We start from the raw sequence: 143,016 nt of genomic DNA, 5'->3' as shown, positions 1-143,016 counted from the left end.
CCCCAAACACAGTGTGATACCCCCATGGTGAATTCCTCCACATGCGCAGTATAATGACCCTACTGTACCCCACCTCAACTCCCAGGGCAAAGTATGCTGACCCCAACATAGTATGATCCCCCAACTGTGACCTCCTAGAGCTAGAGAGGATGGTATATAATAAGGGAGAGTGTTATACATAATAAAAGAGGAAACTATATAACTAAGGATGGCGCTATACATAATAAGTGAGTACACTATATACTAAGGGAGTATGCTATACATAATAAGTGGGTACACTATATACTAAGGGAGTATGCTATACATAATAAGTGGGTACACTATATACTAAGGGACTGTGCTATACATAATACGGCTACATTCCTGCATCTGTGTGCAGTGTCGGTGTGCTGCCCTGTTTTACCGACGCATTGAGCATGTCCTATTCTAATCCTCAAAATCAGATCAGAACAGGACATTCTCTGACCCTCACAGATCTCATTCTCAGATCTGTGATTTCATGGATGTGTGAATGGATCTATAAAACTCTACGAGTCCGTGGACCATCCGATAAAAAAAATCTGGCAGCACACGGACATTTCACACAAATGTGAGAATGCAGCCTAAGGGATTTTACAGACAACATTATCACTCCAAGTCACACAGTGCAGATATAGAATAATATTTACATCCAGGCACTTACCGCTGACGTCTCATCTGATCAGAGACGGATTCTGCTGCTTCTTCTCCATCTGGTCAGACCTTCATGTCGACATCTCCCAGCCACGACTCGTCTTGTCACGATGATCTCCAGCCTAGAAAATAACAAGGTCACATATATTGTACATGCATCTCCCCCACACTGCGCTACTGACTACAGATATGTACCCCCCCCTTTAATATACTATTAGCCACTTAGTAATCAAAATATAAAGTGATAAGCAGCACTGTGCCCCCCATTAACTATAATCTCCACCAGCCAATAATATAAATTATTCAGTCTCTGTGACTCTCCCCAATTAACTGTAAGGCTATGTGCACACGGAATATATACAAGGCTTTACAGTACAAGCAAAGTGAAACCCCCATCATTGCTCTCTCTCTCCCACCGCCTCCATCATTGCTCTGTCCCAGCACCTTCATCATTGGTCTGTCCCAGCCCCCCTGTCATTGCTCTCTCCCAGCACCCCATCATTGCTCTCTCCCAGCACCCTCATCATTGCTCTCTCCCAGCACCCTCATCATTGCTCTCTCCCAGCACCCTCATCATTGCTCTCTCCCAGCACCCTCATCATTGCTCTCTCCCAGCACCCTCATCATTGCTCTCTCCCAGCACCCTCATCATTGCTCTGTCCCAGCACCTCCATCATTGCTCTGTCCCAGCACCCCCGTCATTGCTCTCTCCCAGCACTCCCGTCATTGCTCTCTCCCAGCACCCCCGTCATTGCTCTCTCCCAGCACCCCCGTCATTGATCTCTCCCAGCACTTCCTTCATTGCTCTCTCCCAGCACCCCCATCATTGCTCTGTCCCAGCTCCTCCATCATTGCTCTGTCCCAGCACCCCGATCATTTCTCTCTCCCAGCACCCCCATCATTGCTCTGTCCCAGCACCCCCATCATTGCTGTCTCCCAGCACCCCATCATTGCTCTCTCCCAGCACCCTCATCATTGATCTGTCCCAGCACCTCCATCATTGCTCTGTCCCAGCTCCCCGATCATTGCTCTCTCCCAGCACCCCCGTCATTGCTCTCTCCCAGCAATCCCGTCATTGCTCTCTCCCAGCACCCCCGTCATTGCTCTCTCCCAGCACCCCCGTCATTGCTCTCTCCCAGCACCCCCATCATTGCTCTCTCCCAGCATCCCCATCATTGCTCTGTCCCAGCACCCCCTTCATTGCTCTCTCCCAGCACCCCCGTCATTGCTCTGTCCCAGCACCCCGTCATTGCTTTCTGAGCACCCCGTCATTGCTCTCTCACAGCAAACCCCGTCATTGCTCTCTCACAGTACCATCTTTGCTCTCACAGCACCCCCATCATTGCTGTCTCCCAGCACTCCCATCATTGCTCTCTCCCAGCAACCCGTCATTGCTCTCTCCTTCCCCATATCCCTATCATTGCTCTCCCCAGCCCCACTATCCCCATCATTGCTCTCTCCAGCCGCATCACTGCTCTCTCCATCACCACCAGCCCCATCATTGCTCTCCCCAGCCCCCCCATCCCCACCATTGCTCTCCCCAGCCCCCCATCCCCATCATTGCTCTCTCCAGCCCCATCATTTCTCTCCCCAGCCCCCCATCCCCATCATTGCTCTCTCCAGCCCCATCATTTCTCTCCCCAGACCCACCATCCCCATCATTGCTCTCCCCAACCCCATCATTGCTCTCCCAAGCCCCAGAAGCCCCATCATTGCTCACCTCAGCCCCATCCTTGCTCTCCTTAACCCCATCATTGCTCTCTCCAGCCCCATCAGCCCCATCATTCCTCTCCCCAGCCCCATAATTGCTCTCCCCAGCCCCACCATCCCATAATTTCTCTCCCCAGACCCATTATTGCTCTCCTCAGCCCCACCATCCCACCATTGCTCTCCCCACCTCCCCTCCCCAGCGGTAAAAAAAAACAAAAAACAACAAGTTACCTCAGCTCTCTCCCCTGCAGCATTCTCCTGGTTGCCGGCAGCTTCCTACCTGACCCAGGCGCACGCAGCATGATGACATCATCAAGCTGCGCGCGCCTGGGTCAGGGAGGAAGCAGAGGAGGAATCCCTTCAGCTCCTCTGCTATTCTCCTCCTGTCAGCAGCAGAGCTGCAGGGATCGCTCCCTGCCCGCCGCTGGCCGGGATCTGCTGCACTGGCGGGCCCCCCGGCGCAGCTGCATCGGCAGCGGTATGTCGGCCCCTGGACTGCTATGGGGCCCCCACGGCTCACGGGCCCCACAGCAGTCGCGTGGCCTGCCGCCATTGGCGGTACGCCACTGGTTGTCCTAGTAGTGGAAAACCAATTTAAGTTTATGATGCTGATTAAGAATATGACTTTGGTTTTGCCAGTTTGGCTCTAGTTTCTGAGATATTTAATAGTTAATTAACTAATTACAGTAGAATTCTGAATTCAAAAAGTCACTTTTAGGCTGTGTGCCCACGTAGCGTTTTTCAAGCGTTTATGCTGCAGAATTTCCCCAGCATAAACGCTTGTGAAACGCTAGGTAATCCGCACCCCATGGTCCCCAAGGGGATTCCGCATGTTCTATGCACATGCTGCGGATTTTTCTGCAGCGTTTATGCTGCGTACAAAAATCCGCAGCATGTCATTTAATTTTGCGGAAGCGCAGCGGAACTCCCGCCATTGACTTGCATTGAGATGCATAGAAACCGCGACTGTACATTTGTACAAGCGGCTTCTATGCGTCTCTATGTGCGGATGGTACCCAGTTCTGGAGGAGAGGAGACTCTCATCCAGACCTGGGTACCATTCTACCTGTAAAAAAAGAATAAAATAACAAATAAAGTTTATATTCACCTGTCCGGCGGCTTCTCTCTGAATGCCGGCATCGCTTGAGGACCTGCGGTGACGTCACAGTCATGTGACCGCAGGCCCTTCACCGCTCTGTCTCGCGATATCCAGGCAGCCGGGAACCAGCCAGGAAGCAGCGCTGCAGCCACGCCGGGGCCTCGGGGGTGAGTATAGCTTTATTTGTTTTAATTTTTATGGTTCACACTATAAATCCATGCTGTTTGCATGGATTTATACAGTGTGACCTAGTTGTCAAGCACTTTCCAAGTGATGCTAAAATCGCATGGAAAGCGCTTGTCAATCTGCATGCGGAAACGCAAGTGAATCCGCATGTGGATCCGCATGTATTCTGCAGGAAAAACGCATGCACAATCTGCATGCGTTTTTTCTGCCAGGGAGATGCAGAAATGCTGCAGAAATTTTCTGCTTCATTTCTGCATCGTGGGCACATAGCCTTATAGCATTGTAAGCCTTCAAATTGAAATACAAAATAACTATATGGAATATTTCATTATCTAAGACACTGTTAAAGAGTCAAAAGACGAAAAGCTATTGCATCTGTTATCACACACAAGTCGCATTGGGGTAATACATTATTTTCATGGATAAATTATCTCAAAAAATTGGACCAATTCAGCAAAAGTAATGGGATTTTTGAATTCATCAACCTCAAAATGCCCTAAATCCATTCAAAAAACCTTGGCACCTGAAAAAAAAATTTTTTTGTAGACCTGTGTATAGTACACAATGCCAGTCTGCTGCAACTAAAGGTAAAGGATTATTGCCTTGTATTAGGTCTTTGATCATCTGCAGACGTACTTATTTATTTTTATTAATTTTACTCATTTATATAGCACCATTGATTCCACAGCTCTTTACAGACATCACCATCACTGTCCCCATAGGGGCTCACAATCTACATTCCCTATCAGTATGTCTTTGGAGTGTGGGAGGAAACCGGAGAACCCGGAGGAAACCCAGCAAACACAGGGAGAACATACAAACTCCTTGCAAATGTTTTCCTTGGTGAGATTTGAAACCGTATCCATCTATATTAATGGGTAATTTCTATTCACTTTTTAGGAGATGATGGTGGAAAATGTGGATGAATAGTTAAATCTATCTCTCAAAATATTGATGTAATTAGAAAAAAAAGTGTACAATTATCCTAATTTGATAACATGTTCTACATTTTTATATTGATTGGAGATGTTTTTATACTTCTTTTATTTTAATATGTTCCTTTTAACAGAGTTATTGGATGCGGGACATCCAACTGAAAGTATTTGGGTTTTTTGGGAAATTGTAGCTGTAAATAAGAGAGGGAGGATGTAAGAGGCTGCACTGGCCATTTAACTTTTGGGCAATAAGGATTAGTTATATCTATTTTTTTTTTGTTTCATAAGTGTCATAAGACAAGGGTAACATATCTCAGGAATGGAGAGGCGCAGGAGCAAATGAAAAACAACGCCGGATTCAGGAGAACAGCGGCATTTACTTCGGGTAAAAAAAAATCCCCAATTACATATGAGATACATGTGACGGGTCCTCTTTAATATTAATGTTATATCCTGTCAGTAGCGGAATTGACACATTATATTGCTACCTTTATGATCTGACCTGGCATGATGACTTTCTGTCCTGCTGAAAATAGTATCTCAATAAATGAGGAAAAAGAAGAAATAAATGAGAAAAAGTGTAAAAGGTATGGGAAATCGCATAAACAGATGCTGTCTCTCCAACCGCTGTCTCTACATCGACAGTCTGTTTCCACGACACTGATTATCCTGGTATGCATAGCCCCCTATCCTGGTATACATGCCCCCCCATCACTGCACACATAAAAATATAAACACTTCTACTCACTTTCCTTCCTCACCTCTGCTCCAGCGCTGCGTCCTGTTCTGCCAGCAGCTTATGTCAGCATCTGAGCAGCGCATGACATCACTGCCATGCGCCCTCAGACGCCGAGATGAGCTTCCGGCATATTCACTCCACTCCATGTCGGGACTATGTGCGTGGAGAGGAGCGCATTTTCTTTAGTAGCAGGCAATGTCAGCAGAGGCTGCGGCTCAACGCTCCTCTGTGCCCACTAGTAAATAGAATGAATATTCACTCTCAACACTCCTCTCTGCCCACTAGTAAATAGAATGAATATTCACTCTTCTCCACCCCATGGGCGTGGAGAAGAGTGAATATTAATTTCCATTTAGCAGCGGGCCCCGCTTCTCCGCAACCTCCCACCCCCACCACCACTATCCACCACTGGAATATGTATATACTCGAGTATAAGCCGAGGGGGCTTTTACAGACAAAAAAAATTCTGAAAAAGTCAGCTTATACTCGAGTATACACAGTATTTGTTTACTTTTTATTTATTTGAATCATTTATACAGCACCATTAATTCCACAGCACTTTACAGACATTATCATTTCAGTCCCCATTGGGGCTCACAATCTACATTCCCTATCAGTATGTCTTTGGAGTGTTGGAATAAACAGGAGAAACCGGAGGAAACCCAGCAAACACGGGGAGAACATACAAACTCCTTGCAGATATTGTCTTTGGTGGGTTTTGAACCCTTTTCTATCTATATTAATGGGTAAATTATATTCACTTTTTAGTAGATGATGTTGGAAAATGTGGATGAATAGTTAAATCTATCTCTCAGAATATTGTTGTAATTAAAAAAAAAAGTCCACAATTATCCTAATTTGATAGCATGTTTTGCATTTTTTATATTGACAGGGGATGTTTATAAACTGCTTTAATTTTAATATGTCACTTTTAACGGAGTCATTAGATGCGGGACATGCAACTGAAAGTATTTGGGATTTGGCAGGGGTGCCAGGTGTCGGACCCCAGCCAATCAGTAATTGATGACCTATCCTAAGGATAGACCATCGATGTAAAAGCAGTGGACAACCTCTTTAAGCATGGAATAATGTATCTTCTTTCTTTTTCAGCTATAGGGTTCAGCATTCCCTCTCCCTGATCAGAGTATTAGGTGCTTGGAGTCACATAGACGTGTAGGTGGTCATGTGTATATAAGGCTCTGACTTACTATTCACGCTCCCCTTGCTCTCTCTCTGCGCCTGTTCCTTCTGTATGGATGGGCCACCACAATAGCTCTCAGCCTTTGGAAAAAAAGTCTCCTTTGCTCAATGGCGATGTTTGGTCTATTGGGTCTATCTTCTGCCAGGAGTCCTTCTAGGAGTATGTTAACGTCTGTGGAAAATAAATATTAAAATTATTAATTATAGAGAAGATATATAGAAAAATCGGGGTGTCAATTTTTTTTTTTTGAGATATTCCGTGAATGATTACAATTTTAAGTAGTAGGTTTCTAAATTATAATACACAATGCCAGTCGGCTGCAACTAGACCTAAAGGATTATAGCCTCTTATTAGGTCTTTAATCCATGGGAAAAAAGTAAGAAATTGGCACATCCATCTGGAAATAATAAAAACTAATTGATCTTTATTAGAAATCCATGAAAACACAAACAAGTTTTGGTGAAAGATTAAATCTGACACGTTTCTGGTAAACCGCCCTTAGTCATGAAATGGTCTTTAATCATCAGTAAATGTATTTATTTATTTTTATTTCTTTTTACTCATGTATATAGCACCATTGATTCCACAACGCTTTACAGACATTCATCACCATTGTCCCAAATGGGGCTCACAATCTACATTCCCTATCAGTATGGGAGGAAACCGGAGAACCCGGAGGAAACCCACAAAAATACGGGGAGAACATACAAACTCCTTGCAGATATCGTCTTTGGGGGGATTTGAACCTTTATCCATCTATATTAATGGTTAATTTCTATTCACTTTTTAGGAGATGATGGTGGAAAATGTGGACAAATAGTGAAATCTATCTCTCAAAATATTGATGTACAGTGCTGGCCAAAAGTATTGGCACCCCTGCAATTCTGTCAGATAATACTCAGTTTCTTCCTGAAAATTATTGCAATCACAAATTCTTTGGTATTATTCTCTTCATTTAATTTGCTTGCAAGGAAAAAACACAAAAGAGAATGAAGCAAAAATCAAATCATTGATCATTTCACACAAAACTCCAAAAAAGGGCCGGACAAAAGTATTGGCACCCTCAGCCTAATACTTTGTTGCACGACCTTTAGACAAAATAACTGTGATCAACCGCTTCCGGTAACCATCAATGAGTTTCTTACAATGCTCTGCTGGAATTGTAGACCATTCTTCTTTGGCAAACTGCTCCAGGTCCCTGATATTTGAAGGGTGCCTTCTCCAAACTGCCATTTTGAGATCTCTCCACAGGTGTTCTATGGGATTTAGGTCTGGACTCATTGCTGGCCACCTTAGAAGTCTCCAGTGCTTTCCCTAAAACCATTTTATAGTGCTTTTGGAAGTGTGTTTTGGGTCATTGTCCTGCTGGAAGACCCATGACCTCTGAGGGAGACCCAGCTTTCTCACACTGGGCCCTACATTATGCTGTAAAATTTGTTGGTAGTCTTCAGACTTCATAATGCCATGCACACAGTCAAGAAGTCCAGTGCCAGAGGCAGCATAGCAAAACATCAGGGAACCTCCGCCATGTTTGACTGTAGGGACCGTGTTCTTTTCTTTGAATGCCTGTTTTTTTTCCTGTACACTCTATGTTGATGCTTTTTCCCAAAAAGCTCTACTTTTGTCTCATCTGACCAGAGAACATTCTTCCAAAACGTTTTAGGCTTTTCAGGTAAGTTTTGGCAAACTTCAGCCTGGCTTTTTTATGTCTTGGTGTAAGAAGTGGGGTCTTCCTGGGTATCCTACCATACAGTCCCTTTTCATTCAGACGCCGACGGATAGTACGGGTTGACATTGTTGTACCCTCGGACTGCAGGGCAGCTTGAATTTGTTTGGATGTTAGTCGAGGTTCTTTATCCACCATCCGCACAATCTTGCGTTGAAATCTCTCGTCAATTTTTCTTTTCCGTCCACATCTAGGGAGGTTAGCCACAGTGCCATGGGCTTTAAACTTCTTGATGACACTGCGCACGGAAGACACAGGAACATTCAGGTCTTTGGAGATGGACTTGTAGCCTTGAGATTGTTCATGCTTTCTCACAATTTGGTTTCTCAAGTCCTCAGACAGTTCTTTGGTCTTCTTTCTTTTCTCCATGCTCAATGTGGTACACACAAGGACACAGGACAGAGGTTAAGTCAACTTTAATCCATGTTAACTGGCTGCAAGTGTGATTTAGTTATTGCCAACACCTGTTAGGTGCCACAGGTAAGTTACAGGTGCTGTTAATTACAAGAATTAGAGAAGCATCACATGATTTTTCAAAGGGTGCCAATACTTTTGTCCACCCCCATTTTTAGGTTTGGTGTGGAATTCTATCCAATTTGGCTTTAGGACAATTCTTTTTGTGTTTTTTTCATTGACGACAAATTAAATGAAGATAATAATACCAAAGAATTTGTGATTGCAATCATTTTCAGGAAGAACCTGAGTATTATCTGACAGAATTGCAGGGGTGCCAATACTTTTGGCCAGCACTGTAATTAGAAAAAAAAGGGTACAATTATCCTAATTTCATAGCATGTTTTGCATTTTTTATATTGATGGGTGATATTCTTACTCTACTTTTATTATAATATGTCCCTTTTAATGGAATTATTGGATTATTGGGACATACAACTGTTTTTTTTGGGAAATTGTAGCTGTAACTAAGAGAGGGAGGATGTAAGAGATTGCACTGGCCATTTCAATTAGGGGCAACAAGGATTAGTTATAGCTTTTTTTTTAGTTTTATAAGTGTTCTGTAAGAGCCCAACGACCACTGATTCCCTCCTTATGTTAGACATTTATGACCAAATCAATTTTGTCTGGTAGCTGCTGCATATAATATGGCTTTACCTGTTTTTGAAACACTTTTAAAGAAGACTTGTCGCTTGCCACAAACATGACTTGTTTCACCTGATATAAATGTCACTTCCTGAATCCGGCGTTCTTTTTCTTTTGTTCCTACTCCTCTCTGTTCCTGAGATATGGTCCCCTCTTCTAAATCTAGTCTTGTTAGCCAACTGAGCATGATTCTCAAGAACACGCCCACAGACAAGAGTTGAGGATCACGCCTACTTGGCTAAAAAAAATACTAGATTTATTAATAGAGAAAAGGGGGCCATAACTTAGAAACAGAGAGGCGCATGAGCAAAAGAAAAGCAGCGCCAGACACCAGGTATAAAAATCCCCAATTACTTATGACATACAAGTGACAGGTCCTCTTTAATATTAATGGTTTATGCAGTAAGTAGTGACAGTGACACATTATATTACTGGCCTTATAATCTGACCTGACATGATGACTTTCTGTCCTGCTGAAAATATCAACTCAATAAATGAGGGGAAAAAAAGCAATAAATGAGAAAAAGTGTAAAAGATATGGGAAATCCCAAAAAGAGATGCTGTCTCTCCAATCACCGTCACTGCATCAACAGTTTGTTTCCACGACAATGATTGTGAGGTATCTACTTGAGCATTCTAAATGGGAGGAGCTTCCAGCAGCCAATAGGAATCAGGTATTAGATTGTAATTGTTAACAGTCTGTATAGATTAGTCATTTGCTAAAACGACCACTTGATAATTTGACTTATTTTAAAAGGTAAATGGTCCAATAGCAAAAAAAAAGAGATGAATATGTACACAATGCGCAAATAAAGCAGCCATAAGTGTTTTTAATGTATGATATGTTGCAATCTGCCAATCTGACACCTTTTGGGGAGATATAGGGATGTATATATCAGCCAAGAGGAAAAACGTTTAAAATATAACCTTTATTAGATCCTTAAAATAATTAATTTTTTTTTTTTTTTTTTTGTACCTCCAATGTCCAGTATAAACGGCTCATAACCCCTGTCGCATCATAGGCAAGCTCCCTATGCACTAGAGGGAATCAGCACAAAATACCTCTAACCTTATTAAGGACACAGTACACTAAAACAAGACACTGTGCAACCTTCTTATAAATCCCATTGGAAGGAACCAGAAATATATAATGTCAATCCCATCTGGTCCATATAAAACTTAGACATAGTGATAAAAAATACTCTAAATAATAGGTATAGATCTCACCCATTCTCTTGTGCATGGGCATCCTCCAGGGTTTTTTTCCCCAGTTCAGTACTCTCCAAATATTAAGAATAAATCTACCCTGTCGTGCCCCTGATGATTGCTCCCGCCCTGACAAGGGCAGTACCCAAGTGTATCTATTACCCCACAAAATGACTCCCGACGCGTTTCTTCCTCCTCAAAAAGGATTCATCAGTGGAGTGTAACTCGTATCTTGGGGAGCACTACAAAAAAGTGACTAAGTGCTATAAAGTGCTATGTGGTTCAAAAAATCTCGTCTAATGGACCTCACAATAGTGAGTGTCCATTTTTTGTGGTACAGAGTACTGTTACCACCTTCAAATATGCGGATATGCAAAGAGAAAAGGGGAGTCTCCACATCTGTCTTCTCTGTTTAAATATACTCCTTTTCCCTCCATTTTTGGGTGTCCCATGTCACTTCACTAATTAACAGCTTTTTTGTTATAGAATATTACCCCTTGTTTTTCTTAGGTAATAGTATTCATTTTCATAAAGGTTCCCTTTTAACTTTTAATATCGCGGTGGCTTCCCATTCATCACCCAAAAAAATGCCCATATGATCCTTTCCCTCCTATTACATCCATCTCTTAAGGTCACCAAACTCCCACGTGTAAAAATGTGGGGGTCATATATTTGTTTTCTAGCGTTCATTATCTGTTTCTCTTTCCTTAGCGTTTGGAACACATCTGCCATTTCCGGACGCCTGGAACCCAAGCCTCCTACGTCATTTCCGGGCGTTCTCTACCGCGTCACTTCCTGGCGTCTGGACCGCAGAGCCCCATGTGACCTTAACTATTCCCGGGCATATGGAACTCATAGTTCACACGCCTGCCCGGAATACTCACTTCTCACAGCGCTTCCGGGGGTCTGGACCGCAAAATATCTTTTGGGCATTCCCTGTGCGTGTCACTGATCTCATTTCCGCCTCAACATGTAATTTAATGCATTCTTACACAGAATCCCTCCAAAAAGAAGGAACTTCTCTCTTAGAAAAACAACTTTACACCACCAATCTCCTACTTATTACTTTACATTACCCTCCTTTATTGTAACTGGAGGGATCTATCGGTGTCACCTTAGATATAAAATTATTAGGGAACCTTTAATATTGGATTTCTACTCTGGCACTGAATCCAAATTCTTTTCAAACGATCATCCCATGATTTTTCTTATAAGATTGGCCAGTACACAAAGTTATCGCCCCAAAATCACATATCAGAGGTACCTATATATCGCCCTATTTATTTTTCTTTTCCAGGGCATGTAAGTATTTGGCCTTCTTTTTTTCTATAAAAGGCATCCATCTTTCTTTTTAAAAAAAGTCTGACTTATAGCTGGTTTCAGTAAGTGGGTCTTTACACAAAAGCATGGCCGTCTCCGGATATTACAGGGGGATTATCATCTATATAGAGCAACTATAATTAAGCAGTTCATTTAAACCCCCAGGGGCCATGGTACCTAACCGGAAAATCCATCTTGCTTCTTTCTGCTGTAGGATTTTGTCCATGTTACCTCCTCTAATATTGGTCTTCATACATTCGATTCCCATAAAGGAGATTACTTTAGGATCTCCTCCATGTACCGAATTCACATGCTTTGCAATTGGCGTCTCTTTTTTATTTAATATGTCATTAAAGTGCTCCCCTATACGTCGTCTCATTTCCCGAATGGTTTTTCCTACATATTCTTTTTTGCAGATACATGTTGCCTTGTATATTACAAATTTAGTTCTGCAATTAATAAAATTTCTAATCTCAAAAGATTCTCCAGTGACATTACTCACAAAAGCCTTTGTATTTTTCACATTTGGGCATGCTACACAGCCACTACACTTGTAGCAGCCCTTAGGTCTTGTTGGTAGCCATGACTTGTCTTTTTTTGGGGGCACATAATGACTCCTGATTACTCTTTGTCCAATTGTTCTACTTTTACGGAACGTCACCTGTGGTGTAGTGCCCACAGTTCTCTTCAGATCCTCATCCATTGTTAAAATACCCCAATACTGTTCTATAATCTTTCTAGCTTCCAAGGCACCATTATCAAATGTGGCTATAAATCTTGTGCAATCCATATTTTCTTTTTCTTTCTCCAAGATTTTAGGGGTAAGATCTCTCTCCTTTGTTTCAAAGCAAATTGGTACGCCCTTCTCAGAACCCAGTCAGGATACCCCCTCCTTTTAAATCTTTCTCTCATATCTTTTGCCTCCTGTATAAATTCCTCATCAGTGGAACAGTTCCTTCTAAGCCTTATATATTGGCCCTTCGGTATTCCCCTCCTCAGGGGGAGAGGATGATGGCTCTCCCACCTGAGGAGGGAATTTGTGGCCGTAGGCTTTCGATAGATGGTGGTATGCACCCCCCCCTCCTTTTTATTGATCCGTACATCTAAAAAGGGCAGGCTCGTCTGGTGTATCTCATGTGTAAATCTCAGTCCTATCTCATTTTTATTCAAAGCTTCCACAAATTTTTCAAAGTCCCTTTTGGGTGCCTTCCAGAATATTAGTATATCATCGATATACCTCGTCCACAATTCAATACACTGTGTGAAGCGCTGATTCTCCTCTGTAAATACCACGGTTTCCTCACACCAGCCCAGGAACAGATTAGCATAGGTGGGCGCGCAAGAATTGCCCATAGCGGTGCCCCTGAGCTGGTGGAAGGTTTTACCGTTAAACAAAAAGACATTGTTTGTAAGCACAAATTCAAGCAGGGTGAGTATCAGTACATTGTGTGCTTGAAACTGATTTCCTCTTGACCCCCAAAAATACTCTACAGCCTCAATGCCCTTTGTATGTGGTATCGAAGAGTATAGGGCTTCGACGTCGATGCTTGCTATCCAGACGTCTCTATCTAAATGTAGCCCTTCCAACTTACACAAGAGGTCCGTAGTGTCTCTTGTGTAAGAGGGGAGTGCTTCCACAAAAGGTCGGAGCACCTGATCTAGGTAAATACCTACGTTTTGTCGCAAACTTTCAATGCCTGATACTATAGGCCTCCCTTTTAGGACGTCCAGTCCCTTATGCACCTTTGGCAATGCATAGAATGTTGCCAGTTTGGGATATTGAGGTAGGAGAAAGTCTAATTCATTTTTACTTATCAAATCCTCTTCTCTAGCCTCCTTCAAAATCCTTTCCAATTTCGTTCTCCTTTCTACAATGGGGTTATTTGACAATACAGTATAATTCTCTTTATCAGCTAAAATTTTCATACACATGTTCTCATACATTTCTGCTCCCATAATGACTGTATTTCCCCCTTTATCTGATTTCTTAATCACTATTTTATCGTCATTTTCCAGAGTTTTAAGGGCTTTTATTTCTTCCCTTGAACAGTTTGGTTTCCGGGTTTTGGTATCTTACTTTGTCAGATCCCTTGTCACCATAATTACGAAAACATCAATTGCTGACAAGACCCCAGTGGGTGGAGGCATTTTATTACTTTTATTCCTTAATGTTGTATGTGGACCCATACCATCAGACCCATCTGGGTACTTATCTAGTCCCGCTAGTTCCTGCACATCAGGTAACAGATCCAATGGGATATTCAAATTAGAGCATAATTGTTTCTCTTGTTGTATAAAATATTTACGCCATCTCAATCTGCGAGCAAATAGATTAAGATCTTTAACCCAGTCAAAGAGATTAAAATCACTTGTTGGTACGTATGTTAATCCCTTATTTAGAACACTCGTCTCTTCTAATGTAAGGGGGGATCGGATAGATTAATTATAGAAGACTTATCTATGTGTTCCAATTCCTGAGGTAGTAATTCCTCTCTAAAAAAAAAACCCCATTTGGTGAAGGCCTATTATTTCTATCACCTCTGTGTCTACCTCTACCCCTTCCTCTGTCTACCTCTGAAGGGTTTACTTATGCCTTCATTATCAGAGAAGTCCGTTTCAGTGGACGAGAGATCAGTAACTGTCTCCTTCCGTTCTGGTCTCTCCTCCAGGAAGCGATAGGCCTTGTTTTCCTTAAACTCCTGTAAGTCCCTCTGATACTGTTTATGCTTACGCTCTTTTAGATGGTATTGGAACCTCTCTATTGAATTTTGCAATAAGGTTTCCTTATTTTTGAAATCTGGTTCACTTTGGAACTGCTTGGTAACCTCTATTTGTTCTTTTAATTTTTCATTTAACCTTAATAGGTTTTCTTTTTCTTCCTCTAAGAGAAGTTGCATAAACCGTATAGAGCTATTCGTGGCTTCCTGTTCCCACTTTGATAGGAGTTGGGTATTTCTACTCCTCAGACCGGGAAGCAATGTGATTCTTAAGCCTCTTGGGACTATGCCGTTCTTAACATAATTTACAAGGCTCTGTATCTCCCACCACGCAAACACTTGTTCTTTATATGTTTTAGTCAGTTCCTTAAACGCCTCATTAAAAGTTGGGGTATATTTTTTTTGTGTAAATATTTTGTCAGAAAATACCTCCTTTTCCTCAGACAACCATTGCTGCGTGTTCAGACCCACCTCCAAAAAACCTGCCATCAGACCAATAACTCAGATATTTAGCCACAGACTGCTTAAACTTACGGCAGTATTCACTTATAAACCTCAGTATTAACAATATATATCAGCCAAGAATATAAAATATAACCTTTATTAGATCCTTAAAATAATACATTTTTTAATTTTTTATTTTTTTTGGTACCTCCAGTATCCAGTATAAACGGCTCATTACCCCTGTCGCATCATAGGCAAGCTCCCTATGCACTAGAGGGAATCAGCACTATTGTGAGGTCCATTAGACGAGATTTTTTGAACCACATAGCACTTTATAGCACTTAGTCACTTTTTTGTAGTGCTCCCCAAGATACGAGTTACACTCCCCTGATGAATCCTTTTTGAGGAGGAAGAAATGCGTCGGGAGGCATTTTGTGGGGTAATAGATATGACTCACCCCCTGGGCCGTGGGGTACTCGGAACCGGGCCTTCTAATGTACGGTGCTGATGGGGGTAGTAGTGGCAACCCGGTCCGTGGCTCAGGGTGGTCAGACCAGTGGTAGTCTACTATGCGCTTTGTAATGTCCAACTATGGCCACCCGTGGATTGCGGTCAGGGCTCCATCTCCAGGTGTGGTCCGGTGAGACTGATCCAAACCACACCCGGCCCCGCAGTTTTCTTCTCTTTCTGCCCCCATTGGGGGTGGTCTTGGGGCAATCTGCTGACAATCACTTTCAGGGGCAGCCCCCCCACCTTGATGGACCTCTCTACAGCCGCACTCATGGCTGTTGGGGGTGGGCTCCTTCTTTGGCACCATTCTGGGACCTGGCCCACGATGGGAGGTGGCTTCCTGTTATCTTTTGGCGCGCACATTATGGCGTCCGTTCTTCTGGGGCGGGCGCCATCTTTAATACAGTGAAACAGTCTCTTTTCAGGCACGCAATACCTGTTTGTGGCGGGTTGGTCACGATCCTGCCGACTACGCCAAAGCTGACTCACCCCCTGGGCCGTGGGGTACTCGGAACCGGGCCTTCTAGTGTACGGTGCTGATGGGGGTAGTAGTGGCAACCCAGTCCGTGGCTCAGGGTGGTCAGACCAGTGGTAGTCTACTATGCGCTTTGTAATGTCCGACTACGCCACCCGTGGATTGCGGTCAGGGCTAACCGCCGCTGCAGTGCAGACTGCTGAGGCTGGTGTTGTGGGTGCAGCAGGGAATAGTACGACTCCCCACGGGAGGGGTGTAGCCTCAGGGCAGCGAGGGGTAGATGGTGGGGGTGATGGTGCAGGGAGTCCCAGTACCGTTAGTGCTGGCGAAGTAAGAAGCACAAAGACAACATGTTGCAGTCCAGGGTCTTTTACTCACAGTTCGTATACTCCAAGCCACTTCTGTACAGGTAGTGACTGCCCAAGCCGTGCTGCGTCCACCAGGTGAGGGGCTCGGTCAACTCCCAGGCAATTCAGGAGCATGGCACAGGACCCCCTTCTGTCCTTTCTCTGGCTCGTGCCCCACCAGTGACCAAACTTCTGTCCAGCTGCCATGGATTTATGCGGGCAAACGTGGGCCCCGTTTCCCGCTATCCTATATGGTGCCTTCCTAGCAGGTTTAGTGAAGGGTCGCACCAATAAATGATCACGACCTCCGGTTCTTGGCTGAGGATTATTTGCCTCCACCAACTTGGGATTCCTTGCCTGACCCGTCACCCGTAATTTCCTGGGTCCTTAGGGTCCCTTCTTCCTTCGTGTTCCTGGGCCTTTCTCTTCGGTTCCTTTCTCTTTCTGTTTTGTTCCTTTCCTTCTCTCCCTCTCGCCCTGCCCGTGTCCTAGGCCTGGCTCTGGAGCAGAACTCCAGCGGAGCCCCTGCTCCCCTCCTCCTCCACTCTCACTTCCTCCTCACAGACTGAACTTCTCTTCTCTCTTCTCCTCTGGAACTAAGATGGTGCCCACCTTATATACCTCCTCCTTTGTGTCTGAGCCCAGGTGACCTGCAACCAATGAGCTCCTTCCTATGCCCAGGAACCAGCCCCTATCTGCTCCCACATCACTAGGGTTCCCCCCCTCCCCACTCCAGCCAGGGACATAGTCAGTCGTGCCTGCATACTAATAGGAGCACCGTAGAGCTGTCCCCCGGAAATGAGGAGTGTATATGTGTGCAGCTAACTGAGCCCTGGTCCATACTCCATCCTTACCCGGGAGTGGAATACCACACCTCTGGAAGAGGTGCAATACCCCTGTAGCGGCCGAACCCTCAGGGCGCTACAGATACACTTGGGTACTGCCCTTGTCAGGGTGGGAGCAATCACCAGGGGCACGACAGGGTAGATTTATTCTTAATATTTGGAGATTACTGAACTGGAGAAAAAAACCCTGGAGGATGCCCATGAACAAGAGAATGGGTGAGATCTACACATATTATTTAGAGTTTTTTTATCACTATGTCTAAGTTTTATATGGACCAGATGGGATTGACATTATATATTTCTGGTTCCTTCCAATGGGATTTATAAGAAGGTTGCAGTGTCTTGTTTTAGTGTACTGTGTCCTTAATAAGGTTAGAGGTATTTTGTGCTGATTCCCTCTAGTGCATAGGGAGCTTGCCTATGATGCGACAGGGGTTATGAGCCGTTTATACTGGACATTGGAGGTACAAAAAAAAATAAAAAATTAAAAAATGTATTATTTTAAGGATCTAATAAAGGTTATATTTTAAAAGTTTTTCCTCTTGGCTGCTATATATTGTTAATACTGAGGTTTGTAAGTGAATACTGCCGTAAGTTTAAGCAGTCTGTGGCTAAATATCTGAGATATAGGGATGAGCTATATCTATGAGATATAAATGAGCTATTGGACTGCAAACAGCCCATATATTGTTCTTGCACAGAGGCCTCTCCTGTCTGGGTCCGCTCCTTTTTCAAACTATATTTTCTCTGAGAGCGTTTCATCTCGCTGCAATTGTGCCCGTGGTTTGGGCAGCATGAATCAGGTGACTGCTTACCTTTAACATCCATCCTTTGGAGGGACAGCGTTATAAGAGGATTTATTCCTTCCATATGCTTACCAATCTATCCGCAGAGTACAGGCTGCCTTAAAGCTACAGTTCTGTACAATCGGAGTATCGTCAGTCCACACTACAGATAACACTCATGCATTTCACAGCTATTCTCTGTCTTCACCATTAAAATGAACGCTCTGATCGGTCACCCATGTACATCTGGGGATAAGCGACTGTCAGACGCATTTATCCAACATGTCGGAATCCCACCCTGCCCCCATACACATTATATCGTGGCAATATTCTGCTGACAATCATGTGTTGCATATTTGCAGTTAATGAATGTGATTTCAACATCTTGTACAGATAGCCAGGGCATGCCTCAAGGTCAAATACCGCTGTCTGCAAGCGGTGACCTTTATGGACTCCCACCAGGAAGGGGCCAAGGTTCCTCGGCATATTTGGAGATGTAAATAGACAGGAGACATTCCACTGACTACATTTTGAAGAGCAATAAATAATTTTTATTGGTCTATTCAGAGAAAAAAATTGCTGAAAACATAACATATAGGGAGGGTGATGTATTACATTCCTGTGTACACCATCAGGCGGGCAGCGCTGTGCATGATGTTGGCATTTGCTTCCTTCTCGCCAGATGTGCGCATCTCCGGCACAAACCTAGCCATCTATATACTTTCCAGATGTCAGCCTCACCGGTGCTTCCTACACACGTACGCTGGCTCACGTCCAGGTACAAGCTTCTCTTGCTTCCTCTGCTTTTCATCATATCTTGCTTTTTTCTTCCATGCATCACCGGAAGAGCAACTTCTGTTGGTCACTAAAGAAGACATCTGTTTTCTGAATGGCGTCTGGAAAGCAAGAATCGTTGGCATGAAAATGATGCAAAATTAATATGGTATTTCTTGGGATGGTGCAGGATTAGAAAAAGCATGGTTGGTCACTTCCATAAACAGCGCCACACTTGGTCACAGGTTGTGTGTGGCATTACAGCTCATAACAATTTATTTGAGGGAAACAGAGATGCAATACCGGGCACAATACATGGACAAGTGGGGCACTGCCATGTTTTACTAATTCTGGACAAACACTTTCAAAAGTAGACGCCTCAATAGATCAAGTATCAAATCACAATCTCTTGGCAGGAATTAGCATGGCTGCCCAGGCATGTTAATATTGCAAAATTAGGCCCTCTCCCAGGGAATCTTCTTAGACCTCATCAGTCATTTTTTCGTATGTTAAAAAGAACTAAAAATGGACGGATTTCTATCAGTGTTTTAGACTGAACTTTCATTCTTACCATCAGTGATTTTCTCGTACATCCCAAAAAAAATTTGTAAAGCGTAAAGCTTCTCCTACCCTGCACAGGAATGGGATCTGTGCGCTGTCCGTGACTTTCACGGACCCATAGACTTGTATGGGTAATTTTGATCCGTGACTCAGATCAAAAACAGACGTGTCTGTGTGATTTTTTTTTGGTGGACACATCACCTGCAAAAAGACACGGACATGTGAACAGCTCCATAGATTGCAATGGGTATATGTTCTGTCTGTGTAAGATACATGACTCAAACAGACACCACATCTTGGAGCTTGTCTCATATTGGTGGATACAGCGGAAAATGATGTCTGACAAAGAACTCAGTGACTCCGTCTCTATCATTACAGTCAATGGTCACATCAGCGCAAATATCCAAATCCGATTTACAGGGCTACAGACACAAGTTCTGATGGAGCCACTGACAGTAGACTAAAGCACAATGTGAACCCAGCCTTAGGCAAAAACTTGTTACAGCTTTTCTTCCCGATGTCTCCAACACACACTTGGTTTGGCTGAGGGTGCATGTGTTCTGAATGGTAAAAAGGGGAACAAATGGTTGGGCATGTCAAAATGTAAACTGTCCAATCTATACTTTTCCCAACGGGCTGTTGGTAAGAATTGGGCCACCCCCATATATGTTCGGCCAGTTACGCCGAAGCTGTCAGGTTTTGGCGGCTTTATGTAACATATTCGACCAGCTTAACCGGGCTTCCCAGAGTTTTACTTAAGCACCTAAGCTTGCTGCCCAATCCTTTTATCTAACTACCCTAGCAATGGAAAGGTGTTTTCTTGGGGAACACATGCTAATCCATCTCTGTCCCCCCACCTAATACACAATTCCATCCATCCCAAAAACAGTACACAGCCCCCAAATAGTACAGCAAGTATCCATAGTACAGTATGATGTCCACATCAGCCTTACTTCAGAGGATCGCTGTGTGCTTCATACAAGACGCCTCCTTTAAGGAAAACCTTACAGAATTGCTATAAATAATCACATTATATATCACCAGTCTCTTCTATAATCCTGCTGTTTTTACAGATAATACACATTTGATTCTTACTGAAGACACTTTGGTTTTGTCAAAACTTGTCACAGGAAAGAAAAAAATCATCCGACTCCAAAAATGTATCCAGAGAAAATACAAGTCCCAGGATACAGATTATACTCTGTGCTAAAACAATATCAAGACGTCATATCAGACGACTGACTGTGTCACGCAAGACTTCCTTCCCGGGGAAAGAATTCCTGCCTTTATGCTGGTAAAGAACATGTTCTGCCCTATAGAAGGAATGAGCTCATATAAAACACCTTGTGAGTCACCGAGAAAAGATATTCTCACTATGATCCTCTATCTACAGCAATTCATTGTATCAACTTCTGGAATCTAATTGGATGAGATAGATAATAGATAGATAGATAGATAGATAGATAGATAGATGATAGATAGATAGATAGATAGATAGATAGATAGATAGATAGATAGATAGATTGATTTTTAGCTATAGGGTTCAGCATTCCCTCTCCCTGATCAGAGTATTAGGTGCTTGCAGTCACATAGACGTGTATGTGGTCATGTGTATATAAGGCACTGACTTACCATTCAGCCTCCGGTCGTTATCTCTCTGCCCTGTTCCTTCTATAAGGACGGGCCGTCACAATCGCTCTCAGCCTATGGATAAAACCTCTCCTTTGCTGGTTGGCGATGTTTGGTATAATTGGTCTCTCTTGTGTCTGGAGTTGTTCTAGCAGTATGTTAATGCCTGTAGAAAATAAATCTTAAAATTATTATTGATAGAGGAAGATATCCAGAGAAATCACGGTGTCAGTTTTTTTATAGTAGATATTCCAGGAATGGCTCCAGTTAGTAGTAGGTTTCTAAATTATAGTACAGAATGCCAGTCTGGTACAACTAAAGCTAAAGTATTATTGCCTAGTATTAGGTCTTTGATCATCTGCAAATGTATTTATTTATTTTTATTTAATTTACTCCTTTATAAATTGACAAATTTGGAGCAAAAATAGAGAAAAAAAAGAAAAGTAACTTTTTAAATTTTTTTTATTGATTTGGAAGCTTTAACATAAAATGGATTTTTTTTTTCATCCAGATAATTTCTAATTCTCTTTACCACTCCCCAAACTTCAGAGTTAATTAATGCACGTACTGCCCAGGTCTATACACAATAGTACAACCAGTACAGTTAATAGGCCCTCTTGGTCCCAGAAATTGATTTGAATAGGGGCGGACATGCAGTACCGGCTGCGGCCACTGTACGGTATATGGAGCTGTGCTGTGCTGCTCTGTAACTGAGCACTTCCGCCCGCCACTGACACCGAGAACAGCTGATTGGCGGGGGTGCCGGGTGTCTCACTGCCACTGATCACACATTACTGACCTGTACAAAGGATAGATGATCAATGTTAAAGTAGTTAAATAAATCTTGCAGGGCCCTTTAAATATTGCAGTGCTGCCCTCTTGTTTTTTGGGTGAAATATTTATGGGCTTTTCACCCATATACTACTTAGTGCTGGTTAATTTTTTTTAGATAGATAGATATTTATATAAATAGATAGAAATGTGTCAGTATCCCATAACTTAATCAGGGAATAATGTATCTATTTGCTTTTTCAGCTATAGGGTTCAGCATTCCCTCTCCCTGATCAGAATATTAGGTGCTTGCAGTCACATAGACGTGTAGGTGCTCATGTGTATATAAGGCTCTGACTTACTATTCATCCTCCCGGCGTTATCTCTCTGCCCTGTTCCTTCTATAAGGACGGGCCGTCACAATCGCTCTCAGCCTATGGAATAAACTTTCCTTTGCTGGTTGGCGATGTTTGGTATAATTGGTCTCTCTTGTGTCTGGAGTTGTCCTAGCAGTATGTTAATGCCTGTAGAAAATAAATATTACAATTATTACTTATGAAGAAAGATACGGAATATACACAGAGAAAGCGGGTGTCAATTTTTTCTATTTTAGTTATTCCAGGAATGATTACAATTTTAAGTAGTAGGTTTCTGTAACGCTATGATCCGACTATTAGGTGCTTGCAGTCACATAGACGTGTAGGTGGTCATGTGTATATAAGGCACTGACTTACCATTCATCCTCCCGGCGTTATCTCTCTTGTGTCTGGAGTTGTCCTAGCAGGATGTTAATGCCTGTAGAAAATAAATATTGCAATTATTACTTGCGGAGAAAGATATACAGAGAAATTGGGGTCTAATTTTTTTATAATTTAGATATTCCGGGAATGATTGCAGTTTTAAGTAGCAGGTTTCTGTACCTTCAGTGTCCCTGCACAATTCACCCCTCCCCCGCCATGGCCCTCTTCCCACACGTCTCCTTCTCTGGCAGCTGCCTATAGTCTGTGCACGGCTCGCAGATCCCTGGGCATTGTGCTTGGGGTGCTCACCTCCTTCTTAAAGGGACAGTTCCCGACTTCCTAAAGTGTCCCCAGCCAAGGGTTGGGAGACCCTTATTATTTAAGGCACCTCCACCTGATGGGAGGTGCCTGAACAACGTATACTGTGATTGTCTTCACGCATGCTAGTTGTCAGGACCCTAGTACGCGCCAGTCAGTTTACCTGTCTTGTACCTGTCTGCCCGTACTTGCCTTGTGCTCCCTTATAGATAGATAGATGTATAGTTCTGTGCTATGTTGGCACAATATTTATATAAATAGGTATAATGTATCTATCTATCTATCTATCTATCTATCTATCTATCTATTACATAATGTATCACATAACTTAAGCAAGGAATAATGTATCTATTTGCTTTTTCAGCTATAGGGTTCAGCATTCCCTCTCCCTGATCAGAATATTAGGTGCTTGCAGTCACATAGACGTGTAGGTGCTCATGTGTATATAAGGCACTGACTTACCATTCAGCCTCCCGGCGTAATCTTTTGGACCCTGTTCCTTTTATAAGGACGGGCTGTCACAATCGCTCTCAGCCTATGGAAAAAACCTCTCCTTTGCTGGTTCTCGATGTTTGGTCTCCTGGGTCTCTCTTGTGTCTGGAGTTGTCCTAGCAGTATGTTAATACCTGTAGAAAATAAATATTACAATTATTACTCACAAAGGAAAATGCAGAATATACACAGAGAAATCGGGTGTCAATTATTTTTAATTTTTCATTGATTTGGAAGCTTTAACATAAAATTGATTTTTTTTTTAATCCAGAAAATTTCTGATTCACTTTACCACTCCTCAAACTTCAGAGTTATTTCCTGCACATACTGCCCAGGTCTATACACAATGGTACAACCAGTACAATTAATAGGTGCCTTACTCCCAGAAACTGATTTGAATAGGGGCGGATGTGCAGTGCCGGCCGCCGCCACTATACAGTATATGGAGCTGTGCTGTGCAGCTCCGTAACTGAGCACGGCCAGCCGCCCCTGACACCGGGAATAGCTGATTGGCGGGGGTGCTGGGTGTCTCACTACCACTGATCAGACATTGATGACCTATCCCAAGGATAAGTCATCTGGCACAGGTTTACCGTGACAGAGGGGTGCCAGAAGACTGCAGTTTCTGATTCTTCCCACTCCTGCACTGATTAGAAGCATTTCACCTTCATATTAAATGATGCAGGTTTATTTTAGCAGTGCAGGAGTTAATCTGTTTAACTGTGAGCTCCATGAAGCTTACCTTCCTTGACGCTCTTAGCTGTTTACTGTTAGCCACTCCCCTCTCCTATATATTCTGGGCTCTGCCAAGCAGTCATTGCCAGAGCTATCTTCATGCTGCATGGTTTCAGGAGTTTGGTGGAGAGTTGTTTGAGAAGGCGATTGGAGGATTTAGCTAAGACTGTTGCATAGTTTTGGATGTGTGTTAATCTGTTAGAACCTTCCTGTTAGTTTTTTCTATCTTGTGGTATGCGGTCACGTGATCATCTGCCTTTATATTCCAGCTCCGCCCTTCTGGCTGTGCTGGACTTCAGTGTTGTTTGACTGTCTCTCTAGCCAGGTGCTTCGGTGCCTTTCTCTGTCAGTTCGCTTGGTCCTCTGGGACCTCTAGTACATTTTTGTCAGTTTGTCTTTTGTGTTGTACTACAACTTCTGTTTAGGAGGTGTCCCATTTTTGTCCCAGTCCTTAGTTCTTTTAGGGACCCCTTCCTTAATTCTATAGGTCTTCGTTCAGACTAGCTGAGGACTAAGGCGGGTCTGTTCACTAGAAACAGGCAGCCCGCTACATCGTAGGGATTCAGCTTATTCTTACTGTAGGGACAGCTTTCCCCTATCTTTCCTTAGTACATGTTGCAGATCATAACATAATCCCCTTCTCCTAATTTGGTTTTGCCCCATCCTCCCCTCCCCCGTGTTTTCCTCTGTAGTTTGTGTGAGTATATTTGTATGGTATTTTCCTTTATCCTTGTTTGTATTACCTTCCTAGTCTGATTGGCATATCGCGATACACTACTACTCCCCTCTTCCCTGGGTGGGGGGAAGGAGCAGACTGAGGGCAGATTGAGGAGCTCAGACAAGGTACCTGGCCCTGGTATCTTCATCTTCAGAAGTAATCAAAGGAACAGGGCCAGCTAGGGTGCCCCTAGCATTAGGGACAGTGAAGGAGCCCCTGGTCCAGGATACCTGACACCAGAGTCGTGACATCATCAATGTTAAAGTAGTGGAGAACCTCTTTAAATATTACAGTGCTGGTCTCTTATTTTTGGGTGAAATATTTATGTTTTGTTTTGTTTTTGCTAATCCTCTGAAAGTGTATGCCCAGTAATATACTACTAGTGCTGCTTTATTTTCTTTTAGAGAAATCTGAGATAGATAGATGTATAGTGCTTTGCTATGTTGGCACAGTATTTATATAAATAGATAGAAATGTGTCAGTATCACACAAGTTAATCAGGGAATAATGTATCTATTTGCTTTTTTAGCTATAAGGTTCAGCATTCCCTCTCCCTGATCAGAATATTAGGTGCTTGCAGTCACATAGACGTGTAGGTGGTCATGTGAATATAAGGCACTGACTTACCATTCATCCTCCCGGCGTTATCTCTCTGCCCTGTTCCTTCTATAAGGATGGGCCGTCAAAGTCTCTTGTGTCTGGAGTTGTCCTAGCAGTATGTTAATGCCTGTAGAAAATAAATATTACAATTATTACTTATGAAGAAAGATACAGAATATACACAGAGAAATCGGGTGTCAATTATTTTTAATTTTTCATTGATTTGGAAGATTTAACATAAGATGGATTTTTTTTTAAGCAGATAATTTCTGATTCACTTTACCACTCCCCAAACTTCAGAGTTAATTACTGCATGTACTGCCTAGGTCTATACACAGTGGTACAACCAGTACAGTTATTAGGCCCCCTACTCCCATAAATTGATTTGAATAGGGGCGGATGTGCAGTACAGGCCGCGGCCACTTATACACTATGGAGTTGTGCTGTTTTGTAACTGAGCTTTTCCAGCCGCTGCCGACACCAAGAACAGCTGATCGTGGGGGTGCCGGGTGTCTCACTCCCACTGATCAGACTTTAATGACCTATCCTAAGGATAAATCATCAATGTTAAAGTAGTGAACAACCTCTTTAAATATTGTAGACGTGTATGTGGTCATGTGTATATAAGGCACTGACTTACCATTCATCCTCCCGGCGTTATCTCTCTGCCCTGTTCCTTCTATAAGGACGGGCCGTCACAATCGCTCTCAGCCTATGGATAAAACCTCTCCTTTGCTGGTTGGCGATGTTTGGTAAAATGAATCTCTCTTGTGTCTGGAGTTGTCCTAGCAGTATGTTAATGCCTGTAGAAAATAAATATTAAAATTATTACTTACGGAGGAAGATACGGAATATACACAAAGAAATCGGGTGTCAATTATTTTGATTTTAGATATTTCGGGAATGACTACAATTTTAACTAGTAGGTTTCTAAATTATAGTACAGAATGCCAGTCTGCTGCAACTAAAGCTAAAGGATTATTGCCTTGTATTAGGTCTTTAATAATCTGCAAATGTATTTATTTATTTTTATTTATTTTACACATTTACACCATTTATTCCTCAGCTCTTTACTGACATTATCATCACTGTCCCCATTGGGGCTCACAATCTACATTCCCTATCAGTATGTCTTTGTAGTGTTGGAGGAAACCGGAGAATTCAGATGAAATCAGGCAAAGACGGGGAGAATATACAAACTCCTTGCAGATGTTGTTCTTAGTAGGATTTGAACCTTTATCCATCTATATTAATAGGTAATTCCTATTCACTTTTTAGGACATGATGGTAGAAAATGTGGATGAATAGTGAAATCTATCTCTTAGAATATTGTTGTAATTAGAAAAAAAGTCCACAATTATCCTAATTTCATAGCATGTTTTGCATTTGTTATATTGATGGGGGATGTTTTTAGACTACTTTCATTTTAATATGTTCCTTTTAATGGAGTCATTGGATACTTAACATGTAACTGAAAGTATTTGTTTTTTGGGGGAAATTATAGCTGTAAATGAGAGAGGGAGCAAGAGGCTGCATTGGCCATTTTGGGGCAATAAGGATTGGATAGATACAGTTAGGTCCATATATATTTGGACAGAGACAACATTTTTCTCATTTTAGTTCTAGACATTACCACAATGAATTTTAAACAAAACAATTCAGATGCAGTTGAAGTTCAGACTTTCAGCTTTCATTTGAGGGTATCCACATTAAAATTGGATGAAGGGTTTAGGAGTTCCAGCTCCTTAACATGTGCCACCCTGTTATTAAAGGGACCAAAAGTAATTGGACAGATTAAATAATTGTAAATGAAATGTTCATTTTTAGTACTTGGTTGAAAACCCTTTGTTGGCAATGACTGCCTGAAGTCTTGAACTCATGGACATCACCAGACGCTGTGTTTCCTCCTTTTTGATGCTCTGCCAGGCCTTCACTGCGGTGGTTTTCAGTTGCTGTTTGTTTGTGGGCCTTTCTGTCTGAGGTTCAGTCTTTAACAAGTGAAATGCATGCTCAATTGGGTTGAGATCAGGTGACTGACTTGGCCATTCAAGAATATTCCACTTCTTTGCTTTAATAAACTCCTGGGTTGCTTTGGCTTTATGTTTTGGGTCTTCGTCCATCTGTAGTATGAAACGACGACCAATCAGTTTGGCTGAATTTGGCTGGATCTGAGCACACAGTATGGCTCTGAAGACATCAGAATTCATTCGGCTGCTTCTGTCCTGTGTCACATCATCAATAAACACTAGTGACCCAGTGCCACTGGCAGCCATGCATGCCCAAGTCATCACACTGCCTCCGCCGTGTTTTACAGATGATGTGGTATGCTTTGGATCATGAGCTGTACCACGCCTTCGCCATACTTTTCTCTTTCCATCATTCTGGTAGAGGTTGATCTTGGTTTCATCTGTCCAAAGAATGTTCTTCCAGAACTGTGCTGGCTTTTTTAGATGTTTTTTAGCAAAGTCCAGTCTAGCCTTTTTATTCTTGATGCTTATGAGTGGCTTGCACCGTGCAGTGAACCCTCTGTAGTTACTTTCATGCAGTCTTCTCTTTATGGTAGATTTGGATATTGATACGCCTACCTCCTGGAGAGTGTTGTTCACTTGGTTGGCTGTTGTGAAGGGGTTTCTCTTCACCATGGAGATTATTCTGCGATCATCCACCACTGTTGTCTTCCGTGGCTGCCCAGGTCTTTTTGCATTGATGAGTTCACCAGTGCTTTCTTTCTTCCTCGGGATGTACCAAACTGTAGATTTTGCCACTCCTAATATTGTAGCAATTTCTCGGATGGGTTTTTTCTGTCTTTGCAGCTTAAGTATGGCTTGTTTCACCTGCATGGAGAGCTCCTTTGACTGCATGTTTACTTCACAGCAAAACCTTCCAAATGCAAGCACCACACCTCAAATCAACTCCAGGCCTTTATCTGCTTAATTGAGAATGACATAACGAAGGGATTGCCCACACCTGTCCATGAAATAGCCTTGGAGTCAATTGTCCAATTACTTTTGGTCCCTTTAAAAACAGGTTGGCACATGTTAAGGAGCTGAAACTCCTAAACCCTTCATCCAATTTTAATGTGGATACCCTCAAATGAAAGCTGAAAGTCTGAACTTCAACTGCATCTGAATTGTTTTGTTTAAAATTCATTGTGGTAATGTCTAGAACCAAAATTAGAAAAATGTTGTCTCTGTCCAAATATATATGGACCTAACAGTAGATAGATAGATAGATAAATAGATAGATAGATAAATAGTGATGTACTATATTGGCACAGTATTTATATAAATAGATAGAAATGTGTCAGTATTACATAAGTTAATCGGGGAATAATGTATCTATTTGCTTTTTTAGCTATAGGGTTCAGCATTCCCTCTCCCTGATCAGAGTATTAGGTGCTTGCAGTCACATAGACGTGTTGGTGCTCATGTGTATATAAGGCTCTGACTTACCATTCATCCTCCGGTCGTTATCTCTCTGCCCTGTTCCTTCTATAAGGATGAGCCGTCACAATCGCTCTCAGCCTATGGATAAAACCTCTCCTTTGCTGGTTGGCGATGTTTGGTATAATTGGTCTCTCTTGTGTCTGGAGTTGTTCTAGCAGTATGTTAATGCCTGTAGAAAATAAATCTTAAAATTATTACTTATGGATGGAAGATAAAGAGAAATCGGGGTGTCAGGTCTTTTTTACATTTTTCACTGATTTGGAAGCTTTAACATCAGAAGCATTTTTTTTAATCCTCATAATTTCTAACCACTCCCCAAATGTCAGAGTTATTTACTGGCGTTAATTCATCGCACTCTCTTAGTTGTGATCAAGTATAATTTATTGATACAGCATAAATCAGATTAATCAGACCAGTGATGGGTGGCGACAATATATTGGGACTTTTCGGCCTAAATTGGCCTTATTCAATCCAGTCGCTATTGCTGCTGGCTGATGTAGGGGTTGAGGATTTAGGCTATTCTTAAAACCAGGAGTGAGATCTCTGTATGGATAGACTCTTAGTGATCCAGGTAATGCTGGTTTCAGTAGTTTAGTAGAAGTCAGTGACTGGCCGACGGCAGGGCTGAGCTGGTAGTGGTGAGTAGCGGCGCGGGCTGCGCCTTGCTTATGGGAGGCCTCCCATGCATAGGAGTTAAAATCTCAGTTTGCTCCAGGCAATTTACGGTGATACTTATATGTTCCTTTGTGCATGCTTGCAGCACTAGCTGTTGGCTGGCTTCTTCTCTGGTGCCCTTGGAGGACAGTTGGCGTTACTCCTCTGGTTTCTGCTGAAACTAAGTTAATCCCCTTTGTTTGTCTACCTTGTTGTCTTTAGTTTGTAGTGGGGCCTGACCAGTGCTCACCCCTCCCTATCTAGGGCCAAGCTCTAGGGATATACAGGGTTTAGGGTCCTGCTTGGTGATTGGTGTGGAACGAATATAGGGACGGTAGGATAGGTAGGGTGTTATTAGATCTGCCTAGGGGTCTTCACTCCCCCTTTCCCTAGTGTTTGGGCTTCCTCCCCTCTTCCCTTCATGTTGCACTTAGTCTTTCCCACACCTTGCGTGACTACAGCTGATTGGCGGGGGTGCCGGGTGTCTCACTCCCACTAATCAGACATTGATGACCTATCCTAAGGATAGATGATCAGTGTTAAAGTATTGGACAACCTCTTTAAATATTGCAGTGCTGCCCTCTTGTTTTTTGGGTGAAATATTTATGGGGTTTTCACTAATCCTCTGAAAGTATATTTCTAGTAATATTCTATTAGTGCTGTTTCATTTATATAGAGAGATCAGAGATAGATAGATAGATAGATAGATAGATAGATAGATAGATAGATAGATAGATAGATGTATAGTGCTTTGCTATGTTTGCACAGTATTTATATATATAGATAGAAATGTGTCAGTATCACATAAGTTAATCAGGGAATAATGTATCTTCTTTCTTTTTCAGCTATAGGGTTCAGCATTCCCTCTCCCTGATCAGAATATTAGGTGCTTGGAGTCACATAGACGTGTAGGTGGTCATGTGTATATAAGGCTCTGACTTACTATTCACGCTCCCCTTGCTCTCTCTCTGCGCCTGTTCCTTCTGTATGGATGGGCCACCACAATAGCTCTCAGCCTTTGGAAAAAAGCTCTCCTTTGCTCAATGACGATGTTTGGTCTATTGGGTCTATCTTCTGCCAGGAGTTCTTCTAGGAGTATGTTAACGTCTGTGGAAAATAAATATTAAAATTATTAATTATAGAGAAGATATATAGAAAAATCGGGGTGTCAATTTTTTTAGATATATTCCGTGAATGATTACAATTTTAAGTAGTAGGTTTCTAAATTCTAATACACAATGCCAGTCGGCTGCAAATAGACCTAAAGGATTATAGCCTCTTATTAGGTCTTTAATCCATGGGAAAAAAGTAAGAAATTGGCACATCCATCTGGAAATAATAAAAACTAATTGATCTTTATTAGAAATCCATGAAAAGACAAACAAGTTTTGGTGAAATATTAAATCTGACACGTTTCTGGCAAACCGCCCTTAGTCATGAAATGGTCTTTAATCATCAGCAAATGTATTTATTTATTTATTTATTTCTTACTCATGTATATAGCACCATTGATTCCACAACGCTTTACAGACATTCATCACCATTGTCCCAAATGGGGCTCACAATCTACATTCCCTATCAGTATGGGAGGAAACCGGAGAACCCGGAGGAAACCCACAAAAATACGGGGAGAACATACAAACTCCTTGCAGATATCGTCTTTGGGGGGATTTGAACCTTTATCCATCTATATTAATGGGTAATTTCTATTCACTTTTTAGGAGATGATGGTGGAAAATGTGGACAAATAGTGAAATCTATCTCTCAAAATATTGATGTAATTAGAAAAAAAAAGTGTACAATTATCCTAATTTCATAGCATGGTTTGCATTTTTTATATTGATGGGTGATGTTCTTACTCTACTTTTATTATAATATGTCCCTTTTAATGGAATTCTTGGATTATTGGGACATGCAACTGTGTGTTTTTTTAAATTGTAGCTGTAACTAAGAGAGGTAGGATGTAAGAGATTGCACTGGCCATTTAACTTAGGGGCAACAAGGATTAGTTATAGCTTTTTTTTTAGTTTTATAAGTGTTCTGTAAGAGCCCAACGACCACTGATTCCCTCCTTATGTTAGACATTTATGACCAAATCAATTTTGTCTGGTAGCTATTGCATATAATATGGCTTTACCTGTTTTTGAAACACTTTTAAAGAAGACTTGTCGCTTGCCACAAACATGACTTGTTTCACCTGATATAAATGTCGCTTCCTGAATCCGGCGTTCTTTTTCTTTTCTTCCTACTCCTCTCTGTTCCTGAGATATGGTTCCCTCTTCTAAATCTAGTCTTGTTAGCCAACTGAGCATGATTCTCAAGAACACGCCCACAGACAAGAGTTGAGGATCACGCCTACTTGGCTAAAAAAAATACTACATTTATTTACAGAGAAAAGGGGGCCATAACTTAGAAACAGAGAGGCGCATGAGCAAAAGAAAAACAGCGCCAGACACCAGGTATAAAAATCCCCAATTACATATGACATACAAGTGACAGGTCCTCTTTAATATTAATGGTTTATGCAGTAAGTAGTGACAGTGACACATTATATTACTGGCCTTATAATCTGACCTGACATGATGACTTTCTGTCCTGCTGAAAATATCAACTCAATAAATGAGGGGAAAAAAAGCAATAAATGAGAAAAAGTGTAAAAGATATGGGAAATCCCAAAAAGAGATGCTGTCTCTCCAATCACCGTCACTGCATCAACAGTTTGTTTCCACGACGATGATTATGAGCGCTCTACTTGAGCATTCTAAATGGGAGGAGCTTCCAGCAGCCAATAGGAATCAGGTATTAGATTGTAATTGTTAACAGTCTGTATAGATTAGTCATTTGCTAAAACGACCACTTGATAATTTGACTTATTTTAAAAGGTAAATGGTCCAATAGCAAAAAAAAAGAGATGAATATGTACACAATGCGCAAATAAAGCAGCCATAAGTGTTTTTAATGTATGATATGTTGCAATCTGCCAATCTGACACCTTTTGGGGAGATATAGGGATGTATATATCAGCCAAGAGGAAAAACGTTTAAAATATAACCTTTATTAGATCCTTAAAATAATTAATTTTTTTATTTTTTTTTTTTGTACCTCCAATGTCCAGTATAAACGGCTCATAACCCCTGTCGCATCATAGGCAAGCTCCCTATGCACTAGAGGGAATCAGCACAAAATACCTCTAACCTTATTAAGGACACAGTACACTAAAACAAGACACTGTGCAACCTTCTTATAAATCCCATTGGAAGGAACCAGAAATATATAATGTCAATCCCATCTGGTCCATATAAAACTTAGACATAGTGATAAAAAATACTCTAAATAATAGGTATAGATCTCACCCATTCTCTTGTGCATGGGCATCCTCCAGGGTTTTTTTCCCCAGTTCAGTACTCTCCAAATATTAAGAATAAATCTACCCTGTCGTTCCCCTGGTGATTGCTCCCGCCCTGACAAGGGCAGTACCCAAGTGTATCTATTACCCCACAAAATGACTCCCGACGCGTTTCTTCCTCCTCAAAAAGGATTCATCAGTGGAGTGTAACTCGTATCTTGGGGAGCACTACAAAAAAGTGACTAAGTGCTATAAAGTGCTATGTGGTTCAAAAAATCTCGTCTAATGGACCTCACAATAGTGAGTGTCCATTTTTTGTGGTACAGAGTACTGTTACCACCTTCAAATATGCGGATATGCAAAGAGAAAAGGGGAGTCTCCACATCTGTCTTCTCTGTTTAAATATACTCCTTTTCCCTCCATTTTTGGGCGTCCCATGTCACTTCACTAATTAACAGCTTTTTTGTTATAGAATATTACCCCTTGTTTTTCTTAGGTAATAGTATTCATTTTCATAAAGGTTCCCTTTTAACTTTTAATATCGCGGTGGCTTCCCATTCATCACCCAAAAAAATGCCCATATGATCCTTTCCCTCCTATTACATCCATCTCTTAAGGTCACCAAACTCCCACGTGTAAAAATGTGGGGGTCATATATTTGTTTTCTAGCGTTCATTATCTGTTTCTCTTTCCTTAGCGTTTGGAACGCATCTGCCATTTCCGGACGCCTGGAACCCAAGCCTCCTACGTCATTTCCGGGCGTTCTCTACCGCGTCACTTCCTGGCGTCTGGACCGCAGAGCCCCATGTGACCTTAACTATTCCCGGGCATATGGAACGCATAGTTCACACGCCTGCCCGGAATACTCACTTCTCACAGCGCTTCCGGGGGTCTGGACCGCAAAATATCTTTTGGGCATTCCCTGTGCGTGTCACTGATCTCATTTCCGCCTCAACATGTAATTTAATGCATTCTTACACAGAATCCCTCCAAAAAGAAGGAACTTCTCTCTTAGAAAAACAACTTTACACCACCAATCTCCTACTTATTACTTTACATTACCCTCCTTTATTGTAACTGGAGGGATCTATCGGTGTCACCTTAGATATAAAATTATTAGGGAACCTTTAATATTGGATTTCTACTCTGGCACTGAATCCAAATTCTTTTCAAACGATCATCCCATGATTTTTCTTATAAGATTGGCCAGTACACAAAGTTATCGCCCCAAAATCACATATCAGAGGTACCTATATATCGCCCTATTTATTTTTCTTTTCCAGGGCATGTAAGTATTTGGCCTTCTTTTTTTCTATAAAAGGCATCCATCTTTCTTTTTAAAAAAAGTCTGACTTATAGCTGGTTTCAGTAAGTGGGTCTTTACACAAAAGCATGTCCGTCTCCGGATATTACAGGGGGATTATCATCTATATAGAGCAACTATAATTAAGCAGTTCATTTAAACCCCCAGGGGCCATGGTACCTAACCGGAAAATCCATCTTGCTTCTTTCTGCTGTAGGATTTTGTCCATGTTACCTCCTCTAATATTGGTCTTCATACATTCGATTCCCATAAAGGAGATTACTTTAGGATCTCCTCCATGTACCGAATTCACATGCTTTGCAATTGGCGTCTCTTTTTTATTTAATATGTCATTAAAGTGCTCCCCTATACGTCGTCTCATTTCCCGAATGGTTTTTCCTACATATTCTTTTTTGCAGATACATGTTGCCTTGTATAAAACAAATTTAGTTCTGCAATTAATAAAATTTCTAATCTCAAAAGATTCTCCAGTGACATTACTCACAAAAGCCTTTGTATTTTTCACATTTGGGCATGCTACACAGCCACTACACTTGTAGCAGCCCTTAGGTCTTGTTGGTAGCCATGACTTGTCTTTTTTTGGGGGCACATAATGACTCCTGATTACTCTTTGTCCAATTGTTCTACTTTTACGGAACGTCACCTGTGGTGTAGTGCCCACAGTTCTCTTCAGATCCTCATCCATTGTTAAAATACCCCAATACTGTTCTATAATCTTTCTAGCTTCCAAGGCACCATTATCAAATGTGGCTATAAATCTTGTGCAATCCATATTTTCTTTTTCTTTCTCCAAGATTTTAGGGGTAAGATCTCTCTCCTTTGTTTCAAAGCAAATTGGTACGCCCTTCTCAGAACCCAGTCAGGATACCCCCTCCTTTTAAATCTTTCTCTCATATCTTTTGCCTCCTGTATAAATTCCTCATCAGTGGAACAGTTCCTTCTAAGCCTTATATATTGGCCCTTCGGTATTCCCCTCCTCAGGGGGAGAGGATGATGGCTCTCCCACCTGAGGAGGGAATTTGTGACCGTAGGCTTTCGATAGATGGTGGTATGCACCCCCCCTCCTTTTTATTGATCCGTACATCTAAAAAGGGCAGGCTCGTCTGGTGTATCTCATGTGTAAATCTCAGTCCTATCTCATTTTTATTCAAAGCTTCCACAAATTTTTCAAAGTCCCTTTTGGGTCCCTTCCAGAATATTAGTATATCATCGATATACCTCGTCCACAATTCAATACACTGTGTGAAGCGCTGATTCTCCTCTGTAAATACCACGGTTTCCTCACACCAGCCCAGGAACAGATTAGCATAGGTGGGCGCACAAGAATTGCCCATAGCGGTGCCCCTGAGCTGGTGGAAGGTTTTACCGTTAAACAAAAAGACATTGTTTGTAAGCACAAATTCAAGCAGGGTGAGTATCAGTACATTGTGTGCTTGAAACTGATTTCCTCTTGACCCCCAAAAATACTCTACAGCCTCAATGCCCTTTGTATGTGGTATCGAAGAGTATAGGGCTTCGACGTCGATGCTTGCTATCCAGACGTCTCTATCTAAATGTAGCCCTTCCAACTTACACAAGAGGTCCGTAGTGTCTCTTGTGTAAGAGGGGAGTGCTTCCACAAAAGGTCGGAGCACCTGATCTAGGTAAATACCTACGTTTTGTCGCAAACTTTCAATGCCTGATACTATAGGCCTCCCTTTTAGGACGTCCAGTCCCTTATGCACCTTTGGCAATGCATAGAATGTTGCCAGTTTGGGATATTGAGGTAGGAGAAAGTCTAATTCATTTTTACTTATCAAATCCTCTTCTCTAGCCTCCTTCAAAATCCTTTCCAATTTCGTTCTCCTTTCTACAATGGGGTTATTTGACAATACAGTATAATTCTCTTTATCAGCTAAAATTTTCATACACATGTTCTCATACATTTCTGCTCCCATAATGACTGTATTTCCCCCTTTATCTGATTTCTTAATCACTATTTTATCGTCATTTTCCAGAGTTTTAAGGGCTTTTATTTCTTCCCTTGAACAGTTTGGTTTCCGGGTTTTGGTATCTTACTTTGTCAGATCCCTTGTCACCATAATTACGAAAACATCAATTGCTGACAAGACCCCAGTGGGTGGAGGCATTTTATTACTTTTATTCCTTAATGTTGTATGTGGACCCATACCATCAGACCCATCTGGGTACTTATCTAGTCCCGCTAGTTCCTGCACATCAGGTAACAGATCCAATGGGATATTCAAATTAGAGCATAATTGTTTCTCTTGTTGTATAAAATATTTACGCCATCTCAATCTGCGAGCAAATAGATTAAGATCTTTAACCCAGTCAAAGAGATTAAAATCACTTGTTGGTACGTATGTTAATCCCTTATTTAGAACACTCGTCTCTTCTAATGTAAGGGGGGATCGGATAGATTAATTATAGAAGACTTATCTATGTGTTCCAATTCCTGAGGTAGTAATTCCTCTCTAAAAAAAAAACCCCATTTGGTGAAGGCCTATTATTTCTATCACCTCTGTGTCTACCTCTACCCCTTCCTCTGTCTACCTCTGAAGGGTTTACTTATGCCTTCATTATCAGAGAAGTCCGTTTCAGTGGACGAGAGATCAGTAACTGTCTCCTTCCGTTCTGGTCTCTCCTCCAGGAAGCGATAGGCCTTGTTTTCCTTAAACTCCTGTAAGTCCCTCTGATACTGTTTATGCTTACGCTCTTTTAGATGGTATTGGAACCTCTCTATTGAATTTTGCAATAAGGTTTCCTTATTTTTGAAATCTGGTTCACTTTGGAACTGCTTGGTAACCTCTATTTGTTCTTTTAATTTTTCATTTAACCTTAATAGGTTTTCTTTTTCTTCCTCTAAGAGAAGTTGCATAAACCGTATAGAGCTATTCGTGGCTTCCTGTTCCCACTTTGATAGGAGTTGGGTATTTCTACTCCTCAGACCGGGAAGCAATGTGATTCTTAAGCCTCTTGGGACTATGCCGTTCTTAACATAATTTACAAGACTCTGTATCTCCCACCACGCAAACACTTGTTCTTTATATGTTTTAGTCAGTTCCTTAAACGCCGCATTAAAAGTTGGGGTATATTTTTTTTGTGTAAATATTTTGTCAGAAAATACCTCCTTTTCCTCAGACAACCATTGCTGCGTGTTCAGACCCACCTCCAAAAAACCTGCCATCAGACCAATAACTCAGATATTTAGCCACAGACTGCTTAAACTTACGGCAGTATTCACTTATAAACCTCAGTATTAACAATATATATCAGCCAAGAATATAAAATATAACCTTTATTAGATCCTTAAAATAATACATTTTTTAATTTTTTATTTTTTTTGGTACCTCCAGTATCCAGTATAAACGGCTCATTACCCCTGTCGCATCATAGGCAAGCTCCCTATGCACTAGAGGGAATCAGCACTATTGTGAGGTCCATTAGACGAGATTTTTTGAACCACATAGCACTTTATAGCACTTAGTCACTTTTTTGTAGTGCTCCCCAAGATACGAGTTACACTCCCCTGATGAATCCTTTTTGAGGAGGAAGAAATGCGTCGGGAGGCATTTTGTGGGGTAATAGATATGACTCACCCCCTGGGCCGTGGGGTACTCGAAACCGGGCCTTCTAATGTACGGTGCTGATGGGGGTAGTAGTGGCAACCCGGTCCGTGGCTCAGGGTGGTCAGACCAGTGGTAGTCTACTATGCGCTTTGTAATGTCCAACTATGGCCACCCGTGGATTGCGGTCAGGGCTCCATCTCCAGGTGTGGTCCGGTGAGACTGATCCAAACCACACCCGGCCCCGCAGTTTTCTTCTCTTTCCGCCCCCATTGGGGGTGGTCTTGGGGCAATCTGCTGACAATCACTTTCAGGGGCAGCCCCCCCACCTTGATGGACCTCTCTACAGCCGCACTCATGGCTGTTGGGGGTGGGCTCCTTCTTTGGCACCATTCTGGGACCTGGCCCACGATGGGAGGTGGCTTCCTGTTATCTTTTGGCGCGCACATTATGGCGTCCGTTCTTCTGGGGCGGGCGCCATCTTTAATACAGTGAAACAGTCTCTTTTCAGGCACGCAATACCTGTTTGTGGCGGGTTGGTCACGATCCTGCCGACTACGCCAAAGCTGACTCACCCCCTGGGCCGTGGGGTACTCGGAACCGGGCCTTCTAGTGTACGGTGCTGATGGGGGTAGTAGTGGCAACCCAGTCCGTGGCTCAGGGTGGTCAGACCAGTGGTAGTCTACTATGCGCTTTGTAATGTCCGACTACGCCACCCGTGGATTGCGGTCAGGGCTAACCGCCGCTGCAGTGCAGACTGCTGAGGCTGGTGTTGTGGGTGCAGCAGGGAATAGTACGACTCCCCACGGGAGGGGTGTAGCCTCAGGGCAGCGAGGGGTAGATGGTGGGGGTGATGGTGCAGGGAGTCCCAGTACCGTTAGTGCTGGCGAAGTAAGAAGCACAAAGACAACATGTTGCAGTCCAGGGTCTTTTACTCACAGTTCGTATACTCCAAGCCACTTCTGTACAGGTAGTGACTGCCCAAGCCGTGCTGCGTCCACCAGGTGAGGGGCTCGGTCAACTCCCAGGCAATTCAGGAGCATGGCACAGGACCCCCTTCTGTCCTTTCTCTGGCTCGTGCCCCACCAGTGACCAAACTTCTGTCCAGCTGCCATGGATTTATGCGGGCAAACGTGGGCCCCGTTTCCCGCTATCCTATATGGTGCCTTCCTAGCAGGTTTAGTGAAGGGTCGCACCAATAAATGATCACGACCTCCGGTTCTTGGCTGAGGATTATTTGCCTCCACCAACTTGGGATCCGGTACCCTTTCCTTGCCTGACCCGTCACCCGTAATTTCCTGGGTCCTTAGGGTCCCTTCTTCCTTCGTGTTCCTGGGCCTTTCTCTTCGGTTCCTTTCTCTTTCTGTTTTGTTCCTTTCCTTCTCTCCCTCTCGCCCTGCCCGTGTCCTAGGCCTGGCTCTGGAGCAGAACTCCAGCGGAGCCCCTGCTCCCCTCCTCCTCCACTCTCACTTCCTCCTCACAGACTGAACTTCTCTTCTCTCTTCTCCTCTGGAACTAAGATGGTGCCCACCTTATATACCTCCTCCTTTGTGTCTGAGCCCAGGTGACCTGCAACCAATGAGCTCCTTCCTATGCCCAGGAACCAGCCCCTATCTGCTCCCACATCACTAGGGTTCCCCCCCTCCCCACTCCAGCCAGGGACATAGTCAGTCGTGCCTGCATACTAATGGGAGCACCGTAGAGCTGTCCCCCGGAAATGAGGAGTGTATATGTGTGCAGCTAACTGAGCCCTGGTCCATACTCCATCCTTACCCGGGAGTGGAATACCACACCTCTGGAAGAGGTGCAATACCCCTGTAGCGGCCGAACCCTCAGGGCGCTACAGATACACTTGGGTACTGCCCTTGTCAGGGTGGGAGCAATCACCAGGGGCACGACAGGGTAGATTTATTCTTAATATTTGGAGATTACTGAACTGGAGAAAAAAACCCTGGAGGATGCCCATGAACAAGAGAATGGGTGAGATCTACACATATTATTTAGAGTTTTTTTATCACTATGTCTAAGTTTTATATGGACCAGATGGGATTGACATTATATATTTCTGGTTCCTTCCAATGGGATTTATAAGAAGGTTGCAGTGTCTTGTTTTAGTGTACTGTGTCCTTAATAAGGTTAGAGGTATTTTGTGCTGATTCCCTCTAGTGCATAGGGAGCTTGCCTATGATGCGACAGGGGTTATGAGCCGTTTATACTGGACATTGGAGGTACAAAAAAAAATAAAAAATTAAAAAATGTATTATTTTAAGGATCTAATAAAGGTTATATTTTAAAAGTTTTTCCTCTTGGCTGCTATATATTGTTAATACTGAGGTTTGTAAGTGAATACTGCCGTAAGTTTAAGCAGTCTGTGGCTAAATATCTGAGATATAGGGATGAGCTATATCTATGAGATATAAATGAGCTATTGGACTGCAAACAGCCCATATATTGTTCTTGCACAGAGGCCTCTCCTGTCTGGGTCCGCTCCTTTTTCAAACTATATTTTCTCTGAGAGCGTTTCATCTCGCTGCAATTGTGCCCGTGGTTTGGGCAGCATGAATCAGGTGACTGCTTACCTTTAACATCCATCCTTTGGAGGGACAGCGTTATAAGAGGATTTATTCCTTCCATATGCTTACCAATCTATCCGCAGAGTACAGGCTGCCTTAAAGCTACAGTTCTGTACAATCGGAGTATCGTCAGTCCACACTACAGATAACACTCATGCATTTCACAGCTATTCTCTGTCTTCACCATTAAAATGAACGCTCTGATCGGTCACCCATGTACATCTGGGGATAAGCGACTGTCAGACGCATTTATCCAACATGTCGGAATCCCACCCTGCCCCCATACACATTATATCGTGGCAATATTCTGCTGACAATCATGTGTTGCATATTTGCAGTTAATGAATGTGATTTCAACATCTTGTACAGATAGCCAGGGCATGCCTCAAGGTCAAATACCGCTGTCTGCAAGCGGTGACCTTTATGGACTCCCACCAGGAAGGGGCCAAGGTTCCTCGGCATATTTGGAGATGTAAATAGACAGGAGACATTCCACTGACTACATTTTGAAGAGCAATAAATAATTTTTATTGGTCTATTCAGAGAAAAAAATTGCTGAAAACATAACATATAGGGAGGGTGATGTATTACATTCCTGTGTACACCATCAGGCGGGCAGCGCTGTGCATGATGTTGGCATTTGCTTCCTTCTCGCCAGATGTGCGCATCTCCGGCACAAACCTAGCCATCTATATACTTTCCAGATGTCAGCCTCACCGGTGCTTCCTACACACGTACGCTGGCTCACGTCCAGGTACAAGCTTTTCTTGCTTCCTCTGCTTTTCATCATATCTTGCTTTTTTCTTCCATGCATCACCGGAAGAGCAACTTCTGTTGGTCACTAAAGAAGACATCTGTTTTCTGAATGGCGTCTGGAAAGCAAGAATCGTTGGCATGAAAATGATGCAAAATTAATATGGTATTTCTTGGGATGGTGCAGGATTAGAAAAAGCATGGTTGGTCACTTCCATAAACAGCGCCACACTTGGTCACAGGTTGTGTGTGGCATTACAGCTCATAACAATTTATTTGAGGGAAACAGAGATGCAATACCGGGCACAATACATGGACAAGTGGGGCACTGCCATGTTTTACTAATTCTGGACAAACACTTTCAAAAGTAGACGCCTCAATAGATCAAGTATCAAATCACAATCTCTTGGCAGGAATTAGCATGGCTGCCCAGGCATGTTAATATTGCAAAATTAGGCCCTCTCCCAGGGAATCTTCTTAGACCTCATCAGTCATTTTTTCGTATGTTAAAAAGAACTAAAAATGGACGGATTTCTATCAGTGTTTTAGACTGAACTTTCATTCTTACCATCAGTGATTTTCTCGTACATCCCAAAAAAAATTTGTAAAGCGTAAAGCTTCTCCTACCCTGCACAGGAATGGGATCTGTGCGCTGTCCGTGACTTTCACGGACCCATAGACTTGTATGGGTAATTTTGATCCGTGACTCAGATCAAAAACAGACGTGTCTGTGTGATTTTTTTTTGGTGGACACATCACCTGCAAAAAGACACGGACATGTGAACAGCTCCATAGATTGCAATGGGTATATGTTCTGTCTGTGTAAGATACATGACTCAAACAGACACCACATCTTGGAGCTTGTCTCATATTGGTGGATACAGCGGAAAATGATGTCTGACAAAGAACTCAGTGACTCCGTCTCTATCATTACAGTCAATGGTCACATCAGCGCAAATATCCAAATCCGATTTACAGGGCTACAGACACAAGTTCTGATGGAGCCACTGACAGTAGACTAAAGCACAATGTGAACCCAGCCTTAGGCAAAAACTTGTTACAGCTTTTCTTCCCGATGTCTCCAACACACACTTGGTTTGGCTGAGGGTGCATGTGTTCTGAATGGTAAAAAGGGGAACAAATGGTTGGGCATGTCAAAATGCAAAATGTCCAATCTATACTTTTCCTAACGGGCTGTTGGTAAGAATTGGGCCACCCCCATATATGTTCGGCCAGTTACGCCGAAGCTGTCAGGTTTTGGCGGCTTTATGTAACCTATTCGACCAGCTTAACCGGGCTTCCCAGAGTTTTACTTAAGCACCTAAGCTTGCTGCCCAATCCTTTTATCTAACTACCCTAGCAATGGAAAGGTGTTTTCTTGGGGAACACATGCTAATCCATCTCTGTCCCCCCACCTAATACACAATTCCATCCATCCCAAAAACAGTACACAGCCCCCAAATAGTACAGCAAGTATCCATAGTACAGTATGATGTCCACATCAGCCTTACTTCAGAGGATCGCTGTGTGCTTCATACAAGACGCCTCCTTTAAGGAAAACCTTACAGAATTGCTATAAATAATCACATTATATATCACCAGTCTCTTCTATAATCCTGCTGTTTTTACAGATAATACACATTTGATTCTTACTGAAGACACTTTGGTTTTGTCAAAACTTGTCACAGGAAAGAAAAAATTCATCCGACTCCAAAAATGTATCCAGAGAAAATACAAGTCCCAGGATACAGATTATACTCTGTGCTAAAACAATATCAAGACGTCATATCAGACGACTGACTGTGTCACGCAAGACTTCCTTCCCGGGGAAAGAATTCCTGCCTTTATGGTGGTAAAGAACATGTTCTGCCCTATAGAAGGAATGAGCTCATATAAAACACCTTGTGAGTCACCGAGAAAAGATATTCTCACTATGATCCTCTATCTACAGCAATTCATTGTATCAACTTCTGGAATCTAATTGGATGAGATAGATAATAGATAGATAGATTGATTTTTAGCTATAGGGTTCAGCATTCCCTCTCCCTGATCAGAATATTAGGTGCTTGCAGTCACATAGACGTGTTGGTGCTCATGTGTATATAAGGCTCTGACTTACCATTCAGCCTCCGGTCGTTATCTCTCTGCCCTGTTCCTTCTATAAGGATGAGCCGTCACAATCGCTCTCAGCCTATGGATAAAACCTCTCCTTTGCTGGTTGGCGATGTTTGGTATAATTGGTCTCTCTTGTGTCTGGAGTTGTTCTAGCAGTATGTTAATGCCTGTAGAAAATAAATATTACAATTATTATTGATAGAGGAAGATATCCAGAGAAATCACGGTGTCAATTTTTTTATAGTAGATATTCCAGGAATGGCTCCAGTTAGTAGTAGGTTTCTAAATTATAGTACAGAATGCCAGTCTGGTACAACTAAAGCTAAAGTATTATTGCCTTGTATTAGGTCTTTGATCATCTGCAAATGTATTTATTTATTTTTATTTAATTTACTCCTTTATAAATTGACAAATTTGGAGCAAAAATAGAGAAAAAAAAGAAAAGTAACTTTTTAAATTTTTTTTATTGATTTGGAAGCTTTAACATAAAATGGATTTTTTTTTTTCATCCAGATAATTTCTAATTCTCTTTACCACTCCCCAAACTTCAGAGTTAATTAATGCACGTACTGCCCAGGTCTATACACAATAGTACAACCAGTACAGTTAATAGGCTCTCTTGGTCCCAGAAATTGATTTGAATAGGGGCGGACATGCAGTACCGGCTGCGGCCACTGTACGGTATATGGAGCTGTGCTGTGCTGCTCTGTAACTGAGCACTTCCGCCCGCCACTGACACCGAGAACAGCTGATTGGCGGGGGTGCCGGGTGTCTCACTGCCACTGATCACACATTACTGACCTGTACAAAGGATAGATGATCAATGTTAAAGTAGTTAAATAAATCTTGCAGGGCCCTTTAAATATTGCAGTGCTGCCCTCTTGTTTTTTGGGTGAAATATTTATGGGCTTTTCACCCATATACTACTTAGTGCTGGTTAATTTTTTTTAGATAGATAGATATTTATATAAATAGATAGAAATGTGTCAGTATCCCATAACTTAATCAGGGAATAATGTATCTATTTGCTTTTTCAGCTATAGGGTTCAGCATTCCCTCTCCCTGATCAGAATATTAGGTGCTTGCAGTCACATAGACGTGTAGGTGCTCATGTGTATATAAGGCTCTGACTTACTATTCATCCTCCCGGCGTTATCTCTCTGCCCTGTTCCTTCTATAAGGACGGGCCGTCACAATCGCTCTCAGCCTATGGAATAAACTTTCCTTTGCTGGTTGGCGATGTTTGGTATAATTGGTCTCTCTTGTGTCTGGAGTTGTCCTAGCAGTATGTTAATGCCTGTAGAAAATAAATATTACAATTATTACTTATGAAGAAAGATACGGAATATACACAGAGAAAGCGGGTGTCAATTTTTTCTATTTTAGTTATTCCAGGAATGATTACAATTTTAAGTAGTAGGTTTCTGTAACGCTATGATCCGACTATTAGGTGCTTGCAGTCACATAGACGTGTAGGTGGTCATGTGTATATAAGGCACTGACTTACCATTCATCCTCCCGGCGTTATCTCTCTTGTGTCTGGAGTTGTCCTAGCAGGATGTTAATGCCTGTAGAAAATAAATATTGCAATTATTACTTGCGGAGAAAGATATACAGAGAAATTGGGGTCTAATTTTTTTATAATTTAGATATTCCGGGAATGATTGCAGTTTTAAGTAGCAGGTTTCTGTACCTTCAGTGTCCCTGCACAATTCACCCCTCCCCCGCCATGGCCCTCTTCCCACACGTCTCCTTCTCTGGCAGCTGCCTATAGTCTGTGCACGGCTCGCAGATCCCTGGGCATTGTGCTTGGGGTGCTCACCTCCTTCTTAAAGGGACAGTTCCCGACTTCCTAAAGTGTCCCCAGCCAAGGGTTGGGAGACCCTTATTATTTAAGGCACCTCCACCTGATGGGAGGTGCCTGAACAACGTATACTGTGATTGTCTTCACGCATGCTAGTTGTCAGGACCCTAGTACGCGCCAGTCAGTTTACCTGTCTTGTACCTGTCTGCCCGTACTTGCCTTGTGCTCCCTTATAGATAGATAGATGTATAGTTCTGTGCTATGTTGGCACAATATTTATATAAATAGGTATAATGTATCTATCTATCTATCTATCTATCTATCTATCTATCTATCTATCTATTACATAATGTATCACATAACTTAAGCAAGGAATAATGTATCTATTTGCTTTTTCAGCTATAGGGTTCAGCATTCCCTCTCCCTGATCAGAATATTAGGTGCTTGCAGTCACATAGACGTGTAGGTGCTCATGTGTATATAAGGCACTGACTTACGATTCAGCCTCCCGGCGTAATCTTTTGGACCCTGTTCCTTTTATAAGGACGGGCCGTCACAATCGCTCTCAGCCTATGGAAAAAACCTCTCCTTTGCTGGTTCTCGATGTTTGGTCTCCTGGGTCTCTCTTGTGTCTGGAGTTGTCCTAGCAGTATGTTAATACCTGTAGAAAATAAATATTACAATTATTACTCACAAAGGAAAATGCAGAATATACACAGAGAAATCGGGTGTCAATTATTTTTAATTTTTCATTGATTTGGAAGCTTTAACATAAAATTGATTTTTTTTTTAATCCAGAAAATTTCTGATTCACTTTACCACTCCTCAAACTTCAGAGTTATTTCCTGCACATACTGCCCAGGTCTATACACAATGGTACAACCAGTACAATTAATAGGTGCCTTACTCCCAGAAACTGATTTGAATAGGGGCGGATGTGCAGTGCCGGCCGCCGCCACTATACAGTATATGGAGCTGTGCTGTGCAGCTCCGTAACTGAGCACGGCCAGCCGCCCCTGACACCGGGAATAGCTGATTGGCGGGGGTGCTGGGTGTCTCACTACCACTGATCAGACATTGATGACCTATCCCAAGGATAAGTCATCTGGCACAGGTTTACCGTGACAGAGGGGTGCCAGAAGACTGCAGTTTCTGATTCTTCCCACTCCTGCACTGATTAGAAGCATTTCACCTTCATATTAAATGATGCAGGTTTATTTTAGCAGTGCAGGAGTTAATCTGTTTAACTGTGAGCTCCATGAAGCTTACCTTCCTTGACGCTCTTAGCTGTTTACTGTTAGCCACTCCCCTCTCCTATATATTCTGGGCTCTGCCAAGCAGTCATTGCCAGAGCTATCTTCATGCTGCATGGTTTCAGGAGTTTGGTGGAGAGTTGTTTGAGAAGGCGATTGGAGGATTTAGCTAAGACTGTTGCATAGTTTTGGATGTGTGTTAATCTGTTAGAACCTTCCTGTTAGTTTTTTCTATCTTGTGGTATGCGGTCACGTGATCATCTGCCTTTATATTCCAGCTCCGCCCTTCTGGCTGTGCTGGACTTCAGTGTTGTTTGACTGTCTCTCTAGCCAGGTGCTTCGGTGCCTTTCTCTGTCAGTTCGCTTGGTCCTCTGGGACCTCTAGTACATTTTTGTCAGTTTGTCTTTTGTGTTGTACAACAACTTCTGTTTAGGAGGTGTCCCATTTTTGTCCCAGTCCTTAGTTCTTTTAGGGACCCCTTCCTTAATTCTATAGGTCTTCGTTCAGACTAGCTGAGGACTAAGGCGGGTCTGTTCACTAGAAACAGGCAGCCCGCTACATCGTAGGGATTCAGCTTATTCTTACTGTAGGGACAGCTTTCCCCTATCTTTCCTTAGTACATGTTGCAGATCATAACATAATCCCCTTCTCCTAATTTGGTTTTGCCCCATCCTCCCCTCCCCCGTGTTTTCCTCTGTAGTTTGTGTGAGTATATTTGTATGGTATTTTCCTTTATCCTTGTTTGTATTACCTTCCTAGTCTGGTTGGCATATCGCGATACACTACTACTCCCCTCTTCCCTGGGTGGGGGGAAGGAGCAGACTGAGGGCAGATTGAGGAGCTCAGACAAGGTACCTGGCCCTGGTATCTTCATCTTCAGAAGTAATCAAAGGAACAGGGCCAGCTAGGGTGCCCCTAGCATTAGGGACAGTGAAGGAGCCCCTGGTCCAGGATACCTGACACCAGAGTCGTGACATCATCAATGTTAAAGTAGTGGAGAACCTCTTTAAATATTACAGTGCTGGTCTCTTATTTTTGGGTGAAATATTTATGTTTTGTTTTGTTTTTGCTAATCCTCTGAAAGTGTATGCCCAGTAATATACTACTAGTGCTGCTTTATTTTCTTTTAGAGAAATCTGAGATAGATAGATGTATAGTGCTTTGCTATGTTGGCACAGTATTTATATAAATAGATAGAAATGTGTCAGTATCACACAAGTTAATCAGGGAATAATGTATCTATTTGCTTTTTCAGCTATAGGGTTCAGCATTCCCTCTCCCTGATCAGAATATTAGGTGCTTGCAGTCACATAGACGTGTAGGTGCTCATGTGTATATAAGGCTCTGACTTACCATTCATCCTCCCGGCTTTATCTCTCTGCCCTGTTCCTTCTATAAGGATGGGCCGTCAAAGTCTCTTGTGTCTGGAGTTGTCCTAGCAGTATGTTAATGCCTGTAGAAAATAAATATTACAATTATTACTTATGAAGAAAGATACAGAATATACACAGAGAAATCGGGTGTCAATTATTTTTAATTTTTCATTGATTTGGAAGATTTAACATAAGATGGATTTTTTTTTAAAGCAGATAATTTCTGATTCACTTTACCACTCCCCAAACTTCAGAGTTAATTACTGCATGTACTGCCTAGGTCTATACACAGTGGTACAACCAGTACAGTTATTAGGCCCCCTACTCCCATAAATTGATTTGAATAGGGGCGGATGTGCAGTACTGGCCGCGGCCACTTATACACTATGGAGTTGTGCTGCTTTGTAACTGAGCTTTTCCAGCCGCTGCCGACACCAAGAACAGCTGATCGTGGGGGTGCCGGGTGTCTCACTCCCACTGATCAGACATTAATGACCTATCCTAAGGATAAATCATCAATGTTAAAGTAGTGAACAACCTCTTTAAATATTGTAGACGTGTATGTGGTCATGTGTATATAAGGCACTGACTTACCATTCATCCTCCGGTCGTTATCTCTCTGCCCTGTTCCTTCTATAAGGATGGGCCGTCACAATCGCTCTCAGCCTATGGATAAAACCTCTCCTTTGCTGGTTGGCGATGTTTGGTAAAATGAATCTCTCTTGTGTCTGGAGTTGTCCTAGCAGTATGTTAATGCCTGTAGAAAATAAATCTTAAAATTATTACTTACGGAGGAAGATACGGAATATACACAAAGAAATCGGGTGTCAATTATTTTGATTTTAGATATTTCGGGAATGACTACAATTTTAACTAGTAGGTTTCTAAATTATAGTACAGAATGCCAGTCTGCTGCAACTAAAGCTAAAGGATTATTGCCTTGTATTAGGTCTTTAATAATCTGCAAATGTATTTATTTATTTTTATTTATTTTACACATTTACACCATTTATTCCTCAGCTCTTTACTGACATTATAATCACTGTCCCCATTGGGGCTCACAATCTACATTCCCTATCAGTATGTCTTTGTAGTGTTGGAGGAAACCGGAGAATTCAGATGAAATCAGGCAAAGACGGGGAGAATATACAAACTCCTTGCAGATGTTGTTCTTAGTAGGATTTGAACCTTTATCCATCTATATTAATAGGTAATTCCTATTCACTTTTTAGGACATGATGGTAGAAAATGTGGATGAATAGTGAAATCTATCTCTTAGAATATTATTGTAATTAGAAAAAAAGTCCACAATTATCCTAATTTCATAGCATGTTTTGCATTTGTTATATTGATGGGGGATGTTTTTAGACTACTTTCATTTTAATATGTTCCTTTTAATGGAGTCATTGGATACTTAACATGTAACTGAAAGTATTTGTTTTTTGGGGGAAATTATAGCTGTAAATGAGAGAGGGAGCAAGAGGCTGCATTGGCCATTTTGGGGCAATAAGGATTGGATAGATACAGTTAGGTCCATATATATTTGGACAGAGACAACATTTTTCTCATTTTAGTTCTAGACATTACCACAATGAATTTTAAACAAAACAATTCAGATGCAGTTGAAGTTCAGACTTTCAGCTTTCATTTGAGGGTATCCACATTAAAATTGGATGAAGGGTTTAGGAGTTCCAGCTCCTTAACATGTGCCACCCTGTTATTAAAGGGACCAAAAGTAATTGGACAGATTAAATAATTGTAAATGAAATGTTCATTTCTAGTACTTGGTTGAAAACCCTTTGTTGGCAATGACTGCCTGAAGTCTTGAACTCATGGACATCACCAGACGCTGTGTTTCCTCCTTTTTGATGCTCTGCCAGGCCTTCACTGCGGTGGTTTTCAGTTGCTGTTTGTTTGTGGGCCTTTCTGTCTGAGGTTCAGTCTTTAACAAGTGAAATGCATGCTCAATTGGGTTGAGATCAGGTGACTGACTTGGCCATTCAAGAATATTCCACTTCTTTGCTTTAATAAACTCCTGGGTTGCTTTGGCTTTATGTTTTGGGTCTTCGTCCATCTGTAGTATGAAACGACGACCAATCAGTTTGGCTGAATTTGGCTGGATCTGAGCACACAGTATGGCTCTGAAGACATCAGAATTCATTCGGCTGCTTCTGTCCTGTGTCACATCATCAATAAACACTAGTGACCCAGTGCCACTGGCAGCCATGCATGCCCAAGTCATCACACTGCCTCCGCCGTGTTTTACAGATGATGTGGTATGCTTTGGATCATGAGCTGTACCACGCCTTCGCCATACTTTTCTCTTTCCATCATTCTGGTAGAGGTTGATCTTGGTTTCATCTGTCCAAAGAATGTTCTTCCAGAACTGTGCTGGCTTTTTTAGATGTTTTTTAGCAAAGTCCAGTCTAGCCTTTTTATTCTTGATGCTTATGAGTGGCTTGCACCGTGCAGTGAACCCTCTGTAGTTACTTTCATGCAGTCTTCTCTTTATGGTAGATTTGGATATTGATACGCCTACCTCCTGGAGAGTGTTGTTCACTTGGTTGGCTGTTGTGAAGGGGTTTCTCTTCACCATGGAGATTATTCTGCGATCATCCACCACTGTTGTCTTCCGTGGCTGCCCAGGTCTTTTTGCATTGATGAGTTCACCAGTGCTTTCTTTCTTCCTCGGGATGTACCAAACTGTAGATTTTGCCACTCCTAATATTGTAGCAATTTCTCGGATGGGTTTTTTCTGTCTTTGCAGCTTAAGTATGGCTTGTTTCACCTGCATGGAGAGCTCCTTTGACCGCATGTTTACTTCACAGCAAAACCTTCCAAATGCAAGCACCACACCTCAAATCAACTCCAGGCCTTTATCTGCTTAATTGAGAATGACATAACGAAGGGATTGCCCACACCTGTCCATGAAATAGCCTTGGAGTCAATTGTCCAATTACTTTTGGTCCCTTTAAAAACAGGTTGGCACATGTTAAGGAGCTGAAACTCCTAAACCCTTCATCCAATTTTAATGTGGATACCCTCAAATGAAAGCTGAAAGTCTGAACTTCAACTGCATCTGAATTGTTTTGTTTAAAATTCATTGTGGTAATGTCTAGAACCAAAATTAGAAAAATGTTGTCTCTGTCCAAATATATATGGACCTAACAGTAGATAGATAGATAGATAGATAGATAGATAGATAGATAAATAGATAGATAGATAAATAGTGATGTACTATATTGGCACAGTATTTATATAAATAGATAGAAATGTGTCAGTATTACATAAGTTAATCGGGGAATAATGTATCTATTTGCTTTTTTAGCTATAGGGTTCAGCATTCCCTCTCCCTGATCAGAGTATTAGGTGCTTGCAGTCACATAGACGTGTTGGTGCTCATGTGTATATAAGGCTCTGACTTACCATTCATCCTCCGGTCGTTATCTCTCTGCCCTGTTCCTTCTATAAGGATGAGCCGTCACAATCGCTCTCAGCCTATGGATAAAACCTCTCCTTTGCTGGTTGGCGATGTTTGGTATAATTGGTCTCTCTTGTGTCTGGAGTTGTTCTAGCAGTATGTTAATGCCTGTAGAAAATAAATCTTAAAATTATTACTTATGGATGGAAGATAAAGAGAAATCGGGGTGTCAGGTCTTTTTTACATTTTTCACTGATTTGGAAGCTTTAACATCAGAAGCATTTTTTTTAATCCTCATAATTTCTAACCACTCCCCAAATGTCAGAGTTATTTACTGGCGTTAATTCATCGCACTCTCTTAGTTGTGATCAAGTATAATTTATTGATACAGCATAAATCAGATTAATCAGACCAGTGATGGGTGGCGACAATATATTGGGACTTTTCGGCCTAAATTGGCCTTATTCAATCCAGTCGCTATTGCTGCTGGCTGATGTAGGGGTTGAGGATTTAGGCTATTCTTAAAACCAGGAGTGAGATCTCTGTATGGATAGACTCTTAGTGATCCAGGTAATGCTGGTTTCAGTAGTTTAGTAGAAGTCAGTGACTGGCCGACGGCAGGGCTGAGCTGGTAGTGGTGAGTAGCGGCGCGGGCTGCGCCTTGCTTATGGGAGGCCTCCCATGCATAGGAGTTAAAATCTCAGTTTGCTCCAGGCAATTTACGGTGATACTTATATGTTCCTTTGTGCATGCTTGCAGCACTAGCTGTTGGCTGGCTTCTTCTCTGGTGCCCTTGGAGGACAGTTGGCGTTACTCCTCTGGTTTCTGCTGAAACTAAGTTAATCCCCTTTGTTTGTCTACCTTGTTGTCTTTAGTTTGTAGTGGGGCCTGACCAGTGCTCACCCCTCCCTATCTAGGGCCAAGCTCTAGGGATATACAGGGTTTAGGGTCCTGCTTGGTGATTGGTGTGGAACGAATATAGGGACGGTAGGATAGGTAGGGTGTTATTAGATCTGCCTAGGGGTCTTCACTCCCCCTTTCCCTAGTGTTTGGGCTTCCTCCCCTCTTCCCTTCATGTTGCACTTAGTCTTTCCCACACCTTGCGTGACTACAGCTGATTGGCGGGGGTGCCGGGTGTCTCACTCCCACTAATCAGACATTGATGACCTATCCTAAGGATAGATGATCAGTGTTAAAGTATTGGACAACCTCTTTAAATATTGCAGTGCTGCCCTCTTGTTTTTTGGGTGAAATATTTATGGGGTTTTCACTAATCCTCTGAAAGTATATTTCTAGTAATATTCTATTAGTGCTGTTTCATTTATATAGAGAGATCAGAGATAGATAGATAGATAGATAGATGTATAGTGCTTTGCTATGTTTGCACAGTATTTATATATATAGATAGAAATGTGTCAGTATCACATAAGTTAATCAGGGAATAATGTATCTTCTTTCTTTTTCAGCTATAGGGTTCAGCATTCCCTCTCCCTGATCAGAATATTAGGTGCTTGGAGTCACATAGACGTGTAGGTGGTCATGTGTATATAAGGCTCTGACTTACTATTCACGCTCCCCTTGCTCTCTCTCTGCGCCTGTTCCTTCTGTATGGATGGGCCACCACAATAGCTCTCAGCCTTTGGAAAAAAGCTCTCCTTTGCTCAATGACGATGTTTGGTCTATTGGGTCTATCTTCTGCCAGGAGTTCTTCTAGGAGTATGTTAACGTCTGTGGAAAATAAATATTAAAATTATTAATTATAGAGAAGATATATAGAAAAATCGGGGTGTCAATTTTTTTAGATATATTCCGTGAATGATTACAATTTTAAGTAGTAGGTTTCTAAATTCTAATACACAATGCCAGTCGGCTGCAAATAGACCTAAAGGATTATAGCCTCTTATTAGGTCTTTAATCCATGGGAAAAAAGTAAGAAATTGGCACATCCATCTGGAAATAATAAAAACTAATTGATCTTTATTAGAAATCCATGAAAAGACAAACAAGTTTTGGTGAAATATTAAATCTGACACGTTTCTGGCAAACCGCCCTTAGTCATGAAATGGTCTTTAATCATCAGCAAATGTATTTATTTATTTATTTATTTCTTACTCATGTATATAGCACCATTGATTCCACAACGCTTTACAGACATTCATCACCATTGTCCCAAATGGGGCTCACAATCTACATTCCCTATCAGTATGGGAGGAAACCGGAGAACCCGGAGGAAACCCACAAAAATACGGGGAGAACATACAAACTCCTTGCAGATATCGTCTTTGGGGGGATTTGAACCTTTATCCATCTATATTAATGGGTAATTTCTATTCACTTTTTAGGAGATGATGGTGGAAAATGTGGACAAATAGTGAAATCTATCTCTCAAAATATTGATGTAATTAGAAAAAAAAAGTGTACAATTATCCTAATTTCATAGCATGGTTTGCATTTTTTATATTGATGGGTGATGTTCTTACTCTACTTTTATTATAATATGTCCCTTTTAATGGAATTCTTGGATTATTGGGACATGCAACTGTGTGTTTTTTTAAATTGTAGCTGTAACTAAGAGAGGTAGGATGTAAGAGATTGCACTGGCCATTTAACTTAGGGGCAACAAGGATTAGTTATAGCTTTTTTTTTAGTTTTATAAGTGTTCTGTAAGAGCCCAACGACCACTGATTCCCTCCTTATGTTAGACATTTATGACCAAATCAATTTTGTCTGGTAGCTATTGCATATAATATGGCTTTACCTGTTTTTGAAACACTTTTAAAGAAGACTTGTCGCTTGCCACAAACATGACTTGTTTCACCTGATATAAATGTCGCTTCCTGAATCCGGCGTTCTTTTTCTTTTCTTCCTACTCCTCTCTGTTCCTGAGATATGGTTCCCTCTTCTAAATCTAGTCTTGTTAGCCAACTGAGCATGATTCTCAAGAACACGCCCACAGACAAGAGTTGAGGATCACGCCTACTTGGCTAAAAAAAATACTACATTTATTTACAGAGAAAAGGGGGCCATAACTTAGAAACAGAGAGGCGCATGAGCAAAAGAAAAACAGCGCCAGACACCAGGTATAAAAATCCCCAATTACATATGACATACAAGTGACAGGTCCTCTTTAATATTAATGGTTTATGCAGTAAGTAGTGACAGTGACACATTATATTACTGGCCTTATAATCTGACCTGACATGATGACTTTCTGTCCTGCTGAAAATATCAACTCAATAAATGAGGGGAAAAAAAGCAATAAATGAGAAAAAGTGTAAAAGATATGGGAAATCCCAAAAAGAGATGCTGTCTCTCCAATCACCGTCACTGCATCAACAGTTTGTTTCCACGACAATGATTGTGAGGTATCTACTTGAGCATTCTAAATGGGAGGAGCTTCCAGCAGCCAATAGGAATCAGGTATTAGATTGTAATTGTTAACAGTCTGTATAGATTAGTCATTTGCTAAAACGACCACTTGATAATTTGACTTATTTTAAAAGGTAAATGGTCCAATAGCAAAAAAAAAGAGATGAATATGTACACAATGCGCAAATAAAGCAGCCATAAGTGTTTTTAATCTATGATATGTTGCAATCTGCCAATCTGACACCTTTTGGGGAGATATAGGGATGTATATATCAGCCAAGAGGAAAAACGTTTAAAATATAACCTTTATTAGATCCTTAAAATAATACATTTTTTAATTATTTTTTTTTTTTTGGTACCTCCAATGTCCAGTATAAACGGCTCATAACCCCTGTCGCATCATAGGCAAGCTCCCTATGCACTAGAGGGAATCAGCACAAAATACCTCTAACCTTATTAAGGACACAGTACACTAAAACAAGACACTGCAACCTTCTTATAAATCCCATTGGAAGGAACCAGAAATATATAATGTCAATCCCATCTGGTCCATATAAAACTTAGACATAGTGATAAAAAAAACTCTAAATAATATGTGTAGATCTCACCCATTCTCTTGTCCATGGGCATCCTCCAGGGTTTTTTTCTCCAGTGCAGTAATCTCCAAATATTAAGAATAAATCTACCCTGTCGTGCCCCTGATGATTGCTCCCGCCCTGACAAGGGCAGTAACCAAGTGTATCTATTACCCCACAAAATGCCTCCCGACGCGTTTCTTCCTCCTCAAAAAGGATTCATCAGTGGAGTGTAACTCGTATCTTGGGGAGCACTACAAAAAAGTGACTAAGTGCTATAAAGTGCTATGTGGTTCAAAAAATCTCGTCTAATGGACCTCACAATAGTGAGTGTCCATTTTTTGTGGTACAGAGTACTGTTACCACCTTCAAATATGCGGATATGCAAAGAGAAAAGGGGAGTCTCCACATCTGTCTTCTCTGTTTAAATATACTCCTTTTCCCTCCATTTTTGGGCGTCTCATGTCACTTCCGGGGTGGGGCTTGGTTTGTTTTCTCATTATCACTAATTAACAGCTTTTTTGTTATAGAATATTATCCCTTGTTTTTCTTAGGTAATAGTTTTCATTTTCATAAAGGTTCCCTTTTAACTTTTAATATCGCGGTGGCTTCCCATTCATCGCCCAAAAAAATGGGCATATGATCCTTTCCCTCGTATTACGTCCATCTCTTAAGGTCACCAAACTCCCACGTGTCAAAATGTGGGGGTCATATATTTGTTTTCTAGCGTTCATTATCTGTTTCTCTTTCCTTAGCGTTTGGAACACATCTGCCATTTCCGGACGCCTGGAACGCAAGCCTCCTACGTAATTTCCGGGCGTTCTTTACCGCGTCACTTCCTGGCGTCTGGACCGCAGAGCCCCATGTGACCTTAACTATTCCCGGGCATATGGAACTCATAGCTCGCACGCCTGCCCGGAATACGCACTTCTCAGAGCGCTTCCGGGGATCTGGACTGCAAAATATATTTTGGGCATTCCCTGTGCGTGTCACTGATCTCATTTCTGCCTCAACATGTAATTTAATGCATTCTTACACAGAATCCCTCCAAAAAGAAGGAACTTCTCTCTTAGAAAAACAACTTTACACCACCAATCTCCTACTTATTACTTTACATTACCCTCATTTATTGTAACTGGAGGGATCTATCGGTGCCACCTTAGATATAAAATTATTAGGGAACCTTTAATATTGAATTTCTACTCTGGCACTGAATCCAAATTCTTTTCAAACGATCATCCCATGATTTTTCTTATAACATTGGCCAGTACACAAAGTTATCGCCCCAAAATCACATATCAGAGGTACCTATATATCGCACTATTTATTTTTCTTTTCCAGGGCATGTAAGTATTTGGCCTTCTTTTTTTCTATAAAATGCATCCATCTTTCTTTTTTAAAAAAAGTCTGACTTATAGCTGGTTTCAGTGTTAGAACCCTCCTGTTAGTTTTTTCTATCTTGTGTTTTGCGGTCACGTGACCATCTGCCTATATATTCCAGCTCCGCCCTTCTGGCTTTGCTGGACTTCAGTGTTATTTGACTGTTTTGCTAGCCTGGTGTTTCAGTGCCTATCTCTGTCAGTTCGCTTGGTCCTCTTGGACCTCTAGTACTTTTTGTCAGTTTGTCTTTTGTGTTCTGCAACAACTTCTGTTTAGGAGGTGTCCCATTTTTGTCCCAGTCCTTAGTACTTTTAGGGACCCCTCCCTTATTTCTATAGGTCTTCGTTCAGACTAGCCGAGGACTAAGGCGGGTCTGTTCACAAGGAACAGGCAGCCCGCTACATCGTAGGGATTCAGCTTAGTCTTACTGTAGGGACAGCTTTCCCCTATCTTTCCTTAGTACTTGTTGCAGATCATAACAGTAAGTCCAGCCCAAAAAAACTAAAAGGAAAGAAATTCGGGGATCAGTATGGTTTCCGTCCAGGAGTTGGCTCAACGTCTGCAGGGATTGTTTCTGGAGGTGGCTGAGCTTCAGCAACACGTGAGTAGCTGTCCTGGAGCGCATTTCGTCGAACCCAAGGTAGGACTGCCTGATGTTTTTTATGGTAAACAGCAAGATTTTTTTTCCTTTAACCCCTTCTCAACCTTGGGTTTTGTCGTTTTTGCTTTTTCGTTTTTTTGCTCCCCTTGTTCCCAGAGCCCTAGCGTTTTTATTTTTTGGTCAATATGGCCATGTGAGGGCTTATTTTTTGCGAGACGAGTTGTACTTTTCAACGCCATTACTAGTTTTACCATATCGTGTACGGGAAAACGGGAAAAAAATTCCAAGTGCAGTAAAATTGCAAAAAAAGTGCAATACCACAGTTGTTTTTTATTTTTTTTTTTACCACGCTCACTGAATGCTAAAACAGACCTGCCATTCTTATTCTCCAGGTCATTACGAGTTCATAGACACCAAACATGTATAGGTTCTTTTATATTTAAGTGGTGAAAAAAAATTCCAAAATTTGGTAAAAAAAAAAAATAGCGCCATTTTCTAAGACCTATAGCGTGTTCATTTTTTGTGATCTGGGGCTGGGTGAGGGCTTATTTTTTGCGCGCCGGGCTGACCTTTTTATTGATAACATTTTGGGGTAGATCCGATGTTTTGATCGCCCGTTATTGCATTTTACTGCAATTTTGCGGCGACCAAAAAACTTAATTCTGGCGTTTAGAATTTTTTTCTCGTTACACCGTTTACCGATCAGATTAATTCTTTTTTTATATTGATAGATCGGGCGATTCTGAACGTGGCGATACCAAATATGTCTATGTAGGGTTTTTTTTTATATATTTTATTTTGAATGGGGTGAAAGGGCGGTGATTTAAACGTTTATATTTTTTAAATTTTTTTTATATTTTTAAAAACTTTTTTTTTTTCACTTACTGCATGCTTCAATAGTCTCCATAGGAGACTAGAAGCAGCAGTTGTCTGATCGGCTCTGCTACATACCGGGGACGAGCAGGTCCCCTGCATGCAGCAGAAATGGTCCTATGCTATGAGCGCCGACCACTAGGTGGCGCTCATAGCGACCAGATCATGACAACCACAGGCGTCTGCTGCAGACCCTGCATTGTCATGCCCACCCATCGGTGACCCGCGATCACGTGACGGGGTCGCCGGTGGGCGGGGCTTAGGAAGCGCTTTCAGGAAGCGCGCGTTAAATGCCGCTGTCGGAGATTGACAGCGGCATTTAACATGTTAACAGCCTCGGGTGGATCGCGATTCCACCCTGGCTGTTGCGGGCACATGTCAGCTGTAAGAATCAGCTGACATGTGCTCGGTTCAGTGAGGGCTCAGCGCAGCAGCCCTCACTGAACGGGCAGTACGCAAATGTGCGTACTAATACGGCATGGGTAGTAAAGGGGTTAAAAATGCTTCTTTGTTATATTTTCATTTGAGACCAAGATCCTCTGGGAATGAATCACAGCGCATTGGTTTTATTATGTCACTTTTGCGCAAAGAACCACAGGGTTGGGCCTTTTCTGTCCAGCCTAATCCAGCCTAATGATCCATGTTTAAGTTCTGTTGAAGAATTTTTTTCTGCTATGGGGCTATTATATGACGATCCTGATCGACTCTCATCTGCTGAATCCGAACTTAGACGTTTGAATCAGGGGTCAGATGATGTTGAAAATTATTGCACACACTTCAGGAGATGGGCCTCAGAAGTTAAATGGAATGATTCTGCGCTGAGATGTTTATTTCTTGCTGGTCTGAGTGAAAGGGTTAAAGATTTGCTAATTGCATTCCCTGCACCTGAGACTCTGCAGGAAGCTATGCCGTTAGCTGTTCGTGTGGACAGGAGACTGAGGTCCAGGGTGAATGATGTAAAAACTCCTGTAACGTCAGGTCCTAGTTCCCGGAAAATCTGCTCTGACAGCGGAGAACCAATGGAGGTGGGGGCAATGTCACTCCGCTCTCAGGAAAGAGACCGGAGATTCGCCGAGGGTTTATGTCTTTATGTCTTATTGTGGTAAAGCTGATCATTTGATTAAGTATTGTGAGCGTCGTTTAAGTAAAGAAAAAAAAAGGTCAGTTACGCCCGTTTGGCTTGTTTACGCTCTGCAGGAGTGTTTCTTTCTGGGAGTACTACTCTGCGGGGAGATTTGATTGAATTTCAGGTATTTGTGGATTGTGGTTCAACACTTAATGTGATTGATAAAGGGTTTTTGGAAAACCTTAAATTGAAATCCAAACCTTTGTCATCACCTATTTCTGTGGTTGCAATTGATAACACTCCTTTGAAATGTATTACTCACAAGACTGCTGCATTTTCCCTCACTATCAATGGAGTTCACCTAGAAATTTTGGACTTGGTTGTTTTGGATAATTTACCTTCTCCAGTTGTTCTAGGATTGCCTTGGTTAAAACTGCACAATCCTTTGTTGGACTGGTCTACTAATGTGATTAAGTCTTGGAGACCGAAGTGCTATGATAAATGTTGTAATGGTCGCATTGCGGCTGTGGAAAAAGGGGAATTACCTGTACCTATTCAAGATTTTTGGAGGGTTTTTTCGGAGAAGGAGTCGCAAGTTTTACCTCCTCATAGGGATTATGATTGCGCCATTGAGTTTGTTCCTGGAGCTACTCTTCCCAAAAGTCGCTTGTTTAATCTGACTATCCCTGAAAGAAAGGCTTTGGAGGAGTACATAGAGACTAGCCTGGCTGCTGGTCACATTAGACCTTCTAAGTCGCCTGTGGCAGTTGGATTCTTCTTTGTTAAAAAAAAGGACGGCGGTTTACTTCCATGTCTTGATTTTCGTGAAATTAATAAGATTACCGTACGCAATTCCTACCCATTACCGTTAATTCCTGACTTGTTTAACCAGTTGGTAGGGGCCAAGTGGTTCTCCAAAATTGATCTCCGGGGGGGCATACAATTTGTTACGTGTGAAGGAGGGTGATGAATGGAAAACTGCTTTTAACACTACGGTAGGTCATTTTGAGAATCTGGTGATGCCTTTTGGTCTTACCAATGCACCTGCATTTTTTCAGAACCTTATTAATGACATCCTGAGACCTTTGATTGGTAAGAATGTGGTTGTGTATTTGGATGACATTTTGATTTATTCACCAGATCTAGAGTCCCATTGGCAGAGTGTACGTGAAGTTTTGCAGTTAGAGTGATAATTCACTCTTTGCTAAGCTGGAGAAATGTGAGTTCGCTGTTTTGAAAATTTGTTTTTTGGGCTACATTGTCTCCAGCGAGGGCTTTGAGATGGACCCGGTGAAGGTTCAGGCTGTGCAGGAATGGCCTAGGCCTATTGGTTTGCATTCTATACAGAGATTTTTGGGTTTTGCCAATTATTACCGGAAATTCATTAAGAATTTTTCTGTAATTGTTAAGCCTCTAACCGATCTCACCAGGAAAGGTGCGAATACGGCCCAGTGGACTACTGAGGCCATTGAAGCTTTTGAGTATCTCAAAGAGAGGTTCAGTTTTGCCCCTATCCTTATGCAGCCTGATGAGACCAAGCCTTTTTTGGTCGAGGTCGATGCTTCATCGGTGGGGGTCGGAGCAGTTTTGTCTCAGGAGAACAAGGGTGGAGTACATCCTTGCCTTCTTTTTGAAAAAAATTTCGGAAACCAAACTGAATTATGATGTTGGAAATCGGGAGTTGCTGGCTATTAAACTCACGTTTGAACATTGGCGTCATTTTTTGGAAGGCGCTAGATTTCCTATTCAGGTTTACACAGATCATAAGAATTTGATCTATCTGGATGCTGCCAAGCGCTTGAATGCCCGTCAAGCTAGGTGGGCACTTTTTTTTTCTCGGTTTCATTTTTCTGTTACCTATATCCCTGGTACTAAGAATGTTAAAGCCGATGCTTTATCTCGCAGCTTCTCTCCTATGGTGGGTGCCGAGGAGGAGGTGAGCATTTTACAGAAAGGAGTTGTGGTGGCGGCTTTGGACTCCGTTTTGGAGAATGGAATTCTGAAAGCTCAAGATGATGCTCCATCTAACACTCCCCATGGGAGGTTGTTCGTGCCTAGAACCTTTAGGAGAGATTTGTTTGTGGAGTGTCATGAGTCTCGGTTGGCAGGTCATCCAGGAATTTCTGAGACTAAGAGAATGATCAGTCGCAGTTTTTGGTGGCCTGGGTGGCAGAAGGAAGTCATCAAGTGGGTGCGTCAGTGTACTGTGTGTGCTAGATCAAAGGCTTCACATACTCCTGCTGCGGGGTTGCTTTGCCCTCTGGAGATTCCTAGTGCGCCTTGGACGCATTTCACAATGGATTTTATTACTGATCTTCCTGTGTCCGAGGGTTTTACTGTCATCTGGGTGGTCGTGGACCGTTTTAGTAAGATGTGTCATTTGGTTCCATTCATTAAGTTGCCCTGCGCCAAGACACTTGCTAAGGCGTTTGTTAAGGAGATTGTCAAGCTCCATGGCACTCCCACGGATATTGTTTCTGATAGAGGACCTCAGTTTGTAGCTCACTTTTGGCGTGCTTTTTGTGACAGGTTGGGAGTCCATTTGTCATTTTCGTCCGGTTATTATCCTGAGTCTAAATAAGGGATAAAAAATATAATAAATTAGACAAGGAAAGTAAACCTCCAAAAATAGGGGGGATGGGATACACAATGTGGTCTGATGAATATTGAAGATGTCATATAAAGCAACCTGCAGGATAGTACACCTAAAACATGATAAAATAATTAACCCTAGCAATTTGAGGCGTCAAAAAACAAAGGACTACTACCCCTAATATTGCGCAAGTGCGACAAGGGGAGTATATCCAATGTGATTTCCAGTTTATATTAAACAAGGAAAAGGGGGCTCTGAATGAAATAATAAAGCCACTGTGATAATAAATCTCGATAAGAATAAGAAAAGATGCCTATAAGAGAGGGAATAGGAATACCTCATTGTAAGGTGGGTCCTCGAAAGCTGGAGACCAGTTGTGTCCTCCCCACACCCGACGGATGCCATTTCACTTAATTTCTTCTTCCAGGGGCATGTCATACCAGAGAAGGGTCTATGGCCGGTATAAATTCTAGGTCTAGCGAATGGGAACATGGGGGGAACCTATGGGGACATCCCAGGGGCGGGCACAAAGTCATGTTGCCCGGCGTCAAAGATGACGTCATGCGCCTGGGCAGGTGGAACGCACCGCGGTCACGTGATCGAGCACTTCCGGAAGTCAGGGAAGATACAGATCCTGCTCATGCGTACTGACGCCCAGTAAAGAAAACGAGCCCTGAATCAACGGCAAGTGGGTACTAGAGATAATGTGATCCAAATGGAGACAATAAAGATAGATAATTCCTGCAGTTCTAAAAACATCATAAGACTATGCCCTAAATAAATTGGACATGAAAAAAATCTATATAATAAAAGGAACATACTGCATAGGGGCCAAATAAATAATGAATGAAAATAATCCCAAAACCAATAATAAATCCATAAGACAATAATACAGGAAAGTCAGAGAAATGTATAAATAATCCCAAAAGGAAAAGAGTATCAGTAAATCAATAAGAAGCAAATGCTGCATAAAGGAAAAAAAAAGAGAAAGGGAGGTGAGATGTGAATAATAAAAGTGCTCAAGTGCCTAAAAGGAGAATACGAGAAAGGTGGTGCCAGATGAAATGCATTTGTTCATGAAAAATTAATATTATTGAAACATGGAAAGTGCAAAGTGCATATTACTGTGCAGTTATCCAAGGGATAGAGATGATCCTGTAAGGATTGATTACACTAAAAATCCAAAAAAAATACGGAATTTAAAATTGAATATTAAATTTAAGAGTGCATTATGCACTAAAGTGCTTGATGGTGAAATGAAAATAGCTTCAAAAAAGTTTGAAAAAATTATTTTGTAACCGTGCGCTATTAAAAGTCCATATTTATTTAAAATCAGGGAAACATAAGTCCATAAAGAGTCCATCCCACTAGTATCTTCCAGCAAAAAGGTCCTAAGGCCATCCATCAGGAAAATCGCATATTAATCAGGGAAGCCGGGAAAATTCTCCAATATTAAGGCTATAGCGAGATTAACCACAACTTGGGCAAGCTGGGTCTCCACATATACGGCATCCACTTAGATTATACCGGCTGGTATGTGTGCTATGAAAAAAAAAAAAAAAATTAGACTAACAAACATATTAAAATGTTAAAAAGTATATACATACTGATTTAAAAACCCTCAGGGTAGCTACAAAAAGGACCCAAAACCAAAGTTTTCATTAACACCTTGTGGGGTAAGAGTACCAAGACGATAAATCCATCAGCTCTCGTATTGGGCCAAAAGTTTACCCAAATCACCCCCTCTTACCCCCATGGTGACTTGATCAATACACTTGATCTTCAAGCCAACTGGATTACATTCATGGTGTGTTTTAAAGTGGCGTGGTAACATTTTCAACAAATTCCAATCATCTATAGTATTGGCCTTTTCAATGTCCCTAACATGTTCTCTAACCCTCACTTTTAAACTCTCGGGTAGTAAGGCCTATGTAGATTAAATTGCATGGACATTTGGCATAATAAATTACCCCTTTCGAAGAGCATGTCAGATATTTTCTAATCTAGAAATTTTTTGTTCCGTTGAAATTTTCAAAACTTACTAATTTCTTTAAATTTAGACAGGCTTTGCAAAGGCCACACGGAAAAAATCCTACTCTTAGGTCGTGTTTTTTAGGATTTGCTGTTGGAATTGTAATGACTATGCACCAATAAATCTTTAAGATTTTGGCTTCTCTTCGCTACCATCGATGGAACTGGAGGAATAATTTTCCGAAGGGTGGGATCCGTATAAAGAACATTCCAATGTTTTTGCAAAACCATTTTTAGATCCTCCCACCGGTCGCTATAGGTGGAAATGAAACGTACCTGACTTTCTGAGTTAGTCTGATTTTTCTCATACGTACCGTAAATAAGTTTCTCCCTAGGGATACATTTTGCTCTTCTATAACCTCTATTGATGGAGCGCCGACTGTATCCTCTGTCTAAAAAGCGATTTCTTAGGTCTACAGCTCGAGTTTCAAAATCAATACCCTCTGAGCATATCCTCTTAACGCACAAAAATTGGGCCATAGGTATTCCCTTGATGGTGGATGGAGGGGGAGATGATGTTGTATGAAGAAATGAATTGTGGAAGTAGGTTTCCTATAGACATCTGTTATAATTCTACCATTTTCAGAGACCGTGATTTTAAGATCCAGAAAATCCAGATCTCTTCCAAATTTGTAGGTCAGTTTGATGTTCAACGGATTGTTATTCAATCTCGCCATAAGTCCTTCCAAGTCCCTAACTGAACCCTCCCACAGAAACCAAATGTCATCGATATACCGCATCCAACCAACCATGTATGTGGTTGAGCTCCTCAATGTCACCCCCCTAGAATATGTCCCTCTCCCAAGCTCCCAAAAACAGGTTGGCATACGAGGGGGCACAACAGGCCCCCATCGCAGTCCCCTGTAACTGTAAATATGTATTGTTGTTAAACGTGAAGATGTTGTGGGCCGTCACAATCGCTCTCAGCCTTTGGAAAAAAAAACTCTCCTTTGTTGGTTGGCGATGTTTGGTATAATTGGTTTCTCTTGTGTCTGGAGTTGTCCTAGCAGTATGTTAATGCCTGTAGAAAATAAATATTACAATTATTACTTTCGGAGAAAGATACGGAATATACACAGAGAAATCGCGTGTCAATTACTTTTAATTTTAGATATTCCAGGAATTATTACAATTTTAAGCTGTAGGTTTCTAAATGATAGTACACAATGCCGGTGTGCACAAATATAAAGCTAAAGGATTATTGCCTTGTATTATTGCCTTATTTAATCCTCTACAAATATATTTATTTATTTGTATTTATTTTACTTATTTATACAGCACCATTGATTCTGCAGAGCTTTACAGACATTATGGGCACTGTCCCCATTGGAGCTCACAATCTACATTCCCTATCACTATGTCTTTGGAGTGTGGCGGAAACTGGAGAATTCAGAGGAAACCCAGAAAACATGGGGAGAACATACAAACTCCTTGTAGGTGCTTGCAGTCACATAGACGTGTAGGTGCTCATGTGTATATAAGGCACTGACTTACCATTCATCCTCCCGGCGTTATCTCTCTGCCCTGTTCCTTCTGTAAGGATGGGCCGTCACAATCGCTCTCAGCCTATGGAAAAAAAAACTCTCCTTTGCTGCTTGGCGATGTTTGGTATAATTGGTCTCTCTTGTGTCTGGAGTTGTCCTAGCAGTATGTTAATGCCTGTAGAAAATAAATATTACAATTATTACTTACAGAGGAAGATACGGAATATACACAGAGAAATCGGATGTCAAATTTTTTTAATTTTAGATATTCCGGGAATTATTACAATTTGAAGTAGCAAGTTTCTGAACGGTTTTATATTAAAGAAGTTGTCCACTACTTGGACAACCCCTTCTCATACCCAACACGTGGCCCCAATTTAAAAAAAAGCTTATACTCACCCCCCGTGCTGGCGCCATTCCCACACTGTCGGCACTCATGTTCCCGGGGCTCTGGAGCAGTTGTTATAATACGTGAGCCTGGTGCTCAATCAGCACTGGCATCACTAGCCCCGTCTTTGGACAAATCGAACATCAAGAGGAAGTCAGGACTGCAGCTGATCTCTCACTTCCTCTTGATGTTCGAAGGTGGAGACAGTGACGCCAGCGATGATTGGGCGCCACAGCCCTGGGAATGCGAATGCTGACACCTCTGGAACGGCACAGGAGGTGACTATCAGCTCTTTTATTTTATCGGCGCCAAACATGTAGATAAAAAGGGGTTGTCCTCAACGGCGTACATAGGAATCATGGGGCCCCATAGCAGAAGTTCTAAATTGGCCCCCTCCCCCCACAAAAAAATGTAAATAATTGTCGGGGTCACAGAAGAGCAGATCTCACAACTTTTCATCCTTTACATAGTAATTTTCCTCCTGCTGAAGTCCTAGATTCCTCTTTCATTGCCCCATAAAGTGTGATGCCAACAAAAGTGCCCCCAAACACAGTGTGATACCCCCATGGTGAATTCCTCCACATGCGCAGTATAATGACCCTACTGTACCCCACCTCAACTCCCAGGGCAAAGTATGCTGACCCCAACATAGTATGATCCCCCAACTGTGACCTAGAGCTAGAGAGGATGGTACATAATAAGGGAGAGTGTTATACATAATAAAAGAGGAAACTATATAACTAAAGATGGCGCTATACATAATAAGTGAGTACACTATATACTAAGGGAGTATGCTATACATAATGAGTGAGTACACTGTATACTAAGGGACTGTGCTATACATAATACGGCTACATTCCTGCATCTGTGTGCAGTGTCGGTGTGCTGCCCTGTTTTACAGACTCATTGAGCATGTCCTATTCTAATCCTCAAAATCAGATCAGAACAGGACATTCTCTGACCCTCACAGATCTCATTCTCAGATCCGTGATTTTCATGGATGTGTGAATGGATCTATAAAACTCTACGAGTCCGTGGACCATCCGATAAAAAAAATCTGGCAGCACACGGACATTTCACACAAATGTGTGAATGCAGCCTAAGAGATTTTACAGACAACATTATCACTCCAAGCCACACAGTCCAGATACAGAATAATATTTACATCCAGGCACTTACCGCTGACGTCTCATCTGATCAGAGTCGGTTTCTGCTGCTTCTTCTCCATCTGGTCAGACCTTCATGTCGACATCTCCCAGCCACGACTCGTCTTGTCACGATGATCTCCAGCCTAGAAAATAACAAGGTCACATATATTGTACATGCATCTCCCCCACACTGCGCTACTGACTACAGATATGTACCCCCCCCCTTTAATATACTATTAGCCACTTAGTAATCAAAATATAAAGTGATAAGCAGCACTGTGCCCCCCATTAACTATAATCTCCACCAGCCAATAATATAAATTATTCAGTCTCTGTGACTCTCCCCAATTAACTGTAAGACTATGTGCACAGGGAAAATATACAAGACTTTACAGTACAAGCAAAGTGAAACCCCCATCATTGCTCTCTCCCACCACCTCCATCATTGCTCTGTCCCAGCTCCTCCATCATTGGTCTGTCCCAGCCCCCCTGTCATTGCTCTCTCCCAGCACCCTCGTCATTGCTCTCTCCCAACACCCCCGTCATTGCTCTCTCCCAGCACCCCATCCTTGCTCTCTCCCAGCACCCTCATCATTGCTCTCTCCCAGCACCCTCATTATTGCTCTCTCCCAGCACCCTCATTATTGCTCTCTCCCAGCACCCTCATCATTGCTCTGTCCCAGCACCCTCATCATTGCTCTGTCCCAGCACCTCCATCATTGCTCTGTCCCAGCACCCCGATCATTGCTGTGTCCCACCACCCTCATCATTGCTCTCTCCCAGCACTCCCGTCATTGCTCTCTACCAGCACCCTCATCATTGCTCTGTCCCAGCACCTCCATCATTGCTCTGTCCCAGCACCCCGATCATTGCTCTCTCCCAGGACCCCCGTCATTGCTCTCTCCCAGCAATCCCGTCATTGCTCTCTCCCAGGACCCCCGTCATTGCTCTCTCCCAGCACTCCCGTCATTGCTCTCTCCCCAGCACCTTTCTCTCGCAGAGCGGACCGATACTGCAGTCGTGTTGCACTCAGAAGAGGTACACCACAGCCCACTGGTCACTGTCCAGGCCCGGCGTCTTCATCGGCAAAGAAGATGGAAATGTGGATATCTGGGACTTACTGGAGAAGACACATGAGCCGTCTCAGACGCAGAACATATCAGCAGCGGCCATCACCTGCATTAAACCCTGGATCATGTCAGGTAACAGCTGAAATAATACAAAAATGATGATGATATGGCCTTTTCGTGTATGCAGATGCAGTGCAGACCGATGTGTCGCCATGGTTACAGACTACAAGTAAACTATGTGTAGTCTGATCCTGCAGTCATGTGTCACTCTCATCTATCTATTCATCTATCCCCTTTTCTTTCTCATTCACAAACAGAAGGGGGAAGACTTCAGAGGGTAATAAATGAGCGGATCAGACTACACCGGTGACTTCTTTGCAGTCGCAGGTATGCCGGAGCGGAAGCTGCTTGTACAAATCAGCTCTATTTTGGCCCATAGACAGGGGGGCTGCCCTCATTTGTTGACCCCCATCTACAATGCCCATATGCCATAACGGGTTTTTTTGTGAGACAACCTCTTCAAGGATTTCTCGCACATGCCCAAGGATAAGGAATTATTGTTATGATCTGCAACATAAACTAGGGAAAGAAGGGGAGAGCTGTCCCTACAGTAAGACTAAGCTGAGTCCCTACGTTGTAGCGGGCGACCTGTTCCTTGTGAACAGACCCGCCTTCGTCCTCGGCTAGTCTGAACGGAGACCTATATAGAAAGGGAGGGGTCCCTAAAAGAACTAAGGACTGGGACAAAAAATGGGACACCTCCTAACAGAAGTTGTTGCAGAGCAAAAGATAAACTGACAAAAGTACTAGAGGTCCAGAGGACCAAACAAACTAGAGAAAGATAAGCACAAAAGCACCTGGCTAGAAAGACAGTCTAAACAACACTGAAGTTCAGCAAGGCCAGAAGGGCGGAGCTGGAATATATAGGAAGATGGTCACGTGACCGCAAAACACAAGACAGAAACAAAAACAAACAGGAGGGTTCTAACAGTACCCCCTCTTTTATGAGGATACTCTGGATCCTCCAGGCCCAGGCCTATCCGGAAAAATCCTGTGGAAAGCTCTGACAAGTCTAGGGGCAGAGATATCATCCGCCTTAACCCAGGAGTTATCCTCGGGACCGAAACCTTTCCAAGCGACGAGATACTGCAATCTCCCTCTATGCTCTCTGGAATTCAGGATATGAGAAATTTCATATTCGCCGTCTTCCACCACCGGAGGAACTGTGACAGTGGCATCCCTATCCGATACATCAGCCTTTTTTAACAAGGAAGCATGAAACACAGGATTAATCTTCCAGGAGGAGGGAACCTCCAACCTAACAGCAGACTGGTTAACCACCTGAAGCACCTTAAATGGCCCCACAAACTTCGGACCCAATTTTTTAGAGGGAATCCTCAACCGCAGATTCTTTGAGGACAACCAAACCATGTCACCCACAGTAAACAAAACCTCTTTACATTTGCTGTTAAAATACTTCTTGGACTTTTTGTTAGCCTCTTGAAGGTTACAACGTACATTAGTCCATACTCTCTACAAATCACCGGAAAAATTCTCCTCTTCCGGCACCGCCGACCCCAATTTGGAGAACGAACCAAAAGACGGATGTCTCCCAGTACAACAAAAAAAAGGAGAACACCCAGCAGAGAAGGATGTATGATTGTTAAGAGCAAATTCTGCGAGTGACAGAAACTCAGACCACCCCTCTTGATTGTCTGCCACAAAACAACGCAAAAACTGTTCAACATCCTGGTTCTTTCTTTCAGTCTGTCCATTAGACTCAGGATGAAGACCAGACGAAAATGATAAAATGGACTCCCAACCTGTTACAAAAAGCATGCCAAAAGCGAGCCACAAACTGAGGTCCCCTATCAGAAACAATGTCGGTGGGAACGCCATGGAGCCTCACAATTTCCTTAACAAACGCCTTAGCGAGTGTCTTAGCGCAGGGTAGCTTAATGAATGGAACAAAATGACACATCTTGCTAAAACGGTCCACGACCACCCAGATGACAGTGAAACCCTCGGACACAGGAAAGTCAGTAATAAAATCCATTGCCAAATACGTCCAAGGCGCACTAGGGACCTCCAGAGGGCAAAGCAACCCCGCAGCAGGGGTATGGGAAGCCTTTGACTTAGCACACACCGTACATTGACGCACCCACTTGATGACTTCCTTCTGCCACCCAGGCCACCAAAAACTGCGACTGATAAGTCTCTTAGTCTCAGAAATTCCTGGATGACCTGCCAACCGAGACTCATGATACTCCACAAACAAATCTCTCCTAGAGGTTCTAGGCACAAACAACCTCCCATGAGGAGTGTTAGATGGGGCATCCTCCTGGGCTTTCAGAATCCCTTCTTCCAAAACGGAGTCCAATGCTGCTACCACAACTCCTTCCTGTAAAATGTTCTCCTCCTCCTCGGTACCAACCATGGGAGAAAAGCTGCGAGATAAAGCATTGGCTTTAATATTCTTAGTACCAGGGATATACTGTAGGTAACAGAAAAATTAAACCGAGAAAAAAAAAGTGCCCACCTAGCTTGACGGGCATTCAAGCGTTTTGCAGAATCCAGATAGATCAAATTCTTATCATCTGTGAAAACCTAAACAGGAAATTTAGCACCTTCCAAGAAATGACGCCAATGTTCAAACGCAAGTTTAATAGCCAGCAATTCCCGATTACTAACATCGTAATAAAGTTCGGTTTCTGAAAATTTTTTCGAAAAAAAAGCACAGGGATGTACTCCATCTTTGTTCTCCTGAGACAAAACAGCTCCGACCCCCACCGAAGAAGCATCAACCTCGACCAAAAAAGGCTTGGTCTCATCAGGCTGCATAAGGATAGAGGCAGAACTGAACCTCTCCTTGAGATACACAAAAGCTTCAATGGCCTCAGTAGTCCACTGGACCGTATTCGCACCTTTCCTGGTGAGATTGGTCAGCGGCTTAACAATTATAGAAAAATTCTTGATGAATTTCCTGTAATAATTGGCGAAACCCAAAAATCTCTGTATTGATTTCAAACCAATAGGCCTAGGCCATTCCTGCACAGCCTGAACTTTCACCGGGTCCATCTCAAAGCCCTCGCTGGAGATAATGTAGCCCAAAAAGCTAATTCTCTGCACAGCGAACTCACATTTCTCCAGCTTAGCAAAAAGTGAATTATCACTCAATAACTGCAACATCTCACGTACACTCTGCCAATGGGACTCCAGATCTGGTGAATAAATCAGAATGTCATCCTAATACACAACCACATTCTTGCCAATCAAAGTCTCAGGATGTCATTAATAAGGTTCTGAAAAAACGCAGGAGTATTGGTAAGACCGAAGGGCATCACCAGATTCTCAAAATGACCTACCGGAGTGTTAAAGGCAGTTTTCCATTCATCACCCTCCTTCATTCGTAACAAATTGTATGCCCCCCGGAGATCAATTTTAGAGAACCACTTGGCCCCTACTAACTGGTTAAACAAGTCCGGAATTAACGGCAATGGGTAGGAATTGCGTACTGTAATCTTATTAATTTCACGAAAGTCCAGACATGGATATAAACCACCGTCTTTTTTTTTAAGAAAGAAAAATCCAACGGCCACAGACGACTTAGAAGGTCTAATGTGACCAGCAGCCAGGCTAGTCTCTATATACTCCTCCAAGGCCTTTCTTTCAGGGATAGTCAGATTAAATAAGCGACTCTTGGGAAGAGTAGCTCCAGGAACAAACTCAATGGTGCAATCATAGTCCCTATGAGGAGGTAAAACTTGCTACTCCTCCTCTGAAAAAAACTTCCAAAAATCCTGAATAGGTACAGGTAATTCCCCTTTTTCCACAGCCGCAATGCGACCATTACAACATTTATCATAGCACTTAGGACTCCGAGACTTAATCTCATTAGTAGACCAGTCCAGTAAAGGATTGTGCAGTTTTAACCAAGGCAAACCTAAAACGACCGGAGAGGGTAAATTATTTAATACCACCAAATCCAAATTTTCTTGGTGAATGCCATTCATACTGAGGGGAAATGCAGCAACATTAAGTGTTGAACCACAATCCACAAATACCTGAAATTCAATCAAATCTTCCTGCAATGAGGTACTCCCTGAAAGAAATACTCCCTTAGAGTTCAAACAAGCAATACTGGCGTAACTGAACTTTTTTTTTTCTTTACTTAATCGAAGCTCACAGTTCTTAATCAAATGGTCAGATTTACCACAATAAAAACACAATCCCTTGGAAAACCTGTGGTCTCTTTCCTGAGAGCGGAGTGACATCGCCCCAACCTCCATCGGTTCTCCGCCGTCCGAGAAGAGCCTCTGGGAACTAGGAGCTGCCATTGCCGGAATCTTTTCATCATAAACCCTGGCACGCAGTCTCCTGTCCACACGTATAGCTAATTGCATGGCTTCTTGTAAGGTTTCAGGTGCAGGAAATGCAATCAGCAGATCCTTAACCCTTTCACTTAGACCAGCAAGAAAAAAAACATTTTAACGCTGAATCATTCCATTTCACTTCTGAGGACCACATTCTGAAGTGTGTACAATAATTTTCAACATCACCTGACCCCTGATTCAAACGTCTCAGTTCTGTCTCAGCAGATGAGACTCGATCAGGATCATCATACAATAGCCCCATAGCAGAAAAAAAATCCTCCACTGACCTAAAACACGGATCATTAGGTTGGAGAGAAAAGACCCACCCCTGTGGTTCCTTGCGCGAAAGTGACATGATAAACCCAATGCGCTGTGATTCATTCCCAGAGGACTTTGGTCTCAAACGAAAATATAATAAACAAGCATTTTTAAAGGAAAAAAAATCTTGTTGTTTACCATCAAAAATATCAGGGAGTCCTACCTTCGGTTCCACAAAATGCGCTCCAGGACAGCTACTCACGTGTTGCCGGAGCTCGGACACCTCCAGACACAATCCCTGCAGGCATTGAGCCAAATCTTGAACAGAAACCATACTGATCCCCGGATTTCTTTCCTAAAAGTTTTTTTTTTGTTTGGGCTGGACTTACTGTTATGATCTGCAACATAAACTAGGGAAAGAAGGGGAGAGCTGTCCCTACAGTAAGACTAAGCTGAGTCCCTACGTTGTAGCGGGCGACCTGTTCCTTGTGAACAGACCCGCCTTCGTCCTCGGCTAGTCTGAACGGAGACCTATAGAGAAAGGGAGGGGTCCCTAAAAGAACTAAGGACTGGGACAAAAAATGGGACACCTCCTAACAGAAGTTGTTGCAGAGCAAAAGATAAACTGACAAAAGTACTAGAGGTCCAGAGGACCAAGCAAACTAGAGATAGATAGGCACAAAAGCACTTGGCTAGAAAGACAGTCTAAACAACATTGAAGTCCAGCAAGGCCAGAAGGGCGGAGCTGGAATATATAGGAAGATGATCACGTGACCGCAAAACACAAGATAGAAACAAAAACAAACAGGAAGGTTATAACAATTATATTGTGAGACCAAAACAGATAGAGACTCAAAATAATGAATTACATCTTATTTATTGCAGCAAAGCAGCATTTAATGGCCGTGGCCGATGACAGCGGGACCCTCCATGTATTACAGATCCCGTGGACCTTACATCACCCGTCCGCTAATGAGGTTGGTTCGGGGACAGAGTCTTCATATATTGAACACATTAATAAACGAGGAAAGTGTTATTTTATTGCTGCCGATGTGATTTGCTCCGGCCTCCTATAGACTTGCACAATCTTTGCTTTTCTTCTATTGCATTTCACTCTTGCATCTTTCTGTGGTCGTACATTTACTGTAACTCAGGATGATGCCTTAATAACAAGAATGTTTTGACGAACCTTTTTTACCCCTTTTTCGGTGTCTATACCAGCCTCATGTGCCAGTTTAAATGGTTCCCGTGTATCATGCGCACTGACACACGCTGGCGTTAGGACTGAACGTACTACTAGTGATACTTCATGTTGTCCTATGGTGGCACTGCAGTGAGTTTAACACATACGGCAAGGTTTGTTTTATTGTTTTTGCAAATTACCACTGATCAATAGTGGTCCGAGCATGGGACACCATGTCATCAGGGTATTTTCATAGGGTCCTTATATGGTAAAGGGATTCTTGAAGGTTGACAACCCCTTTGAAGCCTTTTAGGTGCTTTACCATATATATATATAATGACTGTCAGAAATATTGATCAGCCCTGATTCCTCCTGGTCCTTTCCAGGGATTATAAGAGGCATATACAAGAAAAGGGCCACCATGTTGGGTCCTTGTCCGCCCCAAGGAAAACCAAGAGTCTTATATACTATTGGTAAATCCTATAGACATAAATGTCTGTGTCTGTGCCCAGCTTCACAACTGGCTCTTTGACCCTGGCTGAAACCATTTAGGTCCAGTTGACAGCTGTGACTCGATGGCACCATGCCAGGAAAACATTGGCACTAGTAGAGTAAGTGAAGAAGTATTGAGCCCAAGAACTGGAAACAGTGGAGGGGTCTAATGTCTGGACTCCATAATTGAGGTCCTCTGCTAAAGCTACTGGTTGCAGCTGAATTGGTGAATTCATTTTTCCTGACCTATGGCTTCTTCTACCATTCGCCACCAGGCCTACATGAAAATTTGCAGTGGTGGCATTGGCAGCTTGCATCGCAAGACACCATGTAATCAGGGTAATTTCTTAGGTTCCTCTATGGTAAAGGGAATCTTGAAGGTTGACAACCCCTTTGAAGCCTTTTAGGTGCTTTACCATATACATATAATGACTGTCAGAAATATTGATCAGTCCTGATTCCTCCTGGGCCTTTCCAGGGAATATAAGAGGCTTGGACAAGAAAAGGGCCACCATGTTGGGTCCTTGTCCGCCCCAAGGAAAACCAACAGTCTCATATACTATTGGTAAATCCTATAGACATAAATGTTTGTGTCTGTGCCCAGTTTCACAACTGGCTCTTTGGCCCTGGCTCCTTGGTTGAAACCATTTAGGTCCAGTTGACAGCTGTGACTCCATGGCACCATGCCAGGGAAACATGGGCACTAGTAGAGTTAGTGAAGAAGTAGTATTGACCCCAACAACTGGGAACAGTGGAAGGGTCTAATATCTGGACTTCATAATTGAGGTCCTCTGCTAAAGCTGCTGGTTGCAGCTGAATTGGTGAATTTGTTTTTCCTGACCAATGGCTTCTTCTACCACTATGAGGAAATTTGCAACGGTGGCATTGGCAGCTTGCATTGTAAGATCCGCTGAGTTGTCCCGTCTGCAATTGTGAGAACATGTCCGCAGCAATATTTTACTTTCTCTTCTGCAGAGCACCGCGGTCCTGCATTACTTGGACAGGGAGGTCAGTCATTTGGAATATTATGAACAGAGAAAGACATTTCGGGCTGCAGAGAAGAGAACGCTGGAGCTGAAGGAGCACAGCAAGAAAAGCATAAGTGTCTCGCTCCACACTGCTCGGCTCTTGCACTTTGTGCCGTCACTTCTACTTGTTTTTATATCCATGAGTGATCACGTAGGATGAGAGAAGGAAGTCGAGTATAACTCTGTCCTGTTTATGTCTAGGAAATCTCTCCACCGGTGAAGTCAAAGGAGCAGCTCGAGGAGGAGATAAGCCGAGAGTATGGCACATACTTGGCCCTGGAGAGCTCCGTGCTGATCGGTCTGCGGATTAAGAAAGAGAACGAAAAAGAACTGTGAAAACCTAATTCTCATAATGACAGATGTTTGTATTCTTGAAAGCTGCAGAATAGTAAAAACCCAGCGCATACATTGTACTGTGGTGTACTGCGGTCACCGCCAACCTGGGGCTCTGCAGATGTTGCAAAGACTACAAATCCCAGCGTGCAGGGAGTCATAGTTTTTGCAACAGTTGTAAAGTCACAGATTGTGGATCACCGGTGTGTAACATATATTTACATCCACCGCTAGTCTGATGGATCATATAAAATGTGTTCTTCTGGACTGTACAAATAAAGTTGTGTTGAAAAGAATTAGGAGCGTTCTGACACTATTTAAGGTGAACCTCTCGCTTTCTCCCCAGGTCTCTATCACCCAATGTGCTGGTGGAGTCTCCCGTCATCCAAGTAGGGACATTTTTTGTCTCAATTAATTTATTAAAGTGATAATTGAGCTAAAAGATTAGGACTCTGGTCCAGTGACCACATTGGTAGCCATGGCCGCTGGATCCGAGCCCTGAGAACCTCCTCCTATCTGCTGACATCCTCGGTGCCTCTTCTGATTAGTAGGCCTTGCAACGCTATGATGTTGTGGCATGAAGCAGAAGAGGCGTCGAGAATATCGGAAGGTAGGAAGAAATTTGCAGGGCTCTGCTCTAGCAGTCAAAAACTATCTGCAAGGCTGCTCGATTTTCTTGATTGTCTCTTTTAGGTGGAATTCTGATCCATCAGACATGTATGGTACACTCCATTCACTTCTATGGGAGCAGTACTGCACGTATGTGACCACCACTCCCATGGACAGTGAGTGAAGCAGTGGCGTCAGGGGACTATGAGACTCCAATTCTCGTGATCGGTGAGGACCTCTGCACTCTGATCCCCATTGATCATACAGTGATGTATATGGCCAACCCCTTTAAGAGCGGCCTAGTTCAGACTGCATTAGGGAGTTGCAGTATGAGCCGGGCATGCAAGGAATTGCATCGATGTGGCCCACGTGGCAGTGTCACATAATCATCTACGTGACTAATTTTTTCCTTTAGTTAGAGGGTCCGGAGTTTTCTGTGATATGTTTTGGGTGCTTGGATGTACATACACGTGTGTGGGTAGGAGGGCACGAGTATATAAGGCGGTGTCATACCATTTATCCTGCCAACGCCGGCTCGCGGTATCCATCCCTCTGGACTCTTTGGATGAAAATACTTCTTTGCCAGTCGTTAATTCTTGGTCTCCTACGTCTTATCGGTGGTAGTAGAGCTGATAGGTCTATATTCAAACCTGTCGGAAATTAATATTACAGTTATTATCTATGGAGGAACATACACCAGGAATAAGTCACTCTGCTCACACCAGGTATTTGTTGGTTACATCCCATGGGAAGAGACAAGTGGGCCACAGAGAATGCCCCATGGGCCTTTACCTTCCCCTCTTATTGTGGGGCCTATGGAGAGGGGTAGCCCTATGTGCATTCAGTCCATAATGAAGGGGGATGAACCTCCTGAACTTTAGGAAGTTCTAGAGCAGAACTGTCAGATAGTGGTGATTGTTTGGAGGGCAAGAAAATCCTAAATAGTTCCTGTATTTTTTCCAGCTGGAATGGGGCCGAGCTGCAATACCAGACCCAGCCTATTGACAAGACTGATACTGTTTCACATCCAGTCCACCTCCCATGTAAACTGTGCTTATAAGTGACCAGGTATCACGTATCTGAAAGTATTTTGGGGAGACTTGTTGTGACTTGTGTTTCATCCATCAATTTTAAACCAAAGTGCAGCGGAGGAAAATGCATTAATTTATTAGAAGACACACGCTATTTAATAAATTTCACATTTTCTTCTAAATACAGAAATTGAAATCACTGTATTATTTGTGACAGTTTCTACCATAATGAATATTAGATCTATATTGATCTGATTGTGGCCATCGTCCCACCCTGTTAACACCGCACACACTTTCCAAACTTTTCCAAAGTTTCTAACTTTATTGCAAAAATTATGAGCACCAGAATTTGGGATTTTTTAAGGCACCAATTTTGTTTTTAAATTAAATTACTAATATATTTATATATATTAGTAATTTAAAGAATATGTTTGTGCCTTAAAATAGATATATATATATATATATATATTTGCGTTGGTAACTGAATATGTATCTAGTCTCTAACGGGAGAAAACCAGGTCCAGAGTATTCCCGTCTTCATGTGTAGGAGAATTAGTAAATTGCGAGAGGCCGAATGAGGAGGTTAGAGAGAGTAGATGAGAGGCAGATTGAGAGAGGGGATCATTGATGGGGATATTAAAGTCTCCCATGATGATGGTGGGGATGTCACAGGATAGAAAGTGAGGAAGCCAGATGGCAAAGTGATCCAGGAACTGGCGGGAGGAGCTGGGGGCGATACACATCCGCCAATCGCAGGGAGAAGGGTATGAAGAGTCTGACGGTGTGCACTTCAAAGGAAGGAAACATGAGTGAGGGAACTGGGGGGATGACCTGGAAAGCACATTGTTGTGAAAGGAGCAAACCAACACCTCCACCCTGTCTATTCTCAGGTCTGGCAGTATGTGAAAATTTCAGCCCACCAAATGAGAGAGCAGCAGCTGCGGTGGTGTCTGAATGCTGGATCCAGGTTTCTGTAATAGCCAGAAGGTTAAGAGAATTAGAGAGGAAAAAATCGTGAATGTAAGTTAGTTTGTTACACACAGACCGTGCGTTCCAGAGAGCACAATGGAAAGCGATAGGAGAGGGCATGCACTGAATGTTAATAAGATTAGCAGGGTTTCTATATGCAGCTGGAGGAGAGTGGTGTATGCTAGTGGAGGGAGGCCCAGGGTTGGGGGAGATGTCGCCAGCGACTAGTAGAAGGAGAAAAAAGAGAAAGAGCAGGTGGTGCAATGATTTGTATGAACGTTTTGAGTGCTGTATGGAGGTGGTGGATGGTCTGGAGTGGGTGAGAAAGGTCAGTAGAGCCTCAGAGTTTTACAGGGGAGAGGGGAGAAGGGAGGGGCTGATATAGAGTGAGTGCACAGAATGTGTTAAAGGGCGGACGAGATGTGAGAAAGCAGAAGTTAAAACAAGTAAGAAGCAGATTGCTATTGTAGCACCCCGAGGGCTCGGCTGCTACAGGGGTATTGCACCTCAAACCAGAGGTGTGATATTCCACTCCCGGGTAAGATGGATTGTGGACCAGGACTCGGTAGGCTGCATGCACCACACACACCCCATTTCTGAGGGACAGCTCAACGGTGCTCCCACTAGACAGAAGTGCAGGCACGACAGCATCTGTCCCTGGCTGGAGTGGGGAGGGGGAGGAAAACCCAGTGGTGTAGGAGCAGATAGGGGTGGGTCTCTGGGCATAGGTAGGAGCCCATTGGTTGCTAGTCACATGGGCTCACACAGAGAGGGAGGTATATAAGGTGGGCACCATCTTAGTTCTGGGAGGAGAGACAGACAAGACAGTCAGAGGAGAGGAGTGAGAGAAGGAGTTCAGCCAGAGAGGGCTGACGGAGAGCTGTGGCTCAGTCTGGGCCCAGCTCCACGAGGCAGGCCTAGGGTGAAGGCCGGAGCCAGAGAGAACGGAAACAGAAAGGAAAGGAAAGTAAGAAAGGAACAGGAACACAGAGAAAGGCCCAGAGACACGAGGACAGAAGGAACCCCATAGGCCCAGGAGATTGCGGGTGATGGGTTGACGTAACAGGGCACCGGAACCCAAATTGGTGGAGGCAATAAATTCCTCAGCCAAAGACCGGAGGTTGTGACCACAACTTGGTGTGACCCCTCACTACATCCACCAGGAAAGCATACCACATAGGGTCAGGGAAACCGGAGATAGGTTTCGCCAAGAGAAGGCCCGAGGAAGCTGGACAAAGGTGGGTCACTGGTGGGGACGGCCAGAGAAAGGAAGAGAAGGGAGCCCTGTGCCATGCTCTGGAATTGCCTGGGAGTTGGTCGAGCCCCTTGCCTGGTGGACGCAGCACGGCTTGGGCAGTCACCGCCGGTACCGAGGTGACTAGGACCAGTAAAGAACTGTGAGTAAAGCATTGGAAACTGCAACCACACGTCTCTGTGTTTCATCGCCGCACCAGCACCATCAGTACTGGGACGCTCACACCATCACTCTCATCATCCACACTAGCTGCCCTGAGGCAATACTTCTCCCGTGGGGAGTTATCCCATACTTGGCTGTGCATACAGCATCAGCCTCAGCGGTCTGCAGCGCAGCGGCGGTCCCCACTGACCGCAATCCACGGGTGGCGTAGTCGGACATGTTAGAACCTTGCTGTTAGGTTTTTTTTTCCTTTGCTGGTCACATGACCTTGTTGGCCTATTTAGTCCTGCTCCGCCCTTCTGGCTTTGCTGGACTTCATTGTATATCTACTTTCTAGCTAGCCTGTGCTCTGTATCTAACTCTGTTAGTTTGCTTGGTCTACGGACCTCTATGTTCTATCTATTTTGTTTGTTCGTCTGTCTGCTACTATTTCTGTTAGGAGGTGTCCCATATTCCTCCCAGTCCTTAGTACTTGTAGGGATTCCCTCCCCACATCTATAGGTCTTCGTACAGACTAGATTAGGACTTTAGCAGGTCTGATCGCAGGATCAGGTTCCCTGTTACATCGTAGGGATTCAGCTGAGTCTCATAGTAGGGACAGATCTCCTCTCTTTCCTTAGCTTTGGTAGCAGAACATAACAGTAAGTCCAGCCAGCAAATTCTCTAAGGAAAGATTTTTCTGTTCCATCATGGTGTCGGTTCAGGATTTGGCTCATCGCCTGCAGGGACTCTCTCTGGAGGTGGCCGAGCTCCGTCAGCACGTGAGTAACTGTCCTGGAGCACATTTCTTGGAGCCTAAGGTATGTTTGCCGGATTTGTTTTTTGGTGAACACCGAGAATTTTTTTCATTTAAAAATGCTTGCTTATTGTATTTTCGTTTGAGACCTAAGTCCTCTGGGGATGAATCCCAGCGCGTAGGGTTCATAATGTCACTTTTGCGCAAAGAGCCTCAGGAGTGGGCCTTTTCTTTGCAACCTAGTGATTCATGCTTCAGATCAGTGGATAGTTTTTTTTCTGCTTTGGGACTATTATATGATGATCCTGACCGTGTCGCATCAGCTGAGACTGAGTTGAGACGTCTAAAACAAGGATCGGGTAATGTGGAAAAATATTGTACACATTTTCGTCGTTGGTCCACTCAAACAGGGTGGAACGATTCTGCTCTGAAAAGTCTATTTCTTGCTGGGCTCAGTGAAAGGGTTAAAGACCTGCTAATTGCTTATCCTACACCTGAAGATTTGCAACAGGCTATGCAATTAGCTATACGGGTGGATAGAAGACTGCGTGCTAGGGTTAATGAGAGCAAATCCTCTGCTATGTCAGTTTCTGGTTATGATAATGTGTGTACTAACAGTGGTGAACCGATGGAGATTGGATCGGTGGCACCTCGCTCTCAAGAAAAAGACCGTCGTTTTTCGCAAGGCTTGTGTTTCTACTGCGGAAAATCTGGTCATTTGATTAAAGGCTGTGAGCTTCGGATGAAGAAAGAAAAAAAAATGGTCAGTCACGCCCGTATTGCCTGTTTAAATTCCAAGGGTATATTTTTAGCTGCTTCCACGATTGCTCAGGAAAAATTAATGGAATTTCGGGTGTTTGTTGATTGCGGGTCTACACTGAATGTAATTGATGGGGGATTCGTGGAAAAACTCAATTTAAAACCTGAACCTTTGTCATCCCCCATTGCTGTGGTTTCTGTGGATGGCTCCCCTTTGAAGAATATTACTCTCAAGGTCAGTGAATTTCCTCTCACTATTAATGGTGTTCACCATGAGAAATTGGATTTGGTAGTGTTGAATAACTTGCCTTCTCCAGTAATATTGGGTTTGCCCTGGTTAAAATTTCACAATCCTGTACTGGATTGGTCTACCAGTGAAATTAAATCCTGGAGCCATAAATGTTATGACAAGTGTTGTAACGGGCGTATTGCAGCTTTGGATAGGGGAGAATTGCCTGTTCCTATTCAGGATTTTTGGAGAGTTTTTTCTGAGAAGGAATCGCAGGTTTTGCCTCCCCATAGAGACTATGATTGTTCTATTGAATTTGTCCCTGGAGCGACTCTTCCTAAGAGTCGTTTATTTAACCTTACTATTCCTGAGAGGAAGGCTTTGGAGGAATACATACAGACAAGCTTGGCCGCCGGTCACATTAGGCCCTCTAAGTCTCCTGTGGCGGTTGGATTTTTTTTTGTAAAAAAAAAGGACGGCGGTTTACGTCCTTGTCTGGATTTTCGTGAGATTAACAAAATTACGGTACGCAATCCTTACCCACTGCCATTGATTCCTGATCTGTTTAACCAGTTATTGGGGGCCAAGTGGTTCTCTAAAATTGACCTTAAGGGGGCATACAATCTGTTGCGCATGAAGGAGGGTGATGAATGGAAGACTGCTTTTAACACTCCTGTGGGTCATTTTGAGAATCTGGTTATGCCTTTTGGTCTTACTAATGCTCCTGCATTTTTTCAGAATCTGATTAATGACATCCTTAGACCTTTGATCGGTAAAAATGTGGTTGTGTATTTGGATGACATTTTGATTTATTCGCCAGATCTGGAGTCTCATTGGCGGAGCGTGCGTGAGGTATTACAGTTATTAATGGACAATTCGCTTTTTGCTAAGCTGGAGAAATGTGAGTTCGCTGTACAGAGAATTAGTTTTTTGGGCTACATTATCTCCAGCAAAGGTTTTGAGATGGATCCGGTTAAGGTTCAGGCTGTGCAGGAATGGCCTAGGCCTATTGGTTTGAAATCGATACAGAGGTTTTTGGGTTTCGCCAATTACTATAGAAAGTTCATAAAAAAAATTTCTAGTATTGTCAAACCTCTGACTGATCTCACCAGGAAAGGTGCTGATGCGGTTCAGTGGTCTTCTGAGGCCATTGAAGCTTTTGTGTATCTCAAGGAGAGGTTCACCTCTGCTCCCATCCTTATGCAGCCTGATGTTACTAGGCCGTTTTTGGTTGAGGTTGATGCTTCCTCTGTGGGGGTTGGCGCAGTATTGTCTCAGGATAACGGGGATGGATTACATCCCTGTGCCTTTTTTTCAAAAAAATTTTCGGAGACTGAATTGAATTACGATATTGGTAATCGGGAATTATTGGCTATTAAACTCGCATTTGAACACTGGCGCCACTTCTTGGAAGGTGCGGAATTTCCCGTTCAGGTTCTTACGGATCATAAAAATCTGATTTATCTTGATGCTGCCAAGCGCCTGAATGCCCGTCAGGCTAGGTGGGCACTGTTTTTCTCGCGGTTTAATTTCTCCGTTACTTACATCCCTGGTACTAAGAATGTTAAGGCGGATGCCTTGTCTCGCAGTTTTTCTCCCATAGTCGGTGCTGAGAAAGAGGAAAACATTTTACAAGAAGGTGTTGTGATAGCTGCTTTAGACTCCGTTTTGGAAGATGAGATTCTTAAAGCTCAGGAGAATGCCCCATCTAACACTCCTCATGGGAGGTTGTTTGTGCCTGAGACCTTTAGGAGAGATTTGTTTGTTGAGTGTCACGAATCTCGGTTGGCAGGTCATCCCGGAATCTCTGAGACCAAGAGACTGGTGGGTCGCAGTTTTTGGTGGCCTGGATGGCAGAAGGAAGTCATTAAGTGGGTGCGCCAATGTACTATATGTGCTAGATCTAAGTCCTCACATACTCCTGCTGCGGGGTTGCTTTGTCCTTTGGAGGTCCCCAGTGCTCCTTGGACACATTTGGCTATGGACTTTATAACTGACCTTCCCCCCTCTGAGGGTTTTACTGTCATCTGGGTGGTCGTGGACCGCTTTAGCAAGATGTGTCACTTGGTTCCCTTCGTCAAACTGCCCTGCGCTAAAACTCTCGCTAAGGCCTTTGTCAAGGAAATTGTCAGACTTCATGGCGTTCCTACTGACATTGTTTCTGATAGGGGTCCTCAGTTCGTGGCTCGTTTTTGGCGTGCCTTTTGTGACAGGTTGGGAATTCATTTGTCGTTTTCGTCCGGATATCATCCTGAATCTAATGGCCAGACAGAAAGGAAAAACCAGGATGTTGAGCAGTTCTTGCGTTGTTTTGTGGCAGACAATCAAGAGGGGTGGTCTGAGTTTCTGCCACTTGCCGAATTTGCTCTGAACAATCATACATCTTCTTCTGCTGGTTGTTTGCCTTTTTTTTGTTGTTCTGGGAGACATCCGTCGTTTGGGTCGTTCTCCAAGTTGGGATCTGCCGTGCCTGAGGAGGAGAATTTTTCCGGTGATTTGGAAAGAGTTTGGACGGATGTGCGTGGTAATCTTCAGGAGGCCAACAGAAAATCTAAAGACTACTTTGATAGGAAACGACAGGAGGTTTTGTTCGCTGTTGGTGACATGGTTTGGTTGTCCTCTAGGAATCTGCGGTTGAGGATTCCTTCTAAGAAATTGGGTCCCAAGTTTGTAGGGCCCTTTAAGGTGCTTCAGGTTGTCAACCAATCTGCTGTTAGGTTGGAGGTTCCTACCTCCTGGAGAATTAATCCGGTCTTTCATGTCTCTCTGTTAAAAAAAGCTGTTGTGTCGGATGGTGACGCCTCTGCCTCTGTTCCTCCGGTGGTGGAGGACGGGGAATATGAAATTTCTCGCATCCTTGACTCTAGACGGTATAGAGGTAGTTTGCAGTGTCTTGTGGCCTGGAAAGGTTTCGGACCCGAGGATAACTCTTGGGTGAGGTCAGATGATGTTTCCGCGTCCAGACTTATCAGAGCGTTTCACAGGAGATTTCCTGATAAGCCTGGTCCTAGGGGATCCGGAGGATCCTCTTAGAAGGGGGGGTACTGTTAGAACCTTGCTGTTAGGTTTTTTTTTCCTTTGCTGGTCACATGACCTTGTTGGCCTATTTAGTCCTGCTCCGCCCTTCTGGCTTTGCTGGACTTCATTGTATATCTACTTTCTAGCTAGCCTGTGCTCTGTATCTAACTCTGTTAGTTTGCTTGGTCTACGGACCTCTATGTTCTATCTATTTTGTTTGTTCGTCTGTCTGCTACTATTTCTGTTAGGAGGTGTCCCATATTCCTCCCAGTCCTTAGTACTTGTAGGGATTCCCTCCCCACATCTATAGGTCTTCGTACAGACTAGATTAGGACTTTAGCAGGTCTGATCGCAGGATCAGGTTCCCTGTTACATCGTAGGGATTCAGCTGAGTCTCATAGTAGGGACAGATCTCCTCTCTTTCCTTAGCTTTGGTAGCAGAACATAACAGGACACTTGTTATTACACTAAGACTGCCACTGAATTGACCACCCTGGGCACGGACCGGGTCAGCGCCACGGAGACTACAACCCCCAGCGATCCGGCTCCGGGTATCCCCTGCACAACACAGGCCCAGGGGGCGCGTCACTATGACCAATGCATAATGCAATACAACTGACCAAGAAGCAACATGTTTGTATGAATAGCTTATACACCTTACCTGTCTCCTTCCCAAATGCCATTGTATAACTGCTTATTAAACGCACTTTAAGCTATTGCACTTAAAGTCTGTTGCACGCGTGACCCAGCACGCGTCTTATCCTGAGCCAGAGCTGAATATATATGAATTGAAATGTCTGCTAGCATGCAGCGCCAATTGGCCAATCTGAGTAATTTAGCCAATTAGCACAAGGCCAGAGCAGGCAATGCTATGCAGGGTAAACAAACCAATATACAACAGAGGGCCATAAAACAGTGAAAAAGAAAGCTTTGTACACTTCAAAACAGAGCCAAAATATATATATATCATAATACCACATACTGTTCCAAATGTCATAATACTGCCATACTGTGCTAAACAGTACAAGCCATTGTGTAAGCACTGTTGTCAGTAGATACGTTCTCTCCTATCCATCTTTATGTAGGATGAGCATCCGCAGTTCCTCCTTTACTTTCCCTATAAGACATCTAAGATGTTAGAATGACGCTACAGATATGTGACTCCGCACAGGGAGAAGATTGCTGTGTTTTCTGGATGCCATGTTGGCATATGAGCAAGCAGGGACATTACATTTTGTATTGCAAAGTGGGTGGTAATAATACCCCTTTAAATTGCAGTGCCCCAGTCCAGTTGCCCCTTCTGCCCATTTTATCGTCCATTCCTGAGTTTACTGTAGTATAGGTCACTGTTTTATCACCCTAGCTTATATATGCTGGGAGGTTACATTTTGTGGCCCTATTATTGGGGCCCACAGACAGCGAGGCCTCTGCCCCCACAGCCGGCTCCTGTTCCTGCAGTCCTGCGTTGTATCCCCGGACTCTGCTCCTTTGAGGACAATGGGGTCTACACTTCCCGGGGGTGATGCGGAAGCCTCAGGCTTGTTTTACAGCCAGACTCGGGCATTCCAGAGCCGCGGCCAACGTTTCCCCCGGCACACGCCATTCTCCTCCTGAGTCTAATTCCGTCACGTTGTCATTCAGCGCCTAAACCTCAGGATATCACATACAGGAACTCACAGCTTCTTCATGTGACACTGATCCAGTCTGCCGCCTTTAATAGCAGGATTCTGGCCGTCCTCGCAGGAACCACCGTTCCTTAGATTTGTGATAATACATCCACAGTGAAAAAGATAAAGGATGAGGAAATGATCTATTCTGGGCAAGCAGTGGCCTTGTCATAAAATGACATTCCCTCGTAAATAATCAAGCATGGAGGACATCCCTAAGCAGGACGTCAGTGGGACTGATGGAAGTAGCCGAGCGATGTACTCTTCCTTCTCTACTAGTCCCATAGGCAATGAATGGAGCGGAGGTTGGCATGTGCACCTCCCTGTATTCTGGACAGGGCTCTGCACGGGATCCCTGATGTCAGGTATCTCCATAGGATAGGGCGACCCCCACTGATTAAACAGTGACGGCTGATCCTAAAGACAGGACATCCATTGTCTTGGAGGATTCAGTGTGATATGTTCTTAAGAAAGGCTTAAGGTGAGGAAGATCTATCGTCAGCGATGGTGATCACCCAGGACCATTGCTGCCACCACCAGCGCCCCATACTCTGCCGGTGAGGTGGCCTTTTGGACATAATGATTCCTGGCTGTATGGGTCTGACAGATCGCTCAGGGCTTACACAGCCATATATATTCATAGCACATTTGTAATATTACTTATTCTCTCCTTTCTCTCCGTCGTGTGTAGATAAACTACAGACTCCGATCAAAGAGGAGAAATCCGAGGGATCCATTCATTACAGCAGTTTAAGAGCGGCCTCGGCCAAGAACAGCAAAATTCTGGAGGACGTCAACACCAGTTATTTTGCCGGAACCGAAGTGAGTTCTTCCATCTCTGAGATACAGACGGTAGCGCTTGGTAAATGTCAGCAAATGTTATGATACTGGCCTAGTACTGCTGGAAACCAGTGGCCGAAGGCACACAAGCAGGAACAGCAAGCGTTAGTAGAAGTTCTTGTAGTTAGCAAAAAGGAGTTGTAGGAAACAATCCATACATAGGTGACAACAATCTAGGTAAGAATGTTTAGGAGCTTGGAGACAGAAACTAGGCTAACAGCTAGACACAATACTCAAGCAATGAGTGAGAGATCCATGCACTTTTAAGCAGGCCTAAACAGGAAACAAGATGGATCCCACAGGTTCAGAATCTGCCATCTTAGCCAAGGGCAATTGCAGAACACAACAGCAGCCTTCAGTGGTAAAGAGTGGGATTGCAGCACAATTAAGGTGAACAATAGCAGCCACTAGTGGTCAAACTGTAGAAGGACAACTGGATTCCTTTCAGCAAATCACACAAAATAAAGAATCCACAGAAGGAGATAATGTACAGGGGCTTTACATCGCCCAGTGACTACATGACAAAATCCTGAAAATATTTGTGGTCATCAGCACATCCTTCATAAGTAAGATCAATAAATCGTAAAGTGGACAATTATTTATATAGTAGAAAGGGATATACGGATAATTCTGCTGCTGATCAAGAAGATATCCAATGGAGATGATGGTGTTGAACAAAGAGCCGTTTTATTAATTAACGCATTTCAGAGTTGAACAAACTCCTTCATCAAGAGAAAAACACAATGACTGCAATGATTGAAACGCGTTGATTAATAAAACTGCTCTTTGTTCAACACCATCATCGCCATTGGATATCTTCTTGACCAGTAGCAGAATTATCTGTATATCCCTCTCTACTATTGCATTTACTGCCGGTTTTATTCCGGTATACGTCGCAGCTGATATCTATACGTGCATAGGAGTTGTGCCTGATACAACCCAGCCTGGTGAGCAATACCAGACTATCTACAATGTTTATGGCCCGGGTGATGTCCTATTGTGCGTTTTTTGTCACTTTTCAGCTATACTAAAAGTGATATGGTTTTGACACTGATACGATTGTTTCTAAAAGAGCCACATGCCGGGGTCCCAAGAGATACACGTGGCCCCTGAGCCACTGGTTGGGGAACTGTGGCCTAGATAACCAGCATTTCAGGGAATATAATACTGATTAATCCCCTCAGATCATTTATAAAGGTGCAGTACACACATGAGACGAACGTCGGCTGAAGTCACCGGCCGACCATCGAGAGGGGGTTTGAACTCTCTCCTAATGGCAGATGTAGGGGGACGAAGAGGAAGATACGGAAGATACACAGATAAATCGGGGAGTCAATTTTTTTAATTTTAGATATTCCAGGAATGACTACAGTTTTAAATAGTGGGTATCTAAATTATAGTACAGAATGCCAGTCTGCTGCAACTAAAGCTAAAGGATTATTGCCTTGTATTAGGTATTTAATCATCTGCAAATGTACCATATATACTCGAGTATAAGCTGACCAGAGTATAAGCTGATGTACCTAATTTTACCACAAAAAAATGGGAAAACGTATTGACTTGAGTATAAGCCTAGGGTGGGAAATGCAGCAGCTACTGATAAATTTCCCCATCCTGGTAAGCATTGCTCCCTCATACCCAATCCTGTTATTCATGGCCCCCTCATCTCCAGACCTGTTATGCATTGCCCCCTCATCTCCAATCCTGGTATGCATGGCCTCCTCATCCCCAATCCTGGTGTGCATAGCCCCCTCATCCCCAATCCTGGTATGCATGGCCCCCTCATCCCCAATCCTGGTATGCATGGCCCCCTCATCCCCAATCCTGGTATGCATAGCCCCCTCATCCCCAATCCTGGTATGCATGGCACCCTCATCCCCAATCCTGGTATGCATGGCCTCCTCAACCCCAATCCTGGTATGCATGGCCTCCTCATCCCCAATCCTGGTATGCATGGCCCCCTCATCCCCAATCCTGGTATGCATGGCCCTCTCATCCCCAACCCTGGTATGCATAACCACCTCATTCCCAATCCTTTTATGCATGGCCCCCTAATTCCCAATCCTGATATGCATGGCCCCCTCATCTCCAATCCTGTTATACATGGCCCCCTCATCCCCAATCCTGGTATGCATGGCCCTCTCATCCCCAATCCTGATATGCATGGCCTCCTCATCCGCAATCCTGTTATGCATGGCCCCCTCATCCCCAATCCTGTTATGCATGGCCCCCTCATCCACAATCCTGGTATGCATGGCCCACTCATTCCCAATCCTGGTATGCATGTCCCTCTTATCCCCAATCCTGGTATGCCTGGCCCCCTCATCCCCAATCCTGGTATTCGTGACCCCCTCATCCCTAATTCTGGTATGCATAGCCACCTCATTCCCAATCCTGGTATGCATGGCCCCCTAATCCCCAATCCTGGTATGCATGGCCCCTTCATACCCAATCCTGTTATGCATGGCCCCCTCATCCCCAATCCTGGTATGCATGGCCCCCTCATCCCCAATCCTGGTATACATGGCCTCCTCATCCCCAATCCTGTTATGCATGGCCCCCTCATCCCCAATCCTGGTATGCGTGGCCCCCTCATCCCCAATCCTGGTATTCGTGGCCCCCTCATCCCTAATTCTAGTATGTATGGCCCCCTCATCCCCAATCCTGGTATATATGGACCCCTCATCCCCAATCCTGGTATGTATGGCCCCCTCATCCCCAATCTTGGTATGCATGGCCCCCTCATCCCCAATCCTGGTATGCGTGGCCCCCTCATCCCCAATCCTGGTATTCGTGGCACCCTCATTCCTAATTCTGGTATGTATGGATCCCTCATCCCCAATCCTGGTATATATGGACCCCTCATCCCCAATCTTAGTATGCATGGCCACCTCATCCCCAATCCTGGTATGCATAGCCCCCCTATCCAGGTATACATGCCCCCCCATCACTGCACACATAAAAATATAAACACTTCTACTCACCTTCCTTCCTCACCTCTGCTACAGCGCTGCGTCCTGTTCTGCCAGCAGCTCATGTCAGCATCTGAGCAGCGCATGACATCACTGCCATGCGCCCTCAGACACCGAGGTGAGCTTCCGGCATATTCACTCCACTCCATGTCGGGACTATGTGCGTGGAAAGGAGCGCATTTTCTTTAGTAGCGGGCAATGTCAGCAGAGGCTGCGGCTCAACGCTCCTCTGTGCCCACTAGTAAATAGAATGAGTATTCACTCTTCTCCACCCCATGGGCGTGAAGAAGAGTGAATATTAATTTCCATTTAGCAGCGGGCACACGTGTGCCCCGCTTCTCCGCAACCTCCCACCCCCACCACCACTATCCACCACTGGAATATGTATATACTCGAGTATAAGCCGAGGGGGCTTTTACAGCCAAAAAAAATTCTGAAAAAGTCAGCTTATACTCGAGTATACACAGTATTTGTTTATTTTTTATTTATTTGAATAATTTATACAGCACCATTAATTCCACAGCACTTTACAGACATTATCATTTCAGTCCCCATTGGGGCTCACAATCTACATTCCCTATCAGTATGTCTTTGGAGTGTTGGAATAAACTGGAGAGCCCGGAGGAAACCCAGCAAACACGGGGAGAACATACAAACTCCTTGCAGATATCGTCTTTGGTGGGTTTTGAACCCTTTTCTATCTATATTAATGGGTAAATTTTATTCACTTTTTAGGAGATGATGGTGGAAAATGTGGATGAATAGTTAAATCTATCTCTCAGAATATTGTTGTAATTAAAAAAAAAAGTCCACAATTATCCTAATTTGATAGCATGTTTTGCATTTTTTATATTGATAGGGGATGTTTATAAACTGCTTTAATTTTAATATGTCACTTTTAACGGAGTCATTGGATGCGGGACATGCAACTGAAAGTATTTGGGATTTGGCAGGGGTGCCAGGTGTCGGACCCCAGCCAATCAGTAATTGATGACCTATCCTAAGGATAGACCATCGATGTAAAAGCAGTGGACTACCTCTTTAAGCATGGAATTGTGTATCTTCTTTCTTTTTCAGCTATAGGGTTCAGCATTCCCTCTCCCTGATCAGAATATTAGGTGCTTGGAGTCACATAGACGTGTAGGTGGTCATGTGTATATAAGGCTCTGACTTACTATTCACGCTCCCCTTGCTCTCTCTCTGCGCCTGTTCCTTCTGTATGGATGGGCCACCACAATAGCTCTCAGCCTTTGGAAAAAAGCTCTCCTTTGCTCGATGACGATGTTTGGTCTATTGGGTCTATCTTCTGCCAGGAGTTCTTCTAGGAGTATGTTAACGTCTGTGGAAAATAAATATTAAAATTATTAATTATAGAGAAGATATATAGAAAAATCGGGGTGTCAATTTTTTTTTAGATATATCCCGTGAATGATTACAATTTTAAGTAGTAGATTTCTAAATTCTAATACACAATGCCAGTCGGCTGCAACTAGACCTAAAGGATTATAGCCTCTTATTAGGTCTTTAATCCATGGGAAAAAAGTAAGAAATTGGCACATCCATCTGGAAATAATAAAAACTAATTGATCTTTATTAGAAATCCATGAAAACACAAACAAGTTTTGGTGAAAGATTAAATCTGACACGTTTCTGGTAAACCGCCCTTAGTCATGAAATGGTCTTTAATCATCAGTAAATGTATTTATTTATTTTTATTTCTTTTTACTCATGTATATAGCACCATTGATTCCACAACGCTTTACAGACATTCATCACCATTGTCCCAAATGGGGCTCACAATCTACATTCCCTATCAGTATGGGAGGAAACCGGAGAACCCGGAGGAAACCCACAAAAATACGGGGAGAACATACAAACTCCTTGCAGATATCGTCTTTGGGGGGATTTGAACCTTTATCCATCTATATTAATGGGTAATTTCTATTCACTTTTTAGGAGATGATGGTGGAAAATGTGGACGAATAGTGAAATCTATCTCTCAAAATATTGATGTAATTAGAAAAAAAAAGTGTACAATTATCCTAATTTCATAGCATGTTTTTCATTTTTATATTGATGGGTGATGTTCTTACTCTACTTTTATTATAATATGTCCCTTTTAATGGAATTCTTGGATTATTGGGACATGCAACTGTTTGTTTTTTTTAAATTGTAGCTGTAACTAAGAGAGGGAGGATGTAAGAGATTGCACTGGCCATTTAACTTAGGGGCAACAAGGATTAGTTATAGCTTTTTTTTAGTTTTATAAGTGTTCTGTAAGAGCCCAACGACCACTGATTCCCTCCTTATGTTAGACATTTATGACCAAATCAATTTTGTCTGGTAGCTGCTGCATATAATCATAGTCGGATTATAATGAGGGCAATCCGGGCGACCGCGGCACATAGCGGTAGCAGTGACGGGAAGGGGGGCCCCGTACTGCTCCCCCAGCAGCGGCCGCCGCTACTTCTTCATCGGCCGGGCCAGCACTGCAGCAGTTAACTTCCCTGTGCTGGCCCGGCCGCGTCACTGCTAGGAGACATGGCCCTGTGCGCGGCTGTGTCTCCTAGCTGTGACGTCACGCAGTGCGCCCCGGCCTGCAGTGCTGCACCGGAAAAGAGACAGAGCAGGCAGGAGGAATGGAGCCGGGGGATGGTGAGTGTGTGTGTGTGTGTGGGCGGGCAGATGTGTGTGTGGGCAGGTGTGTTTGTGGGCAGGTGTCTGTGTGGGCAGGTGTGTGTGTGTGTGGGCAGGTGTGTGTGTGGGCAGGTGTCTGTGTGTGTATATGTGTGTGTGTGTGTGGGCAGGTGTGTGTGTGTGGGGGCAGGTGTGTGTGTGTGTTTGTGGGCAGGTGTGTGTGTGGGCAGGTGTGTGTGTGTGTGTGTATATGTGTGTGTGTATATGTGTGTGTGGGGGGGGGCAGGTGTGTGTGTGTGTTTGTGGGCAGGTGTGTGTGTGTGTATATGTGTGTGTGTATATGTGTGTGTTTGTGGGCAGGTGTCTGTGTGGGCAGGTGTGTGTGTGTATAATTGTGTTTGTATATGTGTGTGTGTGTGGGCAGGTGTGTGTGTGTGTTTGTGGGCAGGTGTGTGTGTGGGCAGGTGTGTGTGTGTGTATATGTGTGTGTGTGTGTGTGGGCAGGTGTGTGTGTGTGTGTATATGTGTGTGTGTATATGTGTGTGTGTGGGGGGGCAGGTGTGTGTGTGTGTTTGTGGGCAGGTGTGTGTGTGTGTGTATATGTGTGTGTGAGCAGGTGTGTGTGTATATGTGTGTGTGTGTGGGCAGGTGTGTGTGTGTGGGCAGGTGTGTGTGTGGGCAGGTGTGTGTGTGGGCAGGTGTGTGTGTGTGGGCAGGTGTGTGTGTGTGTGTGTGTGGGGGCAGGTGTGTGTGTGGGCAGGTGTGTGTGTGGGCAGGTGTGTGTGTGTGGGCAGGTGTGTGTGTGTGTGGGCAGGTGTGTGTGTGTGTGTGGGGGGGCAGGTGTGTGGGCAGGTGTGTGTGTGTGTGTGTGGGCAGGTGTGTGTGTGGGGGGGGCAGGTGTGTGTGTGTGGGCAGATGTGTGTATGTGTGTGTGGGCAGGTGTGTGTGTGTGGGCAGGTGTGTGTGTGTGTGTGGGGGCAGGTGTGTGTGTGTGTGTGTGGGCAGGTGTGTGTGTGTGTGTGTGGGCAGGTGTGTGTGTGTGTGTGTGTGTGGGCAGGTTAGAAAGTCTTGCCCTGTTGAACACTACACCTGACTTGAGGCCACCACCTCTTGGTTGTCCAATGTTCTTGCTTCTCTAGGGCTCTTCTCAGATATTCATTATACCAGCTCCCCAGAATACCAAAGCTAGGGTGGGTGACCGCGAGCCCTGGTGGTGGTCATAACTGCGGCCACCCAGGGGCAATACTCCATAACAACAATCCCCTGAGGTGGTGTAGGATGTAAGGACCTATTCACACTACATTCAGCGCTGCATTCAGGTCTTTACACAAGGCTTACAACTGAATCCCTGAAATTCAGGATTGTGCTGTCTGAAATGAGACATCTGAAAGCAGAGCAAATGGAGCCTAAAGATTCAGACTTTAGCCTCGGTTTGCCTTTGTTCAAATCAATGGCTATGTCAAGGCACATCTGAATGCCATTTTTCAGGGATATAGATAGAAGCCTGGAAAGAGGAGATGAATGCATTGCAAAATTCAGTGTGAATAGGCCCTTATATCTGGAGTCTTGATATTGATGCCACATGCATTTTACTTGTTTTTAACTTAAAAAAAAATACACACACACAAATTATACACACACACACACACACTATACATACACACACTATACATACACACACATTATACACACTATACATACACACACACTATACATACACACACACTATACATACACACACATTATACACACACACACACACTATACATACACACACACAGATGTGTATGTGGGCAGGTGTGTGTGTGTGTGGGCAGGTGTGTGTGTGTGGGCAGGTGTGTGTGTGTGTGATGTCTGTCTGTGTGTGTGTGTGTGTGGGCAGATGTCATTGTGTGATGTCTGTTTGTATGTATTTTTGTGTTTCAAATGTGTTTATGCGTGTCTGTATATGTTTGTGTGTGTGTATGACTGCATGCGGCCTCCTGCTGAGTATAGTTGGCGCAGTGCGGCCTCCTGATGTCTCTGGGGGGGCGCCGTGCGGCCTCCCGCTGTGTATAGATGGCTGCGTGCGGCCCCCCGCTGTGTATAGATGGCTACGTGCGGCCCCCCGCTGTGTATAGATGGCGCCGTGCGGCCCCCGCTGTGTATAGATGGCTACGTGCGCCCCCCGCTGTGTATAGATGGCTACGTGCGGCCCCCCGCTGAGTATAGGTGTCGCCGTGTGGCCTCCTGCTGTGTATAGATGGCTACGTGCGGTCTCCCGCTGAGTATAGATGGCGCTGTGCGACCTCCTGCTGTCTCTGGGGGGAGCGCCGTGCGGCATCTATACTCAGCAGGAGGCCGCACGTAGCCATCTATACACGTATACTCAGCAGGAGGCCGCACGTAGCCATCTATACGGTGCCATCTATACACAGCGGGAGGCCGCACGGCGCCATCTATACACAGCGGGAGGCCGCACGGCGCCATCTATACACAGCGGGAGGCCGCACGGCGCCATCTATACACTGCGGGAGTCTCAGTGCTTTGCAACAGCAGTCAATAAATTCTGCTTGACTAATTCTGAGCACCATAAAGTCTGGTTCGCTTCTAACCTGCTGTCTTCATTTTCAGCTTGCTGAATTCTAACTCATTTACTGTCATTCGAGACGATGCCTTTGCTGGTCTCTTTCACCTTGAATACCTGTAAGTGCTCCACTTAATGTCATATTTTTTATTCTGTTCTTCTTCATCTTTTGGCATGTGCAATTGTATGAGCAAGTATTCATATGAATTTATGACCTACTTAAACCTTGGAGGACCTTAAATTTTATTCAATCAAATTTTTTTCCAGTTTAAAACTATGGGACATATATGTGCCTTGGTCCTCAAAGGGTTTTTAAAGGGGCTGCAAACATAAATACGAAAAAAATAATTCAATTAGTGCTTTTTGTGTTCATTTAATTTTTATTTGAAGTCCATTTTTTTATATACCTTGAAATTAAGCCCTACCCCATGGAATGAAGCCCTACCTACATGACATCTGAGAGCTACATGGATCCCGCTTGTGAGGTGCCTGTCCGTCACTACTATTCAGTTTTAGGGTCCACTCACTAAGCCATATATTCTCTCATGCAAGAGAATAGGGCCAATTATGCTAATGACACTTGGCTCAAACTCTGTCAGAGCTTCAACTGAGTGTGATCTGATTCTCTCGCAGCACAGATATGGAGAAGATGGAGAACTTAATTTCTCCATCTTCTCCATAGTCTCTGTGAGTGTTCATCGGACTGCACTTGGATGACATCCGAGTGCAGTCCAATGTTTTACGTGCACCCGTAGACTTGTATGGGTGCACATGGTCCGAATATCGAATGAGATTATTTTCTCATGCCAATAATCGCAGATCTGCACTGTCCCATAGTATAACATAGGACCGAGTACTATCCGATAAAACATCACATAGCATTCAGCCGTGTTATACGACAGTGTGAGCGAGCCCTTAGAGTCAAGGAATATTTACACGCAGATGATGATATTGCTCTCCAAGTGTATATTTTTTAAGGCGAGTTCATAGTAAATGCTTTGCCTTTTTGACATGTGATCAACTAAAGAACAAGAAAGATTTAGGACCTCCCCTATACAGAAACGGAAAATAGTTTGGAGGACTTGCATGTCCTTTTTTATTTATTATGAGAAAATCATAAAAGATCCCGTTTTTTAACCATGCTGTGACTTTCTGCTGAGGAAGAGGGAGAGAGCTGCCCTATTCAGAGTCTGTAATAAGACCTGCTGACAAAAGTGTTGAAGATACAGTCTAATGTGAATTAACAATGAAAAAAAGTTAATTTCACAAATGGCTTGTATTTTTTTTAATACAAACTTTTTTGTCTTTACAGCTCCTTTAAAGGGAATCTGTCATCAGGTTTTTGCCACCTAATCTGAGAGTAGCATAATGTAGGGTTAGAGGCACTGATTCCAGTAATGTGTCACTTACTGGGCTGCTTAGCGTTGTTTTGATAAAATCATTGATTTGTCAGAAGGTAATTGACTAGTAAGTTCTGTAGGACCCCACCCCCATCACTGATCAGTAGATTTCTGTGTACACTGAGCATGGGCAGAAAGCTGCCAATCAGTGGTGTGGGCGGGGCTATACAGAGCGCAGCATTCAGAGAGCTGCTAGATCTGCAGCAGATAAAACGTGACACATCGCTGGAATCAGGGTATCTGCCCCTATATTGTGCTGCTCTCAGATGGGGCAGCACAATTAATATTGTGCCAAATTAATTTCCCGTGAACTATCACATGATCTATCACAGGGGATCATGTGACATGTCACGTGATAAATCAGGTGGGGGGGGGGCGGGGGCCCGCGCCTTCTAAACTGCCCGGGGCCCTTGCTACTCTTAATCCACCCCTGCATATAATATGGCTTTACCTGTTTTTGAAACACTTTTAAAGAAGACTTGTCGCTTGCCACAAACATGACTTGTTTCACCTGATATAAATGTCGCTTCCTGAATCCGGCGTTCTTTTTCTTTTCTTCCTACTCCTCTCTGTTCCTGAGATATGGTCCCCTCTAAATACTAGATTTATTTACAGAGAAAAGGGGGCCATAACTTAGAAACAGAGAGGCGCATGAGCAAAAGAAAAACAGCGCCAGGCACCAGGTATAAAAATCCCCAATTACATATGACATACAAGTGACAGGTCCTCTTTAATATTAATGGTTTATGCAGTAAGTAGTGACAGTGACACATTATATTACTGGCCTTATAATCTGACCTGACATGATGACTTTCTGTCCTGCTGAAAATATCAACTCAATAAATGAGGGGAAAAAAAGCAATAAATGAGAAAAAGTGTAAAAGATATGGGAAATCCCAAAAAGAGATGCTGTCTCTCCAATCACCGTCACTGCATCAACAGTTTGTTTCCACGACAATGATTGTGAGGTATCTACTTGAGCATTCTAAATGGGAGGAGCTTCCAGCAGCCAATAGGAATCAGGTATTAGATTGTAATTGTAAACAGTCTGTATAGATTAGTCATTTGCTAAAACGACCACTTGATAATTTGACTTATTTTAAAAGGTAAATGGTCCAATAGCAAAAAAAAGAGATGAATATGTACACAATGCGCAAATAAAGCAGCCATAAGTGTTTTTAATCTATGATATGTTGCAATCTGCATATCTGACACCTTTTGGGGAGATATAGAGGCAGCATATGTGGCTCCTACAGGGCCGTTGGGAAAATTTGGGTATTGTTGGTCTTATTCTCTTTCTGTTGGGTGGTTGTTGTGCAGGATTCCCCTCTATAGAAGGACGACATTTTAACAAACAAGGAAACGGGAACTTTTTAAAAAGTTGCAACAGGTACTCCACATCAAATCTTGAACTTTGTACAAATTTTGCACCATTTTAGAGGAACATGTGATTTTTGTGCTATAAAAGTTGCAAAAAGGTTACAGACAAAAATAAACAGTATTTTTTTATTATGTGCAAAATTCACAAACCGCTTGCCCCATTTTGAAGATTTTGCTGCAAAAATGTCAAAGAATATTACAAGACGAAAAAATAAAAGTGACTTTACAAAAAAATGCAAATGATCAATCGTGCCCCTTATGTTTCATTGATTTGGAAGCTTTAACATAGGATGGATTTTTTTATTTTAATCCAGATAATTTCTGAATAATTTGACCACTCCTCAAACTTCAGAGTTAATTACTGCACATACTGCCCAGGTGCTATACACAATGGTACAACCAGTACAGTTAATAGTCCCCCCTACTCCCAGAAATACCAAGCTAATAGCAATACTTCATGATAAATGTTATTTTCCATCCATGACATCAGATGTACGGTAACTGTAAAGCGATGGTTGACATCAACACACACAGTCTATATAACCAGCAGGAAACACGCACTGACACATTCTTGGATAGAACTGTGCAGCAACTAGACGTCTGTCACCAGTATAGAAGCCAGAGTGAGAATGACGGCAAATAAAGCCACGTTTACACAGATGGGTTTAAAGAGAGATCTGAATCTGTCTGAATCTACTATATTTTACTTCTTACTGCACCAATAGACCCGGGCAGATGGAGAAGGGTATGTGACTCGCCCCCTGGGCCGTGGGTTACTCGGTAGCCGGGCCGGTCGGTGCTGGGGATGTCACGGTGGCAGTGACCCGGTCCGTGACCCATGGCGTTCAATTAAAGGGGAATAAAGTAAAAGGAATAAAGTTTTTATGTATAATGTTCGTGACGCCACCTGTGGTATGCGGCTATATGGGGCTGCCGCTGCGGTGCAGATCCTCTGGAGCTGATGATGACGCAGCAGAGTTGGTACAGCTCTCAACAGGCAGAGCTAAGTTCCAGGGCAGGATATAGGGGTTTTATGAGGTAGATGTTGCTGGTGCAGTGTAGTGCAGGGCTGGTGATGGCGCCGCAAGAATTCTAGGACACAGTGGGGTGCAGTCTTCAAGGTTTTACTCACAGTTGTTCAAGACTCCAGGTTACCAGCGCCAGTGTGTAACTTCCCACGTCGTCCTGCGTTCACTAAGGAAGGGGTTCAGCAATCTCTCAAGTATCTCAGGAGTACTTAAACAGGACCCCGTTCTGTGTGCCTTCCTCAGTCATCTTCCTGCACTGGCTCTCACCCTCCTGCCCTGCACCTCACAATCAATGTCCCAAGCCAGTAGCCTCGGATCTTGTCAGACGACGTGCAGTCCCCTGAATCCTATGCGGCCACCTTTTCGGCAATATAATTGCAGTAGTGGGCAGCTGCACCCTGAAAGTACAGCAGTCTCCGGTTTTCTAGCTGAGCCTTGTTGTTCTCCACTTGTTAGGGGCCGGTCCCCTCTGCGGCCTGATCCCTCCACGTCCTTGTAGATTCGGGCGCACGGGTGGCTTCTGCACTCGCCGTGCCCCTGGGATTCCCTCTGTTCCTCTTGGAGCCTTCCCTCTGCTCCCGTCCTCTCTGTCTGTTCTCCTGGGCCTCCCAGACTAGGCCCGCTCCTTCCTCCTCAGCAGAGCTCCTACAGAGCTCCTGCTCCCAACTCTCTCTCTCAGACTGAACTTTCCTCTCTCCTACAAGATGGTTCCCCTTTTATGCTCCTTCTGAAGATGCTCCCCTGTGCTACTTCCTCCACCCACACCCACTACATGGTTCCCCCTCACTCGGTTCCCCCCACTTCCAACCAGGGACAGGGCTCAGCACTGTACGCATGCATCTTGCCCCGCCTGCTGATCTGGAATGGTGTAGTGTTGGATGCAGGTGGGTGGGTCCCGGGCAGTTCTCCCTCCTTACCTGAGAGTGGGGTACCACACCTCTGGGTGAGATGCAGTACCTCTGTGGCGACTGAACCTGCAGAGGCGCCACATATGCGGTTTGTGTGCAAGGGACAATCCACAGAGCTAGGGCAGAGAACTATTTTGATTAGATGAATGAAAACCTAGCTATAGGTGGCCATACATATTACCGTAGATAAGTGTTGACTAGAGACTGGTTCAGCTAATGGCTATCTTTTCTGATTTCCGAGGCCGAGCATGCATGTTTATTTTAATATTTCACTATGTCAAGTTATTTTAATCCTTTGTTGCTGTGAGAAATAATCTTCTGGCAGCCCCTTATCATGCATGGCGACAAAGGATTAGGCATGCTATAGATGTGCCCCCCCTGCCTCCCCCCCCCGCAATAAGCCCATAGACCACCAAAACATAATGTACAGTCAGTGAGGAGGCTCCTTCCTACAAGGCAGGCTACAGTTTTATGCTGCCCTTGGCTGACAGAGTTCCACTAGACCCCTCTTTAGTTTTGACTTTTTCTTCCTCAACTTTCAAAAGTTATAACTTCTTTTACTTTGGGGTATAAAGAATTATATCTGGACTTTTTGTATTATGAGCCTTTTTTGGTGTCCATACGACTTTCTGATCTCTTTTTTTATTCCATTTATTTTCTGGAAGGCAAAGTGAACATAAACAGCAATTCTGTCATTTTGATATTTTCTTTTATACCATATGGGATAAATATTATGGTATTTTGTTAGTTGAGACCGTTTGGCAACAATACCAAATATTTTATATTTTTTATTTATATTTTAGGAATCGGGGGATAAATATGAGCTTTAATATATATATTAAATGTATTAATATATATATTAATATTATATATAGACTTGAACCTGAAATCACTTGATCTCTTGTACAATACACTACTGTAATATTGCGGAGCATTGTAAAATTATTGATATCATAGTTGTACAAACTTGGCAGACAAGTAAGCTCCCCAGACCCAATGTCAGTACCATCGACACCCCACCATCATGTTGTTGGGATGGGGGGGAACAACATCTCCATTTCCAGACTCTTAAATGTTACTGTTACGATTGACAGTGGCATCTTAGAGGTTAAACTGGCGGATTTAGAGCTAGCTCCGATCCCAGTTGTTAGAGCTCAGGTGGTGGATCTATGACACCGCTCCATACATGTGCCAACCACATATGTACAATGGATGGTACAAACTAAAACTTGGGCAGATTGGGTCACCCATATGTGTTGGACCCTAGACTTACCCAGCTAACCCTGCCAAAGTACACTGCTAGTTTCAATGGGGCTGTGATATTGTTAGCATGGATGGATAACCAATCAATCCCTCCCTTACTATTGTGGAACTACTAGTCACAGCACTTTTTGAGAATGGATGAGTAAAATGTGGCCTAATGTTTTAAGAAGCAGGTTGTAAACTCTACAGTTTCTGCTCCTGGTGCAGAGTAACGCTCCATATTTCCGGGCTTGGCTATGGCCGCCTCCACTATCTAGAGCAGAAGGAATGCACTCACTGTTCAGGAGCCAGACAGATGTATGTGATCAGTTTGAGCAGCAGCCGCTCACCAGATTTCACTTTATTCTGCGGATTTCCTGCAAACCGCTGGACTCGTCCCAGACTCTGAGAACAGATCGCTTTCTTTCGGCCAGACAGCTGATTTTGGATACAACTGATCCAAAGTGGGATATACTGTATTATGGAGATTGACACAAAGTCACTCCTGAGATTGTTGAAGTCTGGAAGGAATTTCTTTCCATTATAAAGTCATTCTGGAGCCGGCATCCGTGAAATATTTCTTTCCATTTTCATAGTCAGTAAAAAGGGATTAATGCTCAGAATACAGAGTCAGAAGGATGAGGACTACGTTCAGTATATATGCCCTGGAAAAGCTTGCGGACTACAGGTGCATCTCACAAAATTAGAATATCATCAAAAAGTTAATTTATTTTAGTTCTTCAATACAAAAAGTGAAACTCATATATTATATAGAGTCATTACAAACAGAGTGATCTATTTCAAGTGTTTATTTCTGTTAATGTTGATGATTATGGCTTACAGCCAATGAAAACACAAAAGTCATTATCTCAGTAAATTGGAATACTTTATAACAACAGCTTGAAAAATTATTTTAAAATCCAAAATGTTGTCCTACTCAAATGTATGTTCAGTAAATGCCCTCAATACTTGGTCGGGGCTCCTTTTGCATCAATTCCTGCATCAATGCGTCGTGGCATGGAGGCGATCAGCCTGTGGCACTGCTGAGGTGTTATGGAAGCCCAGGTTGCTTTGATAGCAGCCTTCAGCTCGTCTGCATTGTTGGGTCTGGGGTCTCTCATCTTCCTCTTGACAATACACCATAGATTCTCTATAATAGATTCTCTATGGGGTTAAGGTCAGGAGAGTTTGCTGCCAATCAAGCACTGTGATACTGTTGTGTGTAAACCAGGTATTGGTACTTTTGGCAGTGTGGACAGGTGCCAAGTCCTGCTGGAGAATGACATTTCCATCTCCAAAAAGCTTGTCGGCAGAGAGAAGCATGAAGTGCTCTAAAATTTCCTGGTAGACGGCTGCGCTGACTTTGGTCTTGATAAAACACAGTGGACCTACACCAGCAGATGACATGGCTCCCCAAACCATCACTGATTGTGGACACTTCACACTAGACCTCCAGCAGCTTGGATTGTGGCCTCTCCACTCTTCCTCCAGACTCTGGGACCTTGTGGAGTGTGTCAATGACTGCCTTCTGGACATCTGTCAAGTCAGCAGTCTTCCCCATGATTATGGAGCCTACTGAAACGGACTAAGGGACCTTTTTAAACGCTTAGGAAGCCTTTGCAGGTGTTTTTTGTTAATTATTTTAATTAGCTGAGATAATGACTTTTGTGTTTTCATTGGCTGTAAGCCATAATCATTAACATTAACAGAAATAAACAATTGAAATAGATCACTCTGTTTCACTTTTTGTATCGAAGAACTGAAATAAATTAACTTTTTGATGTTATTCTAATTTAGTGAGATGCACCTGTATATGCTAAAACGTATACATCGAAGGCTAGGAGAGAGTCCTTTTGCCCTTCATTGGGCCATTATGTGTCAGCAAACATTTTTTTTTACAAATGTATTGAAAAACCCACTGCAAAAAGTATACCATGCGGTATAGGGACTTTTTACAATGGGACTCAATGGGCGAGGTATGCCAAGGGTAGGTTCACATGAACATATAAAAAATCGGTCAGAGTTTCATCCGGAAAAGTTGGATGATTTCTTTCTCACTTCTCATCTGTGTACTATCTGCTTTTTTACAGCAGCTATTATGTTAGAGAATTGCAATGTATCTGTAAAAAGCAAATGTTTTAGGCTGATCTCTCACCTTCCTCATGATCAAGCATACCCCACGAGGTGAGATTTTGCATTGTGCCCCAGATCGATGTGGATAGACAGTCATTTTCTATTTCTTCCATTTTATTACTATTGCACAAAACAGTTGTCTCCTTCTCACCCAGCGTCTTACTTATGGTTTTGTAGCACATTCCAGCTTTGTGCAGGTCTGTGATCTTGTCCCTGACATCCTTGAAAGCTCTTTGGTCTTGCCCATGTTGTAGAGGTTAGAATGTGACTGATTAATTGAGTCTGTGGACAGTAGTCTTTTACACAGGTGACTATGCAAGACAGCTGTTTTTAATGCTGGTAACGAGTTGATTAGGAGCGTCTAACTGGTCTGTAGGAGCCAGAACTTATAATGGTTTGTAGGGGATCAAATACTTATTACGTAATTATGGAATTACTCAATTCTGAGGAAAAAAATATGGAATCATGAAAAATAAACACACAAGAGAACACTCCAGTACATCACTAGTATTTTGTTGCACCACCTCTGGCTTTAATAACAGCTTGCAGTCTCTGAGGCATGGACTTAATGAGTGACAAACAGTACTCTTCATCAATCTGGCTCCAACTTTCTCTGTTTGCTGTTGCCAGATCAGCTTTGCAGGTTGGAGCCTTGTCATGGACCATTTTCTTCAACTTCCACCAAAGATTTTCAATTGGATTGAGATCCAGAATATTTGCAGGCCATGACATCGACCTTATGTGTCTTCTTTCAAGGAATGTTTTCACAGTTTTTGCTCTATGGCAGGATGCATTATCATCTTGAAAAATGATGTCATCATCCCCAAACATCCTTTCAATTGATGGGATAAGAAAACTGTCCAAAATATGTAAACTAGGGCATTTATTGAAGATGTAATGACAACCATCTCCCCAGTGCCTTTACCTGACATGCAGCCCCATATCATCAATGACTGTGGAAATTTGCATGTTCTCTTCATGCAGTCATCTTTATAAATCTCATTGGAACGGCACCAAACAAAAGTTCCAGCATCATCACCTTGCCCAATGCAGATTCGCGATTCATCACTGAATATGACTTTCATCCAGTCACCCACAGTCCACGATTGCTTTTCCTTAGCCCATTGTAACCTTGTTTTTTTCTGTTCAGGTGTTCATGTTGGCTTTTGTTTAGATTTTCTGTATGTAAATCCCATTTCCTTTAGGCGGTTTCTTACAGTTCGGTCACAGACATTGACTTCAGTTTCCTCCCATTCGTTCCTCATTTGTTTTGTTGTGCATTTCCCGTTTTGGAGACATATTGCTTTAAGTTTCCGGTCTTGACGCTTTGATGTCTTCCTTGGTCTACCAGTATGTTTGCCTTTAACAACCTTCCCATGTTGTTTGTATTTGGTCCAGATTTTAGCCACAGCTGACTGTAAACAACCAACATCTTGTGCAACATTGCGTGATGATTTACCTTCTTTTAAGAGTTTGATAATTCTCTCCTTTGTTTTAATTGACATCTCTCGTATTGGAGCCATGATTCATGTCAGTCCACTTGGTGCAACAGCTCTCCAAGGTGTGATCACTCCTTTTTAGATGCAGACTAACGAGCAGATCTAATTTGATGCAGGTGTTAGTTTTGGAAATAAAAATTTACAGGGTAATTCCATCATTTTTTCCTCAGAATTGAGTGATTCCATAATTTTTTTCCCTCTGCTTGGTCTGAAAAAAAATTACCCTTACTGAGTACCACATTTTTAATCTTGATTTCTTTTAGTATTTCTTAAAGCCCTAAAGTTGACATTTGAAATTACTTAAGTTTTGTGCCATGTCTGTGATCTGCTTTTTTTCAACAACATTAAACAACTGAATGAACAAATGAACATCCTCCGAGCCCGGTGATTCCATAATTTTTGCCAGGCGTTGTGTATATATATATATATATCTTCTTGACTTTCACACTGCACTTTCCGGTAGTTTTGTAGCTGTTTGAGCTGTTTGAGATAATTGCACTTAAGTCCTGAAACCCAAGGTCCCCAGTAGACACTAGAAAAAAAGTTGTCTGAACCCACTGATTTCGGCAGGAGCAGTTAACTTCTTCTTCTGACATCATCTGGGGATCCTGACCAATCATATTATTATAAAATATCCTAGTGATAATCACCTGTGACTGTCCCTCTTAGACAGTCATGTCAAACTCTGGCACGTGGGCAAAATTTGGCCCTCAGGGTGATTATATTTGGCCTGCGACGTTGGGGACTATGTGGGGCCATTATACTGTAGGGAGGACTATGTGGGGCCATTATATTGTATGGAGGACTATGTGGGGCCCATTATACTGTATGGAGGACTATGTGGGGCCATTATATTTTATGGAGTACTATGTGGGGCCCATTATTCTGTATGGAGGACTATGTGGGGCCCATTATACTGTATGGAGGACTATGTGGGGCCCATTATACTGTATGGAGGACTATGTGGGGCCATTATATTGTATGGAGGACTATGTGGGGCCCATTATTCTGTATGGAGGACTATGTGGGGCCCATTATTCTGTATGGAGGACTATGTGGGGCCCATTATTCTGTATGGAGGACTATGTGGGGCCCATTATTCTGCATGGAGGACTAAGTGGGGCCCATTATTCTCCATGGAGGACTATGTGGGGCCCACTATTCTGTATGGAGGACTATGTGGGGCCCATTATTCTGTATGGAGGACTATGCAGGGCCATTATTCTGTATGGAGGACTATGCAGGGCCATTATACTGTACGGAGGACAATGTGGGCCCATTATACTGTATGGAGGACTATGCAGGGCCATTATACTGTATGGAGGACAATGTGGGCCCATTATTCTGTATGGAGGACTTTATTCTAAGATCTATTAATTAAACTGTACTTTGTTCGCAGCACAACCCCTTAAGTTTGTTTCCATATGAAAAGTTTAATTCTTATATTTGAAAAACTTCCTCAACTGTAGACATATTTTTAATAAATATCAAGGTTGGTCCATGACTTTGTCCAAGCTTTTAACTTTGGCCCTCTGTGTATTTCAGTTTGACATCCCTGCTCTAAGGGTATATTCACACAACGTTTTTTTTTTTTTCAGACAGTCAAAAATGATGAGTATTTAAAATGTATCTTTTTGGTCTTGATTTTCTCACATTTTTGTTTAAATCCATGAAGCAATGAATAAAAATCTAGCATTTTTCAGAGTTTGTTCATCTTTTTGCTGAGTGTTTGGAACTGTGACTCCAATGTTTTGAGGCGTATACGGCCGAAATGATGTCCAACAGAGCATACTGTGACTCCGTCTGCATCATTATAGTCAATGGCCTCGTCAGCGCATACCTTTTTTCAGGGGTTTGAACGTAAGCCCAGAAGGAGCCACTGAAAGTAGGAGAAAACATGATGTGAACATAGCCTTAGAGGACGGATAATCTGTGCATTCTCCTGAGAGCGGATACATCCTATATTTGCTACTAGCCAAAAGTCAGCAGGATGGTAACACAATTACATGGCACATCAGTTTCCTATATTCTAATAGTGAGTAATACATTGAAGCAGTCAGATTTGCGTCCTGCATTATCTCGCGCTGTGAGAAGGATGTGGTTTGGCCTTTACCATCTGCTGTTCTAAGCCTTAGAGGACAGAAAGTTCCCAACATGCAGATGGATCCTCAGGAATGTCGGATTTTACTAGAGGAGGGCTGAGCTCTCAGAGGCCCTTTATTTCTCTCTATAATTGGTATTTCACACGGTTGTACGTCTTGTGCACGCAGATAGGTCTCATGTTCACAGAGAATATTTGCTGTGGATGGAAATATGTATAGAACCTGAGCTGTCCTATTGTGGAGGCTCATTTAACCCTTTATAATGTCAACTCATTGCATCGGTGGTAACAGGGTCCTGGATGGCGTATTGTATGCAGCACTAATTCATACATCTCTGCAATGCATAACTAAGTAGAATTTGCCTTTCAGGACTCTAGGAAAGTTGGATAAAGTCTTTGAGATTTTATTAGTTGTCAGTAGAGTAACTTGAAACTTGTGGGCCTCAATACAGAATTACCAACAAGGCCCACAATTAGGCCACGTTCACACATTCAGTATTAAGTCAGTATTTTACATGAGTATTTGTAAGACAAAATGAGGAGTGGGTGAAAAATGCAGAAATGGTGATGTGCTTCTATAATACTTTTCCTCTAATTGTTCCTCTCCTGACCAAATACTGATCATGTGAACGCAGCCTTAGGCCCCCTTCGCACTTCCGTATGCGGTCCGTTTTTTTAACGATTGCAAATACGGACACACACACACCCATTGTATTCAATGGTGGTGTGCACATGTCAGGTTGTCCGTGTGGAAAACCAGCAGACATGTCCTTTTTTTCTGGCGAAATGCGTGCCACACACATGCACACTGATGACACACGGATGACATCCGTGTGGCACATACCTTTTCCCAGAGCCGTCGGTTTCTAACTACAACTCTCATCATACTCGCCTGGTCTCTCTGCGATCGGCAAGACCAGGCGATGCTGATGAGAGTTGTAGTCAGCACCCGCCATCTGTGAATAGTGCACATGAAATAAATAAATAAATTGTATTTATTTAATAAATACATTTATAAATAAATAAATAAATTATAAGGTGCCCCTTATTTTTAATAGCCAGCTGAGGGAAAGCAGACAGCTGGGGGCTGGTGTTATTATTCCGGGAATAGGCCAATATCCATAAAGGTTCCCAGCCCAGTAATATCAGCTCACAGGTGTCTGCTTAGCCTTTACTGATTATTAAAAAGGGGGGGCACCAAAAAAAATGACATGAGGTCCCCCCTATTTCTAATACACCCATAGCTTACCGTGAGAACCGCTGCCTGTGACCTGCAGTAATCTGCTCGTCTCTGCAGCCGCATTCTCACACTACTGTCAGTGTGTTTCGGCAGCCATACTGAGCAGTCGCATTACTGATATCACCGCTCACCACAGCATCCGGATGTAGCAGAGTTGGGAATCGTCATGGGATGAACTCATGGCGGATCACTTTGGATTATTTTGTATTGTAAGGTAATAAATGGGTAAAAGAGGGTCGGGGAGTGCTTTTTACAATTAAAGAACTTTTCTCTGTGTGTGTTTATTACTTTTGACTATGGGGTTAGTAATGAGGGTGTCTGACAGATGCCTCTCCATTACTAACCCCTGGGCTTGATGCCAGCGGACATTACACAGCTGACATCAACCCCAAAATCAGTACCCCACTTGCCAACGCTCCAGGGCAAGTGGGAAGAGCTGAGGCTAAGTGCCAGAATTGGCGCATCTAATGGATGTTCCATTTCTAGGCTGGCTGGGCGCTGGTGTTGTTAGTCTGGAAAGGGGCCAAAATCCATGGCCCCTTCCCAGCCTATTAAGATCTTTGAACATCATTAATACATAACACTCTTTAATTTCTATGCTGCATTTCATTCCATACATGTCAAACTGACAGCACACTGAGACACGGATACGGACACAAGGATGTCACATACGTACACACGGATGACACATGGACACCAATACCGGGGACACCAGTATGTGTGAAGGGGGTGCTATAACGAGTCTTTGATGATTTGGGCCAAAAGAGACATTTTGGGCCGCACGGTCTCCAGGACTCAAGTGCACCTGCAAGCCTTGCATCAATCATGGTTGTTGCACTTCAACAAAGAAATATTATTTTTGGTGGAATTTTTTTTAAATAAAATTATACTAGACACATTGTTTTTTTTTGCAGTTATTCCTGCTGGAAATGTAAGGGACTGGTCATTACCTTTCCTGTTATCATTAGGCCACTATGAAGCCACATTCACATGTCCAGTATTTGGTCAGTATTTTATATTAGTATTTGTAAGCCAAAATCAGATTACAGCTGATCGCTGGTGGTCGTAGCATTAGACAGCAGCTTTTCATCAAGGGTTCTTTATAAGAAAAAGGCTGTTTATGAAGTTGACAACCCTTTTATTTATTTCTTTTTCATTTTAGGGAAAATATTTCTTAATGACTGACCTGTAACCTGAATGTCATAGAGAATATGTCCTGTTATTCCGTTACCATGACTTTTTTTTAAAGAGAAGTGTCCCCGGAGTATTAAATTCCAATTATGATAAGAAAGTTTGTTGTTGGACGGTCTGGCGACAGAGGTATGTCGAATATTTACTTTTCTCATGGGAACAAATATATCCGAAGAAACTTTCCATCAGAACATTCATGTGCACCCAGGAGACAGCATCTAGTGAACGAAACCCTGGGAACAAGTTCGTTCATATATGATAATATGGACGCCAATGATGGCTCAGGCGCATATGGAAATCTAGTTTTTGTAAAGTTTTATAAAAGTGTAATGAAGCGCTTGCTACTTTTACGTTCTCTGTTTGCTGTCAATAAATTGATATCTATTAGATTACATCTAGAAAAGTCTGTAAAATTCCAGCAATTCTTATATCTAAAAGTTTACTACAATGTATCCTTGTCTAGATAAACCTATCATATATGAACTAATACATCAAACTCCTGCATGTCCTGATGCTTGTCTTCAATGTATCAGTGTACTAAGTCTGGGACTTGTAGGTTCAACAATGATTGTCTGCACTGGATACATTTGTGGCAAAATATCAGCTTTAAGAAGTAAGCTGACCTTACATAAATTGTCTCTGTCCAAATGCCGCCATACACTTCCAGATCCAACTCCGCGTAACATGTTATCGTAAAGTTTAAATTCACTTTCAGAAAACGTTTGACTATGCCAATGGGCAAATAGATTCACTGGAGCTGTCCAATGGCCTCGCCACTGCTGTATAGAAGTCCTGCAAACTGCCTCCTATCTGCTGGAATCCCCGACTCCTGATCTGTAGGTTCGGCACCGGCGTGACGCATGCATGATATTGTGCGGGGCCTACTTATTAGAATTGATGCTGGCGGGTACTAGGCTCCCATCCTGTGGCCACAAAATACTGACCTGACTGCTAGACCAGGGTCATGCAAATCGAAGTCCTGATCTGTGGGGGTCCACATGTTGCCCTCAGTCTTCAGAGATCATCACTCAGATGAATGCTTCTGCCCCTTCATTTTAGTCATTAGTAGTGGGTTTGCAACCGAACAGAATTGATCAAAACTTCTAGAGTGTTTCTATATCATGTGAAAATTTTTCTGGAATTGCAGTACAACTGAGGATCATCTGAGCAAGGGGCCACAGTGCTCCACTCTGTCATGTCCCTTTAATTGTGTTTCAGGCACAGCGCCATACATGTAATAGTGGCTGTGCTTGGTACTGCAGCTGAATCCCATTCACTGCTACTGTTGTGATCTGCAGTATTATCCACAGGTGCAACCCTATGTACAGAACTGTGCAGGAGTACACAGCGAAGGGGACCTTCATTCTGCTGATGGGATGTCCCAGAATCAAACCCCATTCTTCAAACATTGAAAATGATCCTAATGATAGTCGAACAGTATTAAGCTAGGTGTAGACAACCGTATATTCACTCATCGGAGAGAATTTGGTCAATTATGCAAATCACACTCTGATCACATTGTAGTTTGATCAGGGTGTAATCACAGTGTGATCCGATTCTCTCGGCTGAGCAGAAAATGGAGAAAAAAATGTCTCCATCTTCAACATTGTGTCAGTCTGCGGAAATTGGACTGCACTCAGATGTCATTTGAGTGCAGTCCGATATTTTCAAAGCACTCATCGACTAGCATGACTGAGTGCGGGCATGCTGCAATTTTTTTTCCCTGGACCAGCTCTATCCATGGAAGCACTGCTGCATAGCATAACATTGGTCCGGGTGCAATCCAATGCACGAGACTTTTGTTCCCCGCATTTGCCTTTGCGTGACTGTCAGGCAGGGGCATAGCGTGGGGGTGGGCCACAGGGACAATTGGCCTATGTGTAAAATTTTTAAGGGAGCAAGAATATATGTATGTATATATACAGTACAGACCAAAAGTTTGGACACACCTTCTCATTTAAAGACTTTTCTGTATTTTCTTGACTATGAAAATTGTACATTCACACTGAAGGCATCAAAACTATGAATTAACACATGTGGAATTATATACTTAACAAGAAAGTGTGAAACAACTGAAAATATGTCTTATATTCTAGGTTCTTCAAAGTAGCCACCTTTTGCTTTGATGACTGCTTTGCACACTCTTGGCATTCTCTTGATGCGCTTCAAGAGGTAGTCACCGGAAATGGTCTTCCAACAATCTTGAAGGAGTTCCCAGAGATGCTTAGCACTTGTTGGCCCTTTTGCCTTCACTCTGCGGTCCAGCTCACCCCAAACCATCTCGATTGAGTTCAGGTCTGGTGACTGTGGAGGCCAGGTCATCTGGCGTAGCACCCCATCACTCTTCTTCTTGGTCAAATAGCTCTTACACAGCCTGGAGGTGTGTTGAGGTCATTGTCCTGTTGAAAAATAAATGATGGTCCAACTAAACGCAAACCGGATGGAATAGCATGCCTCTGCAAGATGCTGTGGTAGCCATGCTGGTTCAGTATGCCTTCAATTTTGAATAAATCCCCAACAGTGTCACCAGCAAAGTACCCCCACACAATCACACCTCCTCCTCCATGCTTCACGGTGGGAACCAGGCATGTAGAGTCCATCCGTTCACCTTTTCTGCGTCGCATAGACACGGTGGTTGGAACCAAAGATCTCAAATTTGGACTCATCAGACCAAAGCACAGATTTCCACTGGTCTAATGTCCATTCCTTGTGTTCTTTAGCCCAAACAAGTCTCTTCTGCTTGTTGCCTGTCCTTAGCAGTGGTTTCCTAGCAGCTATTTTACCATGAAGGCCTGCTACACAAAGTCTTCTCTTAAAAGTTGTTGTAGAGATGTGTCTGCTGCTAGAATTCTGTGTGGCATTGACCTGGTCTCTAATCTGAGCTGCTGTTAACCTGCGATTTCTGAGGCTGGTGACTCGGATAAACTTATCCTCAGAAGTAGAGGTGACTCTTGGTCTTCCTTTCCTGGGGTGGTCCTCATGTGAGCCAGTTTCTTTGTAGCGCTTGATGGTTTTTGCAACTGCACTTGGGGACACTTTCAATGTTTTCCCAATTTTTCGCACTGACTGACCTTCATTTCTTAAAGTAATGATGGCCACTCGTTTTTCTTTACTTAGCTGCTTTTTTCTTGCCATAATACAAATTCTAACAGTCTATTCAGTAGGACTATCAGCTGTGTATCCACCAGACTTCTGCACAACACAACTGATGGTCCCAACCCCATTTATAAGGCAAGAAATCCAACTTATTAAACCTGACAGGGCACACATGTGAAGTGAAAAGCATTTCCGGTGACTACCTCTTGAAGCTCATCGAGAGAATGCCAAGAGTGTGCAAAGCAGTCATCAAAGCAAAAAGTGGCTACTTTGAAGAACCTAGAATATAAGACATATTTTCAGTTGTTTCACACTTTTTTGTTAAGTATATAATTCCACATGTGGTAATTCATAGTTTTGATGCCTTCAGTGTGAATGTACAATTTTCATAGTCATGAAAATACAGAAAAATCTTTAAATGAGAAGGTGTGTCCAAACTTTTGGTCTGTACTGTATATATATATACTTTTTTAAACATTGCTCTCATAAATAGTGCAGTCGCTAGAGCCATAAAATCCGGTGCAAGCCTTGGACTTTGGCCAGGTTCCCCAGGTGAGAACCACTTTGAACAGTATCAGCATCAACAGGGAGCTGATAGAGTTGGATCCTGTGGTATAGTAATGACCGGCTTTCTGCCCCACCCCCCTCTGTCCTATAGACCGCGGGCTGCTGTAGGTCTACAAGACGACAGTGTTACCGTGCAGGCAGTGCAATAACGTCACTGCACTGCACCGCCTGTGCTGGTCTGTTCTGCAGCATAGAAGAGGAATCAGTCACTTGCATTATTGGAGTACAGTATTTTTTTGCTGGGGTTTGGCATTATGACTTTTGGAGAGGGGTACAAAATGGGCATCATTATTTTAAAGGGGCATTAATACTTTCAAATTGGAGAACTTGCTGGGCATTATTTGTTTTAAAGAAGTTGTACACTACTTTAGATTAATCCACCAATATATTCCCCCGGCGCCCCTAAGCCTTTTTGTAAATACCTTCCATTGCAGATAATGCCTGTGAGCGGCACTATCGGTGGCCGCTCACAGTCATCACGTGACCCCGCGCTGACGTCACGACAAGTGAGGCGTGACTCAGCGCTGGGGTCCCCGCGGTGGCTGCTGGGTTGTGGTTGTGTTACCCCCAACGTCACACCCAGCATCCACCGTGCGCTTTCCCAATGAATGGGGAGAGGCAGAGCGCATGGTGGATGCCGGGTGTGACGTGGGGGGAGGGGGGGGTAAACCCGGGGTAAACCCGCCCACAGCCGGGCATCCACCTGGAACCAGGAAGAAAAAGACCCCCGGCTGCAGCCAGCACTTGTCATGACGTCAGCAGATGTCAGAGCCAGCTGCAGTCGGGGGTCACGTGATGCCTGTGAGCAGCCAGTGATAGCGCCTCTCACAGGCATTATCTGCAATGGAAGGTATTTACAAAAAGGCTTAGGGGCCCTGAGGGGATACTTTGCAGGCGGGGGTAATCTAAAGTAGTGGACAACCCCTTTAAGGGGCATTTAAGGCATTATTGCTGGGTTAGAGGGAGCAAAACTTGTCTTGCCTTGAGACCCATGTAATGTCACTGCTGTCAGGTTGCCCCCATTCAAATTATTGGTCAGTTTGGCCGACTTTAATAATGCATATAATGGTAAATTGGGAGGTGAGTAATGCTTTGATGGACTCCTGTAGAACACTGCAACCAGATTCTCCCCACATTAAAACAGCAGATAGCAGGGAACAACAGATCGCCTTGAACTGCTGTCTACAAGACGATAGATGTTTAGGGTTAGTTTCCTATTACCCTGTCACAGACATTAATGAGCGCTCTGTCATCAGATCATACATTGGGAGGGGGGACAAGCGCCCTCTGACTCATTCTCATTTGTCTCACTGATCTTTTGTGTAATTGCAGACGTATGTAATTATATAGTCTAATGGGTGGTGGCCGCCGAGCCCCGGGGCCACTTCACAGTGTTATTGATCTGCACTTGTCCTCAGACAGTCGGGTCATAGATAATACTATCGGTATATTGGAGGGGTAACGAGATAAAGTTTGGAGCCTGATCAGGGTCTTGGTGTCTGGAATTGAACTTCTCATACATGATGGTATTTGGGTTTATGTGGACATAGTGGAGCAGAGATGATAAGACAGTAGGGTTACGTGTAAACCTACTGCTCCAGCTTCTCGAGTGTCGGGCATAATATACAATGACAGGCATGGTCTAGATTTCATGGCTTACTTTGCTAAGCTGGAAATGTTGGAGTTAATTTACTGTGGCTGTTCATAGAGAAAAGGGGCCTCAGAGCAGAAATCAAAATAGTGCACTTACTTAGTACCCATCGCAGCACCTCTGCACATCACTATAGCTCCACAGTTAGATTTGCATTTATTCACCCCCACCTGCCTAATTCATATCCAGTGTTGGTCACTTCTATCTCTATGAGACCCAAAGTACTTGCATAGGCTCCATCCATGGTATGTGCATGATTCTGTCCAAGCTGCAGAAAAGTCTCTTTTTCCTTAATAAACTTAAAGGGAACCTGTCAAAATGATTTTACTAATCAAACTAGTGGTGTGGCTGTCTAGGTCCTAGTACAGCAATAAAAGTGATACCTGTCTTGGCTATGTTCACACTAGACGTTTTTTTATGCAAATTTTCAGCTGCATTTTACAGTACTAGGTAAGTCTGAGATTTCAGAAATCTCATGCACATAGCTTGTTTTTTTTTTGTCCATAGAATTTTGTGCTTTGCATGTTTTTTTGCACAATAGAGCATGTCACTTCTTTCAGTGTTTTTCACGCATTGAAAGCAATGGGTGGTGCAAAAAGCGCTGAAGAAACTCTGCAAAAACGCAGGTATCAGGTTGTGCTGCATTTTTAGTGAAAAAAAGCAAGTGCAGCAATATGTGAAACACATTTATTCTTGTGATTTTACCAAGTTTAAACCATCTTTGTCTTGGTCACCTGAGATGGCAGTTAGGAGTAGTGCAGTTTAATTAAATTAGTGATGCGTGAAAAGTAAACATTGGCCCACCAAGGTGTGAGATTGAACAATGTCTGAGCAACTCAATGGCAGACCAAAGTATGAAAGTAACCAGTGTCCTACAAATTCAATGTACTGCCAGTGTCTTAGGTAAACTATTCCTGAAGAATTCACCTCTCCCACATTTGTAATTGTGGTTAATATGGTATCATATATGTCTTTCATTGGTGACCTGTGTTCATGTTTCTGTGGTGAAAGCAAAGCTGAACGTTGGGATCCTGAAAAATGCAGCAAAAACACCCTGTGTGAACATACCCTTATAGTAATCCGAAGTAGCAGGGCTGAAAGATCCAGCTTTAAAGCCACATGCAAAATAGCCTAGAACTACATTGAGGGTGTGCTAATATACTCAAAACCATCAACATGACCCTAAAGCACTTTCAGGATGAGTTGCCTGTGGTTTTAATGCTTGATTTCTCAGTGCGACTAATGCAAAACATATATTGTTATAATTAGAAATGGACACTGGCCGTGAAGGGCTCCTGAGCATTGGGGTAGTCTGGTCTTTCCCTATAGCCCATAGACAACTTTTAAAAGTACCGTATGTCTTTTCTGAAACGCTGCAGCATTTTAGAGAAATACAGACCTGGCTGCAATAGCGCAATTAGACTGATTCAGGTTCCCTTTAAACCCTCTAAATAAAGGCAGGACTCTGATCCAACGCTTTCACCTAAAACAGACTTTGAGCCAGACCCCCTAAAAAATTACAAACTTAGACCAGATGCCTTAAATGCAGACCTATGGACCGGGTCTTTTCAATAAATACAGACCAGACCCCTTACAAATTCACCCCCTAAGCAAATATAGACTTCTGACCAGGCCTTCTAACATAATACAGATGTCTGACCAGACCCCCTGAATAGATACCTAACCCAGAACAGACCCCTAAATTAACACAGACCCCCTAAATAAATATGGCCCCTAAACCAGACCCTGTAAGTGAATCTAGACCACAGGACAAACCATGTAAATGAATACGGTACATATCTGATTGGTCTTCCTAAACTAATTTCGACCATAGACCCCTTAAGTTTATATAGATCTACACCTCAGACCCCTTTACTTCTCTTTTATTGTCTTATCTGTGGTGGTTACAGTAGAATGGGGTACTACAGGAGCTAGAAGAAGTGAATATTTAGCCAGGAGGCAATTTCCATGACTCTTCTGAAAAAGTTTGTAATGAACACATTTTAATTCTCCTGATCATAAGCCGTGTTTACTTGTTTATACACATTTTTTTTGGGGGGGGGGAAGTGAAATCTGCTGTTTTAGGAATTTTGATTTTTCAGTTCCAAGTGAATATTTCACATTCTCTTCCAGGATCCACATCAAACTGACTGTCTTCAAACAGGATAAAATATGAAGATAATTTAGCGCACCAACTTTGATCTGAATCCCACTTGTCAATTAAACGGTTTTGACTCTGAGCCAGGAGAACTGATTCAGCCGAACCCAGGGCAAGCTGAAATAACACAAGATGAAAAGCCGAAATTCTTCAATCTCAACAAAGATCTTAGAACTCGCATTTACATTATTTAGGATTTAGGATTAAAATGGAGAATAAAATATTAATTTTATCCCATCCGAACTTGTTTCTCCAGTGGGCTTGCCATGGGGAATTCCGCTTTAGTCCTTTAATCACGGTAATGCAGCCCCATTTATAATCTCCATTTACTGCATATATAGGAGAGTTAGATTTGTAGGCACTCTATCCAGACCTCCGTCCTACCTGTTAATAAATACCATTGCGGACAATGAATCATAGAGAAAGAACTATAACAATAAAGTAATTAAAGGGCAAATTGTTCAATGACCCTATAATTGCCACGGGTCCCAAACCCCTAACCATTACCATACAGCCATGAATTGTAGTATTACACCAAATGAATATAATATATGGATGGCCATATATGGTTGCCATTATGGACAAATCCTTAAACCTTGTGGATATAATGGGACCATATGAATGACCTTCAACACTCTCCACTAAGAGGCAATTAATAGAGTTTTCCCACTAGGCAAAATGCAATAGATAATACATTTATAATCTTTGGGGCTCCAACTGCCAGAAACCCCACTAATCACCAAACCTGGGGTCAGTCCTATTGAAGAAAAAAGGGGCGCTGGTTGTACACACGCACTACAACTCATTTCATATAGAGGACTTTGGGACATCCATTGTTGAATAGTAGGGTCCCCTTTGATGGGACCCCCATTGAATATACATTTGTCATTCATCCTTTGGATAGATTGAGAGGGATTATCCAGTTAAAAAACACCCTTTTATAGGCTATGTTCACACATTGTGGAAGTGTGCCAAGTGGGCGAGACAGGCCGTGAGGCAGAGAAGTCAGACGTTCCAGGGTTAGTACCAAAAGAGCACATAGTAAACTAAGGGAAAAGACAAAGGCGTAAGTCAGGTCACAGTCCGGGGTTAGAATACCAGAGAAATAGCGGATCTAAGCAAAGGGGCAAAACAAACGGGTTGGCAGAAGCTTTGACTGGCAGTGATCTAGGCCAGACAGCTCACCCTAATAGCAGGGCAATTACTAAGAACAGGGAGCACCTGGAGAAATCCCTGCACCTCCCAGTCTCAGGTAGGCCAACTGAGCTGTCAATCAAAGCACCGACAGCTCAGCATGCCCCAGCACAGGTTAGGATGACAGAGCTGTCCATCATTGAGTCACAGACACACTGAGCAGAGGAATGACAGTGTGAACCCAGACTTAAAGGGAAACTGTCAGGATGATTTTACTACTGAAACTAGTAGTGAATAAATATGGTATGTGTCTTATAATAATCCAACATGCCAGTGTTGAGAAATCAAGCTTCGAAGACTCAAGAAAAATAGTGTGGAAGTGCATTGAGGGCGAATTGATGCTCTTGTAGGGAATTGACATTCCCATAGAGCATTTACAGACCGATTTGTATATTGGTTCAAAGCTTGATTTCTTAACACTGGAAAATTAGATTACGATAAAACCAATATTACTATTATTATTATTACTACAACCTATACAGCCATACCATTAGTTTCAGTACCAGACAGGTTGCCTTTAAAGGGAATCTGTCAGCATTATTTTACACCTCAAACTGTTTATATGCTCATGCAGCTCACAAGACAAGTTCATCCATGATTTTAGCCAGACAGTCCATTCCTCCATTACAGAAAAATTTGATTCAATATGCAAATGAGGCTGAAGTGCTTTGGGCATGTGGAAGCACTTCGCAAGCCTCTGTTCCTCTAGCTTTGCTTGAAAGAGTGACAGTTCCTTTGCTTCAAATCACAAGCAAAAAATCAGAAGGTAAAGCTGGGTGGGGAATAAAGCTGGAGAGGTAGAGGCTTGGGAAGTGCTTCCCCATGTTCAAAGCACTTCAGCCTCATTTGCATATTAATTCAAATGGTGATTTCTCAGTAATGGAGGAACAGAATGGCTAGCTAAAAGTACTGACAAACTTGTCTTCTGAAGAGCTACATGTGCATATTAATAATATGATGTGTAAAACCCTGTTGAAAGTTTCCTTTTAAAGGAGTTATTTTCCATTGTGGCTCTAATCAGATCTGGTCAGATTAGAATAATGCAATTTATTGTTGATAATGGCTGGCAGAGATTTTAAAAATATTGCAAAACTTTTCATAATACAGTAAAGGTGTTGTTCCCTTTCAATTAAATTTCTCCCCTTGACTGCACTTTGCAATAAAAAAAAAACAAACCTCGCTGTACTCACCTTCCCCGGGTCCAACGGCGAGTCTCTACCACTGATCCCGGTGTCTGACATTGACTGTGGTGCTGGCGTCACTTTGACAGCACAGCAGTCAATTAGTGAGCTCAAAGGCTCTGAACTACACGGGAACGCTCCGCTAGAGCCGCTGAGCTCACAGATTGGCTGTGGCCCTGTCAATGTGAAGTCAGCACTGCAGTCAATCCCTTGAGCCACATGGCACTGTAAGGACCCCCTGTTTGGAAATAGGTGCAAATTCCAGAGGTGGCACTTACATCTCTCAGACAATTATGGCATATCACCTGGTTATAACATAAATGTCTAAGGTGGGTAAGACTGAACGAGTCCCTATTAATGCCATCATTTAAAGGGATCATTGATGATGACGATAAGGAGAACTCACAGGACAACACAATCTATATAATTCAATATAGATATTACTCAATTTAGACACCTGTCTGCATTTTATTAATTGTGCCCAGTTTTGCAGACGCAGTTTTGCAGACTCACTGTCTCGGTTACAGGTGAACTCTTTGATCTCACTGCCTTTAAAAGCCCAGACAATTTGGAACTGGAGACTGTACGTTCCCTGCAGCCACAGCCGACACTAAGGCCACTATTATCAAAATCTCATTTGATTGGCGTCAGTGTACGAGTATAGCTGTAGGGCCCATCCTGAAGGATGCGCGAGAAGAAAAGTACTGTGAGGCGCCTGCGAAGGAGACTGTGCTACAGCGGAGCTTAATGTGGATCATGTATTGCTACTATCAATAGCTGCGGCCCGCGGGGACACATGGGGGATCCCCAAAGAGCATCTTTGGCAAGTTTTATAAGTTTTAAAAGAAGTAACACACAGATATGGACACTCACATACACTAGTCTGTGTGCTCATAACAAACCCACTGTTGGACAACTCTCGTAGATCCCATCCATGCTCAATTCTAACCTTCTGAATGTGCCTCTGAATATTAAGGCTTGGTGTCACAACAGAGAAAACCTATTCTGAGCACCAATTTCTTCAATGTTTCAGAAGGCTTTTGCAGCACCTCAGAGCTTTCTCTGCTCCTCGGAGAATAGTATGCAGGGTCAGACTCATTCCCTGTTAACAGTGCAGCCACTTTCCTCATCTCATGGCCTCCAAAGTGCCCGACACTAAACCTACCTTGGTGTGCTGACACTCCCTACACTATCTACCTGAGCATGTGTGCATAAGGAGTCACACTATCCCTCTATCTATCTATCTATCTATCTATCTATCTATCTATCTATCTATCTAATATCCATTTACAGTGGGTACGGAAAGTATTCAGACCCTTTTAAATTTTTCACTCTTTGTTTCATTGCAGCCATTTGGTAAATTCTAAAACGTTCATTTTTTTTCTCATTAAAGTACACTCTGCGCCCCATCCTGACTGAAAAAAAACAGAAATGTAGAAATTTTTACAAATTTATTAAAAAAGGAAAACTGAAATATCACATGGTCATAAGTACTCAGACCCTTTGCTCAGTATTGGGTAGAAGCCCCCTTTTGTGCTAGTACAGCCATGAGTCTTCTTGGGAATGATGCAACAATTTTTTCACACCTGGATTTGGGGATCCTCTGCCATTCTTCCTTGCAGATCCTCTCCAGTTCCGTCAGGTTGGATGGTGAACGTTGGTGGACAGCTATTTTCAGGTCTCTCTAGATATGCTCCATTGGGTTTAGGTCAGGGCTCTGGCTGGGCCAGTCAAGAATGGTCACAGAGTTGTTTTGAAGCCACTCCTTTGTTATTTTAGTTGTGTGCTTAGGGTCATTGTCTTGTTGGAAGGTGAACCTTCGGCCAAGTCTGAGGTCCAGAGCACTCTGGAAGAGGTTTTCATCCAGGATATCTCTGTATTTGGCCACATTCATGTTTCCTTCAATTGCAACCAGTCGTTCTGTCCCTTCAGCTGAAAAAACCTCATAGCATGATGCTGCCACCACCATGTTTCACTGTTTGGATTGTATTGGGCAGGTGATGAGCAGTGCCTGATTTTCTCCACAAATACCGCTTAGAATTATCACCAAAAAGTTCTATCTTCGTCTCATCAGACCAGAGAATCTTATTTCTTATAGTCTGGGAGTCCTTCATGTGTTTTTGAGCAAACTCTCTGCGGGCTTTCATATCTCTTGCACTGAGGAGAGGCTTCCGTCGGCCCACTCTGTCATAAAGGCCTGACTGGTGGAGGGCTGCTGTGATAGTTGACTGTGTGAAACTTTCTCCCATCTCTCATCTCCCTACTGCATCTCTGGACCTCAACCACAATGATCTTGGGGTTCTTCTTTACCTCTCTCACCAAGGCTCTTCTCCCACGATTGCTCAATTTGGCTGGACGGCCAGGTTTAGGAAGACTTCTGGTGGTCCCAAACTTCTTCCATTTAAGGATTATGGAGGCCACTGTGCTCTTTGGAACCTTGAGTAATGCAGAAATTATTTTATAACCTTGGCCAAATCTGTGTCTTGCCACAATTCTGTCTCTACGCTTCTTGGGCAGTTCCTTTTGAGCTCATGATTCTCATTTGGTCTGACATGCACTGTGAGCTGTGAGGTATTGTAACGGGTCTGGGAGGCGGAACCTCTGAGCTACTATACAAGGGGGCGGTCCTTGTAAGGGAGCGGGTGGCGACCAGGCAGGCAGTCACAGCAGGTGACCGGGACAGTCTCTAGAAGAACGGGCAGAAGGTCACGGCAAGTGACCGGGGCAGTCTCTGGATGAACGGGCAGATGGTCACGGCAAGTGACCGGGGCAGTCTCTGGGTGAACGGGCAGATGGTCACGGCAAGTGACCGGGGCAGTCTCTGGGTGAACGGGCAGATGGTCACGGCAAGTGACCGGGGCAGTCTCTGGGTGAACGGGCAGATGGCCACGGCAAGTGACCGGGGCAGTCTCTGGGTAAAGGGTTGGTACGACCTGTGGCGGCTGATGGTAGACGTGAGCTCCCAGGTGAGCAGGCGAGAGTCTCTGGATAAACGGGTGGTCACAGCATGTGACGGCGGAGCCTCCAGGAAGACCAACAGACAGGCGGCAGATGAGCGCTCCCAGGTGAGCGGGCTGAAGTCTCTGGACAGGCGGGTGGTCACAGCACGTGACGGCAGAGCCTCCAGGTAGGCTAGCAGACAGGCAGCAGATGAGCGCTCCCAGGAGAGCGGGCAGGAGTCACTGGACAGGCAGGTGGTCACAGCACGTGACGGCAGAGCCTCCAGGTAGGCTAGCAGGCAGGTAGCAGATGTGCGCTCCCAGGTGAGCGGGCAAGCTGGTCCATAGACAGACTGACAAGAGTTGGAAGGCAGACCGTCGGACCTCAGGCTAGCAGGCAGGTAGCAGAATATCAGGCAGGAATAAGACAGCAAGCTGGCAGGAATCTGGCAGGTAACTGGCAACGGGACCTGAGGGCTGAAGCAGAGTAGTGAACAGTGCAACAACATTGCTCGGGCACCTCCATTTTGGAGGAGGTGCCTTATATATAGTGAAGTCCTCCGGCCATTGGCCGGGGACTCCTAGGACGGCGCGCGCGGCCCCTTTAAGAGGGAGGGAGAGCGCGCGCGCGCCCTAAGCACAGTGGCCGGGAAGGAGCGCGCGCTGCCAGCAGAGCGGGAGGAGGACGCCGGGCACGGAGCAGAGAGGTGAGGGGAACAGCGTCCCTGCCTAGCAGAGGGCAGGGACGCCGGCGCTACAGTACCCCCCCCTTTAGGCCCCCCCTTTTTTAGGCCAGACAGAAATTTAGCAAGGATGAGCGGGGCATGGATGTTCTCCCGGGGCTCCCACGTTCTCTCCTCAGGACCAAACCCCTTCCAATCTACTAGAAAAAAGGTCTTTCCTTTTACCCTTTTGGTGGCAAGAATGTTCTCTACCTCAAACTCGTCCTCAGCAGAAACCGGAGCAGGAGGCGTACCTGTAGACTTGGAAAAAGAGTTAAGTACCACAGGTTTGAGGAGAGATATATGGAAGGAGTTAGGGATCCGTAAGTTGGCCGGGAGTTTCAATTTATAGGCCACCGGGTTGATCTGACTGATGACCTCCAGAGGACCGATGAACCGAGGCCCTAACTTGTAAGAAGGTATCTTGAGTCGGACATATTTAGATGAGAGCCAGACTTTATCTCCAGGACGAAATTGTGGAGGATCCAGGCGTTTTTTGTCAGCGTGTCTTTTCATCCGTTCGGACGACTGAAGGAGTGCGGATCGGGTACTCTCCCAAATGGAGGAAAATTTGCTAACGAGAGATTCCGCAGCCGGGTTGTCCACAGAGGTGGAGACAGGAAAAGGAATCCGAGGATGCTGACCGAAGACTACAAAAAACGGGGATTTGGAGGAGGATTCGCTCTCGTGATTGTTATAAGAGAACTCGGCCCATGGTAGGAGATCCACCCAGTCTGAATGATGGGCATTAACGAAGTGCCGGAGGTAACTGGTCAGGTTCTGATTGATCCGCTCCACTTGACCACTGGACTGTGGGTGGTAAGCGAAGAGAAGTCCAGGGTGACGTCTAGCAGTTTACAAGTGGCTCTCCAGAAGCGTGAGGTGAACTGTACCCCACGATCCGACACGATGTGGAGGGGCAGGCCATGAAGACGAAAGATGTGACTAATAAAGTCTTTAGCTAGCTCGGGTGCAGACGGGAGGCCTGGCAGGGGAACGAAATGAGCCATCTTGGAGAAGCGGTCAGCGACCACCCAAATGACCGTACAACCGGCAGAGACTGGGAGGTCAGTTATAAAGTCCATTGCTATATGCTGCCAGGGGGCAGCAGGTACAGAAAGCGGAAGGAGGCGACCGGCTGGCAGATGTCTCGGAACCTTGTTGCGGGCGCAGGACACACAGGCAGAAACAAAGTCTATTACGTCCTTGTGCAGGGTAGGCCACCAGTAGTGCCGGGTAATAAGCTGGAGGGTCTTTTTCTGACCGGCGTGGCCAGCCAGTTTAGACGAGTGACCCCAGTGAAGGATCTTCTCCCGATCAGGTACTGATACGAACGTCTTTCCGTGAGGGAGACGATTTAGACTCACGGGAGCCACCTGCATTACTCTGGCGGGATCGATGATGTGTTTCGGATCTTCCTCGAGATCAGACACCAGAAAGGATCGAGACAAGGCGTCCGCCTTGACGTTTTTGTCAGCCGGGCGAAAATGAAGAACAAAATCAAAGCGAGCAAAAAACAAGGACCACCGGGCTTGGCGCGGGTTAAGTCTCTGGGCATGCTGGAGGTAAGCCAAGTTCTTGTGGTCAGTGTAAATTATTACCGGGTGAAGAGCCCCCTCGAGCAGGTAACGCCACTCCTCCAATGCCAGTTTGATGGCCAATAACTCTCGGTCTCCTATGGAATAATTGCGCTCTGAGGAGGAGAAGAGTTTAGAGAAGAAGCCGCAAGTTACCATCCTCCCGGAAGATGATTTTTGAGTAAGTACCGCTCCGGCTCCAGAGGAGGAGGCGTCAACTTCCAGGAAGAACTGCTTGTTGCCGTCCGGGCGATGCAGCACCGGGGCGGAAGAGAAGGCCTGTTTTAAGGAAAGAAAGGCCTCCTCTGCTTCGGGCGGCCACTCTTTGGGATTAGTACCCTTACGGGTGAGCGCGGAAATTGGGGCAGTCCGGGAAGAGAAGTGCGGTATGAAGAGGCGGTAGTAGTTGGCGAAGCCCAGGAACCGCTGAATGGCCTTCAACCCCTCCGGTCGAGGCCATTTCTCGATGGCAGACAGTTTCTCTGGATCCATTCGTAGGCCGGTCTGAGAAATAATGTAGCCCAAAAACGGAAGCGAGGTCTGCTCAAAGAGGCACTTCTCGTATTTAGCGAAGAGGTGATTCTGCCTGAGCCTGAGCAGGACCTGACGAACGTCCCTCCGGTGAGTCTGGAGATCCGGAGAGAAGACCAAGATGTCGTCCAGGTACACCACTACGCAGGAGTAGAGAAGGTCCCGGAAGATGTCATTGACCAACTCTTGAAAGACGGCAGGAGCGTTACAGAGACCAAAGGGCATTACCAGATATTCATAGTGGCCGTCCCGGGTGTTGAATGCCGTCTTCCATTCATCCCCCTGACGGATACGAACCAGGTTGTACGCCCCACGGAGGTCCAGTTTGGTGAAGATTCTAGCCCCCCTCAGACGATCAAATAACTCCGGAATGAGCGGAAGAGGGTACTTATTCTTCACCGTGATCTGGTTAAGGCCTCTATAGTCTATACAGGGACGGAGAGAGCCGTCCTTCTTTTTGACGAAAAAGAAGCCTGCTCCCGCCGGGGAGGTAGATTTCCGGATGAATCCCCTGGCCAGATTCTCCTCAATATATTCGGACATCGACCGGGTCTCAGCAGCGGATAATGGATAAATACGCCCACGGGGAGGAGTAGTACCAGGTAACAGGTCGATAGGGCAGTCGTATGGTCTATGAGGGGGTAGTGTCTCTGCCTCCTTTTTATTAAAGACATCAGCAAAAGACCAATAAGGAATCGGAAGTCCAGGTAGATTAGCTGGGGTAGGAGAAGGTCGGACGGGATGGACGGGAACCAGACAGGTCTTATGGCAGTCCTGTCCCCAGCGAAGGACTTCTCCGGTCTGCCAGTCAAGCACGGGTGCATGTCTCTGGAGCCAAGGTAGACCTAGCAAGAGGGCGTGAGAGAGTCCAGGCAGAACATGAAAGGAGATACTCTCAGAATGCAGCATTCCCACCTGCAGAGTAATGGATTCGGTGATGAGTTGGATGGGGCGTGGTAAGAAACCCCCATCCACGGCAGCAACAGACAAGGGTACAGCCAGAGGTTTGGTGGGGATGCGGTATTTCTCTACCAGGGACTGTGAAATAAGATTCCCGGCTGCTCCAGAGTCAAGTTGGGCTAGTTCGAAATAACGGTTCTCCCCGCAGACGATTGAGACTGACAGCAGCAGAGATAGAGAGGATTTATTCTTGTCTAGGTCGACCTCTCTGAGCGAACCTAGACACAGGCGTTTCCCGACCTCTCCGGGCAGGCACGGATCCGGTGCTCCTTACTGCCACAGTAGAAGCAGCTCCCCTCGGCACGGCATAAGTCCTGACGGGTTTTGACCATCTTGGTCTGGTCGACCTGCATAGGCTCAGGACAGTGTACCTGGGGAGAGACGGATTTCTGAAAAGTAGGAGCTAGACGTGGAAACCTCCTCTCACGGGTGACCTCTTTGGCACGCTCCTGGAACCGTAGGTCAATCCGGGTGGCAAGAGTTATTAGGTCATCGAGAGTGGTAGGAATGTCCCGACCGGCAAGTTCATCTTTAATACGGCCGGACAGACCCTCCCAGAAGACGGATACCAGAGCGTCGTTATCCCAGGCCAGCTCCGAGGCAAGGGTACGGAACCGTATGGCATATTGGCCCACGGTGAGACTTCCCTGACGGAGGCGTAGCAGTGATGATGCGGATGAGGTCTTCCGTCCGGGTTCGTCGAAGACTTTCCGGAAAGCCATGAGAAAGGCAGGCAAGTCGGACACCTGGGGGTCTCCTCTCTCCCATAGAGGATTTAGCCAGGCCAGGGCCTCCCCGGTGAGATGGGACATGATGAAGGCAATTTTGGCCCGGTCGGAGTTAAACTGGTGGGACAGGAGTTCAAAGTGCAGGGTGCACTGATTTATGAAGCCCCGAGCCTGGGCGGAGTCGCCTCCGAAGCGAGGAGGTGCAGAAAGCCGGGGTCCGGGGTAGGATACCATGGTATTAGTGGACAGCGGAGCTGCCGGATTGCGAGTCATGGCACTGGCGGAGGTTGCTGGCGGAGCAGTCAGAGTGTCCAGGCGAGAATTGACATTCCGCAGGTGACCCAGGATGGACTCCTGTTGGGACCTCTGACGGGACAGTTCATGACACAGGTCCGAGAGCGAGGGAGCTTGGGTGCCACCGGGTTCCGGGGCCCGAGCAAACTGTAACGGGTCTGGGAGGTGGAACCTCTGAGCTACTATACAAGGGGGCGGTCCTTGTAAGGGAGCGGGTGGCGACCAGGCAGGCAGTCACAGCAGGTGACCGGGACAGTCTCTAGAAGAACGGGCAGGAGGTCACGGCAAGTGACCGGGGCAGTCTCTGGATGAACGGGCAGATGGTCACGGCAAGTGACCGGGGCAGTCTCTGGGTGAACGGGCAGATGGTCACGGCAAGTGACTGGGGCAGTCTCTGGGTGAACGGGCAGATGGTCACGGCAAGTGACCGGGGCAGTCTCTGGGTGAACGGGCAGATGGTCACGGCAAGTGACCGGGGCAGTCTCTGGGTAAAGGGTTGGTACGACCTGTGGCTGCTGATGGTAGACGTGAGCTCCCAGGTGAGCAGGCGAGAGTCTCTGGATAAACGGGTGGTCACAGCATGTGACGGTGGAGCCTCCAGGAAGACCAACAGACAGGCGGCAGATGAGCGCTCCCAGGTGAGCGGGCTGAAGTCTCTGGACAGGCGGGTGGTCACAGCACGTGACGGCAGAGCCTCCAGGTAGGCTAGCAGACAGGCAGCAGATGAGCGCTCCCAGGAGAGCGGGCAGGAGTCACTGGACAGGCAGGTGGTCACAGCACGTGACGGCAGAGCCTCCAGGTAGGCTAGCAGGCAGGTAGCAGATGTGCGCTCCCAGGTGAGCGGGCAAGCTGGTCCATAGACAGACTGACAAGAGTTGGAAGGCAGACCGTCGGACCTCAGGCTAGCAGGCAGGTAGCAGAATATCAGGCAGGAATAAGACAGCAAGCTGGCAGGAATCTGGCAGGTATCTGGCAGGTAACTGGCAACGGGACCTGAGGGCTGAAGCAGAGTAGTGAACAGTGCAACAACATTGCTCGGGCACCTCCATTTTGGAGGAGGTGCCTTATATATAGTGAAGTCCTCCGGCCATTGGCCGGGGACTCCTAGGACGGCGCGCGCGGCCCCTTTAAGAGGGAGGGAGAGCGCGCGCGCGCCCTAAGCACAGTGGCCGGGAAGGAGCGCGCGCTGCCAGCAGAGCGGGAGGAGGACGCCGGGCACGGAGCAGAGAGGTGAGGGGAACAGCGTCCCTGCCTAGCAGAGGGCAGGGACGCCGGCGCTACAGGTATTATATAGACAGGTGTGTGCCTTTCCAAATCAAGTCCTATTAGTTTAATTAAACACAGCTGGACTCCAATGAAGGAGTAGAACCATCTCAAGGAGGATCATAAGGAAATGGACAGCATGTGACTTAAATTTGAGTGTTTGAGCAAAGGGTCTGAATAATATTTCAGTTTTTCTTTTTTAATACATTTGCAAAAATGTCTACATTTCTGTTTTTTTTCAGTCAAGATGGGGTGCAGAGTGTACTTTAATGAGAAAAAAAATGAACTTTTTCAAATTTTCCAAATGGCTACAATGAAACAAAGAGTGAAAAACTTAAAGGGGTCTGAATACTTTCTTTACCCACTGTATATATTGCATATCTACTGTGGAAACCAGAAGTTTACATAAACTATATAAAAAGACACATCTGCAGGTTTTTCTCAATATCTGAAATCAGAATAAACCTTTCCCATTTTATGTTAATTAGGATTACCATAATTTTTAAGATTAGCCAAATGCCAGAATAATGAGAGAGAGAATGTTTTAAGGCATTTTTATCACTTACTGCAAAGTCAAAAGTTTACATACACTAAGATTACTATGCCTTTAAACAATTCTGGACTGCCTATATGATGATGTCATGTGTTTGGAAGCTTCTAATAGTTTTTTTTTGCAACATCTGAGTTAATTAGAGGCACATCTGTGAATGTATTTTAATGCACACCTGAAACACACTGCTTCTTTGTGTAGAATCATGGGAAAGTCTAAAGAAATCAGCCAAGATATCAGGAAGAGAATTGTGGAATTGCACAAATCTGGCCCATCCTTGGGTACAATTTCAAGATACAGTACAGACCAAAAGTTTGAACACACCTTCTCATTTAAAGATTTTTCTGTATTTTCATGACTATGAAAATTGTACATTCTTCAAAGTAGCCACCTTTTGCTTTGATGACTGCTTTGCACACTATTGCCATTCTCTTGATGAGCTTCAAGAGGTAGTCACTGGAAATGGTCTTCCAACAATCTTGAAGGAGTTCCCAGAGATGCTTAGCACTTGTTGGCCCTTTTGCCTTCACTCTGCGGTCCAGCTCACCCCAAACCATCTCGATTGGGTTCAGGTCTGGTGACTGTGGAGGCCAGGTCATCTGGCGTAGCACCCTATCACTCTCCTTCTTGGTCAAATATCCCTTACACAGCCTGGAGGTGTGTTTGGGGTCATTGTCCTGTTGAAAAGTAAATGATGGTCCAACTAAACGCAAACCGGATGGAATAGCATGCCGCTGCAAGATGCTGTGGTAGCCATGCTGGTTCAGTATTCCTTCAATTTTGAATAAATCCCCAACAGTGTCACCAGCAAAGCAACCCCACACCATCACACCTCCTCCTCCATACTTCACGGTGGGAACCAGGCATGTAGAGTCCATCCGTTTACCTGTTCTGTGTTGCACAAAGACACGTTAGTTGGTACCAATGATCTAAAATTTGGACTCATCAGACCAAAGCACAGATTTCCGCTGGTCTAATGTCCATTCCTTGTGTTCTTTAGCCCAAACAAGTCTCTTCTGCTTGTTGCCTGTCCTTAGCAGTGGTTTCCTAGCAGCTATTTTACCATGAAGGCCTGCTGCACAAAGTCTCCTCTTAACAGTTGTTGAAGAGATGTCTGCTGCTAGAACTCTGTGTGGCATTGACCTGGTTTCTAATCTGAGCTGCTGTTAATCTGCGATTTCTGAGGCTGGTGACTCGGATAAACTTATCCTCAGAAGCAGAGGTGACTCTTGGTCTTCCTTTCCTGGGGCGGTCCTCATGTGAGCCAGTTTCCTTGTAGCGCTTGATGGTTTTTGCAACTGTACTTGGGGACACTTTCAATGTTTTCCCAATTTTTTGGACTGACTGACCTTCATTTCTTGAAGTAATGATGGCCACTCGTCTTTCTTTACTTAGCTGCTTTTTTCTTGCCATAATACAAATTCTAACAGTCTATTCAGTAGCACTAGCATCTGTGTATCCACCAGACTTCTGCACAACACAACTGATGGTCCCAACCCCATTTATAAGGCAAGAAATCCCACTTATTAAACCTGACAGGGCACACCTGTGAAGTGAAAACCATTTCCGGTGACTACCTCTTGAAGCTCATCAAGAGAATGCCAAGAGTGTGCAAAGCAGTCATCAAAGCAAAAGGTGGCTACTTTGAAGAACCTAGAATATAAGACATATTTTCAGTTGTTTCACACTTTTTTGTTAAGTATATAATTCCTTATGTGTTAATTCATAGTTTTGATGCCTTCAGTGTGAATGTACAATTTTCATAGTCCTGAAAATACAGAAAAATCTTTAAATGAGAAGGTGTGTCCAAACTTTTGGTCTGTCCTGTACGAAGGTACCTCGTTCATCTGTACAAACAATTATACACAGGTACAAACAAGATGGGAATGTCCAGCCATCATACTGCTCAGGAAGGAGACGGGTTCTGTGTCACAGAGATGAGCGTGCTTTGGTACAACATGTGCATATCAACCCAAGGACAAAAGCAAAAGACCTTGTGAAGATGATGGCAGAAGCTGGTAAGATTGTGTTAGGCTGTGTGCCCACTATGCATTTTTAAGCGTTTCCGCAGTGGCAATTCCGCCGCAGTATCGCTTAAAAAACGCATGGTAGAAGGTCTGTAATGTTATCATTGCGGAAAAATCTGTAGCACTACCAATTATTTTGCGTAATCACTGCGTTTTTGCCGCCATTGACTTGCATTGAATCGCTTAATATCCGCATGACTACAAGTGCACATGCAGAGATCATGCGGTTCAATGTGCGGATGGTACCCCGGTCTGGAGAAGAGGAGACTCTCATCCAAAACCCAGGTACCATAGTACCTGTAAAAAAAAAAAGAATTTAAAATAAAAAAATACATCATACTCACCTTCTGATGGCCCCCGGTCTCCATAGCGATGCGTCCTGGCTCCCGGCAGCTTGTGATGGTCTAAAAGGACCTGCCATGACGTCATTTAGCCATGTGATGGGTCACGCGACCGCTGACGTCGGCGGTCGCGTGACCTGTCACATGATTAAATGACGTCATGGAAGGTCCTTTTACACAACCGCGAGACACCGGGGAGACCGGACGCATCGGATAAGGAGACCGGGGGCCTTCGGAAGGTGAGTATAATGTTTTTTTTTTTGTTTGTTTGTTTTTTACCTTTTTTATTCTTTTTTTTTTAACTAACTTGGTCACACTATATAAAATCCATGCCGGTTGCATGGATTTATATAGTGTGACCAAGTTGTCAAGCACTTTCCAAGTGATTCTAAAATCGCTTGGAAAGCGCTTGACAACCCACATGCGAAATCGCATGATCAAAACGCTTCACAAACGCTTGTCCCTGGCTGAAAAAACGCATGTAAAATCCGCATGTGTTTTTTGTGCCAGGGAGATGCAGAAACACTCAGGAAAAATCCGGAGCATTTCTGCATCGTGGGCACATAGCCTGAATATCCACAGTGAAACAAGTACTGTATCAACATGGGCTGAAAGGCCACTCTGCCAGGAAGAAGCCGTTACTCCAAAAGAAACATAAAAAAGCTAGATTAATGTTTGCAAATGTACACAGGAACAAAGACCTTAATTTTGGAGACATGTCCTGTGGTCTGAGGAAAGTAATTTTGAACTTTTTGGGCATAATGACCATCTTTACGTTTGGAGGAAAAAGGGAGAAGCTTGGAAGCCTAAGAACACCATCCCAACTGTGAAACACGGGGGTGGCAGCATCATGTTGTGGGGTTGTTTTGCTGCAGGAGGGACTGGTGTACTTCACAAAATAGTTGGCATCATGAGAAAAGAAGATTATGTGGCAATACTGAAGCCACATCTCAAGACATCAGCCAGGAAGTTAAAGCTTTGGCGGAAATGGGTCTTCCAAATGGACAATCACCAGGAGCATACTGCCAAAATGGTAACAAAGTGGCTTAAGGATAACAAAGTCAATGTTTTGGAGTGGCCATCACAAAGCCCTGATCTCAATCCTATTGAAAATTTATGGGCAAAGCTGAAAAGGCAGGTGCGAGCGAGGCGACCTATATACCTGGATCAGTTACACCAGTTTTGTCAGGTGGAATGGGCCCAAATTCCGACCAACTATTGTGAGAAGCTTGTGGAAGGATATCCCAAACGTCTGACCCAAGTCTTTTCTTAGCCTGAAGAAGAGACCTGAGCTGTCTCGAAAGCTTGCTATGTTTACCATCTTTTCAGTTAGCCATTAAAAGGTATCAACCACTGAGGACTCTCAGATTCCAATATTGACCCAAGTCATTAAGTTTAAGGGCAATTGTACCAAATACTAATGAATGTATGTAAACTTAAGTAATAAAAATGCCTTAAAACATTCTCTCTCTCTCATTATTCTGGCATTTGGCAAAGATTAAAAATGATGGTAATTCTAATTGACCTAAAACGGGAAAGGTTTATTCTGATTTCATGTCAGATATTGAGAAAAACAAGCAGATGTGTCTTTTTATATAGTGTATGTAAGTAAACATCTGATTTCAACTGTATCTATCCCATATATATCTATTTCTTTATCTATCTATCGTGTCAAAGATTGGAGGCAGCATACCAATGCAAAAAAAATTTAATTGAAATAAACTAGACTTTTAATAGCCCATGAGAGAGGTCCACATATGGACCGAAAAGACTATTTTATTTCTAATTTTTTGCATTGATGTGCTGCCTCCAATTTTTGATATATTTGGAGGATTGGTTTGTTCCTGGGAGGCTTGGCACCCTTCATTTTCTGCTGGTGCTGAATCTTTGTTTTTACCTTTCTTTCTTTCCTTCTTTCTTTATCTCTCTCTTTCTTTCTCTCTCTTTCTTTTTCTTTCTTTCTTCTATGGAAAGAAGAGAGCAGCACTATGTCGATGTTGGGTGCAAGCTTTTAGGTACCAATTCCATACCCTTCCACAGATATGAAAAAAATATGTCAGTGCTGCAAGATTGTAATAGAAAAAAATAAAGTGATTTATTCCTCCTTGCACGGGCAAATAAATCACTTTGTTTTTTGTTACGATTTTGATGTTCTGCCACTTTTCTTTGCATATCTATCTATCTATCTATCTATATATCTGTCTGTCTATCTGTCAGTCTGTCTATCTATTTAAATAGAGAAAAATGGAACAGCACAAAATGCAGAAAATGTTTTAAATAATCACGGTGCAAGCCTCCTGGACTAACAATCCCATAATCCATTAGATATATAAAGATAAGAGGCAGCACTTCATAAATAGGCAAAAAGTGTGGATTTCATTAGCCCATGTGGCGACGATTCGGACCTATCACAGAACTTGATATCTATCTATCTATCGAACATCCATTTATCTAATATCTATCTATTTATCTATCTATCTATCTATCTATCATCTGTCTATCTATCTATCTATCTATCTCTCTATCTCTCTATCATCTGTCTATCTATCTATCTATCTATCTATTATCTACCTTATCTAATATCTATCTATTATATATCTACGAAATGTTGGAAATTTAGCACTGATGAACCTAGAAAAAACATTGATGCACGTTCTTCTATTGCACAAGTTAATGCTAACTTCTATAGACGGCTGCTTCTGTGTAATTGTAGCCATGAGAGCTAATGCTAAAAAAAGTATTACTAAAAAGATAGACTATAGATACATTTCCCTTATAACTAGGACTTTCCTATCAGCTGTTGCTGCTGTTGCCGCTGGCACTTGTACCCCAGTATACGAGGCACGTGCTCGCCCATACTGCCCCCAGGTCCCTTCTATTAGCGAGGATTTTGGTCTTTTCGGTTTCTGTTGGTTTGAAACATTCAAGACTGAAGAAAATGCCCATATTTTGAAAACATGTGCGAGTTGCATAGAGTGAGCGCCTGCGGGCTCTCCCATTTACGCGTTAATCTATGACATGCAGATCTTTATTAGATAAGAAAGTTTTTACACAAATTCCTTACGTTGATCAATCTACATTGCCTGGAGGGACTACACTGGTATTTTTATGGTAAGAGTCAGACAATGATGGGTTAATCATAGATAATATGGGAATGTGAAAAATTTAAAAACAAAAGTCCAGCTTTGTATAATGCAAAATACAGATGGGGCCTGTGCCATGTTTTGGAGTTTGCGCTTATGAAATGACAATCCTTTTATAAATGTCTGTTGGTCGCAACTGCAGAGTACCCAGAAAAGAGGGGGTCTCTTAGCAATAATAAAACCAGGCCCCTTCTTTATGATGGTTTTGCAACTCCAAACAGGAGGGTCTGGTGTTTGTTTTCCCGTCATTGCCCTTTCTCATGCTTTCATTACCCCTTGCTTGCTAACGATACAATTCATCCAACAAGGAGAGTCTTGATAGGTTCCCACTACCCAGTGCATGTGGTCCTATACACACGGTCTACCTCTTTATGCTCTTGGATTGCACTCCATAAAAACGAGAAACTTTGCAATTTACCTCAAAAGAACAGAGGCTCGTTATCCGGTTTCCTAAACAAGGAGTGTGTGCTTTTGAACGCTTTGGCTTAGAGCTTGCAAGCGCTGCTCGGCAGCTGGCCTGCTTCAGTGCCAGTGCTCTTCAATTCTACAGAAGCAGAGCTGCCTGTGCTTGGGGCATGGCAGAGAGCACAGCCATGTTGCTAATCTGAGCTTTCAATCATCAGGAGCCCATCGTCCTCCGGGAAGCAGAGGTGAGGTGCACTCCTGAAGATAGCAGGTGCAACAACTCCTTAGGGCTCTTTTTGGTGCAATGCTCTGTTGTTGTACAACCAATACCCTTGTCATCCAATGGACCTAATTGATTTATCATGTAGAGTGTTTGATTCCATCATTTTGACAAGCATAAAGCATATTGCGGCATGCAGTTTTATTTATTTTTTGAACAAATGATGGGATTTGCGACGGATACTGAAAACAGGGTGTCCAATGCAGATGTAAACAGCCTTAAGGCTCCCATACACATGAGACTAAAGTTGGCTGAAGCTGCCAATATTTGTGGTCTCTGTTGATGTTCAGCTTCCAATCCTTTTGTCTTACCTGGAGATAAGCTGCTGTTAAGGCCCCGTCACACGACGCTGCAACGATCCCGACAACGATATGACCTGTCAGGGATCGTTGCTGCGTCGCTATGTGGTCGCTGGTGAGCTGTCAAACAGGCAGGCTCACCAACGATCAGGGGAGCAGCGACATCGTGGAAAGAATCTTTCCATGATGTCCTGCTCATGGTTATCAGCCTGCTGCTGAAGCAGGAGCAGGTTGGTAACCATGGTAAACATCGGGTTACTAGGGGCACACGCGCACCTAGTAACCCGTTGTTTATCATGGTTACCACTCTGCTACAGAGAGCGGGAGGTTACAGCTCCCCGTAGCAGGCTCGTAACCATGATAAACAACGGGTTACTAGGTGCGTGTGTGCCCCTAGTAACCCGATGTTTACCATGGTTACCAGCCTGATTGCTGCTCCCGCTGGTCACACACAGCGATGTGTGCTGACCAGCGGGAGGGCAACGACCAAAAAATGGTCCAGGACACTTTGCAGCGATCAGCGACCTCACAGCAGGGGCCTGATCGCTGAAAAGTGTCACACATAGCGACATCGCTGGTGAGGTCGCTGTTGCGTCACCAAAACCGTGACACAGCAGCGATCTCGCTAGCGATCTCGCTATGTGAGACGGGGGCTTTAGAGTAGTTTGGCAGTGGCTCTCTTACAGAGAACACAGGAATACTTGGCTTGGAGTTGGAGTAGCTGACTGCTGTTGACTACCCAAAAGATGGCTTCATTAGCTATTACTCCGACCTCCCCATTGACTTGCGCTCTCAGGTTGGCCGAGTGTGCTTGTGTTCTCAATGGGAAAGAGGAGTAAAGCCTCATTCAAATGTTAAGAGGGGGGGGAGGGGGTGGTTTGCATATGAGAAAAATTGGGCCATTTTCGCATGTTCACTCCAATCTTCATCCATTTTTGGTCCACGTGTCCATTTATACCATCGGCGTGGTGTTTGTTTTCCTCCTATGCAAAAAAAGAAGAAGAATCTCCAAACTTCTCCTGCACATTAAATAGTAAAAGAAGGATATAAAAATGGATGTGCTATCCAATTTTTTCACATTGATTTGCATTGGTGAGTTTGAGCCATGGCTTGGATCAAAAATAGGCATGTCTCTTTTTTTTGGGGGGAAGGGGGGTGGGCGGGCACATGGTGTACAAAAAAAGACAAACAGATGAACAGCCATGAAAACTATTTACTCTTAATGTACTTTTTATGTATTTATACGAATTGTTCACATTTGCTCTATAATAGGTTTGTGTTGTATCCATAAAAAAAATATGGACAGAACACGTAAGTGAAAAATTAACATCTGTATGAGGCATAAGTCACTGCCAGACACCTCTGGCAGCAGCATATCTACCTTGAGAACAATGGAACAGGCATGTTGAAATTCAACATGCCCCAGCATTTTCCCAAATGATAGTTAGGAGAACAGCTAACACACATACTGTAGATAATCTTCTGTCCCCTCACCTTTATCACATTATTATTATTTAGGCTGGGAACATGAATACAGTATATAATCTGGAAACAGAAGAGACATGATATGAAATAGTGGCTCATGACAGCAAACTGAAAACAAATAAGTCTGTCTCTTCTCATGGTAAATTCTGAAAGGAATAGCACTCGAGCAACTTTACACTTACCCGTAAACGAGAGAACATCTGAGCGGGCGCTATGTCTGGCGTTTATACAGCAAACATGTGGAATCAGTCAACAACTTGGAAAAAATGTGGAGGTGTCGCAACAAAAGAACATTTTTCTCTCTTGTAGCATCTCACACACCTATTGTTAGCGCAGGGCAGATGAGGATACACAAGAGATGTTCAGCCTCTGGTTGGCATCAGTGCCCATCTTGTGGCTTAATACAAAACAGACGGCACACGGACTTGCATGTTAGGATTGTCAAAACAAGGCAGTGTGGTTCTTGGTTTGAACCATCTGTATGGAGTTTTCTAGTTTTTCCTATGTTTGTGTGGGTTTCCATGAGGAGCCTAGGTCTCCTCATATTTCCGCTTAGAACTTGTTCATATCATGTTTGTTAATTATGTTTGGCATACAGTACAGACCAAAAGTTTGGACACACCTTCTCATTTAAAGATTTTTCTGTATTTTCATGACTATGAAAATTGTACATTCACACTGAAGGCATCAAAACTATGAATTAACACATGTGGAATTATATACTTAACAAAAAAGTGTGAAACAACTGAAAATATGTCTTATATTCTAGATTCTTCAAAGTAGCCACCTTTTGCTTTGATGACTGCTTTGCACACTCTTGGAATTCTCTTGATGAGCTTCAAGAGGTAGTCACCGGAAATGGTCTTCCAACAATCTTGAAGGAGTTCCCAGAGATGCTTAGCACTTGTTGGCCCTTTTGCCTTCACTCTGCGGTCCAGCCAGGGGCGGAACTACCGCCCGTGCAGCCGGTTCATTGAACGGGGGCCCCGAGGGAGAGGGGGCCCCTCCAGCCTCCAGCAGGGCCGCCATCAGGGCATGACTGCCCTGACTCCAGTATGGGGCCCGGCCGGTAGGGGCCCCCTCGGGGGCCCCCCTCTTGTGCGTCTCTCTCCTCATGGGGCCCCCGGCCCCATGCTATGCGCCGGGTCCGGGACATTTCAGCGCTGAGCTGCGCTGCTGCGGCAGCGCCTTTATGATTCCCCTGACTTCCGGTCATGTGACCGCGCCGTCGCATGGCCGGAAGTCAGGAGAACCTGCTGTCAGCGATTTGGACGAGCGCCAGGATTCTGCAGGGATCGCATGGGGGTAAGTATAACAAGTTTTATTTTTTTTAAAATACAATTAACTAGGAGTGGAGAGATGGGAGATGCACATGTGTGTGTGTGTGTATGTGTGGGGGGGGGGGGGGGAGATGGGAGATGCACATGTGTGTGTGTGGGGGGGAGATGGGAGATGCTCATGTGTGTGTGTGGGGGGGGGATGGGAGATGCACATGTGTGTGGGGGGGAGATGGGAGATGCACATGTGTGTGGGGGGGGAGATAGGAGATGCACATGTGTGTGGGGGGGGGAGATGGGAGATGCACATGTGTGTGGGGGGGAGATGGGAGATGCACATGTGTGTGTGGGGGGAGATGGGAGATGCACATGTGTGGGGGGGGAGATGGGAGATGCACATGTGTGGGGGGGGAGATGGGAGATGCACATGTGTGGGGGGGGAGATGGGAGATGCACATGTGTGGGGGGGGGGATGGGAGATGCACATGTGGTGGGGGGGAGATGCACATGTGTGGGGGGGGAGATGGGAGATGCACATGTGTGGGGGGGGAGATGGGAGATGCACATGTGTGGGGGGGGATGGGAGATGCACATGTGTGGAGGGGGATGGGAGATGCACATGTGTGGGGGGGGAGATGGGAGATGCACATGTGTGGGGGGGGGATGGGAGATGCACATGTGGGGGGGGTGAGAGAGGTGCACATGTGGTGGAGGGGGATGAGAGAGGGGCACATGTGGTGGAGGGGGATAAGAGAGGGGCACATGTGGGGGAGGGGGATGAGAGAGGGGCACATGTGGGGGAGGGGGACGAGAGGGGCACATGTGGGGGAGGGGGATGAGAGAGGGGCACATGTGGGGGAGGGGGTGAGAGATGTGCACATGGGGGGGATGAGAGCTGCACATGGGGGGGTTTGAGAGCTGCACATGGGGGAATTGGGAGTAGGGGGATAATGAGCTGCACATAACGAATGTGGGGTGGGGGAGAGTAAATGATAAATGATGATGGGGTGGGGAGAGCACGGACATGATATAATGAATTGGGGCAGGGGGTGCATGTAAATATTGAATGCGGGGAGCAGGAAGTATAGAGTAGGGGGCGTTGCGGATGCAGGAGTGTGACTGGTAACAAATTGGCGGAAAGAGTAGAGGTTCTAATTAAATTATATATTAAGTGCCTATTTACAATTAATGGGGGCACCGTGGTGGATTACAATTTATATTTGGAATGGTAGGTTGCATAATAACTAACCATATATTGATGGTGGATGCACGTCTGTATTCAGCTGCGTAATGTAGAAGTTGGGGAATGTGCTCTAGATAACTGTGTTATTTTATGCAGAGACGAGTCCTGGCTGGAAGACGTGATGGCGGTCTGTGCTGGATGAAGGAGAAAAGCGAAGATGAAGGACTTCACCTAGAGACGTCACCGGTGAGTCAGTCTATTACATGTACACTGTGTATAATGTCACTGGTGATCACTGTATTACCTGTACACTGACACTATATACAGAGCTCCTGTGTATAATGTCACTGGTGATCACTGTATTACCTGTACACTGACACTATATACAGAGCTCCTGTGTATAATTTCACTGGTGATCACTGTATTACCTGTACACTGACACTATATACAGAGCTCCTGTGTATAATGTCACTGGTGATCCCTGTATTACCTGTACACTGACACTATATACAGAGCTCCTGTGTATAATGTCACTGATGATCACTGTATTACCTGTACACTATATACAGAGCTCCTGTGTATAATGTCACTGGTGATCACTGTATTACCTGTACACTGACACTATATACAGAGCTCCTGTGTATAATTTCACTGGTGATCACTAGATTACCTGGACACTTACGTTATACATACCATGTATAGAGCTCCCGTGTATAATGACACTTATGGTAATATTAGTAATGTGGTGGTAATATTAGTAATGTAGTGGTAATATGTGGTCTGGTCATGGTGTGGCAGTTTTTCTCCCTTCTGTGTGGTATTATTCGGTCACTAAGTTGTGGTAATATGTGGTCTGGTCATGGTGTGGCGGTATTCCCTGTATGTGGTATTATTGGTCATTTAAAAAAAAAATGTATATGACACATTCCCTTAAAGAAAACTAAATAAAAATATATTTAAAAAGAGTATTGGATATTTTAAGAAAATTTTAATAGGTTAGAGTAGGGCCCGCCCAGAAGAGTCTACCTTATCGTGGTGGCGGCTTTAAAAATCTTTTGGCCAAAACAAAAGCTGATGGCTATGTATGTGGCGCCGTCACATGGCCGAACGTCAGGAGAACCTGGTGGCAGCGACGTGGACGAGCGCCAGGATTCTGCAAGGATTGCATGGGGGTAAGTATAACAAATTTTATTTTTTTTAAATACAATTAATTAACTAGGAGTGGGGGGAATCAAAGATGAGAGATGAGAGATGCACATGGGGGGGTGAGAGATGCACATGGGGGGGATGAGAGATGCACATGGGGGGATGAGAGATGCACATGGGGGGGATGAGAGATGCACGGGGGGTGAGAGCTGCACATGGGTGGGATGAGAGCTGCACATGGGGGGGTGAGAGATGCACATGGGGGGTTATGTTTACATAACTTTGTTGCCTTATGAAGGGCAGGGGGGGCCCCCCAAAATTTCTTGCACAGGGGCCCACTACAGTCTGTGTCCGCCCCTGGGTCCAGCTCACCCCAAACCATCTCGATTGAGTTCAGGTCTGGTGACTGTGGAGGCCAGGTCATCTGGCGTAGCACCCCATCACTCTCATTCTTGGTCCAATAGCCCTTACACAGGGTGTGTTTGGGGTCATTGTCCTGTTGAAAAATAAATGATGGTCCAGCTAAACGCAAACCGGGTGGAATAGCATGCCTCTGCAAGATGCTGTGGTAGCCATGCTGGTTCAGTATGCCTTCAATTTTGAATAAATCCCCAACAGTGTCACCAGCAAAGCACCCCCACACCATCACACCTCCTCCTCCATGCTTCACTGTGGGAACCAGGCATGTAGAGTCCATCCGTTCACCTTTTCTGCGTCGCACAAAGACACGGTGGTTGGAAGCAAAGATCTCAAATTTGGACTCATCAGACCAAAGCACAGATTTCCACTGGTCTAATGTCCATTCCTTGTGTTCTTTAGCCCAAACAAGTCTCTTCTGCTTGTTGCCTGTCCTTAGCAGTGGTTTCCTAGCAGCTATTTTACCACGAAGGCCTGCTGCACAAAGTCTCCTCTTAACAGTTGTTGAAGAGATGTGTCTGCTGCTAGAACTCTATGTAATAACAGGAGAAACAGAGTACGTATAGGCATAAAAACATAATAACTTTATTAGATAGCAAATATAAAAGCAACCACTGGAGGTGGTAGCATAGAACAGATAATAGAGTTACAAAGTGCAGCACATGGTAAGTTTATACTCACCTGTGTATCCGTGCTGATTTGTGCATATGTATGGTGTGTACTATTGGTACCTTTTGTGCTTGCCTCTTCTCTTCCCTCCATTCTGAGGGAATCTCTTCTGGTACATACACTTTGTATATACATTACCATGTGCTGCACTTTGTAACTCTATTATCTGTTCTATGCTACCACCTCCAGTGGTTGCTTTTATATTTGCTATCTAATAAAGTTATTATGTTTTTATGCCTATACGTACTCTGTTTCTCCTGTTATTACATCTTACGTTGAGTAGGCTTGTGGCAATTATTAGCCATGTATTTTTCAATTGGCGTTTTGCCACGACTATATATAATATGAAGGCCTTTCTGTGTATATTGCTAGAACTCTATGTGGCATTGACCTGGTCTCTAATCTGAGCTGCTGTTAACCTGTAATTTCTGAGGCTGGTGACTCGGATAAACTTATCCTCAGAAGCAGAGGTGACTCTTGGTCTTCCTTTCCTGGGGCGGTCCTCATGTGATCCCAGTTTCTTTGTAGCGCTTGATGGTTTTTGCAACTGCACTTGGGGACACTTTCAAAGTTTGCCCAATTTTTCTGACTGACTGACTTTCATTTCTTAAAATAATGATGGGCACTCGTTTTTCTTTACTTAGCTGCTTTTTTCTTGCCATAATACAAATTCTAACAGTCTATTCAGTAGGACTATCAGCTGTGTATCCACCAGACTTCTGCACAACACAACTGATGGTCCCAACCCCATTTATAAGGCAAGAAATCCCACTTATTAAACCTGACAGGGCACACCTGTGAAGTGAAAACCATTTCCGGTGACTACCTCTTGAAGCTCATCAAGAGAATGCCAAGAGTGTGCAAAGCAGTCATCAAAGCAAAAGGTGGCTACTTTGAAGAACCTAGAATATGACATATTTTCAGTTGTTTCGCACTTTTTTGTTACGTATATAATTTCCACATGTGTTAATTCATAGTTTTGATGCCTTCAGTGTGAATGTACAATTTTCATAGTCATGAAAATACAGAAAAATCTTTAAATGAGAAGGTGTGTCCAAACTTTTGGTCTGTACTGTATGTCCTGGGAAAAGTCCCAGTGTATTTGCTGAATGTATCCATAGTGCTCACACATGTCGACAGGTATCCACTAAGCCGACATGCATTAGCGTGGCATATCTTTTATTCCATGTAGATTTTGGATGATGGTTCTGGTGATGTATTATTATACTGATGGTGGTTCTGGATTCATGTACTGATGGTGTTTCTGGTGCTGTATTCATGTACTGATGGTGGTTTTGGATTCATGTATTGATGGTGTTTCTGGGGCTGCATTCACGTAATGATGGTGGTCATGGTTCTGTTTTCATGACCGTCATGGTCCTGCTGCTTGTGATCCATTCATGCACTGATGATGGACCACAAGTGTGATTTCTTCTTTGCAAATAATCTTTATTAAAATATCCTATTTTGTGTTTATAGCTCCTATGCAGGCAAATGAGTCTCCCCAGTAACAGACCATGAACGAACAGTGTGTAGTCTACGTCCGCCATCATAATTGGTTTTATATGACTGTCACCTATGTTTCCTACATTTGGTAGATAAGCAAGATAGAATGACGGCACAATAACACGACACAGGTTTTGTTTGTTGTCTGTTGACATAGAGAGCAATTGAGCTTTAGAGCAGAGTAAAAAAGGAAAAAATTCAGCTTACCACTGCACTGTAAGCAATACCATAATGTCTGAAGGGTCGGTGCACAGAATCCTCCAGGCCAGCAACGTCAAGCAATCAACAAAGTAATGAAAGTAGGAAGAGGAAAAGGGGTAACTTCCAGCACCATAGAAAAAATGTTCAGTTAAAATCACCTTTATTTCAAAGCTTACTTCATTAAAATAGTTTGAAAAACTAAAAAAGGAGAGGAAAAAGGGAATGCATATGGTCCTTATGCGTTTCGGCAATAGTAAGTCCTTATTCATATAATAATGAAGTAAGCTTCACTATAAATGTGATTTTTAACTGAACATTTTTTTCTACAGTGCTGGAAGTTGCCCCTTTCCCTCTCCCTACCTTCACTACTTTGAGCTTTATAGCTGCTGAAGTCAAAAGGGGAGTATATTTTAATTTGAATCATTTT

At 43.7% G+C, this 143,016-nt stretch overlaps 3 long non-coding RNA genes across 4 annotated transcripts; all 3 read right to left on the bottom strand.

Moving 5' to 3' along the window:
* Positions 1–18,687: 18,687 nt before the first annotated feature.
* LOC141156443 (uncharacterized) lies at positions 18,688–22,773 on the bottom strand. Its single transcript, XR_012247617.1, has 4 exons — positions 22,671–22,773; positions 22,485–22,545; positions 22,113–22,274; positions 18,688–18,911 (listed from the first exon to the last, which is right to left on the bottom strand). It is a non-coding gene; the product is annotated as an uncharacterized lncRNA (long non-coding RNA).
* Positions 22,774–41,034: 18,261 nt separating this feature from the next.
* LOC141156442 (uncharacterized) lies at positions 41,035–44,926 on the bottom strand. 2 transcript variants are annotated; one of them, XR_012247615.1, is made up of 5 exons: positions 44,824–44,926; positions 44,638–44,698; positions 44,266–44,427; positions 43,135–43,297; positions 41,038–41,134 (listed from the first exon to the last, which is right to left on the bottom strand). It is a non-coding gene; the product is annotated as an uncharacterized lncRNA (long non-coding RNA). The 2 variants fall into 2 exon arrangements; XR_012247616.1 differs by lacking the exon at positions 43,135–43,297 and having other exon boundaries at positions 41,035–41,134.
* Positions 44,927–74,727: 29,801 nt separating this feature from the next.
* LOC141156441 (uncharacterized) lies at positions 74,728–136,447 on the bottom strand. The gene is made up of 4 exons (XR_012247614.1): positions 136,373–136,447; positions 90,650–90,813; positions 76,350–76,486; positions 74,728–75,194 (listed from the first exon to the last, which is right to left on the bottom strand). It is a non-coding gene; the product is annotated as an uncharacterized lncRNA (long non-coding RNA).
* Between the last annotated feature and the right edge of the window lie 6,569 nt (positions 136,448–143,016).

Source organism: Phyllobates terribilis, unplaced genomic scaffold, assembly GCF_046119375.1.
Source record: "Phyllobates terribilis strain yellow unplaced genomic scaffold, ASM4611937v1 Scaffold_8__6_contigs__length_399053987, whole genome shotgun sequence".
NCBI lineage: Eukaryota > Metazoa > Chordata > Amphibia > Anura > Dendrobatidae > Phyllobates > Phyllobates terribilis.
The sequence above is the reverse complement of the archived record's forward strand: the minus strand, read 5'-3'. Positions and strand labels throughout refer to the sequence as shown.